Consider the following 144,179-nt stretch of genomic DNA (forward strand, 5'->3'; position numbering starts at 1 on the left):
TATGATGTCTTATGGAGCAGAAGTTTGGGGTCTATCCTCAACCACAGTACTAGAACAAACACAGTCCCAGCATTTGAGATATATTTTAGATGTAGATCTAAGAACATCTGCTGCAGCAGTTAGAGCTAAATTGGGAATTCATATAATTCAGGCATTATCCCAAATTACAGCATATAACTTCCGGCACAATGAAATGGAGACTGATAGACTCCCCAAGTTATGTCTACTAGAGCAAATAAAATCACAATCTCAAATCTCCCTGGATCACCAAACTAACAAATTTTGTAAGAAGCTGTGGCCTTCCTTACTCTTGAGGAACAGGAGAACGGTTTAAAAAAAGGAGCTGCCCAAATAAACATTTCAAATAAACAGTTATTTCAAGTTACAATTGGCAAAACATCTTAGGGAGAGATTTACACAAGTGAGATTCGAACAGCTCAACACAACAGTCAGATATGGGAGATTTCATTCTATACCCTACAATGAACATCTCTGCATTTGAAGGTAGAAGTCCTGGCTCACATCCTCTTTGATTGTTGCGGTGGGTGAGAGACAGGTCTATATACAAAACAAATGATCCATTGGGACCCCCATATCAAAACAACTTACCTTATGTGCTACCAGAATTTGAAAATAACATTTACACAGCACAGTACTTAAGCAAAATGGTTCAGTTGAGATCTGCATATGTGGGACTGATTGGGATAGATTGCAGAGTTGATACTGAAATATAATTTTTTCATTTTTTATCTGTATCTTAAATTATTGTATTCTATTCCAAATTTTATTTTAGACTGTATTTTATTCCAATTTAATTTTGAATTGTATTTTATCCAACTCATTTAAATTGCTTTTATCAAATTTTAGTAATAATTTGTTTCTAGAACTTTGCACTTTGATATGGCCCAAATGCAAGCAAGCAAATAAATAAATAAAAGCAAAACCAGGAGAAACTTTACAATAATATATATTCTAATAAAATTTTTTAAAACTATATAGTTTCTATATATACACACACACATACACACACCATATACATGCACATTTCAATTTCCTGATTTTTCACACAAATGTGAAAGACAGCATTAAAGGGTGCCATCATATGGTAAACTTTAAATCATCTAAATAAAGGACAAAAGTGAATTTCTGGAAAATAAATCTAAAGACAGCTTTCTGAAATACTGTCCTTTACAATAAAGGCTATATGGTCACTGTATCAATATCTACATTCACATATATACCAAAACCCATAGCTAATTTATCTGTCTCAGAGTATTCTTTGAAAAAAAAAACCTTCTGTAATCATGATATGTTACCTTGATGGTAATTCAGTTATCTTTGTGTTTCAAGAAGGCATTGCTAAAGGAAACTGTCAAAAGCAATGTTTAGAAATGCTTAAACTATAAAATTCCAAACTATAAAGTTTGGAGACTGACAGCACAGGGTGTGGAGGATGCATTTTTTTTTGCCTTTGTTATTGAGGAAACAAAATAAGGCAAATCTAAAAACAAAAACTGAATTACTAAAATTTGATAAAAGCAATTTAAAATGAATTGGATGAAATACAGTTGGAAATCAAATTGGAATAAAATACAGTCTAAAATGAAATTGGAATAGAATACGATTTTGTCAGCCACCCCAGAAATATCCTGTTGTCTGGCTACAAAATAGAGACTTTCTTTCCTGCAGCCTGCTACCATTTTATTTCTAGCATCTTTCTGCCGGCTTGGAACTAGACTGGATTTTTCTTCCAATACCAGACTGACATTAGAAAGAACATCAATACATCTTATATATTAATATGTTATTATTAATATAATTAATATATTGATATAGCTAATATAGCATTTGTTTGAATATGCTTTGTTTTAGGATTTTTGCAATGCTAAGAACGTTTTTTTTTTAACCTATTGCAGTTTTCTACAGTGATCCAATTAAAGATGTATTGCAATTTTCCAATGTTTTGCAAAACCAAATCCAGAGGTTAAGAAAAAAAAATCAATGTCTTGCCTAATATTATTTCCATAGGAAATTGGGCAATAAACCAATTCCAATATTGTGAAATATTATGGGATGCACCCTACCCCCCCCTTTTTTTTTCAAAACAAAGCACTGACTAATTGGACATTTCCAGGAAGGAAATATATTCCAATTTGTTTACAACTCAATCAACATAATCAAGGAATAATAAAACTGACCTATTGTAAATTTGCAGACTGTAAAGCCACTTATGGATTACCTTCACAACCAATTGCTAATGATCTCTGAAAGAGATTTAAAAATAGTTATGTGCCATAAAGTGTTCCATTTATAGATTGAATTTCCCCAATCTTTTGCCAGAATTGTAAGACTTTCAAGACTGTCATGGTTTATGTTAGGAATGTGAGTCACCTAACAGCTATTTGGGATGGAAATATATAAACCAGGACAGACATTTTAATACTGTCTCTTTAAGAGCATACTAAAAACTGCAATTGGGTGTGGTTACTCAAATTACCATAAGATGGAGCCAGAAACCTGGGTTGTTTAGTCTCAAGAAGTCTCAGTGAAGTGAGTGAGTCTCTGTTTCCTTCTGTTGGAAAGAGTTGCCATTCCTCCATTTTTCCTACTGACTGCTATTCCTGGATTTGATGTAAGTCTAATACCGAACTGTTTTTTGACACTGGACTTTGCTATTGGATTATCCCTGGACTGAAAACTGACTGACTTACCTGTGAATGACTTTGGACTGCATGTTTTTGAACTTTGCCTAAAACCTTTATTGAAAGTAAAAAACCTACATTTACTGTACAGTGTATCTGTGTGCTGTGTGTGTATTATTCAAACACTTCTCTCACTACGTCTCCCTGTATGTGCTCATTCTCCTAACGGGGAATTACCTCAACAGTTTACATGAAATTATTTTGTTTTAAAGCAGAATAAATATACCCCATTCCAGCCGAAAAAAGTTTCAGTTGATCATATGTAATAACTTGTGAAGATAGGGTAGAATTTGATTTGCAAACAGCTGAAATAGGGTTTCCTGTTCCAGTTCATTTCAGCAGAATCTTCAGAAGAGGACTAAAGTTCTAATTCAGTAAAATCCTCAATTTCCCAATTTGCATATCGAACACTTTTATTCTCACAATTAAAAAAGAGAAATGAAGATGTGAGCAGACAAAAAAAGAGCAAAAATCCCTTCCCACACTTATAAAATACATTTAAAATAGATTTGAAAAAGTAGATGTTAAACTTTTAATATCAGAGATGAACAGACTTGCTCTGAGAATGAGTCAAAATAAGTCAAAATGATAGCTATTATTTGTACTACAAATAGGTTTGATTTGAATGTACTACATATATCCTTTCCCCAATTATATAATGGATACTAGCAATGTCATCTATTATTGCTGCTCATGCTATGGTAGATCATTCCATGTTGATGTCTTTTGTATTCTTCCACCAACCTGTCCACATGAAATGTAATTTAAAGTTTTAGTAATGCAAATGAATTTATGAGCTATACTTATATGGGTAATTCTTGACTTCTAGTGGTTCATTTAGTGACCATTCAAAGTTACAACAGCACTGAAAAAGTGACTTATGACAGTTTTTCATACTTATGAATATTGCAGCATGACCCTATGTTTTCTGTATCTTGTACAGAGGTGGATTCATAAACTGTACAGATGCAGAGAGATAACTCAACAAGATGTCCATAACAAAGAACATTTATTGGTTCATCAGGTATCCTCATAATTCACGTTTGTGACAAAGTTCTTCTTTTATGACCAATCCTTTGCATATCTGCCTTGTAGGTAAAAGATGGTTATCTCCTAACCCATTTCGTAGTGATAGAAAGCAGCTGCCATGAGTTAGAGAATTCAGGCAAAAGTGAGGAAAACTCCCCTCAAGGGTCAAACTAGTGACCAATCAGGATTACAGATGTGGTCATGTGACATGAACTGCATTTCCCAGGATACCTTTAACTACATTTACCATGATGCATTCTCTTAAGGGGACAACTCACAATTCCTAAGTAACTATCCAATTCCCATAGACTGGCTGGGACAGCAGACTATGGTCATGTGATGAAAATTGACAACTGACTAATGTTTATGGTATTGACAATGTCTTGGAGTCATGTGATCATCTTTGCAACCTTCTGACAAGCAAAATCAATGGAAAAAACAGATTCACTTAACAACTGTGTTAACTGCAGTGATTCACTTAACAACTGTGGCAAGAAAGATCATAAAATGAGGCAACACTTGCTTAACAAATGTCTTGCTTAACAACATAAATTTTGAACTCAATTGTGGTCTTAAATCAAGGATTACCTGTGGTTAATAATAATAATAATAATAATAATAATAATACTTTATTTGCAGTCACAGATCAAAACACAAGTACAACAAAAGAAGAACATGGGAAAATTAATCATGAACAGCCTTTGGTCAGTAAAAGCAGAAGTGGGCTGTTGCCAGTTCGCACAATTCAGGCGTACCGGTTGGTAAGATTCTGCGCAGTTTGGCAAACCAGCAAATCCCATCACTGGCTGGCCCCACCAACTTCACCCTACCCCCTATCTCGCCTTGTCTGTCTTGTCCAGTGGCTAGAGTCATGCCCCCGCTCAGCTACTCCTTGGCTCCTTCACTCGTGGCCCAGCTGATCTCCATGTGTCACCTGCTCTGTTCACTATGGCTGCCTGTGAAGGTAAGATGCTCGACCAAAGGGCCGCCTTGGGGTGGCCTTTGCACCAGCAAAAAGCGGCAGCTGCAGGCTTCTCACGCTGAAAAAGAGCAGCGGCTGCAGTCTTTTCAAAAAGAAAAAGACAGCCGGCAGCTGCAGGCCAGTGTCTCAGGGAGGGTTCATGTGCCCAGCTGCACCAACAAAGGCCACAAGTAGCCACCTGCCTTTTCCTGCTGCAAAAACCTTTCTAAAAACCTTGATTGTTTGGCAGCAAGACCCAGCAAGAGATGAGGTGTCGGAGAATCACCGTTGCTGTTGCTGCACAAAAGTAACTCTAAGGCTCCAGTCACTGCCACTTTGGCCTGCCTGCCATGAGTGACGTCAAGTTAGCCATGCCCATTCAGTCACATGACACACACACACCCAGCCATGCTCACCCAGTCTTTAGGACCAACTGGTTGTTAAATTAGTTGGAGCCCACCACTGAGGAAAAGGTTTTAAATAGCAGTGCATCTTACAATGCAGATAGCGCCAGTGATCTCAAGGACATAAAAGATTTACAGAGGGAACTTTCCAGCATTATAAACATTAGATTGCGTTTCAAATTCCAAGAGGTTGGTGGGAGGAGCTGCTGGCTGCTTGTGAAGAGGCAGAGGGTGAGTACAAAGGAGAAAGATAGTGGCCCGTGTGACTAACGGCGCATGAATCATATAACTATAAACCAAAAATACCAATAATACATTTAGGGTTAGTGCGCTGGAGATTGTGATTTTATTTTATTTCAAAATGACTGGCTTAGTTCAGTGTAATACTTGTTTTGCAGCTGTCTTTTGCAGTACTCTTTTCAAATTTGGATATTGTCCTTTTTGTAAAAAACTTACCAGTCTATGTGGACAGATTACTTATCTAGAATATCTATTCCTTGCTCTCCAAGCAGAAATTAGGTGCCCAACCCAGTCATCTATTGAGCTGCCATGCTACCAGCCCCCACTACCACAAAGATCCTACAGGAAAAGGGCAGTATGGACAACCGTGGGATCTGGCAGGGTGAGAGCTGTGGACCATAAGCCCAAAGCTTTTGCTGTGTCCCAGCATAACTGATACAGTGCCCTTGCTGATCTTAATAGGGACATTAATGAGTATGGAACAGTAAATAATAAAGCAAAGCAGACTTTCAGCTGCATTTCCTCTTATCAAAATTATTTAAGGTCACTTCTTTTTAGGAGTATGCTTAAATGTACACCCATTCACCAGTAGATGGCTCCTTCAACTTAAAAACCAGCATTAAGAATCTGCTTTCAAAAATTAAGTTTTTTTCTCATTAATTTAGACAAGTTATCCAATAAACAGTCAGTCATCCAGCCCCTTGGTACCCATTCAAAGTTTTGTCAGTAATATTTATACTTTCAGATTTTCTGTGTTCTATAGCTTTAGGGTATAATTTTCTCTATCCCTCTTTGATCACTTCTTAAAAGTATTCCAAAGAGTCACTTTCATGGATTAATTTTTTTGTGGGAAAATCCTTGATAAAAGTTAAAAAATCACCTCACCCAGTTCCTATCACAGGCTACTCTCATCACTCCAGCACATTCTTAAGTTGCTTCAGCTGCCCCAGCTTCATGGCGGCCATGTTGATTACCTCACCTTCATCTTCAGCAAAGAGGGAAGAAACCCCGTGTCCAGCAGGAGAGCTGCTGCTCTCTACAACCAGCAGAATGCCCCTCCTTGTTTGTCACCCCTACTGCGCTGATCACGCCGTGACATCAACCGAAAGTCCATTATTAACTGTTTTAAGTACCGTGGTGAACTAGATTTTGAGAATGAAGTTTTATTAAGCAGTTACATCTGGGATACCCTTTTATGCCTTTGGTCTTCTTTATGCATCAAAAGACATGATATTCTACTCCAATCAAATGAAGAGAATTGGTGACCGCAAAAAAGAATGCAGTGTGAAAAATCTAGACCCAGGGCTTAAACTACCACTCTTACTATCACTTGTTTGTGTTGTTATGATTTTATAATATTTTGAATATGAGTATCTGAAAGTTAATTTTTTAATTTGTCCAGTAGCAAAAGCAGAGGCTCCGGATCCCTTCCTTAGTGGAATGGATGGAATAGCTTCAATGTACAGTATTGGACCCTTCACCCGTAAGGCACTAGACAAGACACATCAAGCCCATAAAAGACAAGCTGACAAGAAAAAAGGGCAAAACTGAAAGTGTTCCAAGTAGGGAACAGGGTCTTTCTATCGTCAAAGTACTTACCACCCAGAAATCAAAGAAATTGGGGCCCAAGTATGTAGCTCTTTTCCCCATTAGGATTGTAAATCTGGTCACAGTACAGCTAGAGCCGCTCAAAACCCTTAGGCGGGTCCACCCTGTGTTTCATGTTAACTTGTTGAAACCTGAGCATGTATCTCCTCTTCGACCAGGCCAACCCACCCTTCCAATTCCTCTCCTCATCAAAAGCGAACAACACTTTGAGGTCAAAGAGATCCTGGATTCCAGAAAGCAGAGTGGGAAAGTACAGTTACTTGGTGGCTTGGAAACATTTCCCTCCCTCACAGTCTGAATGAATGAATGCTCCGAATGTCAGGGGCCCTAAGCGCCTACAACTGTTTCACACTAAATATCCTGACAAGCCGTAATGTTATTTTGCTCCCATGTATGGTAGATTGATTCTATCCTGTCTATTTTGTCTAATGTTTTTCCTTAGGGATAAAGCCTCTACGGCAGGAATGCCGAATGTCAGCAGGATCTCCAGCCTGGGTGATGCTCGCTTGCTGTCATAGTAATGGCAAGGGGAATGGCATGTCATTGGGGTTTGGGAAGTGTGCGGGTGTGAGGAATACCCATGTGAACTAAAAGGAAGATTTGCTCTCAAGAATTACTGTGCTGCTGAATGTGTTCGGACCAAGGCTTCCGAGACTGTAATTAAGCGCATGCTTAGTTAAAACAACTCTTGTTTATTTCAACGCTGGAAATTTGGTTCATTCCCAGCCCGTAATGAGTCCTAAACAGCCCCTTGAGATAAGCACCCACCTTTCTCTTCTTTGAATTGCTGCCAACAACTAAAGTGCCAAATGAACTACAAAAAAACCAACCAAAGTACAAAGTCCACACAGAGCTTCAAGAATTAATCCAAACAGAATGATTTCCACAAGTCTTCTACAGTGAAACTGTTCAGGAGTGTATTGTGTGAATTGTGTATTGTGTGAATCAGGCTACTCCACTATATATTTATTTCCATTCATTTGTTAAGTACACCTTCACTGAATGCCCGGCTTCCAGGAATTATTTGACTTTGTTACTATTGGTATGGTCCAGTGGTGCATTTCAATTTTTTTTTACCACTGGTTCAGTGGCCTTGGTGGGTGCGCTTTGCAGGCGTGCACAAACTTTGCATGTGTGTGCACGCCAAATGCGCACTTTGCACAGGCACAGAGGTATTTTGACTCACCTCCTGCAATCCGGCACTCTCCCTATTGTTTCAGCAGCTGTCACGCAGCAATCTGCTGTGCCGCGCAGCAATCTGCTGTGCCGCGCAGCAATCTGCTGTGCCGCGCAAAGCAGCTGCACTTCAAAAGCAGGACATAAAGGTTAGTATGGGAGCCTGGGTGGGCAGGTGAGCCCAACAGCACAGCGGCAGAGAGAACCGCTGCTCATCGGCACTACCGCACTCTTCGCTGCTCATCAGCACTACCGCCTCGGCAGAACCAGGGCGAACTGGTAGAATACCACTGCTGGTATGGTCACTTATTTCTCTGTTATGCCAATTGAATGTATTTTTTATTCTGAGGGTATGTGGGTGGCTAATAGATACTTCTGTCCTAGTTCTTTGTTGCAGATATATGTCCTCTGATTCTTTAGCATAGTTGACATTCAGTTTGTCTTATTAAATGTAGCTACAACTTAGGCAGTTTCTCCCATAAATAGTGCTGGTTCTTCTTTCTTGGTGGTTGGTCTGTAGCTGAAGATGATACACAACTATACTCCCATTTGTTAATCTTGAAAAGCTGAGAACACTGTCCTAGCTGAGTTGTCACAGATCCCGAAATAACATCAACAATCTCGCTCCTAATTCATGGAAAATAAAACATGGAAAAATGAGACAAAATGCTTCCATTACCCACCCCAGTTGCCTCCTCTCACTTCTAATTGTGTGCATTTGTGTGGTTGGATGCAAAATCATTTCAGCAGTTCCTATGTGGGAGAGTTGAAAATGAGCCACCTGCAGAGCACACTATCCCCCTCCCCCAGCAATTCTTTTCAAACGCAACGCATCTGAAGCAGAAATAAACCAGTTCAGCTCTCAAACAGAGCCCAAATCATGAAATCAAAGCCCAGGGCTATTTTATCATTGGTTCAAAGTCACACCACTGTATTATTTAGAGCAACATGTTTGTATTGGGTATAGTTAGGTAGGCATGTAAGTACATAGATAAATTGGTACATAAAGAGTTGTTCTTGTTCAATGTACATGATTACTCATAACTCGGAAAGAAGGGTAGCTGCATCTATCCAATCATATCTGAAGTCAAAAGAGTTAAGATGGTGGGCTTTATTATCAAAGTGACCAGTCTAATTTTTCTTACTCTCTGTTCTGCCCCCGTCGGAGTCTGAATCTGCGGGGGAAGATGAGCTGGAACAAGAAAAGCCAGACATGGAGCGGGTGGCTCCGTTGGCCTTGGAGGAAACTGGGGAAGGGCAGAGTCAGTCCAGGCAAGGTTTTTCTGAAGTAGTAAAGGCCCACAGGCAGGGAGGAACAGAGGCAGGAGGAACAGGAGGGACCAAGCTCAGCTGAGGACCTAGGACCACCCCCTGCTGATCCCAGGGCTTGGTGAGCGGAGAGCTGCGATCAGCATAGATGGAGCAGGGTATGTGTAAGGAGAGTGCCCCACCCATCTTCACAAGGCTGGGGGGGGGGCGGTGAGACTTAAGGAGACACTATGGGGAGGGGCATTTGTCAGGAACAAACTCTGAGTTTCTGAAGTGTGTATGCCGATGTTTGAACTGGCCAAGAGTCCTTGCATCCCTCTGGGCATTCTGGACTAATTACCAGGATGTTTTGTTACTTGAACTCCCTGATTTACCTTTGATTTGCCAAATATCTTTGGATTTCTTGCTGAGCAGCCTTGGTGCAGGCAGCGCTGGGCTGGACTAATTGCAGCCAGAAGGTGCTTGAGGTTTGTGTGGGGTTTTGTTAACATTCTGCTCGAGACTTGCCAGAAACGTAGGAGCGCTTGGTTTGGAGCAATAACGGGGGCAGTTTGAACTGCCAGCTGTTTATGTGATTCTTTGTACTGTGCCCTGGGTCATCACACTCTCCCTTCACTGATGTCCTTGTCCCTGATTTTGTGTCTGTAGATGTTCACTCCATTGTTTTCTGTTTTTTTTTATTCCGCTCATTTGGCTGAATATGCATACGGATATGCTATATTACAGGGCTGTCAAACTCATGGCCCGTGGCCTGGATATGTCATGTGCTGGCAACACCCACACCAGGGATGGGGAAGTCATGATACGTCATGTGACGATGCTGTGATGATGCAAGTTTGACCTTCCTGCTGGGTCAGGTCAAATTTTTCAACTTTTAATTTCCAAGCATTGGGGTGCTCAAAAGTTGTGACATGCCTCGGTGATTGTAAAGATATTTTGGTTTCATTAATATCATTCAGATGTGCTTGCTAAATAACTCTATCAATATCATAACTTTTCAAACCAGCAATTCCCCAGTACCATCAAAGACGTACATTATTCTGTGTGCAATGAGCTGGGTTGGAGGTACCTTCATCATCTCACTCCAGAGAAAGGCTCAAAAACAGAAAACCTGCTCAAGTGATTGCAGATAATCTGGTGTATTTCACGAAGAAGAAAGGCATTGACAAAAACTTGAAGGCCATTGGAGGAGAGTCTATAAATGTTAATACTGCCTGTGAAGAGATCAAGCCAAAGCATCCACTCTGCTGGAGCTGATTGGCTGGTCTGAAAGTATACATGAGCCATCTTTGATATGCAAACTGACTACTGTGGAAATAAAGAAGTTCTTTGACGAACCAATGCAAGTACTACAGTGGCCCTGTCATGCTCAGTCAATAGAGAGATATGTGAAACAGGACACAGAGGAGGCAAGCAGGATGTATACACATGAAAAACGTGAGGGTTATATCAGAAGCCAAGAAGCAAGTTGGTGGCTGATGTTGAAGAATGAATCAGAACAAGATTTGACGAAATTCACTTAAACATTTTTGTAATTCAGATAATAGCTCTCTGATGTTAGTTTATGATTGCATGGAATATTTTTTTGCTTAGCTAGATAAAATTTGTGCAGAAAAAACTTTAATTTTCATAGCACAAGGTGTAATTTTGAGAAGATAAAGTTAACAGTATTTGTGGGGTATTTGATTAGACGTGGATTTACCATACTAAGCTAAATGTTGTGCAATTGCAAAAATAATCGTAGATTTGAATTTGGTGTAAAAACAAATATATATTTAGAATCCCCTGTCTGAAAAAAATTGCAAAAATTAATTTTCACCCCATTAAATGACATGCCCTAATTCTGTATTACAAAACTAATAGAGAAAGCAAGTAGTATAATAACATACAGCAGTATAATTTACAGCAGATCTCTGAAAATATAGCAACAATTAGTTTTAAAGGTATGGACCCAAGCCCGAATCTGTCCATCACTTCCATGTATCTGATTTCAGTACATATTAAATTTTGCTCAAATTTTCTGAATAATGAAAGTAGGGAAAATGTTACCAAACTGCATTTTATAATAAAAGACGAACCCTTTCAAATAATGTTCAACAGTAGGATAAAGAATATCACTATGGCGCTGTGCCTAAAGTTTATGCATTATTGACATGGTCAGAATTTTCTAGCCAAGAAATACTAAAATCCTTTTAGTAGGCTGCTCATAACATATTGACCCTTTCTATACTACCATTTTCCTAAGGTTATTTTTGTCTTCTTGTTCCAGTGTGGTTCCCAAGTATTTATTGTCCAAGTATCATTGTGTTATTTTGGATACTAATCAATTTCAATTGACTTGCTTAGAGTTATCTGTTTTTTATTCCAATATAGCTCCTGGAACATGAGACATTTTTCTCATGTGACATGAGAAAAATATTATTGGGAAAAGATATGGGAGGGATGGAAAGAATTAAAAGCTTTGGTGAACTTACATTTGCAGAAAGTCTGATAGAAAATTCTGAAATAAAAACTCAATTACCTATCAGGCCAAATAATGTAATATAAATGCACTTGGAGATTTTATGCAGAGTAATAGCATTATGTGGTACTCAAAACCAAACATCTTGTTTCAGCAAGACCTGTTTGTTTCTAGAAATAAGGGAAGGCTTGGTTGAGCCTTGCTGGATGATGTAATGAAAGGGCTTTGGCAATTCCTATAGCTCGACCTGGAGAACTTTGTTATGTAAAATAGGCTGATCTAGGCCTTAATGGCCCACCCATTAATAAAGGTGGGAGTAAACTTCTGAGGTGAGTTTCTACTTCTCTTTTTAGGGGAAATATTCTGCCTTTTTAATATATCCTAAAATATTTTATTTTCCTAGGAGAGGGGTGGGGTTTAACTTCCAACAACCCCCCCCTTTTGCCAAAATATGTGGGTGGAACATGTGTTATTGGCAAAACACTAAAAATTGATCAGTTCAGGGAGACTTAATGGGTGCTGTTAATTTTTCTGGTGCAAAGAGGGAGGCAGAAAAGAATTCCTTCAGTGGCTCCCAAAAGCTTTCAACCATGAAGGTCTAGTAGCCTCAGAAAAGTTCTGGAATTTTTTTTTTACAGTATCCAATTTTTTATGCCAATTAATTTTCAGATGTTTGATGTACTTTTTGTGAGCTTACAGTCAGGTTGTAAGCACAAACCCCTACATTCTTCACAGCCATGGTTTGCCTTTAAATTACAGGCGGCCCATTTCCAAGGGGTGGTTACTAAACCTGCCCAGCTCTTGGCTTCCAGGGTTTGTGAGGCCAAATTGAGGTTAGCCAGTGTGCGATCCAAGCTATTTAGTATTTTTAAAATTACACACAATGAGCCCTGGGACACCTACTCATGAGACCACCTCGTGCAATATATCCTGCTGTACTAGGCGGCATCATTTGTGAGTCAGAGTCTGGGCTCGTGTTTTGGAGATCTCTTTTCTGCTATCTCTTCAAGTGAGGGAATTGCCTGAGGGGAATGCCCCCTCCCCCATGGGATTAACGGGGAGATATGACTGGGCCTTGGTGCCACAGAGCAGCAAAACACACACACACACACACACACAAAGGGAAGCTAACAGCAGCTTTAGAAGTAGGTGAAGGGGATAACCTCTGTCTAATTCTGAATGGTGTCTCTGTGTGTGTGTGTGCTTGTGTATGCACCTACTTTTACAATACAAACATGCTGGACAATTTTCCCTGCCACCAGGCAGAAGTCCAAGGTGTTCAGAATTTGCTGGGACAGTCACTCTCAAATACAATCCTTATATGATTATACATTAGACTGATACAAGAAAGCAAACATTACAATGAATTTCCACCCTCCCCCCATAATCTTTCTATCTTCTGGGGATTGAAAAGAGTCTTGTAGTCTTGTACTGGTCCATCTAAGGGTCCTTTCCTTCATGTCTCTGGGTGGCATAGACTTGGGTGGTCAGTCAGGCTTGGGAAGTTCTGCTCCGTTCTGGTTGCTGTGATAACTTTCAGGACTGGAGGACTGGACCCAAGCCCAATTCCTTGGCTCCAATGAATTTGATGTCTCCTCTGGGGGCAGCCTCTGTTTCCACATGTTGCAGGGCTGAAAGACATAAGAACAAGGCCCCCTCCCCACTTTGCTGGTAATTCTATCAGGAAAGGCATTGTAAAGGGATTAGAGATCGGTGGGGTAGATAGCTTGCAGGCAGGGTTTGAGGAAAACAACAACAACACAACAGTTAAACTAAGCAGTGAATATGTAGTCCTATTTTTTTCTTCTTCCATGTTAGGTAACAGAAATAAGAAGTTACTGGCAATTTTATTACATTATCTAAAAGAAGCGTTGCAAGAAACCTGACCCCGTTAACATAAGGGAATATAGATACATTTAAACAGCAATCTATTTCTCAATATTTGGGTGACGTGGATGCTCAGTTATTCGTACTATGTTTCTCCAACAATACCGCCTCCACCAATAGGAAGGCCCAGCATGATTTCTAGGCATGAGGTGAAACTAAGCCCCACCCCCAAAATTTAGGCCTATTTAACCCATGCGTTTCCCCATTTCTCACATCGTTTGTTAAAACTACACGAGGTGAAGAGAAATGGGGGGGAGGGGAATTTGCCTTTAGGAGCACCTTGCAGGTAGCCTAGGCTAGAATACCCCAATCTGCTACTGATAGAACATCAGCCGATAGAAGCTCCCCGAAGGCAGGTTCACCAGCCACTTCTATCAGCTGGTAGAAGTGGCCTCAGGGCGAACGCCCACACACACTCCCCTCGCCACGAAGCCGTTCCTATCGGACGATGAAAGCTCCTCAAAGGCAGAGTCACCAGCTATTTGTATTGGCCAATGGAAGCTCCCCAAAGGCAAAGTCACCAGCCGCTTCTATCAGCCGATAGAAGCTCCCCGAAGGCAGGTTCACCAGCCACTTCTATCAGCTGTTAGAAGCGGCCTCAGGGCGAGCGCCCACGCGCATTCCCCTCACCACGAAGCCGTTTCTATAGGCCGATGGAAGCTCCCCAAAGGCAGAGTCACCAGCTGCTTCTATCGGCCGGTAGAAGTGGCTTTGTGGCGAGGGGAGTGCGTGGAGCGCTCGCCCTGAGGCCACTTTTACCGGCCAATAGAAGCAGCTGGTGACTCTGCCTTTGGGGAGTTTCCATTGGCCGATAGAAATGGCTTCATGGCGAGGGGAGTGCAGGTGGGGTGCTCCTGTCACGAGCACTCTGCGGGCAGCAACACCTCACCCTGAAGCGGCTGGTGACTCTGCCTTTGGGGAGCTTCCATCGGCCGATAGAAATGGCTTCATGGCGAGGGGAGTGCAGGTGGGGTGCTCCTGTCACGAGCACTCCGCGGGCAGCAACACCTCACCCTGAAGCGGCTGGTGACTCTGCCTTTTGGGAGCTTCCATCGGCCAATAGAAACAGCTTCACGCTGAGGGGAGCATGTGTGGGCACTTGCCATGAGGGTGCTTCTCCTGGCAGACAGATTTCCTCCCCCCACACCCCCACCTAGAGCGCCCCATGCGCACTCACCTCTCCATGATGCTGCTTCTACCCGCCGAAAGAAGTGGCTGGTGACTCTGCCTTCGGGGAGCTTCCATCGGCCGATAGAAGCAGCCTTGTGGAGAGGTGAGGGCACATGGGGCGCTCTAGGTTGGGGTGCATGTGGGGGAGGAAATTAACTCACCCTCGAAAAGATGTCCTAGCCGTTTTTTCGGGGCTCAAAAAAAAAAAAAAGACCCGGCCTTATTTTATGAGAAACACAGCAGTAATGAGCTTTTCCAGACTTACCATGTAATTAAGTTATTCAAAGCTTTCTTACATGTTTTGAGTTTTTTTCAGTGCCATTGCCCAGTGTGCAACTATATACCATAGCTATTTAAAAAGCTACGCTAAAACTTATGCGGAATGGAGGAATCTAGTGGGAAAAAGTGAAATCTTTGCTATTGCAAACTTCAGGCTGATTGTTGCTCAAAACAAAGTAGACAAATATTTATCATCACTGTGCTGTTCAGCCAGTTATAGTTAATGGGAATTGGCATAGTTAGTTAGAAAATGAGAGCTGTCCCCTTAAGGGAATGCATCATGGTAAATATAGTTAAGGTATCCTGGGAAAAGTAGTCCTTGTCATGTGGCCACATCTGTAATCCTGATTGGTCACTGAATTGACCCTTGGTTGGTTCGGAGAGGTTTCTTCTCTCTTGCCTCTCTTGCCTGAATCCCCACGCTAGCATCTCTATTCCTGCTTCTACGATATGGGATGAAAGGGATAAGAGATAACCATCTTTTTACCCAGAAAGACAGATATGCAAAGAATTGGACATTGAGAAGAATCTCATCGTAACTGTGTGTTATCTTGAGGATGCCTGATGAACCAATAAAAAGACTCTGTATGGATGCTTTGTGGAGTTATCTATCTGCCTTTATACATTCAGTCAGCAATTATAGAGGACAGAATAATCACCTTGTCTCTAATAAATAATATTGCTTTTTGAGAAATTCCTATCTCTTTGACCCTGTCCATACACCTGCCTGATTGTTCTTCCTCCTCCTTGCCATCAACATTTTTTTTTCTGCTCCATATGCTGTAACAGATGATGTTTTAAACCTGGCACTTCTATCTGTGATTTTTTTTTGAAGACATTTGCTGTCTATTTTTTCTAGCGAATATGATCCTTTAGAAGGTAGAATAATATTACCTTCATCACATTCCTCGTTATCCTTGGCCTTCCTATATTGGTCAAGCTCATTCTCTATACCAACAGATTTACTGTGTGTCCTTTTTCAATTCCAAACACTTCCACTCAACCCACCCACTCCAACTTCTGTCTCAGCTTTCAGGCATCTCTCCTTGGTGATAACCAAACAAATCAAGTCAACATTTTAACTGTGATTAATTTATGTGGAATACAAATTTGCTTGTTCCTGAGATAAAGCATGCTTAATGCTCTTACATCAGAAATGGGTAACAAAAGTTATGCAAATATATGGTTCTTGTATTCACTATCATATGGCCATGTTTTATTTATGAGCACTTAGTGTCAGTTCTCTGGGGGTTATGATCAGGGTGGGATTCAAATTTCTTAACAACTGGTTCTGTGGGTGTGGCCTAATTTGTGGGTGTGGCTTGGTGGTCATGTGACTGGGTGGTCATGGCTTGTATGTAAATATTATAAATATTTATGTAAGTATTGTTTTTTTATATATATATATACAGAATGAGCAACTTTTACCCCAAAACAGGCAAAGCAGGCAGGCAGATTGAGTTGCTCACAGAATCACAGATTCACTTATCTGCAATTGGCTACCTGAGTCTGCACTGAAAAGCTTCAGTCCTAAGGAAGGTTCGGCTCTGCTTTTAGATTAGCTAGAAAGCAAGAAATCCAAGGATTTCCTGCTTTCTAGGTAATCTAAACTCCCGGCAGAGCAGAACAGCTGATGGTCAGGGGGGGAAAAAAAGGAAAAATAGCAACTTACCAAACCAGGCAAGTTGGATGGCTCGCATGCCAGGTAAAGAGTGAATGGGCGGAGCCAGCCAATGGAGCCATTTGCCGGTTCTCTGAACTATGGACAATCATAACATGTGTGTGCAGCGTTGGCAAGAAATTATCAGCTGTGCCGCTGATGTGTGTTTGAAAATCCTCGTTTCCTACTTTTTCAACCTCAGCTGTGCCGCGCAAAGCAGCGGAGGAGGGAAAAGCAGGGAATAAAGGACAGCCTAAAGCCCAGGCAGGCAGGTGGGCCTGGTTCAGTGTCAGTTGCTCTTCGCAGCTACAGATTCTATAAAACCGGGCCGAACTGGGAGTATTCCACCCCTGGTTATATGTTATGGAGAAAGTTATTACTTTTGAAAGGAAGAGATAAAGAGTATATTCACCCTGTGGAATCACATGGGTGGTTTTATCAGAGAAGAGGTAATAACAGCAGGGGCCAAGAAATTTCAATATTTTGTTTTCTTCCTTCCTCCCAATGTTTTTTTTTTCCTGAGCTTATAGGCCAGTGGTGGCTAAACCTTTTGGACTCCTGTGCCCAAAATTGTGTGCATAGCATGCCAGCACCCAGAATGCAATGTGCACCCCCCCCATGCCCCTGTGTATGCACACGTGCACACACACACCCTGACCGGCACTGCACCTCACAGCTGATTTTTAGGCTGGTTCATCCATTCTGGTATTACAGGAAGCGATGAAATGGGCCTATCATTCAGCCTGAAAAGCCTCTGGGAGGCCAAAAAAGGCTTCAAACCAACTGGAAAAAAAAAATCAGCTCTGAGGCGCGCGCACATGTGCAGGTGAGGTAAATTTGCCCTAGGTTCGCCATCATGGTTATTAGGCTGTTTCAAATATGGGCATTCTGGGCATTAAGCATGAGTTACGAATGCCCATTGGTATTCTGCCACATTCTCTAACTTTACAACATGCTGTGTAGGGCTTGGTATCCAGTGAGAAGGTGAAGAAACTCCCTACGTCACAAGAGAAGCAAGGGCGGAGAATGAGGTGGCAGCGGGCTGAAGGAGTCTCTCTCTCTCTGCCTGAACATGGTTCTGACCAAGTGAAATGTTAAAAGAAGCCCAAAGCCTCTAGTCCTCTTCAGGTCCAGGGGTTTTCTAAGTCTTTCTCAGACGCCGGGTCCTGCTGGAGAGGCGGCCTAAGAGAAGAAGCGTTCCAGCAGCCCCTTTTTCCTCACAGCCGGCCATTCCTCTGCAAACTTCTGGAGCACGTTTTCAACGGAGGGGGGGGGGCGGGGAGGGGGCCTCCGGGCACCGTCCAGCACTGCAGCAAACCTGTTCGGGTTTCAAGCGGGGAAGCTGCCTTAGGAGGCCGAAAGGCAAAAGCCCACCAGCCGCCGCCGCCCCCGCATCCAGCGTGGGTTGCAGGTGAAGCGGCGGCGGTTGCTGCTAATCCCGGGCCTCTTAACAGAAAGAGAGCGGGGAGGAGGAGGAGGAGGAGGAAGAACGGCGGGCGACACCACCACCACCCCCGCCCGGCTCCCCTTCCCTATCCAACCGCTCTTCCCGGAGAAGAAGCCGCGCGCGGCTCGTCTCAAACCGAAACCGCCGCCGCGCTTTTTAGGGGGCAACGCAGGCTGGGATCTTATCGGAGACAACAGCCACGCAAGGGCGATGGGGGTAGGGTGGGGGGGGCAGTGCTAAGCCGCCGGCCTTATTCGCACAGCCCAGGAAATGCAGGCGGTGGGGTGGGGGAGAAGACCCGGAGAACGAAGATCTCTCTCCCCCCGCCTCACACGCACATAAACACACGTGCAAACGCGCGCGCGCCAAGCAGCGGCGGGCAGCAAGCCTCGCAAGCCCACGGATGGGTGTCGGGCGGAAGGGAGAGCGTCGTCGGGATCCTCCGCGCTAGGACCCAGCGAAACAAAGGCGGCGCCTCCGGGTCGCCCCGGTTTTTTTATTTATTTATTTTGCCCTGCGGAGCTCCGACTGCAGCAGCAGCAGCAGCAGCGCCATCGCCGGGGCGGCAAGCAGGCACCAAGCGGCGGGCGGGTCTCTCTCTCTCTCTCTCTTTTTTCCCCGCTTCCCCCTCCTTCTCTTCTGCGGTTTCCTGGAACCGCAGACCGGGAGAACGGAGCGCGTGCCTACCCACCCGAGGGCGCTTGCCTGCCCGTCCTCGGCTCGCTGGAGTGCGCCTAATGCCGGCGCCCCTCCTCCTCCTCCTCCTCCTCTTCTCTCCCGCCCCGCAAGACTAAGCCCCTCACGCGGACGGACGGCTGCTGCTGCCGCCGCGGCTTGCCTGCGCCTGCCTACCTCACGCTCGGGTTTCCCCCTCCTCTTCCCGCGCGCGGCCGGGGCTTTTCGTAGGATTGCTGTGCTGTGCGGGGCGGCTCGGTGCCGGTGCTGCAGTCGTCTTGCCGCCGCCGCCGCCGCCCCCCCTCCGCCTCCAATCTCTCTCTCTCTCTCCCGGCAAACCTCCCAAGTTTCCCCGTTCTCGAGCTTCCTTTTCTCTCCCGGCAAGATTTCTTCAGCCTCACCAAGTCCTCCTCCTCCTCTTCCTCATTGCCATCACCGCCACCACCATCATCCTCTCCACTCACCCCCCCGCCTTCTTTTGGAAGCTCCTTTGAGCGCCTCCGGGTACTCCCAAGGTAGGCTCCTCACCCCCCGCCCCCCAACCCGTTCCCCTCTTGTCTCCACCCATGGAAAAAACTCCAGAGTGAGTGGCTTTGTGTGTTGGATCTGCGCAAAAACGCGGGTGGCGGGGGTGGGAAAGATGCTAGCCGGTCTCGACGTGGACGTGTTTGTGCAAAAAAAGAGGATTCCTTGAACCTTCCCTCACCTCTCGGATAACAGGAGCCTCCTGTTTTGAGTAGATCCTTTTTTTAAAAAAAAAAAAAAGATTATGCAAGTTTGTGCTGCGCTGTGGCTGTGACTGTTGTTATTTATGAAGTGCACATCCCGTCTTCGTGAACGTGACAGGTATTGTCTTCAAACAGCTGTCAAACATGGTTAACATGTGGAAGATATGAACTGCATTGGATTACGGGGATGTCTGTAATACCCCCCCCCCTTCCTCCTCTTCCTTACCACCTCCACTTCCTCCTCTTCTATCTCCCTTATATATTTTGGAAAAATATATAAAACTTAAGAGTTAAATGTATAAATGTATAAATACCAGTGGTGAAGCGCTGAATTCATTTACTGGATAGGGAAAAGTCTGGAATCTTATTATGTTACAGAGAAAGGTGGAGAGAAAACAATATTATTTGCATCTGTGTATGTGTCACTTGTAATTATGCACTGCATGTTGGAGCAAGGCATTATCTCAGTGGAGGATGGCAATATAATAAGTTGCTCACCGGGAGAAAAAGTGCTTCTGAGACCCCAAGATTTAAAGTCCTTCTTGAAGTGATGGTAGTTGAATTGAACTGAAAGCATCAATAAGTAGATATAAGCTAAGTATATCCTGTCCTTTTCAGCCTTTAGGTTTTTGCAAAACAGCTGCTTCCAAGAGGAAGAAAATACCCTACATGATGCAGTGGCTTCTCATTTTCTTGATATGCTTTTCTGCAAGGTGAGAGGAAATTTGGATTTTGTATCAGCAATATCAAGGAATATATTGTTTTCTGGGGGTTGGTTTTTGTAAATGGCATATATACATATATATATACACTACAGAATACAGAAGCCTGATGATGGCAGATGAGATTCTGCCGAAACGTTGCTACAACTTTAAAAGCACAACTACAATGACGTGGGAAAATACCCGAACAAAGCTGAATGCCATACATGTAAGTACCCGCGAAAACTTAAGAAAACATATATATATACACATATATAGACATATACACATACATATATACACATACACACACACACACACGCACACACACATTCCTAACATGAGCTTTCTAATTGAACAAGTCAAGTAAAGGAAGAAGTTATGGGGTGGTAAAATACTAGTAAACTTATAGTAGATCAGTCCTTCTAAATGTCAAATGACATTTGTCATGTTTATCCTAAAATAAAACTAATAAAATTAGTTTAGGAGTTGTTTTTCCGTTTTCTGTATTCTTTTATGTTTTGCAATGATTTTGGGAGTCATTGTGCTATCTCTTCATTATCCCAAGTCTGTCCACACCGAGAATAAGATTTTTCTAAAGTTCAGAAACAAGACAAAATAGGGAAAGTAGTGAGATTATGTATACGGACCAGTATTTTGGTCAAGATAATAGAGTGGACTTGTTTAATCTTGTAAACCTCTAGGTGGAGATAGCATACAATCCCATAATCCCATAAAATATAACAATGATATGAATTACTAATCAACTTTTCTGACTGCTGAATAAACGGCAGTTCTAAAATAACAGAATAATTAGAGTACAACTTAAAGATGTTCATTAAATTGTCACCTGACCTCATTATTCAGTGCATCCAGTTAGTAGTGATTTGTCACTACAGTTTTGCTTGTAGATTCAAATCTAGATTGCACTATCATCCTAGCTAATGTATTTGGATATTTGTTTTCCTCAAATCTTTGAACTTCAAAGTTTATTGTAAAAAATAGATTTGGGGCTAAATAATTGGCTACATATTTTTGTAGCCAGAATGAAGAAGTGCTTTCAATTTTATGCACCTAGCAAAGATACTGCAGTATGAGTTTGGCCATAGAGGGCCTGATCTTTCTATCTTTACTCAAGTGAATAAGTCACATTGCTGTCAAGGAATCAGCATAAATAACAGAAAATGATTCCTGTTTGGCCATTTTTCTGAATTAGACTCAATGATACTCATTACGTTTTGGGTACTAATTTGTCTATGGAAGAGACCTTCATTGGATACTTCCACAAACGTATGTTTTTACACAATATGCATGCATTAACAATACTATTTAGAATACGTTTCAAGTAACCTGTGGCAAATAATTTTAGATGACTGCATAGAGATGGTAAAACAATATTAATGTTATTTTAATGTGATTCTGTTATTTGAAATTTGTATGTTCAGAGGTGCTTTAGCTTTTCAGTAGTAGTCTCAGCCAGGCAACAGATGCATATTGGATTTATTATTGCTTTTAGTAAAAGGAAAGGAGGGAGCTAAGTGATTTATTGTTGTTGTTATTTTATTTTCCATACATCTTTAAAGTCGTTCTGCATATAATGTTTCTTATTTTAGGAAATCAATATATGTCTTTCACTAAAAACTGATCGTTGTTTTCAATTACTTCTTGTTGTTGCTGCAAGAATTTTAATAGCAATAACGCCAATTCTCAGGTTTTTTTAAAAAAAGCTGAGTAGAACTCTTAACATTTGCTTTGTCATCCTGTATGTGCCCATTAATTATAAACATGGAGGACAATTCAACATATGGAATTCATCTATAGCTTGTGAACCATACAGTCCCTGAGTGAATACAGTAAATTTTTAGATGGTCCAACGTAAAAAAAACAAACATAGTCAACATCTTTGTACTGATTGTCCTTGAAGACATTCATTTGTACAGCACCAGTTGGGGAGTTCTGTATAATTCTTGTTTTCATAAATATCAGCATTGTACAATATTTTGGAGTGCTTTATGCATAGCTTTTCTTATGAGGAAAAATGATTCTGTTTCCAGCTCTACAAAGACCAGAAAATCATGTCCACCTCTTCTTTTAGGGGCTGTTACCAGCTACCTATATTTGTGTAATTGATAGCAGTAAAACAGAAGGCAATATCTAGCTAGCTTTGGTACATCTTGAAAAAGCTAAGCAGGGTTGGGCCTAGTTAATACTTGGGTAGTAGACTGTCAGAAACCCTAGGTATATAAGTTAGATTGAATTTTGAACAAATCCCAGAAGGAGGTAATGGCAAGCCAGCTTTGTGCTGTTGCCACGGAAGCTACATGGATGTGCCCATGTAAGTCACAAGAGTCAGCCTTGACTTTGAATAATTGTTACTTTTATTTTACATAAATATTGAAGCTATGCATGCCGGAAATGTTATTTGGAAAAAGGGCTTCAAACCTCACTCGAGCATGGTGGCACTTCTCTGCCATTTACTTTTTTAAATCAGCAAATCTTCTTTAAGGTTTCTTTGCAAGTCCTAAAAAAAATGCAGAAGTTTAAAAAAAAGACGGGCTGCTTTAAGGATAAACATGCTCTGCCAACTCAAGATATGAAGCCGTTCTTTTGAATTGTGTCTGAAACTTAGGCAATTCTAATAAATATATCCCTTTAAACAGATGTAGGCTGCACTTACGTTAACAAACAGTTTGCTGGTTGTGAGCGCGTGCGCACACTAGCTTCGCTCGCACGCGCTGCTTGGGGTTGAAACGCAGCTTCAAACATGCAGGTAATCTACTCAGGCAGCTCTGGTGAGTACAGCAGGAGTGGCGTGGAACTTAGCTGGGTATCATAGGTGAGGAGGGGAAGGAGCCAGAAAGTTAGTTATATATGGAAAGGATAGTGCAGGGGCAGGTGGGCGGGCCCAGCCAGTGATAAATGCTACTGGTTCGCCCGAACCGGTGCAAAAAGGTAGCAGCCCACCACTGCCTTTAAAAGTTGGTTTTGTTCTCAGTGTGTGGATGGTTTGAATGTGATGGGCTATTTCAAGTGAGTTTCTCCAGGATTGCCATGTAATTAACTTTTTAAAAAAGTCTTCTTTTTGCAATCTGTTTTGAAAAAACAGTGCCACCTGCTCAGTGCACATGCAGAGCTTTTAAAGAAGGGTCTGGTTAGCCTCCCTTTTGTTTCAATATATTTTTTTAAAGGAGGGGAAAAGTTTGCTAAGAATGGCAGTGATTCAGGTAATAGCTGTGATTGAGCCTCACTAGAATTATTTATTATTATTTATTTATTACAGCCACCCACTCCAAAAGACTCTGAATGATTTTCACATCAAAACATACAAGTCAAACAATTAAAAACATAACAGCCTATTCTAAACAAGCAACTATTATTAAAATCAATAAAAATACGACACAGATACTACAAGATGACAACATTTAATTGAGAGGACCTGAAGTATGCCCAAATATACCAAGAGGGCAAAAACAATTGGAGATACCCAGTCCAGCAAATAATTAGGCCCTTTGCCTGGTAAGATTTGGTAGGCAGTAATGAACCTTTAACATTGAAAGCCTCACCCCACCTCGACTTAATATAATTTATATTAATATAAATGTTCACATAAATGTTCCGTAGCTACTGTTGCTTAGGCAAACTTGAGCCCAGTGGAATGGAAGCGTGACTAGTTATACTGTCATATTTCATATGCTTGAAATATGCTTAGTTTCATTGGTTCTGGGTTATATACATAGAAAAGAAACCCCTTCCTGGATTATATCCACTTATATAAAGTAAAAATAAAGTCTCCCCGAAGTCATATTTGATTCCTGGTGATCTCATGGACATGCTGTGCAATTTTCTTAACAAAAATGTGGAAATGGTTATCACTGTTTTTCTCCTGGGATTGCGTTTTCAAAATTCTAATCTTGGCTACAAGTTGAAGATTTCCTGGTGGTCTTCCATTCAAGTATTGACCATACCTAATCCACCTTAGCTTTTTTAACATCATGCAAGGTTACTGGTTACAGAGACAGAGTGGAAAAGGATGCATAATTTGAGTATTTAATATTGAGTAGAATTTACTGCAGGAAACAGCAGGAAATCAGAAACAGGAAAGTAACTGCTGTTATATTAGTATTAGATATATATTAAAAGGTGATGTTAAATGAAAGGTCCCATATCTAAAAAGCTATTGATCATTACATATTCAAACCATAATGAATGTACATGGAGCATACTTAGTTTATTTTTTCCTCAATGTCTGTTAGATCAGCACTGGCTGACCCCAATGAAGATGAAGCCAAAAATAACATTACCATCTTCACAAGAATTCTAGACAGACTTCTGGATGGTTATGATAATCGTCTAAGACCTGGACTGGGAGGTAATGAATAATTTGATTCTGAAACAAACAAAAGATCCTGCAATGTTGCTAGAACTCCAGGGTTTAATATTTCTGTTTACTAATGTTCTGCTAGTAGTAAAATTTCATGTAGAAATTTTAAGTTGTGGGTGAAATGCTGAGCATAGGTTTAAGAAAACCTTTCATGTTTAAAATCACTTTTCAGTATTGATGGTATGAAGTTCTTGGATGAATAGTATTTTCTGTTTTATATTTTGGATTAATTTGGAACGTAATACTATATGTGATGCTAGTTAATTTGAGTATATATAAATTGCCCCAAGGGCCTGATGTGGTACTTTAATCCTATCATTTATTTAATTTATTTAATTTATTAGGTTTGTCAATTGCTCACAAGAAAATAGGTATAAGTAAAAACATAGTTATGAATACATGGATACATATAAGAAACATAAAAGAAACAATAGGACAGGGATGGTAGGCATGTTGGTGCGCTTATGCACGCCCCACTACAGACCTCTTAGGAAAGGGGTGAGGTCAATTGTAGAAAGTCTAAGGTTAAAGTTTTGGGGGTTTGGGGAAGAAACCACAGAGTCAGGTAGAATATTCCAGACATTGACCACTCTGTTGCTGAAGTCGTATTTCCTGCAATCAAGTTTGGTGAGGTTTACCTTGAGTTTGTATCTATTGTGTGCTCTTGTATTGTTATGGTTGAAGCTGAAGTATTCATTGACAGGTAGGACATTGCAATGTATGATTTTATATACTATACTTAGATCGGACCGAAGGCGGCGTAGTTCTAGGTTCTCTAGGTCTAGAATTTCAAGTCTGGTGGCATAAGGTATTCTGGAACGAGTAAAGGAATCGAGAACTCTTCTTGTGAAATATTTCTGGACTTTCTCAACTGTGTTAATATCAGATATGTAATGTGGGTTCTAGACTGATGAGCTGTATTCGAGTATTGGTCTAGCAAATGTTTTGTATGCTCCAGTTAGTAGTGTGATATTACCAGAGAAAAAGCTATGTAGGATTAGGTTAACAATGCTTAATGCCTTTTTGTCTATGTAGTTACAGTGGGCTCTAGCACTTAGGTCATTAGAGATGAGTATTCCAAGGTCCTTTACAGAGTTTGGATCATCAACAAGGTCTTGACTAGATTGTATATTGCTTTTTCAACATTGTCTTCTGTAAAATCGATATGTATTAGATCATTGTAGTTGTCTGTGGTTCGACTAGGAAATACTGGGCATGATCCATTACTGTTTACAAATACTGAGCCAAAGAATGTGTTAAAGAGGTTGGCTTTAATGGTGTTGTCATTGCAGTCCTTCCCATTAGGTCTTTTCAGGGGTGGGACGGACCTTGGGTGAGTCTTTTAGTTTGTTGTTTACAAAATTGTAGAAAGTGTGGGTGGAATTGGTGCGTAGAGGGTTTTCCTCTTGTTTAATGTGATAATTGGTGCTTTCAGTCTTTATCTGGTGGCATAAATTTCTGTATCGGCTTTTGAAGTTGGCAACGTGACCAGCTTTGTTTTTCCGCCAAAGTAATCTCTTTTTGGATTGAAGCTTCCTTATTGTTATGGGTAATATGTTTTTTCTGGTTTTTGGAGTTGTTATTGGTACATATTAGTTTGATGACTCTTTTGACTTCAAATAAAAATATGTTGTAATGGTCTTCAACAGTATTGCACCCAGTGAATAGAAATTGCCAATCAAGGATGAGAGATCGTTGTCGATAAGATCATAGTTGCCTTTTTTAAAGTTATAATTGGGGGTCACATCTTTGTGTTGATTTTTGTGTGGATGTTTGTTGAGACAAAAGTCAATCATTGTGGTCACTGTTGGAAAAAGGTTCTTTAATTTGTATTCCGTAAATTGAATTCAAACTATTGCAGAAGATGAGATCGAGGCAGTTGTTAAGTCTAGCATTGTTGGTTAGTAGTTGTTCCAGTCCTAGGTTAGCTACAGCATTGTAGAAGGTTGCATGCATGGGTTCAGTTTTACAGTCGTTTAGCATCCAGTTAATATAAGGTAGATTGAAGTCACCAAGAAAGATAAAAGCGTGTGGGCACGATGTTGCCCATGTTAGTAGTGAATTTAGCTTGTTGGATGTCATAATCAGGAGCTCTGTAATGTAGTAAGAATTGAAATGTGATATTTAAGGACAGTTCACAGACGATGGTCTCAGGAAGAGCAAACTCTTGGATAACTTGGATGTTTTTTAGATGTAAGGACTTTTTATAGAAGATAGCAACACCACCTCCTCTACGGATCCTACGGATATCAGGGAAAGAACTTTGACTATTAAGCAATCATTGAAGTATTGGAAGTATTAATGAAAATTAATAGCTTCTTTGTCTGTATAACTAGTGTTAGAAGCATGATGTAGCACAATTAATATAAATTACTTCTGCTAGAACTATTAAAGAAAGTCAGAATGACTCATGTAGCCTATTTAAATGCCTGTTTTTCATCCAGATCCCAGATCTCTCCTTTTCTGCAGTTGATTTGGGAGTGAACTAAACTTATCTATCTCTGATCTGCCTTTCACTAGGGGAGACTTTTATTGCCAACCTAGGCAGGGAAATTTTCTCTTTATATTGCTACAAAATGTAACAAAGATTTGAAACAGAATTGCACAGCAAGTTGCTGAATACAAGGCTGTGAAATCTGTGAGAAAATCTGTCAAAAAGAAAACAATTCCTGGCACACTGATCAAGAAGCAAAGCTTAGGGATAGAAAATTGGCTCTGTTTCGAACGGACTTTTTCTTCCCTTAGTCTCTTACAGAATCCCTTGAAATTTTTATGGACTTTTAGGATTTTATGAAATACAGTTTGAATATATCCTTATGTAGCCTAAATGGTAAAGAAATATGGTGATTTGATACACGTATACAAGTGGTCCTCAATCTACAACAGTAATTGGGACCAAAATCTCTGTTGCTAAGCAAGGTGGTTGTTAAGTGAGTCAGGCCCATTTTTTTGTCTCAGTTGTTAAATCATTGTAATTATGAAGCAAATTCGGCTTCCTCCAATGACTTTGCTTGTGGAAACTGTCTGGCAAGCTAATAAATGGTGATCATATGGCCCTAGAACCGTGATGGCGAACCTATGGCACACGTGCCACAGGTGGCACGTGGAGCCATTTGCGCCGGCATGCGAGCTGCAGGCAAACTTACCTCACTGCGCATGTGCGTGCCTCAAAGCTGATTTTTGGCTGGTTTGAGGCCTTTTTCGCCCTCCCAAAGGCTCGAGGAAGGCTTCTTCAGGCTTCAGCAAGCTTTGTAGGCCGAAAACTAGCCCTGTTTGGTCACTTCCTGTTTTTCCGGAAATACTTGAAGTGACGAAACGGGGCTAGTTTTCGACCTACAAAGCTTGCTGAAGCCTGAAGAAGCCTTCCTCAAGCCTTTGGGAGGGCGAAAAGGGCCTCAAACCAGCCAAAAATCAGCTTTGAAGTGCAGTGCAGGTAAGGGGGTGGTGGGGGTGGGTGGTTGGGGATTGCGCATGCATGCGTAGGGGGTGCTGGCATGCGAGTGTGAGCGTGCAAGTGCACGCACAATTTTTGGCACAGGAGCCCCAAAAGGTTAGCCACCACTGCCCTAAACCATGCTGGTTGCCAAGCTCTGAAATTTTGATCATGTGACTATAGGGATGGTGCGATGGTCATAAGTGAGAGGACTGGTCATAAGTTATTTTTTTTTCAGAGCTCTTGTAACTATGAACAGTTACTAAATGAATGTTGTAAACCAAGGAAAACCTTTACTCACAGATAAACCTTCTCAGTTGCTGAAATATACAGGCATGATACAGTACTTTTGTCAACGTTCTGACTGACAAACCCAACCAAAGCAAACATGGCCAAGGTGATCCAGTGTCCTAATGCAAAATTAGTTATTAAGTACACCATTTTAGCACAGATGAGGGCAAAACCAGATTTGGCTAATTCCCGCACAAATCCATATAATTAAAGTATAGTTCCCCCCCCCCCCTTAGATTAGGTCATACTGTCCAATTGAGTCTCATTGTATTGTTATGGGAAAAAGTCTTCGATTTGGCAAACACCTGCCAAAGTGTCCTTGATTTTCATGGCTGTCTTCTTGATGTCTGGAGTGTATATTCCATCTCTTCTTTCCCTTCCTATCTGGTTTGTTGACAAGCTGAGAAGCAATAATGGTTGCAGCAGCAAAAACACACTTCAAAACTGGACAACTTTTTTCAAAAACGTAGTTGTCAAATACATCAGAAATAGCAGCAGCAAAAAAGATTTACAGTAAATGAAATATGCAATATATATCTTTAATAGCTAGAACAGAAGAACACTAAAAAGGAAAAATTGCAATCATTTAGTGCTAAAGAGTCAGTAGGTTGGAGAATGTATGTTGTTGCATCAAAATTTTGCATTTGAGTCCTGGAAAAAGTCTAAACATTGACCTTGCTGTTCAGGTAACTGTGTATTGATTTAACAATGAAATAATAGACTGATACATCTCTTGCTCTTTTGATTATTTCTGGCATCACTGTATTAATAAATGATGATTCACAAATCTTTACTATAGTAAAAATAACATGCAAGAATGTCAGGAATTGTGTAGCCAGTGGTGTAGGTAGACTTTTGTTAACAAGTGTTCTTCGACTGGACTAAAGACAGAATATATAGAACCTTCTCTCTTCTTCTGGAGGCCTCCTTGACTAGTAGTTACTGATTTAAACTTTCTGTGTTCTTATCTTCTGTTGTCTCTATTTGTCTTCTGTGGAGTTCCTACACAGAACAGAATAACTCTTTGTTTGAGACGTGGCTATGCCAGCTTTTCCTGATCATATGGGAGATTTGCTGTAAAATTATTACATGAGCGATCATATATTTTTATATAGTTGTTCAATTCTTTGATGGTTATTTTTTGTCACTCATGTAGTGCTTAGATAATTGCTTTTTGCTGAGTTTATAATTTGAAGAATATGCGACCGTGTGGGTGAGAACAGTGCAAGAATTAGCTCCAGTCTGCATTTGGAGGCTCAGCGTTACATATTATAGACAGGGGTATCAAACTCAGTTTCATTAATTGCCGCATCAGGGTTGTGTTTCACCTTGGAGGTCTGAGGCTGGGGGTGGTATGTGGCTGGGGTGGCCATCGTCATGGTGGGCGTTTGACACAGACATTTATTTATATCCTGCATTTATTATTTTTACAAATAACTTAAGGCTGTAAAAACACCATCCTCTAATTTTACTCACAACAACAATCCTGTGAGGTGGGTTGGGCTAAGAGAGAGTAATTGGCCCAAAGTCACCCTATTGGCTTTCATGACTAAGGTGGAACTTGAACTTACACTGTCACTTGTTTTGTAGCCTGGTACCTTCATCGCTAAATTGCAACTGAAAAATCTTCATTGTAACATTTTGAAATACGGTGCTTTCTCATGTCTCCATGTGGTCTCCTTTCCCATTCTTCACCTCCCATCTTTACTGTCTGCTGCAAAGTCTCTGTGGATTTGTGGTACTTCACTACATTCTTCCTGTTCATAGCTAGAAAAAACCGATGATATTCTTTCTACCTATGGATGATTTAGAAGCTGGAGTGAAATCCTGCTATCTCGGGTAAATGGAAACTCAGCAAAGCAGTGCAAATGCATTTCTTTTAAAAAGTAAAGGGGGAAGTAGGGAGCTAAGAACAAAAAGTAACAATTTAAAAAATGTTTTACACAGACCTTGAATCAGTGGTATTGGTATTCTGAAGGCAAGAATTGTACCAACTGTACTGTTTCCACAGTCATTTAACAGATTAATGGAGTTGGAAGGGATCTTGTAGGTCATCTAGTCCAACCCCCCTGCCCAAGTGGGACACCCTACACCAGTGATGGCTAACCACTGTTGTTGCGTGCCGAAAGTGCATGCGTGTCTGCGCGCATGCGTGCCTGCACTCATAATGCAATGCATGCATGACCTCCACGCCCTCTGTGCATGCGTGCATGCCACCGCACCTCTGCACATGCATCTCCTGTGTGCGTCCCGACCCCCGCGCATGCGCATCAGATACTTGACAATCAGCTGGCTGGTGGGAGGTGCGTGGGCATGCACTGTAGACCTGATCTGGGGCGACGGCTTGCGTGCCAGCAGAGATGGCTCTGTGTGCCACTTCTGTTACGCATGCCCTGGGGTTGCCATCATGGCTCTACACCATTTCTGACAAATGGCAGTCCAATCTCTTTTTTTTTTCCCCAAAGTTTTTTAATTTTATTTTACATACATATCAATGTGTGAACAAAATAACACCTGGGTGTTTCCATTTTATATCCAATGACATATTAATAGTCATGTTAACTATTTTTCCTAATCTTATTTTATTCCAACCTTAATACATATCCTTATATTCCATTCAATCACTTATTCATTTATATTATTGTATTGTTCTATGCTAATCCTCATATCACTCAAATATACTTAATATCGCCCTCATTCAAATTTTGGTTTCCATTCTTTTTCTTACATCATCTTATTAAAAAATTATATACCATTATTTTCCCCCTCTCCAATTCCATCCTAATTCTAACTTTCAGTTATGCCATTACAGTTCCCAGGAATATTCCCTTATATATTTTCTTTTTTATTGTAACATTTCATTCATCTGATATATCCTTCCTTTTTACCACAGATAAAACATCATTAATCATATTTAATACTTTGGACAAGTCCTTGTAGCTCTACTAATAATAATCCTATTCATATTAAATCACCACTCTAACAATCAATCAAATTCCATTTCATATATTCCCTTATTCCCACCCACCCCTTATTTCCAGCACTATTCTAACTTTATATCTTTATTATATTGGGGAAAGAAGAAAAGATACAAACAAGTTTAACGAAGATGGAGTTTTTCTTTAACCATTGTCTCTCTCTCTCTCTTTTTGTTCTAAAATACTAAACATATACTTTTTAGCTCACCTCCTATATTCATTCGTCTCTCAAATCTTTATTCCTGTCTGCTTCCACTTTTAAGCCTTTTCCCCTTCTCCACCCTATTTCATTGTCTAATTTTCAAAATATCCTTTTATTTCTCTCTCAGGGGAGTCTTACAATTTTACTGTCATCTTTAACACATTTGATACCTTTAACAAATCTGTATAGCTCTTTTAATAATAATCCTATTCATATTAAATTCCATATTTCCATTATTTAATTAATTGATATTTCAATACATTATTTTTATATTAATCACTACTTTTAGCTGTCATTCAAATTCCATTCCATATATTTCTCCTCTCATTAATTTCAACCTTATCTACAATTTAATTATATCTTTATTATATTAAAAAAGAGAAGAAAAAGGAAAGCGAATTATTTTAAAAAAGAATAAAGTTTTTCTTTAACCATTATCTCTTATTCGTTTTAGCGAATTAAACTTTCTCTTCACAGCTCACCTCTCTCTTGTCCTTGTCTGCCTCCATATCATAACCTGTCGTTTTGAACTTTTCTCCCTTCTCCACCCCGTTCCATTGTCTAGCATTCAAAATGTCTACTCTTGCTTTTCTCTCTCTCACGGGAATCATTTTGCAATTTTATTTTCCCTTTCCATTCCATACTCTTCTTTCAGTTTGTTGCATCCATTTTATTATAATTATTATCTCTTTCTCATCATCATAGTCTATTTGTTGATTTTTTTCCCCTACGTTCTCTTCTGGTCCTCGAATTAATTCCTCTTCTTCTTCTTGTATGTCTCGCACGCTCCTTTCCATCTTTTCCTCTATGCTCTGCATTTTGTTAAGAACTCTGTCCCGGCTATCCTTAATATCCATAAGTATCGACATACGTTCTACCCAGCTCATCCTTTGTTCTTGTTGGTAAGTCATCTTCTTTAGTTTCTTTTAATGTTTTATTTTGTTTTTAAAGTCTGAAAGTCCAATAGTCCAAATACCCAAAGAGAAGTCAAATATTCACGCCAAAAACAGTTCTCACAAGGTTTAAAGTTCTTATATCTTATTTTCAATCCTTTTATCGAAACTTTAAAAGTCACTTCAATGTTGGTTTTACTTCCTGAAAATATCTTGTTCACTGGTGACGCAGTTAAATCCTGCAATTTTAGCCAGTTTCCAGTTTTAAAATATCAATTCAAATTAATAAAGAATCCAATTTTTAAAATATTTGTTTCCAATATTTTAGTATGCTTCCACAAAACAATATTTTTTCTTTTAGAAATTCCAATTTTCTATATTTTTCATATTCCAAAAATTGCCTTTTCTTCTCTTTTTTGCCCTTTCTGTTTTTAAAGCCTTTCTCTTAGTGCGTCAACCGCCGCTTTTAAGAGAGAGATCCTTTTTTCCTGGCAAAAACTTTTTAGGGTAAATTTTAAATAATTCTCACCCAGCTCTGTATATCATCCACTTTCTCCTCTCCTGCACAATTCTTCAGTGTTCATGGCTGTCGTGCTCCATGGTGGCCATTTTGACCAGCTTGTTCTCGCTGTCGTGGGAAAAAGGGAAACGCTCTGGGGTTCCACAGAGAAGTTGCGTTCTCCTCTGGGACCTCACAGAACACCCTCCACAGCATCACCATCCCTTCAAGGCAGTTTTCAGCTCCTTTCTGAGCCCACAAACAACTGAAGACTAGGGCAGGAATAGAGCTCTCCATTGTCAGCCACTGGGTTTGTCGCGATGTCAACCGGCAGTCCGGCAGTCCAATCTCTTCTTGAAAGTCTCAAGTGATGAAGCTCCCACAGCTTCTGAAGGCAAGTTGTTCCATTGGTTGATTGTTCTCACTGTCAGAAAATGTCTCCTTATTTCTAGGTTGAATCTCTCCTTGTTCAGTTTCCATCCATTATTCCTTATCTGGCCTGCAGGTGCTTTAAAAAATAGCTTGACCCCTTCCTCTCTGAGGTAGCCCCTCAAATATTGGAATACTGCTATCATGTCTCCCTTGGTCCTTCTCTTCACTAGACTAGCCAAGCCCAGTTCCTGTAACCTTTCTCCATATGTTTCAGTCTCCAGTCCCCTAATCATCTTGGTTGTTCTTCTCTGCACTTTTTCTAGAGTCTTAACATCTTTTTATAGTGTGGTGACCAAAATTGGGTGCAGTACTCTAGGTGTGGTCTTACTAAGGCTTTATAGAGTTGTATTAGTACCTTTCTTGATCTTGGTTGTATCTCTCTGTTAATGTAATTTAGGATTGCATTGGATTTTTTGGCTGCTGCTGCATACCGCTGGCTCATATTTAGGTGGTTGTCCCCTAAGACTCCCTCTCACAGTTACTGCTATTGAGTCTGGTTTCACCCAGTCCATATGGCAGGCATTCTCTTACCATTTTTTTTGCTTATTTTAGTTTTTATTTCCAGTCTTTTACAGTTACGTTTTTTAAAGGTGAGTCACAACACCCTTCAGAACGAATGAAATTTTAAAAAGAGCATTTTGTTGTGTCCACATGAATGTGCATTGATGCCTTTACCTTTGTATGTATTAATTTAACTTTGTATGTACAAATACAAATCAACACCTATCCAGGAAGACAACTGACAATCACTTTTTAGATGATACTGATTAATGTTGGCAACAAATTTAAATTCTTGCTTGGATAATAATATTTGCAGCAAATAAAGTCTTGTGAATTCCCCGTATTAGTCATCATCTCTGTCTGCTTCCCATCAACCTTCATAGTTTCCTTTTCTTCAAAATTCACTTTTTGTAGCCCCAGCAGCTCTTACAAACTTGCTCCTTACATGTGATTATTTTACATCCTGGTTACAAGATGCTTCTCTGGATTCTTATAACAAAAACAAGGTAATGGTATTTATGCAATTTGAACAGATAGTGTTTTTGGCTGGCAGAGTGCTACAGGAGGTCATGGAGGGCTGTGGGAGGGCACACGCCAGTCCTCTGATATTTCCAGCCGGTCCCACAGGCTGAATTTAAGCACCTCATGGGCCGGATGTGGCCTGAGGGCCTTAAGTTTGACACCTCTGCTTTAGATTGTCCAGCAAGACGTCAGCACGTAGTTCAACTTGAAACACGAAGATTGAATAAGAAATATCAGTGCTTCAGAAAATGAAACAACTAGGAAGTTAAAACAGAAAAAGTATCATGTTCCATTAAATCATGAGCAATTGAATTTGACTTGAAGAAGATTTTTCCTAGATTAAGGTGGAAGCTTCTGTTGGAGTATTCATAATCTTTGAATAAGATTTATCTGATGTTCCCTATTTCTTCTGGTTGATTTTTTTCAATATCCATTCAAATTGTGATCACATAGCCATAGGAATGATGCAATGGCTGCAACTACAAGGACCAGTTATATTTCCCCCTTTAATATTGTTGTAACTTTAAACAAATGCTGAATGAGTTGTTGTAATCCAAGGACTACATGTAACAGTGTCTTGTAAATCTGAATGTATTTCCCCCTCCTACAGTTTATCATGAGTGCGAACAAGGGAGTGGCTTGTCTGAGATGTTTTCTAAGTTATTTTCTTGAGCTGGGCTCAAGCCCTTATCTGACAATAGCCTTGGTAGCGGGTCTTCTTTCTGATCCTCACGGTCATTCCCAGTTCCCAAATCTGAAGAGGTCTAGGACAACTCTCCGTGGCCAGCTCAGACCAACTCTACACAGCCAACTTGCAGAAGGGACAACTCGCTGAGGCCAGCCAGAGGGAGAGTTGGGCATGTGGGCGAATGAGCGGATGGGCAGAGCGCATTGGGACAGAGGTGGCAGTGAGGTGGGGATTTCCCATTTCGCAGAATAACACTTTTGGTAGCTGCAGCAAAATGGTGGTCTGTCATAGTAAAGCCTCCCTAGAGCTGTTAAGCTCTTGGTTTGATACTTTAGATTATTTTTGGCATTTATTTATTAAAATCAGTTATATATTTTCTTGTATGAAATATTTCAGTTTTAGATGTAAACAAATTTCAGAATGGTTCAGGTTTTTAATGCTGCACGTTCAACACATTTAATTTAAAACCTGCATTAAAATTGATTAAGCCCCCAAACTGTACTACGTACTACATAATACATCCTAAATAGACCTTATTCAACTTCCATGACCCCATTTCTTCTGTTTCATTATTCATTCACTTCTCTTCAGAATATTTATTTATATTTATTTAATATGCCACTCATCTCACTATCCAAAATGACTCTTTATATTGGAAAGCTATTCTAACGACCAATAGTTTTTTTCTTCACCTGGAAGAGGGACAGCAGGAATAAGAGCAGGAGTAGCGTAAACGTTGCTTCTTGAAAATAGGGGCATTAAATTATGCTAATGATTCAATCAAAGGGTATTCTGGGATCTTAATCATATTGGCGGGCAATGAGACAACACAGAGATACATATTAATTTACTAAGTTAAAGTAACAGCATTTGTGCACCTCAGTGTATAGTCATGCAGGCTACATGGATGTTTCTTCAGACAATACGGGCTCCCTTGGCTAAGAAAAAAGAGGAGCACCACCGTCTAGAGTTGGACACAAGTGGACAGGGGAAACCTTTACTTTTTACCTTTTACCTTATTACTAAATGTACTTTCAGAAATCTAATGCTGGAGGTTTTGGTGGTTCATTTCTGAAAAAACAGTAATAACCAGTTAGAGAAAGAGGACTACATTTTTCAGATTTAAGGATGTTACGCATTCCTCAGAACCACCAAGAGGATCAAACTATAGACTTTTTATTATTTCAGCAGCTACAGTATAAATAACTTATGCTAGAAAGTACAAGAGCACTTAGATTTAGATATGAGTCAACAACAAAGTGTTTCAGAATCCTCTGTAGCGTCACATAATTAAAATGCTCTTTGCATAGATATGGGGGAAAGCAACTAGACTTCAATGCACAAACCTCAGTGCAAAATCATGTTTGTACGTCATTTTTTAGATTTTAATTTAAGTTTTAAAAAAGCTATTGCTTTGGATCCATTGGACATCTGGGTGGTAGGTTAAGCTCACTGTTAGATGTTCAGATAACAACATTAGGATAAGATTGTTCTCAGAGACTCATATTCTTGATGAAGCCTTTGTTCTTCTGAATCTGTGAGCTGGAAACCAACAGAGGAAAATAGCTATTGCATGTTCTTACAGTTGCAAAAAAGAAAGGCACTATAAGGGTTGAAGTATATGCTGTCTTGCACCAAATATACTTAGCCCAAAGAACCTGACTTTTTAATATATGCAAGCTGTATTTCAGTGTCAAAAGTTGTATGTGGAGAACCAATTTCAGCACATATTTATATGCTTAATTTCCATTATAAATAAAGCACACTGTCAGCTTTGAAATTCAGCTGCTACATTTTTTTTTTGAGAGTTAGAAGAGTTGAAAAGTTCAAGGTTATTCTGTGTGTCGTATTAAGAATTTCCAGTTGCAGTTAATTGGTTCTCGTGATTTATGAAGTGTAGAAGTGGGAGGAGAGAAGGTGAGTTCTGTGTAACGTGCCAAAAAACTTTCACTTGGGAAATTGCTTTTGACATGCTAGATTTGTTCCTGATAAATCAATTGGAGAGATAATCGGAGTGACTGATATCATGGATACTTTCTGGATGCTTGACACACATAACTATTGTTGAATGAATGGATCTAAATTGTAATAGTTTAATTCTACACATAAGATATGTAAGATATGCTTTTCTTTTCTGTGTTTGCGGATATTTTAAGAAAATTTTAACCATTTTTCGTAAAGAACAATACTTGGTGCTTTCTCACAAAACAACCATAGTATTTCTCCTTTCATATACTAAAAAAAATCATCTAAATTTAAAACACTTGTTATCATGGCATTAATATATACTGTATAAAATAAAAATTTTACATTTTTTTCCAACATTATTTTGTTCTGGGCTGAAGTTCTTTCTTGTCCAAGTAAACATAACAAGGGAATGAAAAAAGATTCCAGCCAAATATGATAATAACAAATCATACCTAAATAGGAGTACACAATAGTTACATGTAGTCCTCATTTAGCAACTTGTTTATTAAACAGTGAGTCACTAAATGAAATCACAGCTGTGCTTATTATTTTACTTCAGCTTTCCTTTATTTTGTAGACCTATGAAGGTTGTAAGTTTGAGAATTGGTTATAAAGTTACTTTTTCATCATTGTCTTAATTGTGAATGGACTCTAAATAAGGCAGTTCGTAAACAAGGGCTATCTGTATGCCTCACAAATCTTGGAATGATGTGGTATATTTAAAAACGAATTATTGACCCAAATCAGAGGAGAAATTATTGCATCACCTACGTATTTCTTCATATTCTTCTTTCTTGGGTTTATAATTATGTACACACTTTGCATTAAGAGAAGGATCTTGAATGGTGCAGGGCACACACAGGGCACCCTAAACTAGATCCTGGTTTTAGTCATGTTCTAGTCATTTTCTTTTTGTGTGTATGCCAGTGTTCCCCTGTGCAGAATGCCAAAGTTGTTGCTGTAGCAGACCTATCATTTATCTTTCAAAATGATATTTTCAAAATGATATTTTCTCTCTTCTTAAGGAAGATTATTTTTTCAAACTGATATATCTGTTGAATGACCCTCAATATGTTATAAAGGATTCCAGATCATGAAAATATTCTTTCTCTGTGTAAATAAAAGTGCTAGACAGCTCTGTTCATCTTCAAGAGAACTAAAATCCTGGCTGTAACAAGGAATTAGCTTGCATATTAATAGTGGCTGAGGTGTCCTTTTAAGCTTTATCATCATCTCAATAAAGAAGTCCCTTTTTATTCAGTTTGAAAACTATGGGAATGGCAGAGGAGAAACAAAGATTTGCCTAAAATAATGTATGTACTTTGTATATATATTATACATTATAAGATGTCAATATTCAGCACTTGTACATTTCAAAACCGAGCACTCGGAAGACGAACCCATAGAATGTATCTGATTACAAGTTCCATTCACAAAGAACAGAATAATCCTAACTCCTAGATCTGTTTGCTAATGAATAGTAAGATAGGGCAGGCAAACTCTTCTGTCAGAGCAAAAGAGATCTTAATGGAGGCTATATCTATCTTTCATACAATTCTATAACTACAAATCAACTGTACTGGTATCCTAGTCAGCCTTCAAAATACAATATTTTACAGAGAATTTTTAGAATTAAACAGGACCCTTCTATTCTCTTGAAAGGACATATTGACATGAATCAATCTAATCTTTGCTTTTTGCTTCTGTTCAAGATTGCTATGGTTAGCAATCATTTGTTAGTAATTCATTCTGTAGAAGAATTGTATCCTTTTCTATCTGGTTTCTCACTTCTGCAATTTGCTTCAGAGCTAGGCACATCCTTGGAGACACTTCTCAGGACCATTTTGCTTCATAGATAAGCTGCCTAGGACCACGAACACACAAGGACAAGGGATACTGTGTAAAATAACAAAGCATGGACAAAGAACGCTCCATGGATAAGGGGTGGGAGGGCATGGACAAGGCATTGCTCACATTGAATAATGAACCTTTGTCTCTGTTTGTATAAACTTTGTTTCTATCAGCGTAAAATGTATATAATACTCTGCGCCACTATTGCAGGGTGTGGCTATGCCTTACATGCATTTTGTCTGTATGTTTTGGATATAGCATTCACCCAGACTTTTTGCTTTGGTCAAAGAATAAAAAAGCTGTTATTTTTGCAAGTCTCACTCGAGTCTCACTCTCTTTGGCATCTCAGTGGCTCGGGAAAACTTCTGGGACCTTACACTGCCAAATGTCTATAACAGGGGTGTCTAACTTAAGGCCCATGGGCCAAATTAGGCCCACAGGGAGCTTAAATCTGGCCTGCAGGGCCGGCCTGGAAATATCAAAGGACTGATGTGCACCCTTTCGCAGCCCATTTTTGGCCTGCAGCACTCTGCTGGCTGAAAACGCTATCTGTTCAAATTGCAAAAATACTATTACCTTGATTTTGTTATAAGAATCTGGAGATCCTGCTTTTGGAAATGGCTGAAAAATGCCCCCAAAAATGGCCTTTAAAAGGGGGTGAAAATGGGCCAAAAATCCCCTGGCCAAAAATGGGGTGAAAAACGGGCTGGAAATGGGCTGAAAACAACCCCAAAGCGGACCAAAAATGGCCCGAAAATGGCCAGCAGAGTGCTGCAGGAGGCCATGGAAAGTTAAAATGAGGTGCAGGGGGGGGGGGACTATGCACAGACCCCCTCCCCCACACTCCGTTTTGGCTGCCAGGATGCTGCAGGAGGCATCTGTCCCCACGCCACCCCAGCCAGCCCGCGAGGAGAACTATAATGCTGATCCGGCCTTCAAAGAAATCCAGTTTGACACCCCTGATCTAGAGGAAAAAAATTAACATTCACTGCACACAAGTTATAATGTATCACCAATCTGTGATATTAAAGGACTGTGCAAGAACAGGTTTTATAGATCAAATTTCTACTCTGTCCTCAAAGTCCAGAATTTTGCCTGAACCTGATAAAAGAGATGATCAAAGATGCTTTAGGCATTGAGCCATCCAAGTTAATATGACTTAACCTAGCACTATAATTTTATATGCTACAGTTGCCTGCAGAAAGTTAGACTACCTTAATGAATAGTGGAAAAGGATTGTGCTTACATTACACTAGGTCTCTTGCGTTTCTGTTGAATTGTTTTAGCAAAAATCTTTTGGAGCAAGTGCTATTTGATGCATAGTGATGAAATTATAACAGGTCTCCGTCTAGACTTGTAGACATGACAGTTGGAAGTAGACAGCAAGTATGACACAATATATTTGTATGAAATTATTATGTTTGTGGTTTGACCGTTCCTAGACCTTTTATTTTACAAAATCAGCTTGGGAAAAAAATGCAAGATAAAAATTTGGAAAGAAAATTCGTTATTATACAAGGAAGGAATTATTATACAAGGGAAGAAAGCTTTTTCTGGCAGAAATTGAAAAAGGAAGTAACTAAGGATTTGTGAATGAATAGAAACTGGACTGGACTTATTGGATTTAATGGATTAAAAAAGAAAAAATAAGAGGTATCTGGATTTTTCCTTTTTTTTTTTTTGACTTTTTCATTTTCCTGTGTTTAATTACAAACTTTGAAGAACTTTAAATAATAAGGGACAGTTACAGCAAAGAGAAGAGAGAAAGGTGAAAGAGGAAATAGAAGACAGAGGGAGAAAGAGGACTATATGGGAATAGAAAGATAAAGTATGTGAATAGAAAGGATGGGAATAGAAAGATAAAGATACTGTGTTTATAGTCAGAAAGTGGAACACTGAGAACTTTACTGTTTAAAACGGTATAACTCTTGGAAACTCAAAGAAATAAACTAGATACAAGGAAACAGAAGATTAAACTCCCTTTCTCCTGGACTGCTTTGTTTTTTTTTTCCTTGAAGAACACCTGCAAGTTTGCACTGTGGAAATTATTGTTAGAAAATTAATTGATGGTTGGACCTAACGTGGACTATAATTGGATAATCGAATTTTTATTTTTTTTACTTACATTTTTGTTTTATTTTTTCTCATTGCAGTACTATTATACATTATTTTTCTGGTTAACACTCATATCTCCTTTTTCAATCCTCCTTTTTAAATTTTTTAAATTCTTTCCTATTTTATTTTTTTCTTTTTCTCCTTTTTTGTGATAATGCTTCTTTTTGTGTGTGTGTGTATTTTTGAGTTTACCATAAACACAACTTGGATTAGGGTACAGAAGAACCTGAAGAAAGGAATTTGGGAGAGGCCATAATAACCTCTCTTTGGATTATAATTGTTTTTATTTTTGCCAGATTACTACAAAAAGGATTATAAAGATATAACAATTTAAATATTTTATAACAAAGAAAACAACATCTGTGCCATTTTCTGCTTCCTCCTAAGCTGCTTCCAGCCCTGCAGGACAAAGATCCATGGATTCTATGTTACTACAAGAGAAGGTGGCCTCAATGCAAGCGGAGATCAAAATGATTCTACAAGGTCTCCAAGAACAAATAGGGAGAGTGGAAGAGAAAGTACGAAATGTAGAAGAAAAGATAGAGAATGTCCAACAATTGATGATGAAAAACAAACAATATATGAAAAATATAGCAGAGAGAGCAGATATAACCGAAAGAAAGAGTAGGAGATACGGATTATAGATTGATGTTAGCTGATCAAAATAAGGAGAGAACAATTATCTCATTGGAAATGGACCACACTGACTATTATTTAAGGTTTCAAAATATAGAGGAAGAAAAGGGGAAAAACCTAGCAGAAATAATGGCAGATTTGTTGGCAAAGCATTCGCAGGTGACTAAAGAAAAAGCAATGGCTAATATCGAAGAACTATTTAGAGTCCAGACCAGATATGCATTGAGAAATAAGTTACCAAGAGAGGTACATGTGGGATTCACAAAGAAAGCTATAAGAACAGAAATTTTACAGAAAGCAAGAGATGACCCACTGAAGTATAAAGAGAAAGAAATAACAGTTTTGAAGCAAATTCCAAGAAGAATTCGAGACTTAAGAGAGGGAATACCAATTTGTGACAAAGTGCTTAATTAAAAGAGGGATTAATTTCAGATGGCTGATACCAGAGGGAATAATGGTGACATAGCAGGAACAGAGACATAGTTTAGATTCTATAGAGAAAGTGGAACAATTTTATGACCATTATTTTAGAGAGCAAGAGGGAGAGAGAACAAGGGAAATAGAAGAAATTAGACACCTGGAAGAAGCTGCAGGAGAAGAGGGATGGACGATAAAGAGGAGAGGAAAGAGAAAAAGAAGAAAGAGCGACAAGAGAAATAAAACCAAAGAAAGCAAGAGAGATAAGAACTACAAGAGTAACAAAAAATAATGATGAATTGCAAACAGACATTATTAGTGGCAATATATGAATCAAATGAGGAATCAAGAAGAATTTTATGATAAACTACATAAGAAAATAATGGAATTGGAGTATGAAAGTACATGCATCCTAGGAGACTTTAATGCAATTGAGGACATGGAAATGGACTATAAAACACAAATGATAAACAAACAAACAAATTAAAAACCCCTGAGAAACATTACCAAAACCCGTCAGGATGACGAAAGAGTTAGCAATCCAAGACACATAGTGAGAAATACATCCAAAAAACAACCAATATACATTTTATTCAAACAGACATTTGTCTTGTTCCAGGAATGATATGATGTGGGCATCAACAGATTTAATTTCTAATATAGAAGAAATAAGTATTGAAACATATACCAAGGCAGACCATAATCTGATAAAAGTAACATGGAAGAGACATAAAAAGAGGTCAAGATGGACAATGAAAAATTTAATATTGAAAGAAAAGGAATTTACTAGATATATGGAAAAAGAATTGAAATTCTTTTTTAATGAAAACAGAAGAGAAGAAACCTAATTACAAAATGTATGGGACACAGCAAAGGCTTATATCAGAGGACTAACTATAACATGTGGGAAAGAGAAACAGAAAAAGGAGACAGGCACAAAAGACATTAGAAGACAGATATAAAAAACTGGAAAAAGAACTGCAAAGAAACCCACAAAGAAAGGCCATACAAAATAAGATGAATTTAATAAACCATAAAATGGAACTAGCAGGCAAAGAATAATTAGCACAAAAAATAAAAAGATCCGAACAAAATTTATTTGAAAATGCAAATTCACCAGGAAGATGGTTAGCATATAGACTGAAAAAAAAGAGAAGGAGCAGAAATGGATTTCTCAATTAACAGACAATAAAGGAAACCTTTGCTACAGAAATGAAGACAAAAAAAGAAATAGTTCAAAAATACTATGGGAAATTATATGAACAAGAGCAAGTTGGAGAAGGAAAAATTAAAGAATACCTACAAAAAAGCCGAATTATTTAAAATACCAGAAGAAATTAAGACAATTCTAGAGGAAAGAATTACAATGATGGAATTAACAGAAGCAATAAAAAGACAAAACAATGGGAAAGCACCAGGGCCAGATGGTTTACCTGCAGAACTGTATAAAACCTTGCAGGATTCTCTGAGTAACATAATGCTGGAAGTGTTAAATGATGTACTGATGGAGGCAAAAATACCCAATTCATGGATGGAAGCTTACATCATACCAAAAGAAGATTCTGACCTACAACAGATTAAAAATTATAGACCAATATCATTGCTGAATTTGGATTACAAAATATTTGCTTCAATAAAGGCAGAGAGACTAAAGAGATCTTTAAATCAATTTATACACTCAGACCAAAATGGTTTTTTACCTACGAGAGAAATAAAAGACAATATGAGAACAATCTTGAACACTGGAATGTTTTGAAGCGCATCCAGAAAAACATGGTGTTGATTTTCTTAGATGCACAGAAGGCATTTGACAACGTGAACTGGCAGTTTATGTTGACACAAATGGAAGAAATGGATTTCGGGGAAAGGTTTATTAAAATGATTAAGACAGAGGTCGGAGAGATCCCAAGAGAATATCAACACCTTGCAAGACTGAATGTGACATCCTACCTCCCCACCATGAGACGGACTGTGTCATAGGAATGATTCCTGGGGCAAAACTACCAAAATCCAAAATGCACGCCATGACGCCCCAGGAACTGCAAGAAATGCACAAATATATTGGCCAGAACTTAGCAAGAGGGTTCATTGAGCCAGCCAAACCATGAGTTGCAGTCCCAGTTCTGTTCAAAGAAAAAGATAAAGATGGAACTATGATATTATGCGTGGACTTTAGAGCGATCAATGGACTGTGCGTACACAATATATACCTCCTCCCACTCATGAAGGACACGCTATCCCATCTGGCCAAAGGGAAGGTCTTTACTAAATTAGATCTCAGAGAAGCATACTATAGAGTCCGCATCAGGAAGGGAGATGAATGGAAAACAGCATTCAACTGCTCCCTAGGGAGCTTCCAATTCAAGGTCATGCCTTTTGGACTATAGGGGGGCCCAGCAGTGTTCATGCAGTTAATAAATGAGGTGCTACACAAACATCTTTATAAGGGGGTTCTTGTCTACCTGGGTGACATTCTCATCTACACTGAGACAATGGACGACCACATACCCCTAGTCCGCCAGGTACTAGAAAAAATCTAGCAGCAAACCTGTATGTCAAGCTGTCAAAATGCAAACTTCACTGTGCACAGTTGGACTATTTGGGCTACCGAGCCTCCAATGAGGGCATAGAGATGGACCCAGCCAAAGTACAAGCCATTCTGGGCTGGCAGCTCTCTCGTACCTGCAGACAGCTACAAAGTTTCCTGGGATTCACAAACTTCTACTGACAATTCATTTCCTCCTTTGTGAGGATTGCCAAACCCATGTCAGACCTCCTAAAGACAGGGAGTCCAGGAACGAAACACCGCCCGGGACAATCCCTACAGTGGGACCTAACCTGCCAAAAAGCATTTGAAACGCTGAAAGAACTGTTTGCAAAAGAACCAGTACTGAAGCATCCTGAGCCCTAACAACCCTTTGTCATTCAAGCAGACATTCAAGCAGTGATGTGTCAGTGGGAGCAGTGTTACTCCAAAGAAACAACCAAGGAAGCCTACAGCCCTGCTCCTAAACCTCCCACAAGCTCATGGACACAGAGAGATGATGGGCTGCATGGGAAAAAGAGGCTTTCACAGTGAGATGGGCACTGCAAACCTGGCACCACCTGCTGGAAGGGGGGCAGAGATCATTCACAGTCTGGACCAACCATGAAAACCTGGAAGCCCTTAGAACCCCACGAAAACTATCACCCAAACAAGTCCGATGGGCTCAATACTTCAACTGATCTGACTTCGTGCTAAAACACATCCCCGGGGAAGGAACTTTTTTGGCTGATGCCCTCTCCCACATGCCCTAGTACAAATGCAGAAGGGAGGAAGTCTTAAACGCCATCATCCCCCCTGCCCAAATAGCTACCCAAGTAACCACCAAACGACAGCACCATGATCAGCAAGACCAACCTGCAGACGACCAAACTACGAAACTCAAATCTAAACTGCTAGCAGGCCCCTAGTTCCGATACAATCAACACACCTTGACAAAAAGATAATCTGGCATGGAAGGGGACAAAACTCTATGTCCTGGAATCCCTATGCAGCCTAGTTCTTCAGAGAAGCCACGATGGGTTCTTAAAGACTTTACACTTGGCCAGCTCTGGTGGCCTGGCATAAAGAAAGACATAGACAGTTATATGAAAAGTTGCACCATCTGTGCCATGACGAAAAAACAACCAGGAAAATGCCCCAGACTGCTACAAATGGTAGCGTAGCAAACGAGGCCATGGGAGGAGATTGCAATGGACTTCCTAGTGGAGTTGCCAAAAAGTGGAGGAAGCACGGTGATTTGAATTGTAATAGACTTATTTTCCAAACAGGCACATTTCATACCCTGCAGCAGACTACCCTCAGCCTGCCAGTTAGCCAAGCTGTTCCTGAAGCACATCTACAGACTACATGGTGTACCATGGAGAATTATCTCAGACAGAGGGATCCAATTCACAGCCAAATTTTGGAGGGAGTTCCTGCGGTCTATTGGGTTGTCCCAGGGTCTTAGCTCAGCCTTTCATCCAAGCACCAATGGGGGAGCAGAGAGATTGAATGCCGTGGTAGAGCAGTATCTGAGGTGCTATGTGAATTATCAACAGTCCAATTGGGTGGACCTCCTGCCTTTCAGGATGGCCTGCCAGCAGAAATGTATAAAGCATTACAGGACTCTATAAGTGACATATTATTAGAAGTAGTTAATTAAATTTTGATTAAAGCCAAAATACCTAATTCATGGATGGAAGCTTATATTCTTATACCAAAAGATGATAATGATTTACAATAGATTAAGAACAATAAGACAATATTGTTGTTAAACTCGGATTATAAAATATTTGTGACAGTAATGGCTGAAAGACTAAAGAGATACTTAAATCAATTCATAATCCAGATCAAAATGGATTCCTATCTAAGAGACAAATAAGAGATAACATGAGAACAATTTTAAATACATTGGAATAATAAAAGCACACCCAGAGAAGCAGATGGCATTGATATTTCTAGATGCACAGAAGGCTTTTGACAATGTGAACTGGCAATTTATGCTGACACAATGAAGAAAATGGAATTTGGGGAAAGTTTTATTAATGTGATTAAGATTATAAATATTATAAATAATATGCAAAGATATTGGTTAATGGAGAATTGATGCAAAAACATCTTATTGAGAAAGGAACAAGACAAGGGTGTGCTTTATCACCATTGTTGTTTGAATTAACTTTAGAAGTATTATACAGAACTATTAGGGAAGATAAGGAGAGAAAAGGGATGGAAATAAAAAAGGTGTACAAATTACAGGCATTTGCAGATGATTTAGTTTTCATATTAGAATAACTTCTAGGAACAGGACCTAGGCTGATTAACAGAATAGAGTAATATGGGAAAATGGATGAATTAAAAATAAACAGAGGGAAAACTAAGATATTTGTGAAAAACATGATAAAGAAACAAAAAATATTGACAAAGAGTACAGATATTCAGTTTGTAAAGGAAATTAAATACTTAGGAATACAGTTAACAGCAAGATGTGGAACAATTAAAGAAGATATCTATTATAAACTGAAACAGCAGATAAAGACAGAGTTAGAAAAATGGGGCAATATGCAGTTATCATTAAGAGGAAGAATTGAGGTGATTAAGATGAACATATTGCCCAAACTATTGTATTTGTTCCAAACAATTCCGATAAAGTTAGAAAAAATATTTTGAAGAAATCAGCAAAATGATACTGAAATACAGTATATATGGCAAGGGTTTAACAAGAATTAATGTTAAAATGTTACTGGATGCTAGAATTAGAGGAGGATTTGGATTACCTAATTGGGAAATATATTATCAAGCTACGGCTTTAACATGGATGAAATAATGGATAATGTCGAGGAATAAAAGGTTGGAAGGACATGATTTACAAATGGGTTGGCATGCATTTTTGTGGTACAGGAGAAGTAAAACACATGGGTACTTTCAAAGGCATATGGTCAGAGATGCATTGTTACATGTATGGGAAAAAATGAGGGAACAGCACTACATGAAGATACCAGTCTGGTTATCAACAATGGAAGCACTTGTATATTAAAATGTTTGTAAAATGGGAAGTGTTACTAGGTATAAAGATATTTTAAATAACAGGTAACAGATAGATAACAGATAACAGATAATCAGAGTTGGAAGGGACCTTGTAGGTCATCTAGTCCAACCCCCCGCCCAAGCAGGAGACCCTACACCATTTCTGACAAATGGCAGTCTAATCTTTTCTTGAACATCTCAAGTGATGATGCTCCCACAACTTCCAAGGGCAATTTCTGTTGCATTGGTTGATTGTTCTCACTGTCAGAAAGTTTCTCCTTATTTCTAGGTTGAATCTCTCCTTGCTCAGTTTCCAGCCATTATTCCTTGTCTGGCCTACAGGCGGTTTAGAAAATAGCTTGACCCCTTCCTCCTCTCTGTGGCAGCCCCTCAAATATTGGAAGACCTCTATCATGTCTCCCCTGGTCCTTCTCTTCACAAGACTAGCCAGGCCCAGTTCCTGCAACCGTTCATTGTATGTTTTAGCCTCCAGTCCCCTCATCATCCTGGTTGCTCTTCTCTCTACTTTTTCTAGAGTTTCAACATCTTTTTTGTAATGTGCTCAACAAAATTGGATGCAGTACTCTAGGTGTGGTCTTACTAAGGCTTTATAGAGTGGTATTAGTACTTCCTTTGATCTTGATTGTATCCCTCTGTTAATACAACTTTGGATTGCATTAGCTTTTTTGGCTGCTGCTGCATGAATGAAAGGGTGCATGAATAAAAAGGGTGAGCTCAAAACAAGAATTGAATGAACAAGGATAAATTAGTATTTGTATACGCAAATACAATCAAGGTATGAAAAAGATATTAAAGATGAGGGGATTAACAAAAAGTTGACAGAATTGGGTAACATATTAACAGGAACAGAACATAAGTTGATTAAAAAACTATACTGTTATTTATTAGGTGTTAAGTTGGAGGAGGGACAAGTTAAAGAAACAATGATAGCATGGGCACATTTTTTGGATACGCTATAGACTAGATAAATGTCAGAAACTCTGGGATTGAAATTATAAATTAATTTCGGCAGCATATAAAGAAAATTTGTACAAGGTGTTTTATAGATGGCACTTAGCACCAGCAAAATTAGTGAAAATGTTTAAAGATAAATCAACCAAATGCTGGAAGTGTCATTAAACACAACGAACATACTACCGTATGTGGTGGCCTTGCATAGAAGGTAAAAGATATTGGACAAAAATTCACACGGTTGGCAAAAATGACTAAACAACATATAGATTTGAAACCTGAAATATTTTTATTAGGAATCTTATCTGAAGATTACAGTAAAGAAAAAACATTTAATCATACATGTATTAACAGCAGCTAGAATTGTATTTTCTCAGAATTGGAAAAGTGACAAGATACCGATAGAGGGAAAAGTAATTGAAAAAATATTTGAATGTGTAGAAAGGAATAGATTAACATTGGAAATTAAAGAAAAAGAAGAATCTGAATTATTATATGGTATGGGATTTATTTTACAAAGGATTAGAAAGTAAAATAAAATGGATTAGATGTATATATAAAACAATAAAAGAAGATTGTAAATCAGATATATTGGATATTAGTTATATGAAAATGTGATTATTGTTCTGTTATATTAATAAGGAAAGTATTTATTGTAAACTGTAAGCATGTGAATATGTACCTAATCGATGCACGGTTGAAATGGAATGGATTTATTGTATATAAAAATAAAAATAAAAAGATAAAAAAAGATAAACTAGGACTCCTTTCTACAAATGTTCATGGAGGACCTTGTTAGTTAGTTGCATAAATACGGCAGGGGCTCCTTGTAGTCTGAAAGGGAGTACTGGTAGCACCCTAGTGGGGTGTTAAAAGCAGCCTTCCACTCATCCCCTTTCCTAAGGGTGCCATCTTTCTTTTCACGAAACAACACTGGGGCTGCAATTTTTACTTGGGTGGGTTCGATGAGACCCCCTTTTAGATTTTTGTCAATAAACGCTCTGAGTTCATTTAGTTCTCATGGGGACATGCAGTACATTTTTGGTTTTGGAAGTTTAGCTCCCAGCAGGATCTCAATGGCACAATCCGTGGCGCAATGAGGCAGGAATTCATCAGATGCTTCCTAGTTAAATATTTTGGCCAAATCCTGATATTCTTTGGGGATGCTAGTGAGTTCAGCAGGTTGGCTGGCCATGGCTGTTTCGCTGTTCTCTTTTCCTTTCTTCACCCCCTCTGGGATGTTTGTGAATGTTACATGTTTCTGGAATTGTACAGTTGCTCTCTTCCAGTTTATTTTAAGGTTCCATTTCCATAGCCATGTGAGCCCTTCCATTCCCGGGGCTACAATGAACACGAGAGCCTCGCTATGGTCCCCCAGTTTTATTTGTAATGGTTCTGTGTAAAATTGGCTGCCCACCCCCCAACTATAGTACTAATTGGCAGAAACTGATGGGGTTTTTCATTCTCCTTTTCATTCTCCCAATCTCCCTGCTAGGGTTGGGTTGATTAGGCACTGGGTGCACCCCAAATTTTCTCAGGGTGCTGGAGTTTCTTCCTCTGGGTTTGGAGGGGACTGAAACCCCATGGCTTGTCAGCTTCTCAGTGCAGTTTCTTTTCCTCAGGGGTTGGATTTTCCAGGTTTTCCCCCAATGGGCGATCAGACTTAATGGTGGGGGTCTTTGAATGGCACTCCGCTGCACAGTGCCCCTCCTTCCCACACTTAAAGCGGACAGATGGCCTTGGTGCCATGGCGGTTTGGGGTTTGAAAGGGTCTCACTTCCCCATGGGTGGGGATCTTCTCCAAGCCCAGCCTGTGTGATACTGGTTTCAGGTCATGTTGATCTCTGCTACTATGTACCATTCGTGCAGGGCCCCGTGGGCCAGGCAGACAGTATACAGGTCATCGTTAAGTCCATCTTTGAACCAGCAGTTCCTCAATCATCTCTTTCTGATCAGAAGGGGCTTCCAGTTCCATTTTCCATTTGGGTTTTTGACTGCCGCCGGTGAGGGTTACCCCCTTGGCTCTTCCATCCCATCTCTCCCTTTTTCCTACACCTATAGACCATCCGGGCTTCCTGGAACTTTCGAAGACAGATTTGATGTTTTCGATGGGACATACAGAGCCTGTGTCGCGCTGGGTAGTTATCAAGGTTTCTCCCAGCGCTCGGCTTCCCCTTGCTCGCTGCTATATTCAGACATTGTCACAGGGTGGTGCCCTCAGTAGAGTAAAAGTTTGGAAGAAAAAAAAATCTCTCCAGGTTGACCACTATTGCAGACCCTGCTTTATGTAAGGACCAGCCTCTCCCCTCCTTCAAAATATAAGTATGAACTCTTGAAAACTTTGTATTTTGTTAGGGATACACCCTAGCAGAATCTGCACGGCAAGCAGGCAGGCAGGCAAAATGTGTGAGATAAACGTTTTTTGTAGCTTACACTCAGTAAAAACAGATACACTGTGCTAGTTAAATAGTTTATTCCAGTAAGATTTTTTAGCATAATCAAACAGTCCATATATCATACACTAGTTCAGTCCGTCCGGGGATTATTCAGTTGCAAAGTCCAGTGTCGAAAAAGAGAGGTCAGTAAACTTACAAATATCAGTCCAGTAATATATCTCCTCGCAGTAGAGATATGAAGAAGTCAAACCTCCTTTCTTCCTTCGACGTTCAGCAACTCAGCAGTAGGGAACACGCAGTTAGCAAATCATCAGTCCATCAAACCAGCAATCGTCAGCAATCCAGCAGGTTCTCTTGCTCCCTCTTATGGCGGTTCACAACCGCACCCAAAATTACATGCTTTGCAGTTTAAAGTGACACACACTTAAACTTACTATCATAGTTTATATATATTATTTTACCCAAACTACGTTAGGTAACCTTGTTATTCCTAACATATTTCAAAAGGAATCCTTTTATTAAAGAGGGGTAAAATAGGTCAAAATTCAAAGCAGGGTCTGGGGTCCCTCTGGGCGTGCAACTAAGATAAAGGGAATTAGAACCACTCCCAGCAGTCCAATGTGGATTCCACCAATCCCTAGTGTGAACATTATTATCCCACTGTCTCTGAGAGAGCAGGTAAGGAAAGGTTCCCAGGAGTTACCTTCTGGTGCTGCAATCCGCATGGCCCCTTCTCCCCTTAAATCCCTCGAAGAGGTGAGATTTTTCCACAGGTACCTTTGGCGCCAGGCAAGGGTTATAAATTGTGTAAAAGGTTATACAAAGCCAATGTAAGAAATGGAATATTTAGGATACATGGAGAGGAAAAAAAATTAAATGTATCAAGTCCAACCCCGCCCCCCTTTCCTTCCACCGAAGAATGGCAGATACATGGATCTGACAATTTCAGTATATAAATCAGTAATCTCCCAAGGAGAAAACAGATATTCTCAATTTTTTTTATTTTTTTCTTCCAGATAGTACAACTGAAGTTTTTACAGACATCTATGTGACCAGTTTTGGACCAGTTTCAGATACTGACATGGTGAGTATGGTAACTGAAATAATCTCTGAGATATATATAATGATATGGCTGAACTGAAGTAGAAAGAATGTCTACCTACCAGTGCCAGATTTAGGCATAAACTAAACAAGTTATAGTTTAGGACCTCACTGTCAGGATTCTGGCAGTTGCCCTAATTAATTCATGAGCCTCGAGCCAAAATTCAAAACTTATAATGAATTTATTCCCCTTGGCTAGGTGGGATAGCATGTCCTTCATGAGTGGGAGTGGATATAGATCGATAGCCCTAAAATCCGTACATAATCTCATAGTCCCATCTTTTTTTTTCTTTGAACAGGACTGGGTATGCGACCCATGTCTTGGCTGGCTCGATGAACCCTCTTGCTACGTTTTTGTCTATATATTTGTGCATTTCTTGCATTTCCCGGGGCATCGTGGCATACATGTTGAGTTTTGGTAGTTTTGCCCCGGGAATGATTCTATGACACAGTCTGTCTCCCAATGGAGAGATAGGATGTCACACTCACCCTCGCTGAATACTCCAGTGAGGTCCTGATATTCTCTTGGGATCCGTCTAGCCTCTGGGGTTTTGTCGGAGGTGGCTGCCAGTTCTGGTGAACTCTCTGGGAGGGGTCCCTGTGTGGGCAGTGCTTCTATTTGATGTGAGGAAGAGGTTAGGGTCCCTTTGCTATCAATCTTCAGCCACCCCCCTGCCACCAGATGGTCAGGCTTCACTTGTCTAGCCAAGAAAGTCCCAGTATGACCGCATCTGTCATTTTGGGAGCCACTATGAATCATTTTTTTTCCCAGTGGTCTGCTAGCTCTAATCTCACTGGTTTGGTTAAGTGAGTGTCATAGGCTTCTCTCAATAGGGAGTCATCTACCTGTTTGAACCGGAATAGGTTGATCAGGCACCTAGTGCAGCCTGAATCTATTATGGCTTGGAAAGTCCCCTGAATTCCTGTTTTGGGGGCTGTAAGGTATATTGGGAAGACAAAAGGGGGAACCGATTGACTCACCATTGGGTCATTTTCACCCTCATCCTCGCTGTCATAAGAATCTGGTGACTGGTTGCCATTGTCTGGGGTTCCCCCCCCCCCTTCAGATGGGTGGGGAGAGACTTCTTCAGCCTGAAGGGCCTTCTGGGATGCATTGGTGACACGCCTGGGGCCTCGTTCTAGTCATGCCCTGGGTGGTGGTTTCAGCCTAGGTTTTGAATCTGGGGCTAAACATGCCGCTGCCATGTGCCCTACCCCCAACCCAGCATCGGTAGCATTTAACTGGGCTTCATGAGAGGGTTGATTTTGGGACAGGTTGTGGTGCTGCATTGTCCCATTGGCTGGGTGATCTCTGGTCTGGCTGCCCTTTCTCTTTGGTTCCCAATGGCTTCCTCATGTTGCTAGCGCGTAATGCCCCGTCGACTTTTGTGGCTGCTCGGAACCACTCAGTCATTTCGGGATGTCCCAATCAGCAATTACTTTGCTAATTTGCTTGTCCAGGCTGGTTCTGAAAAAATGAACTAGCATCTGCTCAGGCAAAAGGGGTAACTTCCCACTGATTCTCCTGAATTCACGGATGCGTTCCTTGATGGGCCACCCTCCCTGCTTTAGGTTGCTGAGCTCATCTTCTGCTTCTCCCTCTAGCCCCCCTCTGAAATGGTATTCACCATGGCTCGGGGGGGGGGGGTAGAGGTGTCCATAGTGTTCCAGGTAGATCTCAGCTGAATCAAGGAATAAAGCTAGCTGGTCTGGGTCTCCATCAAAATTTGCCCCTGAACCTGGGCGGTTCATTGGACTCTGCTCCTTCCTCTCCCTGTCACCCTCTGTAAGGCTGCACTTGAGGTGGCTGACCTTCCTCCTCAGCTCTAGTTCGCACAGAAGGAAGGGACTGCCTGCTGCGTGAGAGAGGCACTGGCTGCCACTGTGGGCTCTTTTTCCTTCTGGTATGTGGAGAGGGAGGGCTGGGGTCTTGCCTGCTTCTCCCTACTTCAAAAGGCCCTGTAAAACTTCCCCTCTGTTTTGGGTGGCAAGACAGGCCATCATCTCGAATGGTGGCCTGTTCAGATCCCTCCCTCAGCTGCTCTATGGATCTCCCCAGGGATCCCGTCATGAGCTCTGCCTTGTTTCCAGTCCCACAGCCATTCCACTCTTCCCAGCTCACTCAGGGGCCTTCCCCCGCTTTTGGCCTGGGGATAGGGGAGCTCAACTTCCGAAGCTTTGGGGAATTTTTTTTTTCCACCAATACTCATCTGTTTTTCTTTCATTCACTGGATCAGTTTTCTCCGCTTCAGCTGTAATTATGCTGGCAGCTTCTGTTTGCTTCTGGCTGGAGGCCAAGTCTGTTTCTGCTTGGGTTGCCTGGAGCAAGCTTTCTTCTGATAGTCCTCCCTCTGCCATGGCTGTCTTGAGTTTCTCTCCACACATTCCAGATGTCGGGGAGAGATGGGAGAGGCTGGGGGTGATTAATTATGAGAATCGGCTTGCTGTCAGGATTCCGACAGTTGCCCTAATTAAATCATGAGCCTTGAGCCAAACTTCAAAACCTATAATGAATTTATTAGGAGCAAACACGTCGTCAGGACCTGTTTGAAGCTGATTCTGAGACACGTAATTCACTGTCACCTTCGACCCTGGTTTCCCACCACTCCCTTGGGTGCATCATAATTCATATTTTCCAACAAAACACATCTATAGCCAAGAGTCATCAATCATGTTCTCCAATTAGAGATTTGCACGGTAGAAACTCCGGTCGCCTTGTTACAATCTCTGCAAGTTATGAATGTAATGCACTTTCGATTCCAAACCGCTGTGCTTCTCTTTCAAACTTCTTTACCTCCCTCCCTTTTCTGTTGGCAACTATAAAACGGGCATAGAAATGTTTTATGAGTTGACACAAAATTTCAGATTTGGCGGGGGGCACTTTTTAAATTTTTGTGGGGCTTCTATGTGTACTTTAGTTTTCAAATATTGTATATCAAATTTTGTGTAGTTTTAAAATGGTGGCATACACACATGCATGTACGTATACATTTACATATACATACATACATACACACACACACACACACACACACATATTCCTATAGGTTTTAGAAAATTTCAGATGAATTTCAGCATGTGGACCTGATCCTTGTATTAAATCAAAGAAACCAGGAAAGATAACTGGCCAAAAGGCAAATGTTTGAAAGAAATATCTAAAAGGGTTCTAGAATATCTATCTACCTACCTACCTATCTCCCCATCTAAATCTTTCTAAAACCTATTGTCATGGTTCCGAGTAGTTCTCTCAACCAGTTCAAGACTCTTAAGGCCTTGGCTTCCTCTAAAATCCTGTTTATTGGGTACATTGTATCGGCATTGTCAGAGGTGAAACACTGAATAATTCCCATGTTTTTGGTATAATTAAAGAATAGATGCTGTCTGTCATGTCCACATCAGAGCCTGAATCTGGGGGGGAAGACGAGCTTGAACTGGAGCTGACAGAGAGGAAGGAGGCAGCTTCATTGGCTTTGGATGAAAATGGGGAGGAGCTAATTCAGTCAGGCCAGGGCCTTTTAGGATAAGGATGGCTTGTAGGCAGAGAGGAACAGGGGCAGGATGACCAAGAGAGGCTTAGCAGTAAACAAGAGAGACAGAGCTTAGGGGATGATCAGGGACTGCCGCCTCCTGATCCTTGAGCATGGAGAGTGGAGAGAAGGTGAGAACAGCGCAGACTAACCCAGCTACTTGAGAGAGCACCCCGCGCCTCTTCACAAGGCACAGCTGGGGACTGAGACTTAAGGAGATGCTGTGGGGAGGGGCATTTGTTGGGAACAAATGCTGAATTCATGAAATGTTGAGTGCTGACTTTTGAACTTTCCTAAATTCCTTGCATTATTTCTGGATACTTGCCTTGCTCCTTTGATTCCTGGACTCCTCAACTTGCCCTGCTGGATTTCTTGCTTTGCACCCATTGGGCTGGGCTCTTTGGAGTCAGAGGCTGCTTGAGCTGTGTGTGTGTGTGTGTGTGTGTGTGTGTGAGAGAGAGAGAGAGAGAGAGAGAGAGAGAGAGAGAACTTTGCTCTGGGACTTGCCAGAAACTTGGGAGTATTTGGGAACATTTGGAGCAATAAAGGGGCAGGTTGAACTGCCAGAGGTAACTGTGTTACCTCTGTGCCATGCCCCGGATCATCACACTGTCCACTCCTCTTGTATCACAGGTCATATTAGCCAACCAAGCAGGTGATGAACTTCCAAGCACTCCCTCCTGTCATTGCTAGGGCAAGCTGATTTGGCCTTGGTTCTCAGGAGACTTATCGCTGTTATGTCTGGCACATTGGCGGAAAACTGTGAATACCCAGGACTGGACATGGAAGCAACACAGCTGGAATGAAGATTTAACTCCCCTTTGTTGCTGCAACTTTCCCCCCAAAGTCCCACCATTCACTGCAAGTCCAGTGACTGCAACAAAGCTGCAAACGCACTCCTCCAATAGTTCCTAGCTGCTGTTAGTCCAGAATAGCAACATAGTTCTGAGATCAGCTATAGTTCAGGGAATTTGGTTCCAAGGAGTCCTTGTCACAGGAAGAATTCACTGGGACTGCAGCACAATCTGGGCCAGAACTGGGTCACTGCAGACTTGCACCTAGCCAAGCCAGGCAAGCATTGCAAACAGGGAAATGCAAACAGGGCAAGGCAAGCAAAGTATGCAGATGTCATTAGCAGCGCGTGAGACTGGAAAAAGGCAGCGCTTGTTCCCGACAAGCGCCACCCCAGCAGCGTCTCCTTAAATCTCATTCTCCAGGTGAGCCTTGTAAAAGGGTCGATTAGGGGGAGGTAATTGCTTGTGGCCGGAACTTCATTGCTCCTATGCTTGGCTGGCTGCCCCGTTGTTCCCCTTTGCTTGGTCATCCTGTGCCCTCTCTCTTTCATTGGCATCCCTTCCAAGGCCTGAGGGACCTGGGACCGTTTTGTCTTGTTCCTTCAGTTGTTTCTCCATTGGCCCTAGCTCCGTTTCACTGTCCTCCTCGGACACAAGCTCTGATGAGACCATGACACTAACTTCCTACATTCCATAAGTCCCCCCCCCCGCCCCCATAAGTATGACAACTAAGAAACAAAGCAAGAAAAATACAGCTTCAACTACGGTCATTTTGAGAGTTAACAGCAGTTCCCCTTACACGGAAAAGAGTGTCGGTATGAATATGAATCACAAATAGCCATTAAATCCCTTCTCTTGCTGCTTTGGGTTTTTGAGGGTTCTTATCATGCAGTTTCTTCACTAGCCTGTCTGCTTTCACATTGGTGCTGTTAACCCAGGTGGCCTCTGATAAAGGATATCCTTTTCATTGGATTAAATATTGTAATTTCACCTTATAGAGCCTAGAATCTAGAATCCACTTTACTTCATAATGGGTCTTCCCCTTCCACCACTATGGGCTTTGGTGGCACTGAAGTTATCAGTCTGAATGTAGAAGGGACTATAGCTTTTTGTCAGAGTGTATTCATTAAATGGCAGAGACATGGTTAACAAAGTTAGCAAGTGAGTAAGCATGGCAACAGACCAGCCAATAGGAGCTGACAGCCTGGGCGTGGTTTGGCTCTCTGTGCTTTGCTGAGAATTGAAACTGACTTGCTTGCTTGCTGAAAACTAGAGTTCTACTCTGAGCTGCTGCTGCTTATGTTTTTGCTTATGATATGTTGAAAGAAATTACAAGTGGGATTGTAAACTTTACTCATGTTAATACGTTAATATGTTTATAAAGAAGTCAATGATCCTGCTGAATCAGACTGTGTGTTTTCTGGATTTGAATTTCTGCTGCAAACTCTTAACAGATTATGGGCCCAGAACCAGAACACAGTAAAAGGACCGAATTGTAATTAAGCTGAGAGACTGTCTGTGTTTAAAAGTGAGAAGCAAGACAGAGAGAAAAGATTTGCAGGATGGCTGGAAAAATTAAGGAGAATTATATCATTTGGGCTGCAAAGATGGGATGTTTCCTGAAAGCTAAGGAACTGTGGGATATTGTGGAAAACCCACCCCAAATCCCCTTAACTGCTGCAGATCAGAGGCAATACGATTAAGCAATGGCTTATGCCTTATATCATCTTAAGTTTACAAGATGAACAGTTTATCAATATAGCTGGTTTAAAGACTGCAAAGGACGTCTGGCAGGATTGTACACATGAGTGTGTTAGCATGCAATATCGTGCAATTATCAAGGAAGTTATACAGAGCCAGTTTGCAACTGGGAGAATGTCTTGAGCAGCATCTAGTGAATATGCAAACATTATTTGTGGAGTTAAAACAGTGTGGAATGCAGATTCCTGAATCGAAGAAAGTGCTTTTGGTTTTAAACAGTCTGGATGAATCATGGGATATTGTTTCTGCAGTGTTTGAACGCAGACCAGAGCAGGAACTGCATTTGGAAGCTCTTAAAGCATGTCTGATAGCTGAAGAGCAGAAACACCATTATAGAAAAAGCCATGAAGAGAAATCCCTGAGGAGGGGGCCCAAGGAGCAGAATGGAAAATTCCACAGACTGGCTGCCCCCAGAGAAGAAAAGAGCAGCAAGGAATATCAGACTACAGCCCAGCAACAGAAGAGGTGCTTCATTTGTGGACAAACAACTCATTTAAAGAGTGACTGTTTGCAAAGAAGCAAGTTGCAAGGAAGAAATTATTTGCAAGATAGAAGAAGTAGTTTGCAAGGAAGACAATTAGCTGATGGACAAATTGCTGTTGCAAAAGTCAGCTGTTGCAGGAGAGGTCAATGGCTGGTTTACAGTGGGGCTAGTCAAACAATTGTTAATAATTCTAACTTTTTTTTACAAGATGGATGCAGCTGCTGGAGATGCAGTAGCCTTGGCAAATGGCAAAAAGGCTAAAGCTATTGGATGAGGCAGTGTGCAAATTCCAAATTCCATATGAAATAAGGTTCAATGATGTTTTGTGTGTGCCTGAAATGGAGCATGATTTGCTGAGTGTCTCTAGACAAGCAAGGGTTTAAGACCACATTTGTAAATGGGAAGTATCTCATAAAGCAAAATGGTATAATATGTACAAACGGCATAAAGCAAGATAACCTTTATGTGTCGCAGGAACAAAATATTCATTGTGCACAAACATTTGGCAATCTGGCAAAGCATGATTGATGTGTTCATCTTTTGTACTGTAAGCTTGGCCATGCCAGCTTTAAAGTTGTTCAAAAGATGGAACAGAATGTAGAAGGATTGCATGTAAAGGGATGTAAGGCATATTTGGATTGTGCAGTATGCAGAACATCAAAGTCCAAGACATTCCCAGTATGCAGAAGTAGCACAAGGCAGACAACAAGAGCTCTAGAGCTGGTACATGCAGATTTAGTTGGGCCAATGCAAGCCAGTTTAGGAGGAGCAAAGTATGCACTGGTCGCTGTAGATGACTATAGCAAGTTTCAGTTCTGCTATTTACTAAAGACTAAAATAGAAGTGTTATAGAAATGTAAGCAATGTCTAAACTTTAGGTAAACATAGAAATAAGGTATAAACAACAGGTATATTCAGCTGTAAACTGACAGAGGTTCAGAATTCATGTCAACAAGTTTTCAACATTAATGACATAATGCAGTGCTAGATGGGAGAAAGCCATCTCTGGCACATTTAAGCGTGTTTGGAAGCAATGCATAGGTGCATATTCCAAAAGCAATTAGAAGAAAGGGACAACAAAAGGCTAGAAAACTCAGGTTTATGGGCTATGAGCCAGGTTCAAAGAGCTATCATTTTAGCGATGGGAGCAAGAGAATAGTGATTTCAAGGTCTGCTAGCTTTGCAGAGCAAAATTGGAACAGAATTGATGCAAATTTCTGGAATGAGTCACTTAGTGATGGTGATTCACTTAGCGACAGTAACTCACTTTAGTGATGGTGCCAATGTTCAGGGAGGAGAAACTGAATAAGATGTGAAGCAAGGGAGGGTTGACACACAGGAGCAGCCAATGCCATACAGGTCAGAGCAATGGAACAAGGGGATTCCACCTGACAGGTATTCTGCTAGTGAAAGTGTGTAATGAATGGTATGAGCCAAGGAACTATAAGGAACTGTTGGCATTACCTAAAATTGAATAAGTAAAATGGAAAGAAGCCATGGACAAGGAAATTAAATCCATGGGAAGTGTTCACATCTTATGACTTTGCCACAGGGTAGCAACGCTGTAGGATGCAAGTAGATATACAAAAAGAAAGTACTGCCCAATAATGAGATATAATATAAAACAGTATTAGTGGCAGAAGGGTTTTCACAGATGAAAAATGTGCACTATGATGAGTATTTGCGCCAACTGTAAAGAGTGAAAGCATTAGAGTGGCACTAGCATTGGTCATAAAATTTGGCATTTTGACATAACCGCTGCATTTCTCAATGCAGAATTAAAGGAAAAAAATTACATGGTTCAAGCACCGGGGTATGAAAATAAAAAGCCTAACATGGTGTATAAATTGAACAAGGCTGAAGCAGTCAGCCAGGAATTGGAATATATGTTTAGATAAGGCATTGAAAGGTCTTGGGTTCAGGAGTTGCAAGGCTGGTGGTTGCATATACACTGGAAAGTTAAAAGGTGGGGATTGTCAACTATTAGCATTTGTGGATGATGATTGTTTCATTGAAAAGGATGTATCACAGTAAAGGGGTTCTCAGGTATTTGAAGGGAACTGGGAAAGTGGGTCTTCAAATGCAGGGATCTGAAGAATATTAAAGGTAATTGAATTTATGTCTCTTCCAGTTATGAAGGGAGGAATGTATTCATTAACTGGCAGAGACATGGTTAACAAGTTAGCAAGTGAGTAAGCATGGCAACAGACCAGCCAATAGGAGCTGACAGTCTGGGTGTGGTTTGGCTCTGTGTGCTTTGCTCAGAATTGAAACTGACTTGCTTGCTTGCTGAAAACTAGAGTTCTACTCTGAGCTGCTGCTGCTTATGTTTTTGCTTATGTTATGTTGAAAGAATCTACAAGTGGGATTGTAAACTTTACTCATGTTAGTACGTTAATATGTTTATAAAGAAGTCAATGATCCTGCTGAATCAGACTGTGTGTTTTCTGGATTTGAATTTCTGCTGCAAACTCTTAACACTTTTAGCAGAGGACTGGAACACTCGGTGCACCTTCCCCAAAAGACGGGGAAGTTTTAGTACCATGGTAACTGGATCGATTACCTTTATGATGGGAAACGGCCCCAAGAACTTAGGACCTAGTTTTTTGCAGGGCAGCTTTAAGCCTTAAGTATTTTGTGGAGAGGTAAATCTTCTCTCCCACCTGGAAAGATCTCTGTGGGGCCTGTTTCTTATCAGCTTGCTGTTGCTTTTGCCAGTGCTTACCTTACATTTCCCCACGCATTCTGCAATGAGTCCACCCACTCTATTAGACTAATAGAAGAGGGAGGCTCCTAGAGGTATGCTGGCATGGGGACAAAGTCTAACCTGTTGACCACTTTAAAGGGATTAAGCCCAGTGCTGCTGTGCATTGCATTATTGTTATGCCACTTCAGCAAAAGGCAGTAGTTCTGCCCAATTAATATGCTGTAGTTGGCATAACACCTTAGGTATTGCTTCATCCTGGCATTAGCTCTCTCTGCCACCCCATTGGTACTCAGTTGGAAAGCCCCTGGGAGGACCCAATGGACTTTAAGAACTCTACAGAATCTAGCCGTGAATTGGACCCCCTGACCTGAAATAAGCCTGTGTGGGACCCCGTGCAATCAGTAGATATGCCTCAGCAACAACTTCGGCATTTTGTGGGCAGACGGTAATCCGGGGCAGGCAATGAAATGAGCCTGCTTGGAAAATACTTTGATTACTGTCTAAATCACAGTATTCCCTCCACTTTGTGGTAGCTCAAATATGAAGTCCATTGTGATCTCTTCCCAGGGCCAGGTGGACTCAGCTACTTGCTGCAGCAACCCAGGGGGCTTTTCCAGTCTTTTCTTTCTCGTTGCACAGTTTGCCCAATTTTTTATATAACTCTCAAGTTCTTTTTCATCCCTGGCCACCAGAACTATCTCCTAACCAGGTGCAGGATTTTCAGGAATCCAAAGTGCCCCACCTGCCTGGCATCATGGCTCCTTTATAGGAGCCTTTGTAGGAGGACCTGCGTCCGCAAGCTATTAGGGACATATATTTTTGTCCCCTTCCAAGCCAGGTTGTCCCTAATGATCAAGAGTTGTGGGTGGTCCTTGAGTCAGGCATTGCTTTGCAACTCAGTTTTGAGTTTTCTGGGTCAGTTCCTCCCCTGGTTTGGTCAGTTGTCATGTGGGGGTTTGCCAAGAGCAGCCTGCTTCACACCCAGGCTGCAAACATCTGAAGACCGACCCACAGCTCCCGGTGCTGGTGAGCCCTGTCGTCTCAATGCCCTGCAAGGATGGGAGGAATCGCAAATCATTGAGCCCCTGGTGCTGGCGAGGCCTACCGTCTCACTGCCCTGCAAGGATGGGAGGAATTGCAGATTGCTGAGAGCTTTCCGAGGAATGGAGCTGCTGGCTTGCTGGTTAGTCTCGGGCGTCGGGCTCTCCCCCTTGCCAGCTGGACTCGCGAAGAATTAGCGGACTTGTCGCCTGTCGCTGCCTGTGCCAGCCGGAGCTCCTTGCGCTGTCACCGCCACCGTCACCGCCATCTTGAGGGACTTAACATTATAAAATGACTTTTACCTTCCCTGGATCCATTTCCACTCATTCACTCAATACTTGATAGCCCAGGTAGTCCAGTCAAATCTGGTGGAACTCACATTTGGACAGCTTAGTATTTAGGTTTGCTCCCAGAGGCTTCTTCAGGATTTGGTGCACTAGCTTGACATGCTCCTCCAATGTTTCAGTGAAAATGAGATTGTCATTCACGTAAACTAGGTTTCCCTTATACAAGTGCTCATGCAGCACCTCTCGTTGATCAGCTGCATGAACACTGCTAGGGGCCTCTGTAGTCCAAATGGCATCACTTTGAACTGGAAGCATCCCAGAGGGCAATTAAACGGTGTCTTCCATTTGAGTGGGTACATGTTCTCCATGGATACCCCATTTATCCCCCTAAAGTCTTTGCATAATCTCATTGTCCCATCTTTCTTTTCCTTGAACAGGATTGGGGCCACTACTCAGGATTTAACTGGCTGGATGAAGCCCCCAGCTAGGTTCTTGTTGATGTACTCCCTCAGCTCCTTCATGTTCTTAGGGGTCATGGAGTACATGTTGAACTTGGGTAGTTTTGCTCCTGGAAGGAACACAATTGTGTGGGCCTGTGAGGGGTACCACATCACACTACTCCCTGAACACCTCCACCAGGTTCTGGTATTCTCTGTCAGGTCCTTGTATTCTCTCATCCTGAGCCAGGATCCCCATCGAAAGTGGCTTTCAGGGTTGGGTTTCCATGGGCAGTAAGTAAGGCCCGTATGCCACGGACCATCCAGGCCCCTGCAGCAGACCTTGGTTGGCCTGGTGGTGGCCTGGGACCCCAGGTGCTGTCAGGGACCCCAGACTGCCTGGCTGGGTGGGCATATGTCATGGGGCCTGGCTCTGGGGAACCTCTTCCTCTGCTAGTTACTCCAGTCGACAGTCCTGGTTTCCCTGTCACGGTTCTCAATGATGAACCCCACTCGTGGAAGTTTCTGTGCTCTTTATGGGGCTACATCCAGTTGAAGCTTTGGACTGGCCAGTCAAACCCTGGAAGGTGGCATAGTACTCGGCCTTGGCTCCTGTTGTCTTGCCGACCAGGTGGCTGCTTTGCCTCCCAGGTCCCATGACTGCCAGGTAGAGGCCTCCTGAAAGCTGGCCTCCCTATACCGCTGCTGCAGGATCTCCATAATTTGACTGCCAGGTGAGGTGGAGGAGCTGACCTCATTGTCATCGCCTCTGGTCAACCTTTGTTCCCACCACAGTCAAATTTGCCCCAGGACAACTGGGGTGTGATAGCTGGGACCCAGTCCTGGTGGCCACTAATGAGCTGCACCACCACTGGGACCTTGCTCCCGGGCCTGCTGTCCATGCAGCAGTGATGCAACACGTTCTTTCAGACACACCTCTGGCAGCATTGATTCCCCACCTTGCTTTGGTATGAGGACCACCTCCACCAGCTTTTCCACCGCGCCTACATCAGCTTTGTTTAGACAGACTGGCACACACGGAGCTCTAGCTGCAAAACCACGACATGCAGAGATACAAAATCAGCACTGGGAGCTTCCGCCTCCTCTTCTTCTCCCCAGTGCTGACCTCACCACAAAGTCATCTGTGCGTTCCTTGGGCTGGAACAGCTGTTCATTGCTTGGTACTCCAATTTCTGAGCGGCAGCTTGCCTTGCATCACCACGCCTTCCCCGGCACAGCTGATCATCAGCCTGCCGATCTCTGCATTGCTTCACATCACCACACTTTCCGCTGCACAGCTGATTGTTGTCCTGCTGGTCTCTTCCTCTCTGCCGCTGCTGCAATTAACCCCCATTACCAGTGCATCATTGCTCCCAAGTTTTTGACACCCCCTCCATCATCAGTGCTCCATCCTGCCCTATGATAGCCAAGCCCAGACTTCCAGGTTTGACACTCTAGGGATGGTCTGTGTCCCAGGTAGCTGATCTGATCTAGCCCTTCAGTGTTCTGGGCCCTCAGCTCCCATCCTCTGCGGAGAGGCTTACATGACTCAATCATGTGGGGGAAGGGAGGGTCCTTTTCCCAACCTCAATTTCCTGTTTCCCCCTTCCCACCAAATGCACGGACTGATCAGTCATAAGTTACTGTTTTCAGTTCCATTGTAACTTTGAATGGTTGTTAAACAAGCGGTTATAAGTCAACGACTATATGTAGATAGGGTTGCAACATTTGCAAATGAAACATTGTCCTTGGAGGGGTAAATTTATCACTTCAAGATCTGTAATAAAATGAAAAAACAAAAGGTTCCTCATGAATGTGCATCATCCTCATCCTTGGAAGACAACAATGCAATAATAAGTAAAATATCAGCGCATTGGCACTGTAAGGTTTTTCTTCTACTGCATTTACAGCCAATTCAATTTAGGATAGAATATGAGTCCAAGATACTAAAGCAGCATTTATTTATTTACTTCCAGCTGTAATTATTCTTGTAGGCTGTTTGAGCAAAATTCAATACTGACTCAGTATCAGTATCACCAGATCCAATTACAGTGGCATGGTCTGACAGGCACATCTGAAAACACAGCAGGCAATTTGAGGGCTACCTTTTAAATAATTGGCAGGCTGACATCTTGAAATGGTTGGCATCTCAATTCCACAAGAATAATGTTTCTCTCACGGAAATCACATGCAAACTCAAGTTGGCTCAAATAATTAATTGAGATGCAAATAAATAGAGAAGTGGACAGCAGATGAACAGTTGAATAAGCTGTTCCTGACAAAACGTAGAGTAATAATGTGTCTTAGTGAATAACTTGGAGATAAGATGGGACTAATTTAGCTAATTAATGGTTGGGCTAAAATGAGAGCTTTACTGAGAAATCACGGTACGGAACAAATTGATAGATTGGTCCTATGGGCAAAGTAATTGCTGCCCAAGCTCCATCTCAAAAATCTGTAGACAGTGCAGAAGGAAGCCCTATCACCTAATGAACAAAATATCAGATAAACTCAAGTTTTACTGGGTTTTGAATATGGCTTGATCTTCTGCTTCTCTTTGAGCAGAGTACAATTTGAAGAGTACAGTTTGCAAAGTATGCTCTCAATAGGATGATTGATCTTCATTTGAAAGTTGCCTTTATTCTAACTACAAGTTTTAGTTTTTCCTTTCCAGAATTTATGAAGGTTCTTTTGAGCATCATGTAAAAAAAACCCTACTGCTTCCATAAAAAAAAAAAAAACATTTAAAAACTTACTGTTAGATCCGTGTATCTGCCATTCTTCGATGGAAAAAAAGGGAGGTTTGAATTAATTTAATTCTTTTCCTCTCTATGTATCCTAAATATCCTATTTCTTACATTGTCATTTGTATAACCTTTTGCACGATTTATAACCATTGCCTGGCACTCCAGAATGTCTAGAATGTCACCTCTTGAGGAGATGCGAGGGGAGAAAGGAGCCATGTGGATTGCAGCACTGGAAGATAGCCCTGTGAAACTTTCCTTATCTGCTTTCTCACATCTGCGGGTTGGTGGAATTCACATCGGACTGTTGGGGATAGGGATAGGGTTAGGGTTACGGTCTCTAATTCCTTTTATCCCAGTTGCATGTCTGGAGGGACCTCAGATCCTGCATTGAATTTTGACTTGCTTTTACCTCCCTTCAATAAGACGATTCCTTTTGAAATACAAAGTTTTAAAGAGTCTATACGAGTGGAGAGGCTGTTCCTTACACTTATTTTTTCTCTTTTTCACTTAATCTCCTTCTGAGTTTTCAGGGGTTCTCCCTGTTTCCTCCTTTTCTTGCTTTATTTTAAATTCTGTAATGGCAAGAGGTGAAAGCTAAGGATCGAAGGGGGTCTCTGCCTTCATCTTTTGTTGGCCTCTTGGTTGATTATACTTTCTTGCCTTGGCCTTCTGGCTTCTTGTATGTCCTTAGTAGTTACTGCTGCTAACATCTATTTCCAGAGGAATACCTTTATCTGTCATCCTGCTCCTCAAACCTGTCAAATGAAGCCTCACATCCACATGATCCATTAGCTAATAGTGAAGAAAGAAAGAGAATAACTGAAATGAAATAAATTTCGTAGTGCCATCTCTCTGGCCTTTGGATGCATGTGCCTAGGAAAATTAACTCTACTACTTATCCCAAGATATCATTATAATCAGACTTAAGCAGGAAAAAAGGAAAGGGAAATAATTATTTTAAGTTTAGATAGCCATAGAAACTACAAAAAGAATTACAGGTGTATGAGATAAAATCTCAAATCGTGCCTGAAAGGAATGTCCCATAAAAGATTCTAAAGAAGAGATCAATAGGTGTGATAAATCTGCTCCTCAGAAATTCCAAGACATATTAAACATTAAACAATAAGTGAGTTTGCTGTGTTGGTGAAAATGGAGGTGATATCTAGTTCTTTTCTCAACCAGAATTGGAACTGGCAACTCAGTTGTTAAACAAAACAGCCACTAAGTGAAATCACAACTGTAGTTATACTACTTCAGCTTTCCTTTCCTTTATAGACTTGCAAAGGTTGAACTCATATTTGTCTTGCAACAGCATCCTAGTAATATACAGTAACATACAGAGGTAACTATGGTAGGTAGTGGTAGGTTTTCTGAAAAAGTTAAGTTGGGAGGGATTTTTTTCTCTTCATTCCTTTCTGCATTGGAAAACTGCCTTGAATTGACTTTTTGAAACAGAATTACTTCCAGGGTTTTTGTTCGTGCCCATTACCGCTCATGGCAGGCCATTCGTCTTTGGAAACCAAAACCAAGGTTGCTTCCTTTTCTTCTAGTGAGAAATTTATTTTTAATTGTTGTTTTACTAGCTCATGAAAAAAGAATGTTCCAGGATGTGTTTCTTGAATTTAGCTATATTGAATAATGGGCGCATCATTAACCAAAAGAAGGTAAAGAGCAAGAATAAAGTAGATTGCACTTTTCATTGAGAGTTTTGCAGCGATAATTCAGCGCCAGAAAAATAAACACGGTTGGCTGGTGCTTCATTTAACAACTTTATAAATATAAGTAGATTTTACAAACCAATTGTAGATTTCTCCAGCATGGAGCAAACTCAAACAGAAACATGTTGTAAGTTCAGAACAGAGCTCCAGTCTTCAGCAAGCAAGCAAGTTAGTTTCATCTTCAATAGACAGACTCAGAACTTAACATAGCTGCAGAGTTGCAGAGCTTAATAATAGAGCCACACCTAGGCTACTTTTAGTTTCAGTTTCCAAAACAGTCCTCATTGGCTGATTTAGTTGCTATGCCTATTCATTGGCTGACCTTGTTAACATGCTTTATTCCAGTTCATGAATATACTGACATTTTTGCTGCTTTATGAAATTAGTAAGATTATTCTTGCGAAATGATACCCTAAAGAACCACAGAGGAAGCTCTTCCAGTTGGACTTCCCTGAAGACGGATGCTGACCGTGATATTCCGCGGCTTTGGTTCATGCTTTTTCGTCAGAGAGCCCCAATCGATTAGATTTGGGGCAGAAGCCACCTCGTAGGGGTGGCGGAGGAAGGGGAGACTGCCAGCCGGGTAGAGGGGAGTTGCAAATCCCCTCCCTGGTTTGGCAAACACTCCCTCCTGAAGATGTCTAAAGCGATGGTCTAAAATGGCCACCCTTAAGGGGAAGAGTCAGCTGGAATAAGATTGTGCAGGAGAGAGAAAGAAGCGGACAGCATGAGAAACGGGACAATTGGACGCTATAATTAAATGAAAGGTACTCCAGGATTAATCATTAAGAATTTCTAAGAAAGGATTCAAAGCAGCGAAGAGAAAGGGAAAAAAAGGTGTGAATTGTTTTTGAAGCTGTGGGGCTTTGAACCAAGAAAAGTAGAAGCTGTAAGAAGAAACCATTTAATTAATCTGGATAAATATACTCTAATACTACATAGGCATTAATAAGGATGAATTTGAAATTGTCAAAGGGAAAACTTAAATATTAACTGGATTTGACTTTTTTCTTGGAAGATTATGGTTTAAAAACCCCTGAATAGATGAATTTTAAAAAGGGGGGGAATGAAGATTTGTTATAATAAAGCCATCTAGTGGTTAAAGCTAACTTGTTTTTTTTTAAGACTCTGGTTCTTAAAATCATTAAGGAATATTACAATAAATATTACAATACAATAAAACAAGAACTTCAAAAAATTGAAACATTGAAACAAAGAAAGAAGTATGAAGACTCTGGCCTGGGATTAATTGCTGATTTTGGTATGGACTTGGTATTGGACTATTTGTGAACTAAAAATTTGAGAGGAATAAAACAAAAGTTGACTGTTGGAAACTAACCTCATAAACACTATTTTGATTAAATTATTAGACAGAAATGTGCAAAATGGCGATATCTCTTCTGGACTTAAAAATGGAACTTAGAAACATGAAAGAAACATTACAAGAATGAGGTGAATCGTTGGGTTTTGCTTTAAATTTTTTGGAAAACATGATTGAAGAATATGAACAACAAAGACAAAAGGAGTTGACTACAGAAGAGGACATTTTTAACTATCATCGGAAACAAAGAATTCTGAAAAAGGAAAAGAGTGGGAAATAAAAATATGAGATGTAAGAAGGTAAATAAAAAGGGGAATATCTTTAAAATTAAAAAAGGCAAAAAGAAACAGCAGAAAATTGAAGGGTGGAAGGAAGTTATAAATAGGGAGGGGGATAAAAACTGGAGTGGAAGAACAAAGGGGAAAATGAAAGGAAAATGAAGGGTAAAGAAACAGGATCTGGAAAAAAGAAATATGGGAAGTGTAAAAAAAATGCAAAGAAATTGTCTATTTAGAAGACACAGAGACAATGGCTGATTAATATTTTAAAAGGGGATTCTGCAAGGTGATGGGGGATTAGCGTAAATATACTTAAAGTTATGAATATTGTAGGAAATGGGGATATATAGATTACTGAAGAAAAATAGAACTGATACTCTGGTATTGGAAAGTGCTCTTTCTCATATGTATAGAAATGAATGGAGTAATTAATGGAATATTAAATATAAAATTTATTAAATATACTGAAATAATTGAAATGAAATACGACGAGGGTTGTAATGGAGTTGATACCTTTTAGTTCTAGAATGCAGGCTCCTCTGTTTTAAATAAAGATGAATATAAAGATGAATGGAATAAGTGTATTAAATATATTGAAATAATTGAAATGATATTGGAGAAGGGCTGAAATGGAATTAATATCAGGGTTTAGGATTAAGTGAATAGATGAGTATGTTTTCTTTTCTGAAATTGTAAATAAGGGTTATGAAACCAAGAAGGGAAAAACCATGCAGAATCTGATTTAAAAGTAACCGGAACAATGTGGAACTGAACACACTCAAAACCGTAGAAATGGTGGTAGACTTTAGAAGAAACCCTCCCATACTACCACCTCTTACAATACTAGACCTTCTGTATCAACAGTAGAGACCTTCAAATTTCTAGGTTCTACTATATCACATGACCTAAAATGGACACCTAACATCAAAAACATCATCAAAAAAGCACAATAAAGAATGTTCTTTCTGCACCAACTCAGAAAGCTCAAACTGCCCAAGGAGTTGCTGATACAGTTCTACAGAGGAATGACTGAGTCTGTCATCTGCACCTCTATAACTGTCTGGTTTGGTTCTGCAACCCAACAGGAAAGACACAGATGATTAGAATAATTAGGAGTGCAGAAAAAACAATTTCTACCCACCTGCCTTCAAATGAGGACCTGTATACTGCACAAGTCAAAAAGAGGGCTGTGGAAATATTTACAGACCCTTCAGATCCTGGACATAAACTGTTTCAATTCCTTCACTCAAAACGACGCTATAGAGCCCTGCACACCAGAACAACTAGACACAAGAACAGTTTTTTCCCAAAAGCCATCACTGTGCTAAACAAATAATTTCCTCAACACTGTTCAACTATTTACAAAGTGTACACTACTATTACTTTTAATCTTCTCATCACTCCTTATCACTCATCCCTTCCCACTTGTGATTGTAGGACTGTAACTTTGTTGCTTGTATCCGTACAATTTACATTGACTGTTTCCTAGTATGATTTGATTGTTGATTGTACCCTATGACTATCATTAAGTGTTGTACTCTATGATTCTTGATTCTTAACGAATGTACCTTTTCTTTATGTATACTGAGAGTATTTACACCAAGACAAATTCCTTGTATGTCCAATCACACTTGGCCAATAAAGTGTTCTATTCTATTCTGTTCTATTCTATTCTATTCTATATGCTATGTAGTTTTAAAGGGATTATTAATTTCAATTTTCTAGATAATAAAAGTTATATGTTTAATTTAAAAGGGGAGATAATTAATGAATATGTAAACTTTAGAGGTGGCACATTTAAATTGGTAATTAGGGGAAACTATTTTTTTTAAAAATGATTGTATTAAATTAGAATCTATAAAAGGATGTAATAAGAATATGCGATGAAATATGCAAATGTGACAGTTAAAAGTATTAAAATATAATAATTGTGAAGATATGAGAAATATTGATGATTTAAATAAGAGGTAAGCACTTGGTATAATATAATAAAATAAAAAATGTATAAAAGCATTGTCAAGATAAAAAGTTGAATGTAAAAATTGAATAAGTAATTATGGTCATATTTGTATATAAATGTGGAAACCTGTAATCATGCTGTTCACTAAAAAGAGATGTTTTTAAAATGTAGAAAACTGAAGTAAAACTTGTTTTTTAAAAAAGAACAGAGCACCAGTTATGTAAGATTTATTGTGACACTAGCCTAAGAGGGAAAAACAATTCATTTAAAGACAACAATAATAAAAGACCCCTAAAACAAAAGCAAACAAAACAAATAACTTTAAATGAATAATCATCACAATTGTAGTGATAATATGCAATGTTAAATGTACGTAGATAATTGGAATTATTTCTGATTACTCAGACTTTTTTTCTTAAAATGTGAGCAATGAAAGCAGGATTTAGAAAATATTGACCTTTTTTTAAAATATTGGAGCATTTCCTGTGGAATAATAAATGGGAACTTTAAAAAGGTTGTAACTGGGATATCTATCATTCAATAAACCCTGAGGTTCTTATTCCAATTTATTCCAGTTCTGCCCCAATTAAATACTTTAAGATAGTCAATGATTATTAGCAGTGATAGTACAGTATAGATATATGATTTGTTGAGTCTGAACAAGGATTTTAATTTAGTTTATAATGCAAAGTATATAATGAAATACTTAGGAAAAAAATCAGCACATAAGCAGTTTATAAGCATATACAAAACAGCAGATTAATAATAATAATCAACATCAATCAGAAGCAAACTAAAATAAAATAAAGGAAATTCACTTTTATCCAAGGTGTTGAATATCCAAATGAAGGAGTGAAACCAAGGAACGAAGATTTCACTCAGGTCCGCCATTATGGTGGGAAAAATAGTTTGTCTTGATTGGCTAAGCCATCTGACAGCTCCCTATAAAAGGGTGAGCTGTCAGACAGGCAGTTTCTGGACTGTTGTTTAATAAAGTTGAAGATCAGTGTCTGCCTCTTCATTCAGCCCACAATCTAACAATGGTGACAAAGATGGGATCTGAAGAGAAATCATCAAAAAGAGCTTATTGTGATCCCAGCGGAGCAAAGATGGGCCACCATAGCATTTCACTTTCAGCGACCATAACACAGCCTCCTAATTGCAGATCTGCATTGGTTCTGCCAAGATGACTCCACAGGCCCCACACGCTCCATTCAACCCAGCCTCGGAGAACTGGGAGTCGTCTGGTTTGAATGTTTCTTGGAAGCTAACAACCTCTTCAGACTCTGACAATAGGAAGAGGGTGCTCTTCTTAAGCTACTGCGGCTCAGACATTTTTGAGACCACCAAGGCGCTCCTGGCACCAGCAGCCGTGCAGACAGTGCCCTGGACAATGCTTCAGAGTATACTCAGGACACATGCATGCATGCTATCTAAAATTGTCAGGTGGCATGAATTCAACTGGCAAAATCAGGAAGAGGGTGAGTCGATTAACCAGTACATCGCCACATTAAGAAAAGCCACATTGTATTGTGAATTCAGGGAACTCGATGAAATTCTCCTGGACAGAATCATATGCGGAGTAAGGGATATTAATCTCCAAAGGTGCTTGTTCGCAAAGCCTAACCTTATGCTGCAGACAGCACTAAACGAAGCCTGAGCTGCATTGTGATCCCAGCCAGAGCGAAGAAGATTGACCACCGCAGAATCTCAAAAATCTAGCAGCCAATTTCACGCAGAGCTGTCATCGTGTACCAAGAAAGCACTGAGCATGTTTTAGGGGACCCCTGCAGCTGACTGTAGTCAACAGCACCCTGCCAAGCCCCCTCATCTTAGACTGGTTCGCATCCCTGTGCTTGGGGATGACTGGCATCCACACCGTCCATGATGATAGCACCAAGAAATTGATCAAGAAATTCGCGGACGTTTTCAATAGGAGTTTGAGCAAGTATACAGGGACACCCATCTCCTTCAACCTCAACCCCAAAATCACCCCCATAAGGATGAAGCCACACAAGGTCCCTTTTGCATTGCAGCCCAACATAGACAGTCAGCTAGATAAATTAATTTCCCAGGGGGCTTTGGAGCCGGTAGACCACGTCAAATGGGAGACACCCATAGTAAAGCCAGTCAAATCAGATGGCTCAGTCCACATCTGCACAGACTACAAATGTACAATCAACAAGGCCTTACAGCAGAGCACCTATCCAGTGCTTGTCGTACAGCATTTATTACATTCCCTGGGCAAAGGAAAGACTTCCGTGAAATTAGATTTGGCACAGGCATACTAACAGCTACTGGTGGATGAAGTCATCATGGAAGCACAGACTATTTCAATGATGTCCTGATATCTGTCTCCAACAACAAGGAACTCCTTGGCCAACTAAGAATAGTCCTTAGTAGGTTTCAGAAAGTTGCACTAAAGGTTAAACAGGAGAAGTATCAGATAGTGATGTCCTGGGTCAAGTTTTGGGGTTATTTGAATGATGGCTCAGGAATATATCCCCACTAAAGACAAGGCCATTAAAGAAGCTCCCACCCCCAGAAACTAGACAAATCCAGGCTTTCCTGGGACTGTTAATTTCTATAGAATGTTTTTGTCACAGAAGGTGACAGTGGCCAAATTACCCCACTGACTTTGACCTGGGACCAAAGGGAAGCCACCACATTCGCCACAGTTAAAAAAAAATTATCATCAGAGAGCGTCCTGATGCACTATAATGAGACTATTCCTGTCATCCTAACATGTGATGCCTCCCAGTTTGGTGTCGGGGCTGTCCTCAGCAACCAAATGCCTAACAGGTTTGAGGTCTCAATCACATTCTATTCCAGGACACAATTGGTTACCGAACAGAATGACAGCAAGCTGGACAAGGAGGTGCTGGCTGCAGTGGTGGGGATGAAACTATTTCACAAGTACTTATATGGCCGCAAATTCAAACTGGTAACTGACCGTAAACCACTACTGGGCCTGCTTGCCAGGGACCGCCCAACACCAAACATCACTGTGCATGACACGATGAACAATATTCCTGGTGGCCTACCATTATCAGCTAATTTACTGACCCAGCAAGATCCTGGGCCATGCCGATAACCTCAGCTGATGCCTGCTTCCAGTGATGGTAGAAGACCCCACCCCCATCGCATCTCTATTTCTTATTGAGGAGCTAGCTTCCAGCCCCATCACAGTGGCCAAAATAGTGAGACACTCAGTCAAGGATAAAACCTTGGCCCAAATACTAAGCTGGGTGTGGAGGGGGTGGCCAAAAGGGCCAGTTGGTGTAGACTTACAGCCATTTCACACTCAGCAATGTGAGCTATCTGCCCAAAAGGGTTGTCTGCTGTGGGGGAATTGGGTAATTGTACCCCCCAAATTAAGGAGACAAATATTAGAGATCTTACATGTGAAGCATCCTGGCATCATCAGGATGAAGCCACTGGCCAGAAGTTACATGTGGTGGCCAAAAATGGACAGGGAAATAGCACAGCGGGTTGCCACATGTAAACCATGTCAGGAGTCCAGACCAGCACCCCCCTCTGCCCCAGTGCACGAATGGGAGATACCAAAAGCACCCTGGTTAAGGGTGCAAGTAGATTTTGCTGGGCTGTTTCAGGGCCATACATTTATGGTCATAGCGGATGCATACTCAAAATGGCAGGAAATAATACTTATGTCCTCGACAACAGCTGAGGCAGTCAGGGTATTAAAAAGGCTATTTTCAACACACAGCCTACGAGATGTATTAATCTCAAGCAATGGGCCACAATTCACAGCAACACAAGGAATCCATCATGCCCTGGTTATGCCATCCCAGCCAGCCAGTAATGGTCAGGTGGAAAGAATAGTTTGATCAGCAAAAAAGAAAACATCACGAATGGGCCCAGGGGACTGGTAAACAAAGATTGACAAATTCCTACTAGTCCAGCACGTAACCCCTAGCACCACCACAAACAGAAGCCCATCTGAGCTATTAAGGGGTTCAGGATGGAGCTTTACCAGCTACACCCTAAGTACGCAGCAGAAGTACCCATCAATTCGACCAGTCTCCTCTGGTCATTCAGTGTAGGGGACTTGGTGTATGACCACAACTATGCCAGCGGTGCTCTCTGGGTCCCTGCCAAGGTGGTAACCATTACAGGTCTCCATTCATATAAGGTAAAACTAGAGGATGGTCGACTGTGGAGAAGCCACATTGACCAATTCCAGGGCCAGCTGGGAACTTCAGTTCACCGGCAACCAGAAATAACAAACTAAAAACACCCCTTTAGAAATTGGCAAAAGTCCTGAAATCCCACCATAAGCAGACGAAAACCTGAACAATCAACAAGTGCACATACCTGGAGAACCAGGAATCCAGCAGAGAGCCATCAGAGAACCGGTTCCAAGTGAATCATCCATACCCGAGGGCCAAGTTCCAGGTGATTCAATTGGCTGACTCAGGAGCGGCAGCATACCTGACTGACCAGACCACTGCCGCTGCTCCAACTGAATTATGCAGGTCAGAGTGAGCTCACCGCAGCCCCACCTACCTGCACGACTACGTCAGCTAAGCTTCTCGCTGATTGGTTAGTGTCCTGTCTAAGTGAGGAGGGCTGTTGAATATCCAAATGAAGGAGTGAAGCCAAGGAACAAAAGCTTCACTCAGGTCCGCCATTACGGCAGGAAAAATAGTTTGTCCTGATTGGCTGAGCCATTTGACAGCTCCCTATAAAAGGGGCAACCTATCAGGCAGTTGCTAGGTGGTGGTTGTTTAATAAAGAGCTTGAAGTTCAGCCCATAATCTAACACAGTGCTGCTTGATCAGGATCAGGATACATCCTCTCTATGATCAGTTATCCTGGTTACCTTCTGGGAGGAGATATTGTTATATCTGAAGCAGAACATCTAGATTCTGTAATAGCTTTGTAACGTATAGTATCAACTTTGTTAACACTCACGACTCTTCTGTTATGTATTCAAAATTGACTGGATGGATACCAAATGAGTGTGTGGAGGTGTGTGGGGATGTGTGGGTGTTTTCAGAGCGGGCATAAGAATTTCATTTTTAATGTGTACCACTGTGTACAGTGACCATAAAAGTTATCTTATATTCATAAAGGCATGAAAACGGATCATGCTTAGAGTTCTGCATTTTCTGGGCAATTTCAAAGTTGATGATCCATCATTTAAAGCTCCTACTACTAGTGTTTGCCAGGCTCAACTGATGTTGAGAGGTTGGGGAGAGTAGTAAGACAACCTATATGGATATACAAATGGATCTGTCAAGAATCATAATAATAGGACAGTAGTTGATTATGGCAAGTATCTGCAGTCAGTGCTTATTCCACTTGACAAGCAGCACGTCTTGTGAGAACTACAGAAGAAAAAAACATCACTTGTTTTAGATGGAAGGAAAAATGGAAGGAAAACTTGAATAACTCTAGAAAAAGAGATATCATCCTAATAAACATTGAATAAAAGCAGTAGTGTTGGAGAAACTAACCCATAAGTAATCTAAATTATGATATATAAATACTATTAAGAAAATATATATAATCCCTCTTTGAAAAATAAGTTCATTTGCTTTGGAAATCTCTTGTATAGGATTTTAATTTATAATCCCATTTCTGTGTCTTCTGCTACCAGAGAAAAAAGTATGACCATTTAGTATGAGCAGAAGGAACTGTATAGTAGACAAAATTCTAAGCAGGCAGAGCTCAGCAATAGTGCTGGTAGAAAGGGATGGAAAAAATCCTGACTCCAAGTGAAAGGGGTGGAAGGAATCTGGGTTGTAAGAGTCATACTATGACCCTGGAAATCTATCTCAAATAGCATATTATACCACCTGCAGGTTATTTACCAAAGACATAATAAAACACTATTATGATAGTTTCTACTCTGATAGGATGCTTTCCAGTGCAGGCTCATTAGGATATGGAGCAGAATCTTTTCAAAGGACTGTAAATTCAGTCCCCATATAAATTTCAGGTACGGTCAAGAAACCCCTGAATTATTTATTTATTGGTGGATTTTATTTTTTTAAAAGAATCGCTTATCAAGGATTTCCTGTTGTTTTTAGTTGCCTGTCATGTTGAAACATTTTTCTCGCTACAGGAGTACACAATAGATGTTTTCTTCCGCCAAAAATGGAAAGATGAGAGACTAAAATTCAAGGGTCCCATGAACATTCTCCGACTGAATAATTTAATGGCCAGCAAAATCTGGACTCCAGATACGTTCTTTCATAACGGAAAGAAGTCAGTAGCTCATAATATGACTATGCCAAACAAGCTACTACGAATCCAGGATGATGGTACTCTTTTATATACTATGAGGTACGTGCTCCTCTTTTCATTTCCTTTTCTGTTTGTATTTCCTATACAGGTAATCCCCGGATTACCAGCATTCCCTTAGCGAACGTTCAAGTCCTGAAATTATGAATATTGCAGCGCCATGGCAGTTGTTCGCCCTTATAATTACTGCAGAGGCTCTCCAACATTTGCTCCGCCTATTCCCTCTCCAGCCAGGTTTTCACAGGCACTATGCCTATGGAGACTGACTTACTTGTGAAGATCTCCTCTCTGCAGTAGTTCAAAGATTGGGTTATATTTGAGTGGGGTAGCCTAACGCTTTAAACTGTATTAAATGCTTCAAATAACAACTTAAAAATGAGGCAGCTATCCTGAGCTAATTACGGTGTATGTCATGATCCTGTGGTACATTTATCTCCACTTTTATCATGTAATTATTTGCTTGATTTGGTTGAAATGTCAGAAATTAAATGACCCATTAGTTTCCTCTCACTATGAAATATTTGCTTGGACTGTGAATTTTGTATCCATGTGACCTAGACTTCTAATAGTTATCAGACAAGCTATGATTTTATAATTTATATGTTAATTCAGTTAGTCTTTCTTAATAATTGTGAATAAAATATGTCTAATGTTTTGACATCATAAAAGTGTTCATTGAAGGAATCTATAATATAAACCAGAAAATTGCAGTAAATTGATATTTAGTTTGATATAAGTGAACTTTGTGTTGATTCAATTAATTTTTGACAAATTGATTTTCATGATCTCAGCAGAAGATGAGCATAAATTGGCATTTTCCCTTCTAGGCTTACAGTCCAGGCTGAGTGTCCAATGCACTTAGAAGATTTTCCTATGGATGCTCATTCGTGCCCATTGAAATTTGGCAGCTGTAAGTAAGATTACTAAAAATTCAGTCCCTATATGATAAATACATTACATTTATTCACACAGATTTGCCAATAATAAAAGTGTGATAGATTCTGAATGAGATCCTATTAAGATCAGGAGTGGTTCTTGGGAAATAATGAACATGAAAGAAAAAGAAATAAATAAAGATACAAAATGAAAATAGAGCAATTGCAAGAAAGGAAAGAAAAAATCCTATTTGAAAAAGTAATCTAATTTTGTAATACAGTGAATGTAAAGTTTAATTTTAATGCTTCTAACAGCATAGTGAAAATAATTTTGTTATAGTGGCACAAATGTATGTGATATTTCCTAATGAAAATGCTTGAGGGAATGATGACATGAAGGAGGATGAGGAAAATGCTGCAAAAAGTGGATGAGATGAAAGTATCGTACAATGTATGACCTGTGAAGATAATTCATTAATGTGGTCTTTATCTTGGGCCAGTGGCATTGTGATCTGGATAAAGAGCATCTTATTTGATCAGTCTTCTCCAGATGATGGACCCAACTGAGTTTCAGAAGGAATTTTTGTTTTCAGAAACTCTAAATCATACTTTGACTCAGACTTGGTCTCAGCTTTGGAATGGGCATGTGACAGGGTCTTTGGATCAGATTGCATCTATGTGCGCTCTCTCTCTCGCGCGCGCTCTCTCTCTCTCTCTGCAATACCAATGGCTGCAGTGCAGGGGTGGAATACGAAAGGGTTAACTACCAGTTCAGGATTTATGAGCTTCCCTGCCCACTGTGAGCCACCTGCCTGTAAATCGTCATAAATCGACATTAGCGCGTCATTAGCACTCTGCCTGCCGAGAAGCAGCCCTCTTTTCTTGTTTTTTTAACCGCAGCTGTGCCTCCTTCGGCAGCTGAAGTTGAAAAATCAGGAAATAAAGATCAGGTAAGAGCCCAGGTGGGCAGGTAGACAAAAACATCAGCAGACATAGAAGCGGAGAGAGGTGACAGAACCAGTAGAAACCCACCCCTGCTGCAGTGGTGAAAAATTAGAACAAGGAAATGAATTCATATATTTTGATAAACTGTTTCCAAAAACAAATGGCACTATATAAAAGCAAACTTCTGAAAGTATAAAATGTGGTAAGACCACAACTGGATAAGCTTAAAAGCTGAATGTAGTGGGAATCAGATCAGGGGTGAGGTCAGATCAGATTATTCAAAATTTTAAACAACCGGTTCTGTGGGTGTGGCTGGGTGGGTGTGGCCATGTGACTGGGTGGGCGTGGCTTTTTTTGCAGGCCCCCTTTTTTTTGCCTCCTGGGACTCGGGAGCCTCCTGGGGGGCATTTTTGCTCCCAGAAGACTTTCCTGGGTGCGATGACCCGGGGCGTGGCACAAAAGCAACACAGTCAGATAAGCAATAAGAGTCTCTTTATTATTTCCAACTTTGCCCCCAATGTCCAGGTTACCTTCGGGCTGGAGAAAAACTCTCCCAGGAACAGCCTTTCACTATAGAAATTTCAGTCCAAAACAAGGTACACACAAACTGTTACTTAAAATCCAAACAAACCAAACTGAAGTAATTAGTTTGGCAGGGCAGGGCAGGGCAGGGCAGGGCAGGAGCAGGAATTTCAGACTGGAAAGCACGGCAAAACACACACAGTTGGGAAAATGCCAGGAACAGAGACACGACGATGCAAAGTAAAGTCACATTTGCTCCCAACAGCCTGCTGTGCACACAGCTTGCCATTGTGTTCCCAACTGCAGCTAATGAAGGGAATCAGGGCCTCTTCCTCCCCTGTAAGCCATGCAACCCATGTTGCTCTCCTCTCCATTCCTCCCTGCGTGCCCTAGGAAGAAGAGGGGATGGGCCTATGTCTTCCTCTGAATCCCCTCCCCCTTGCTCTACCTCTCCCCTGCTCTGCCCAGCCAGACTTTTCCCTTCCCCAGTTTCTTCCACAGCCAACGGAGCTACACTCCCACTCCCTGTCAGCTGTTCGGCTTCCTCCTCTGAGACAGATTCCGACAGGGGCATGACACTGGGGCTCAGGAAGGCAAAAAATGGAGCCTGGAGGAGGCGTTTTTGCTCCCAGGAAGCTTCCCTGGGGCTCAGGAAGGTAAAGAACAGAGGGGGGCAGCTCCCCCCTGCACTCCGTTTTTGAGCCTCCTGGGCCTCAGGGGAGCCTGCGGGGTGGCATTTTTGCTCCCAGAAGGCTTCTCTGAGACTCAGGAAGGCAAAGAACGGAGCGGGGGGCCTCAGCTTCCCCAGTCACCCCCCACAAGCACCCCTTTGCCTCCTGGGCCTCAGGGAAGCCTCCTGGGCGAAGCAGTAAGACAGCAAGGGGGCTCCTGGCACAGCTGATCATCGGAACTAGCTGATTGTCGGGAGGGGGCAAAAAAGAATTACCTTAAGGAGTGACTGGGTGGGGAGAACGCGGTCAGCGATGTCAGGCATGCGCACGATGTTGCGTATCCATGATAAGGACCGACTGGGAGGGGAAGGGCGGGCAGAGAGGGGCAGGACCAGCCAGGGGCACCATTTGCCGGTTCTCCGAACTGCGCAGAATCATAACAACCGGTTCTATAGAACCAGTCCAAACTGGTAGAATCCCACCCCTGAATCAGATATTTAAATGTGTATGATGAAACAAGAAAAAAATAGATGTGACAATGAATAGGTGCAAATTGAAAGTAGATTCTATATCAAAGTGAGTAACTAATACAAAAAAACCAAATATGGACAAAATGAGATGATTAAACTACAAATAACGGCAAAAATCATATCTGGAGATGAAAGGGAAGGCCAAGAAACACATGGATGGATCAGAAAGAGTGATGAGAATTGTGAACAGCAAAAGACAGTGCATGAATTGATTTATGGATCTGGTAGAAACAAAGATGATTTGCAAAGATAGAAAGACATGGAAAAATATAATGAACAGTATTGATGTATAAACCTCATTTAGTCACAGGTTTCAGCAGTACAAATAGTCCTCAAGTCACAATGCTAAATGGGACTGGAATTTCTGTCATTAAGCAATGCGGTCATTAGCTGAAATATCACATGACTTGATCATTTCTTGATGGTAATCCCAGGATTCCCCATTCCTGCCATTAACTGAATTCTACCAGGTGGGCCTAGTCACATCCAAGCCTCTCTGAGATGTCACCAGAAGACTCGGGAAGAAGGCCTGGCATGGCCAGCTACAAAGGGCTGGGTTGACATGTCTCATGAGTGGGAGGAAAACAACTACGATCGGCTGGGGACAGCAGGGACTGCAAAGTGCAGGGTAATGGGGGCTCTGCATAGTAGTGCCAGAGTGGCTGGCTATAATGTGGAGTTTGAGAAATCACTCAGCAGCAATAATGGTGCTGGGGCTGAAGTTGGTACCGGGGTGAAATGAGGTTGCTAAAGACCCCAGACTTCTGCCTAGTGTCACTGCCTAGGATTACAAGGCTGTGCAGGGCAGCCAAAAGGGCAGAGACGTGGAACAGATATGTGGGGGGGAGGGGAGTGAGTGAGATGAAGTACCCCTAGAGATGCACAGTATGTGCACGCAGACTGCCAAGTGCCTGAATTTTGATCATGTAAATGTGAGGACATTACTACAGCCATAACTTCAGGGACTGGGCATCATTACTATTCATTCAATGCTGCTGTAATTTTGAACAGGCACTGAACAAACGGTTCAGAACTACTTTTATTCTATTCAAAGTGTTAATGTTTGAGCATATTAGGGTCTTGTATAGCAGAACAAATTACGGTCATCACAAACGTTCTAGCAAGTTTCTTTCCTTCAAGCACGGTATTTAATTGATAGCTTTAAATTGTTATTGATATTTAACAGAGTTGCTTACCACTGTTAAAATAAGTATAACTATCTACTTGTTGTAGCATGGAACAGAATGTTCTAAGATACTGGAGAATATACACTGCTCAAAAAAATAAAGGGAACACTTACACAACACAGTGTAACTCCAAGTCAATCACACTTCTGTGAAATCAAACTGTCCACTTAGGTAGCAACACTGATTGACAATCAATTTCACATGCTGTTGTGCAAATGGAATAGACAAGAGGTGGAAAGCATAGGCAGTTAGCAAGACATCCCCAATAAAGGAGTGGTTCTGCAGGTGGTGACCACAGACCATTTCTCAGTTCCTATGCTTTCTGGCTGATGGTTTGGTCACTTTTGAATGCTGGCGGTGCTTTCACTCTTGCGGTAGCATGATACGGAGTCTACAACCCACACAAGTAGCTCAGATAGTACAGCTCATGCAGGATGGCACATCGATGCGAGCTGTGGCAGGGTTTGCTGTGTCTGTCAGCGTAGTGTCCAGAGCATGGCGGCGCTACCAGGAGACAGGCCAGTACATCAGGAGACGTGGAGGAGGCCATAGGAGGGCAACAACCCAGCATCAGGACCATTGCCTCCGCCTTTGTGCAAGGAGGGACAGGAGGAGCACTGCCAGAGCCCTGCAAAATGACCTCCAGAAGGCCACAAATGTGCATGTGGCTGCTCAAACGGTCAGAAACAGACTCTATGAGGGTGGTATGAGGGCCCGACGTCCACAGGTGGGGGTTGTGCTTACAGCCCAACTCTGCAGGACGTTTGGCATTTGCTAAGAACACCAAGATTGGCAAATTTGCCACTGGCACCCTGTGCTCTTCACAGATGAAAGCAGGTTCACACTGAGCACATGTGACAGACATGACAGGGTCTGGAGACGCTGTGGAGAATGTTTTGCTGCCTGCAACATCCTCCAGCATGACCGGTTTGGTAGTGTGTCAGTAATGGTGTGGGGTGGCATTTCTTTAGGGGGCCGCACAGCCCTCCATGTGCTCACTAGAGATAGCCTGACTGCCACTAGGTATCAAGATGAGATCCTCAGAACCCTTGTGAGACCATATGCTGGTGTGGTTGGCCCTGGGTTCCTCCTAATGCAAGACAATGCTAGACCTCATGTGGCTGGAGTGTGTCAGCAGTTCATGCAAGATGAAGGCATTGTTGCTATAGATTGACCCACCCATTCCCCAGTCCTGAATCCAATTGAGCACATCTGGGACATCATGTCTCGCTCCATCCACCAACGCCACATTGTACCACAGACTGTCCAGGAGTTGGGGGATGCTTTAGTCCAGGTGTGGGAGGAGATCCCTCAGGAGACCATCCACCACCTCATCAGGAGCATCCCCAGGTGTTGTAGGGAGGTCATAGAGGCACGTGGAGGCCACACACACTACTGAGCCTCATTTTGACTAGTTTTAAGGACATTACATCAAAGTTGGATCAGCCTGTAGTGTTTTTTTCCACTTTAATTTTGAGTGTAACTCCAAATCCAGACCTCCCTGGGTTGCTAAATTTGATTTCCATTGATAATTTTTGTGTGATTTTGTTGTCAGCACATTCAACTATGTAATGAACAAAGTATTTAATAAGAATATTTCATTCATTCAGATCTAGGATGTCTTATTTTTGTGTTCCCTTTATTTTTTTGAGCAGTGTATGTATATAAAATTATATTCAACTGAAGAAACTCAAGTTTCTTTTCACTTTAAAATTAATTTTCTTAATTGGTATAATCAGTGAATAGAGTTGCAAATAAAAATCTGTATAAAATAATTGTACAGTTGTACATAATTATAAAATAATTAAGTACAACTGTAAGGGTACATCAAATCTGAGGCGTAGAAGTTCCAATTCCTGGGAACATGGCTAACTGAACACACACCTGGGGAGAGATCTCTGAATGATTTTTTTCTTGGGGTGTAGCTCTTCTGCCTTCTAACTGAAGGGACTGGCATCTCAATAGTTTTTATGACCCACCCAATCAGGGTGTGTCGAAGAACTTTCCCTCAGAACCCTTCAATACAGCTGTAAGCCAGCAAACGGCTTCTGGAGTTGAACTCCGAAGCTATCGGCATGCTGGGAGGAGAGAGGCTGCTATCTGTTCAGGGTTGAAGAAGCCGCTATTTTGAAATTCACTTTCAAACGGACAATAAGTTATGCCTTTCTCTTCTTAATCACCTTCAACGACTATTATGTCAGGGTTCCAAATGATAGATCCATAGTAGGCAAAACAAAGCAGGTTGATTCCTCAAAGAATAGCTTTATTGGATATGTCATGTTGGCACAAATATGCTGAAAACCGACTCTGAAGGTTCCCGCAGTTTTCACCTGATTAAAAGTGAAAGTTTTTCCCTTTTGCCAAATTATCAATCACATGGTCCAATCAAGGCTCCTTCCAGTTGTATGACTCCTCCTCTCTCTGATCAGGTCTGAGAATGTCCTTGGTTCCCAAGAGGAAGTGTTTTGTTTTGGCTACAAAACCCCAGCTATTCCTATTCCCCCCTCCCTAGCCCTCAGCTCCAGTGTGGCAACACTGAAGTGGCAAAATGGCTTCAGTCAGGTCAGCTTCAGGGTTGACACATTAACCTTTTTAAGTCAACTTAAAAAGAGTCTTCGAGCTACAGCTTGCTATACCTTTTTGAAGACTCACACCATTTTAGGGATCTCTTTTTGTTTCAAAGAACAAGGAAGAAGGTTGTTAAGGCAAGGCAAATAAGGGAAGTGTGGTGAGAAAAAAAATCGATGGAGAAAGATAAAGATTGAAAGCTGTGGTTTTAGTTTACTATTGTAGTAACTGGTAGCTTGATCTTCCTAGCTGTGGGTGGCTAAAATGTTCTGATTCTGATTAAAAGAGGAAACCAAGATGGTGGAGCAAAGTATTAGAGATATATTTGAAAGGTCTCTAAATAAAATACGCCAATTTGTTGACCAGCTCTTCTCCGATGATAAAAAAAAAATCCTCTCAAATTACTTCTGAGATGCAAACAGAGGTGGAGAAGGTTACCAAATTGTTGAGGCAACTTCACAAGTAACTGAAAATAGTTCAAATGTAAACCTCTGAACACAACTGAAAGAAGAGCGTCGAGAAAAAAGTCAAAACGGGGTCTTTTTCTTTAAAGACCTTAATAAGGTTGAGGATCTTGTGATAAAAAGAATGTCTTTGACAAAACTTCCAGAGAAGAAAAAGATTTTACCCCATGATGGAGTGACTTGAATTTAATGAGTTAACTGGAATTAGGATGCATTTTTCTATGCTTGATAGGTGCAGCTAAAAGAAAGATTTACCGTATTTTTCGGACTGTAAGATGCACCGGACCATAAGACGCACCTAGGTTTAAAAAAGGAAAACAAGAAAAAAAAATAGTTTTTTTGCCTCCGTGCATCCCATTTTCGCCCTCCCCAGTGTCTAGAAGCATTCTGCAGGCCACAAACGCGCTCATTTTTGAGCGTGTGTCCCATTTTCGGTCTCCCTGATGACAGGGAGGGCAAAAATGGGACCGCTGGAGGCCAAAACCGGGCCCATTTTGGGCTTGCGGAGTGCTTCGGCACGCCGGAGAGGGCAAAAACTGAACCCCACAGAGTGTTTGACCATATGTTGTCCGTTTGACAGGAATGCTTCTATCCAGTAGTGCAGGTGTCCAGAGATACCGTAAGATTTTAGTTTTAGGAGTAGTTTGTCGTGTACCACTGAATCAAAGGCTTTACAGAAGTCTATGTAGATGGGTGTCCGTGCTTGGAATTGTCCGAAGGATCCAGAAATTTGTCTTAAAGATCTTAAAAATTGGCCACCCCTTATTTTTAGTTTAAAGACCTGCTGATGAGGAAGATCACATAGATTCCTACAGGGACGTTGTCATTCTGGTGGGAGGGAGGAGGCTTGGGATTTCTGTATGAGGCTTCCGTTTCTATTCCTTGCTTCGTTTTAACTTTCAGGACCTTGGGAGGGGGAAAAAGGAACGTGCATTGGGCCAGCCGCCTTATCTTTCCTCTGGAGAAGAGCAGTAGCTTTGCCTTGAAGACGAGTGTTTATCACCTTCTTGGCCTGAGTTTCCCGTAACATCTTTACACACCACGATTGGCTCAATGATGAATTATTGGGAGGGGCTCTGTCTGCAATGGTTTATCTAATATTTTGAGTGGGAAAAGTTACTTCCTGCCTAGATCACTCGCTATCACAATCTTCCAATAAAAGTTTCCTTTTAATATGGCTTTTTTCCCCCAAAAGTTCTGCTTTCTTGAGAAGACTGGTGAGGCAGGACCTTACAGAGCCAGTCATTTTCTGAATACATTCTTCCTGGTTCTTAAGAGGTGCAGCCCTTCTCTTGCCAAAAGCTCTTCATGTACATAATACAGACCATGGTCTAAGAATCTAAAGTGCTCTTTTTGGCATCAACTCTTAAGACAGGGTTCAACTCTAAAACCCTTTTGGGATGTTGATCTTTTATTGGAAATGCAGATAAATAGACCACTTGTACTCCTTGCTTCTTAATTTTCTTGCCTAATTGCTTGTAATCCCTTAATATTGTTTTTCAGGTTCATTGACATGTCATTTGTCCCTATTTGAAGGAGGAGAAAGGGATTGTAATCTGTGGGCTTGATTATTTTAGTAAGGTTCTCAGTTACATTTTTTTATTTTGGTCAACATACTTCCCTAGATGTCCAAACTGCAAATGGATGGTTCTGTTTCCCTGAGAATTTAATTTCCTATCACTAACACGTGCCTTTTTCCTCCTAGAAAAACTCTGGCCTTCTTCCAAATACTGTTCTAAGTCTGAGCTACTTCCAATCGCTGGATTACAATCACTGTTCTTTGTCATTTGCATCGCCATCGAATTGGTTCTGATGTCTTAGGGCAATTTCCAATCCATCAGTTTTGTCACAAGTTCTTTAAAAAAAAATTAGGTTCCCTGGTAGTGAGTATGACACATTTCCTAAGTGCTAACATTTACTTTTATTAGAAGTAGAAAATGATTTATAAACTTTCTAAAATCAACATGATGCAGCAGCTGGAGAAATACCCAAAGGCTAGTAGTAATATCAATCTGTAGCTTATTCTTCCCTTAGAAAAATGTCAACATTTGTAAATATCAGAGTTGGCATAAATGTAGCTGACAGAACTAGTCATCTTCGAATCACAGAAATTGTACCCTCTAATGAAGTCAAAGTAATGTACATTGCAAAGGGTGATGAATGCCCTGGATAAGAGAGGCAGGCAGTTCAACTTAACCTACTGTTCAAACATCTGTTTGCCAAAGGAGAAATTGTGTCTGGTGGAACTTTTTTTTTCTCAATATTTTTTTTATTTTTTTCTTATTTCAACAAACGTATCGTCTGAACAATGTGGCACCGGAGTGTCTTACATTTTAAAACAACTGTGAAATATTCTTCATATTTAATACAATTTACAATCTTTTAAAATTTGATATTAATACACATATTTTATTAAATTGTCATTCTTGATTGTTTGGTATTTGAGTATGTTGTTTCTGTGTCAATCTCTGTATTCTTAATATCATTCCTTTTACTACAAATAATACATTAATAATCATATTTGCAGTGTTTAACAGACATATATAATTCTAATAACAATTCACAAATTTATATTGCATTGTAATCTTCCATTATTTATCCCCTTTTTAATTTTTAATTATGCCATTGTTATATTTAAAAAATATCCCCTTTCTAATCACATTTTAATACAAATAAAATAGTATTCCTAATATTTACATTTAACAAGTTATATAATTTGAATAATACTACAGTTATTTTTATGTCAATCTAATTCCACATATTCCTTTTCCTACAATAAGATGTTAGTATTCATATTACATTTAACAATTATATGTCTTAACTAATAATACATATATTTATGTTAGATTATAATCTTCAATTGTTTCTAACTTCCAGCTCTATTGTAACTTATCTCACTATTGTTTTTCGGAAGTGTTCCTTTTTTTTTTTAACCATCCTCTCTCACTTTTATTAAAGCTTTAATTATTTGTTTCTTAGCTTGTCTCTCTTGAATCTTTGACTCTATCTGGTTCCACTTCTTAGCCAATCCTCTTAAACATTTCTCTCTTCTCTACTGTGTTCCATTGTCTCATTTTCAAGTTATCTATTCTTACCCCTATCTTTCTCCCAAAAAATATCCCTGCAATTCCAAATCCTATTTAACTTCACTTAAAGTACTCTCCCCTTGGTTTATTTCATCAAATATTTTCATTTTTCTTTTTATTTCCTTTTTATCATTTCTTCTTGTTTGTTGTTTTGTCTGTTCTATTTTTCCAGCTTCTGGTACTCTTTCAGTTGACTCCTCTACTTTCTGGGCTTCCTGTTTTCTTTTTTTGTCATTTGTGTCTCAATTTCCAGCTCTGTATTTACTATGCTCTGTATTTTACTCAAGATCTCCTCACATCTTGTCAAGTTGTCTTTTATATCCTGAATTTCCAAAGCAATTTCTTTCCAGATTCCACTCATCTTTGTTTTTGTTTATTTTATTTCTTTTTGTCCAATAGTCCAAAAATCGTTTATTCAAACCAAAGCCACTTTTCAAACAAGAAATTCAATGTCCAATGTCCAGGAGTCGTTATATCCCCAAAATTAATCAATCTATTATTTTAAGTAATCCAAGAGTGCAGCCTTCATAAATCCCTCTACCGGTTGAGTCTTGTATTGAAACTTTCAGGAATCTTTTGGTAATAAAGTTTCTCTTATTTTTAATTCTCCATAAGCTGGGCCTTTCCAGGACACTGGGAATATGTTATGTCTTCCTTTGACAGCAGGTGGCACTCTTAAATCAGTTTTCACTTTGTCTTGTCTTTCTTATTAGACTTTACTGATATATTCCAAAAGTAAAAATTAGTTTTTTGTAAAGATGGTTTCAGCATTTTAAAATACCTATACAAAGCCAATCTCTATTCAATTTGAAAATCCAATTTTCTGTATTTTTAACAAATTTTCTATTTTTTCCTTTAATCCCTTTCCTTTCCGTTTTTAGAATTTTAAGATTTTACTCGAAGTGTTAGGTCACCACCACTTTAAGGATAGTTATGAATCTCTCTTCTTCTGAATATTCTCTTTGGGGGTTACACTTTAGATAAAAAGGATTCTTCTCAGCCAGTTCCAGACACTATTCACCAAAGCTATAGCCTCAGAAGACACAGGCTGTTACACAGCTTTTTTTTTTTTCAGGGCATAAAAGGCAAAGGTTGAACTGGGAGTTGGTTCAAAATATGTGATTGTCTCCGGAATTTAATTAGCTGAGATGGTGGCGCCCAACTAGGAAGGTGAGGCTCTCACTCCTGGAGTACTATCTCCCTATAAAGCCACCACCTGCACCTGAAATCACTTTTAAAGCTGCTGCCTGCACCAGTAACCATGAGTAAACCAGAGCCCAAAAAACAAGCCCCAAAATGCTAGATTCTGAAGCCGTGGAGCCCTAATAATGCTGGCGGAGCTCCTGCTAACTGATCCGGAGCCCTCCTCTCCTTCCCCAGAGAAGTTAAGCTGTTTTGATCGAACCCTATTAACCACACTGGTGGAGCTCTTGAACTGAATCACTTGGAGCCTGCGGAGTGCAAACAACGTACCTTCATTTAAATCCCTCACACAGCTGATAGAAGTATCTTCCACGCCAGACAACGTGTTTCCATTAATATCCCCCACAAAGTTTCCCCGGAGTCACATCGGACAGCTGGCAGGGAGAAACAAGGAGGGGGGAGAAAGCCCTGAGGCTCTTAGGAGACAAAAGTCACCCTAGACGGCAGAGGAATGCTTCGGTGGTCGCGAGGAGAGGAGAGTCTCCATCCAAACTAAAAAGAGAACTGCCAGCATGGCTAAATTGAAACCAGGAAGGCAGCTGAGACAGAAATGAAAAAGAAAGGAAAGATCTTGTAACAGTGTTCTTAGTCTTGGTAAGAATCACTCCAATTTCTGCAGTGGAATTTTCCTTGGAAAGTGGGACTCAAAGGAGGAAAATAGCTGCAATTAATGATCTGGAGTGACTGTCAGATTTAGTTAAAAAAAAAAGATATTGCAACTAGAAGTAACTTTAAAAGTAAATGACAGATTGGATTGGTTAACCCAAATTTCTGGACTGTATTTTTACTACTACTCAACTTGAAGAACTTTAGGAAACTATTGGAAAACAATCTTATTCAGAGACATATTGATTGTAGTGAAGTGTTTTAATTCAGCGAGTTTTGCTCTCTTTCAAAAGTCCAGCATGCTTTGAACATCTTGTTACAGCCTATTGTTTACAGAGTAATAGCAGCAGCAATCAGAGCAATAAATTCCTCTCACCCAGTAAATCACAGCTGCTAGTAAAACAATTAACCCTTTCCTTGCAGACTCTCAACACTACCTCATTACTTTAATCAAACACTCATTAATTCGTTACCTCAAAACTTACAACTTTTCTACCTCATCACCTATATCAATGATTAGATAATAAATTTCTATAAAATAGTTTATTAATGGTTTAATTGATTTATTAAATAATCAATTTCTGTAAAATATTTTATTAATGCTTTAATTGATTTATTGTTTTAATTGATTAGTGTGATTAGAGTGCAAATAGTGTGATTACTGATTAGTTTAAAAGATCAAGATTCATGTAATTTAATTGATTAGTAAAATCAGTGATTTAGTGAATTTAATTGAACAGTGTGATTAATGATTAGTGTAATTAATTGTTTAGTGATTAGTGTAATTAATTGATTAGGCTGATTGTTGCTTAGGAAAATTATTTGACTAGAGAGATTACTGCAATTGATTGATTCGTGTGATATTGGCTATATTGATTACCCAAAATTATTCCATTAATTAATTTAATCAACGTATCATCTTAACAAACCTACCATGCCAGGAAAAAAATCCAATGCCAAACCTCAACCTAAAGAGAAAGTAATCCCCACCAACGAACCACAAGACTCTTGCACATGCCTTAAATGCTACAAAACTCTAAAGGATAATGAAAACTCCATCAAATGTTCTCTGTGTAACAAATACGCTCATCATGACTGCTTGGGATTACCTGAGCAAATGATTCAATACCTAGAATCATCCAATGAGTTTCCATATCTCTGCAAATCATGCAGACCCAAACTGGATCTGTTGGAAAGAGTTGATACCATTGAAACACGATTAACATCCCTTGACACCATAGTAGCATTCCTGGACGCCTTAAAAGAAAGATTATCCAACCTCGAAAAAAAAGACACAATGCAAAAACCTGAACATCCAATAGCTACAAACCACATCTCTACCCAACAACCACAACCCAATCCACAACCCAATCCACAAAAAAACATAACCCAGACAAATATTGATATCCCAATCCTCATCAGAGAAGCTGTTGAGCGTGAACGGAAACGTCCAAATGCCATCTTATTTGGTCTAGAGGACATCAATGATAATGATGACATCACAACTGTCCGAAACTTCATCAGTGATTATCAAGCATCAAGCATCTCCCTTGATGAAATACTTGACATTTCCTGCATTGGCCGAGAGCTCAAAAACAGAGACGGCTCTGTGGCCCCACGCTTCTGCAGGGTCATTTGCAAAAATGAATCAAGCAAACGTAAATTCATTTACACTATAAATTCACTCACCCAAACCAACACCAACCATAAGAACCTCCGTTGTCGCCCTGACCTAACCATACAGCAACGTGCCCGCTCCCGTGTACTCCGCACTGAACTCAAAAAACGTCTAGACAATGGAGAGAAGGACCTGTACATTGACTACCATGCTGACTGTATCAAAAGTAAGTCACACAACCCGCAACTCAGCTTTAACCTTCAACCACAACCCTACCTCAACCAATCCACCATCACCCAAGACTAGGCACGCACGCCCCTAACTACCTCAATTCCAACTACTGCTGGCCTTAAATGCAAGCTACTCAATGCAAGAAGCCTCGCGAATAAAATACCTGAATTTTTCCTCTTACTAAATATGGCTAAATTTGACATTATATTTGTCTGTGAAACATGGCTCAACGCATCTCTCCCTGACTCCATACCACAGTAAGAGACTATCATGTTTACCTATCAGATCGTGAAATTCATAGAGGAGGTGGTGTTGCTATCTTCTATAAAAAGTCCTTACATCTAAAAAATATCCAAGTTACCCAGGAGCTTGCTCTTCCTGAGACCATCATCTGTGAACTATCCTTAAATATCACATTTCAATTCTTACTATGTTACAGAGCACCTGATTATGACATCAAACATGTAAACAAGCTAAATACACTACTAACATGGGCAGCATCCTGCCCATACCCTTTTATCTTTCTTGGTGATTTCAATCTACCTCATATTGACTGGTCCCTAAATGAATGTACAACTGAAACCATACACGCAACCTTCTACAATTCTGTTACAAATCTGGGACTGGAACAACTAGTAACCAACAACACTAGACTAAACAACTGCGTTGATCTCATCTTCTGCAATAGTTTGAATTTAATTTACGGAATACAAGCTAAAGAACCCTTTTCCAGCAGTGACCACAATATGATTGACTTTTGTCTCAACATATGCCCACACAAAAATCACCACAATGATGTAATCCCCAATTATAACTTCAAAAAAGGCGACTATGATCTTATAGACAACGATCTCTCATCCCTTGATTGGCAGTCTCTATTCACTGGATGAAATACTGTTGAAGACCATTACAACATATTTTTTCTTGAAGTCAAAAGAGGCATCAAACTATATGTACCAACAACAACTCCCCAAACAAACAAACAAAACAGATTACCCATAACAATAAGGAAACTTCAATCCAAAAAGAGATCACTCTGACCGAAAAACAAATCTGGTCACGTTGCCAATTTCAAAAGCCGATACAAAAATTTATGCCACCAGATAAAGACTGAATGCACCAATTATCACATTAAACAAGAGGAAAACCTTCTATGCACCAATTCCGCTTTTTACAATTTTGTAAACAATAAACTAAAAGACTCAAGGTCCATCCCACCCCTGATAGGACCTTATGTTAAAGACTGCAACGACGACACCATTAAAGCCAACCTCTTTAACACATTCTTCGGCTCAGTATTTGTAAACAGCAATGGATCGTGCCCAGTATTTCCTAGCCGAACCACAGATAAGTACAATGATCTAATACATATCGATTTTACAGAAGACAATGTTGAAAAAGCACTACGCACTCTAAAACCATCTCTATCTATTGGACCGGATGGAATATGTGCCTACTTCTTAAAAAGGCTATCCACTGCCATAGCCAAACCTCTAAGCATAATCTTTGAAAAATCTTTCAGGACCAGCTCCTTGCCTAACCTATGGTCACAAGCCATGGTCATCCCCATCTTCAAAAAGGGAGACCCCAGCCTAGTTGAAAATTACAGACCAATCTCTTTATGCTGTGTCACCTGTAAAGTCATGGAATCAATTATTAACCAATCCATTATCCTCCACTTAGAGACAAACAACCTACTCTCCAATAAACAATTTGGTTTCAGAAAAAAACTATCCTGTAATCTGCAACTCTTTCACTGCAAAAGCATATGGACGACACAACTCGATCAGAGCAAAGCAATAGACTACATAGACTTCTGTAAAGCCTTTGATTCAGTGGTACACGACAAACTACTCCTAAAAATAAAATCCTATGGTATCTCTGGACAATTGCATAACTGGATAGAAGCATTCCTGTCAAACAGACAGCAAATGGTCAAAATTGGGAGTGTCCTATCAAATTCTGTACCTGTCAATAGTGGTGTCCCCTAAGGCAGTGTTCTAGGACCAACTCTTTTCATACTCTACATAAATGTCCTCTGTAATCATATTAAGAGCAACTGCATTCTTTTCGCTGATGATGTAAAGCTGTTCAATACCACAGACAATACTGCTACCCTTCAAAAAGATCTTGACTGTGTATCAGAATGGTCAAACAAATGGCAACTTCAAATGGCAACTTTTTATATTTGTAATTTTTGTTTATCAGAGAGTTCTTTTATGCAATCATGTTGATTTCATCTAAAGTCTCTCGATTTTCTTTCTCAGTGGTATTATGCTATATTAAGCTTTTATAATCTCATATTTCAGAGTTTGCCAAGCTCTTGAGTTCTTTTCCACTTTAGGATTTCTATATATTCTAAGACAGTAGTTTGCCTTTCTTGATTATTTGTGCCTGCATTATGTTGAATTCTGGAATGGCATGCTCACCCTCCCCCAAAGTTCCTACAATTTCAATCCCTTCTATCATTTCCTTCCTATTAGTAAAAACTAGGTTCAGTATAGATGACTGTCTACTTCCCTCCTCTTATCTTTTGGATAACAATATTCTCAGTTAGTTTTGTCAGGAATCTGTTACATCTCCCACATGGTTAGAGTTTGTCTCCCAATTAGTATCAGGATAGTTAAAGTCCCTATTTCAACTGTGGTATGTAGCTAACCTATTAGCAAAAGATCTTTTATTTCCTCTGTGTGGTTTCTTCTACCTTTTATATTAACCCAAATTTATTCAGGAAGGCTTCCAACCTCGGTTTTATGTGTTTCTCTAATGAGGTAGTTATTTTTTTATGTATAATGCAACTCCAACTCCACCTTTGTTAGGAATGATTCTGTTTTAAGAAACAATTTAAATCCTTTGAGCAATATGTTCCAGTTAACAGTTTCATCCAGGGGTGGGATTCAGCCGGTTTGAACAAACCGGATGTTAATTTTAGTTCCTTTTTTTCCCCATTTTTTTTAATCTGCATATGCACAATATATTAATAGTGTGCCATCAATATATCATACATTTTAGTTATAGGCAAAACGAATAATATCAATCGTATCTCTCAATGCATATATTTCACATTAATTCATAATCCTTCAGTGCTTATTTTCAACCTTTCAAAACTCTCTCCAAATGCCTACCACCATATCAGTTAAACATACCTAGTAATTCCATTATTCAATTTTCTCCCTGCTTTTATTTTATTTTTTAAAATAAAAAATTCTCATTTCTGATGCGAGAGGGACTTCAGTGGTGGCATTCGACCGGTTCTGGAGAGCCGGTAGCGGCAATGAGCAGCAGAGACGGAACCGGTTCTCTCCACTTGCCCACCTGGCCTCCCATACTCACTTTTATGGCCAGAATTCGAAGAGCAGCTGCTTTGCGCAGCGCTGAACAGCGCCGCATGGCAGCTGCTGCAGCAACCAGCATCGTGCAGGCTGGAAGGAGGAGAGTTAGAAGCCTCTGCGCCTGCGCAAATTGCATGTTTGGTATGCTCATGCACGCAAAGTATGCACGTGTACACAGTGCGCCCACAAAGCCATACCCACCGAACTGGTACCAGCTTTATTTGAATACCCACTGGGGGACTTGCAAGCTTTTTGTTCTGCCAGGAGAGAGGCTCTCCCACTCTCCCATCAAGAGCAGGTGAGAGAAGCAGCCCGGAACTGAGACGAGTCTCTCCACTGTTCCTTCCAGCGGGGAGAGTGAGAGAGCCTCTCTCCTGGCAGAGCGAAAAGCTTGCAAGTCCCTCTCCCTTCGGGAAACAACTCCTGGGCAACTGAGAGAAACTATTCAGGTGACCCTGAGGACACAGTGGCCTCAACAACTCGCTACAAGGATGCAAATGACTAGCTGTCTGCAAGGAATATAAATCCTTCCATTCCCACTATCCTGTCAGAGCTGAAGAAGCTTCTTGGATGAGAAGCAAAACGTCTTCAAAGAAAAAAAACAAGAAAATCCAGTTGCCTCCTGAAAAAAGAAACTTTGGGACCACCATGATCTGGATGACTAAGAATCTCTATAGACTTTCAACGTATATAAACGATAAATAACAAGGAAAAAAATCAAGGAAACAGTCAGTCCACTAAAGAAAGAAGATGGCAAGGTAGTAACAGGCAGTAGAGAGGAAGCAGGGTTGCTTAATTCATTCTTTGCATCAGTCTTCACACAAAAAGAAACTATAACCTAACCTACCAAAATCATAACTGTAAAAAAGACTAGAAATAAAAATTAAAATAAGTAAGAAAATGGTAAGTGAATAACTGCTTGATGAATATAAATCACCAGGACCTGATGGATTACATCCCAGAGTTATGAAGGAACTGCCAGATGTTACCTCAGAACCATGGGAGGATTGGAAAAGGGTTAATGTGGTTCGCATTTTTTAAAAAGGGCAAAAAAACCAGATCCAGGAAATTACAGACAAATCAGCCTACCATCAATACTTGGGAAGATCCTGGAAAAGATAACAAATAACAGATCTGTGAACATCTAGAAATAAATAGTTATAATTAATAGCCAGCATGGGTTTGTTAAAAACAGATCGTGCCAAACCAATCTCACAGTTCTTTGACAAAGTGACTAAATTAGTAGAGCAGTGAAATGCCTTGGATATAGTATACTTAGACTTCAGCAAGGCATTTGCCAAATAAAACCACAACCTACTTCTTGGTAAGCTAGAAAAATGAGGGATAGACAGCATCACCATCAGATGGATTTGGAACTGGCTGACAAACCGTACTCAATAGTAGTCCTTAATGGTACTGATCTAATGGAGGGAAGTAAGCAATGGGGTACCACAAGATTCCTCCTCAGGCCCAGTACTTTCAATATCTTCATAAATGACTTAGATGAGAGAATAGAAGAGGAACTCATCAAATTTGCAGATGACATTAACCTGGCAGGAATAGCCAACACCCCAAAAGACAACCTCAGGATCCAAAAAGATCTTGACAGACTTGAACAATGGGCCCTATCCAACAAAATGAACTTTAATGTGGAGAAAAGCAGGATTTTATACCTGGACAAGGAAAAATCAAAAATATAAGTACAGATTAGGTGAAACCTGGCTCAAACACAGTAATTGTGAGAGGGCCCTTGGAGTCCTAGTGGATGATCACTTAAACATGAATCAGCATCATGCAACGGCAACCAAAATGGCTAATAAAATCCTTGGTTGTATAAACAGAGGCATAGAATCAAAATCATGTGAAGCATTAGTACCGCTTTACTAGCAGATTGAGGCCTGGGATAATAGATAGTTTACATGAAGGACATCTGGGTATTGCCAGAATGAAGGCACTGGCAAGGAATTATGTCTGGTGGCCAGGCATAGACGCAGACATAACTACTAAGGTCAGGACATGCCAGGCATGTCAACTATTGAGGCCTGTCCCACCAGCTGCCAATCCAGGGGAATGGGAATCGGCTAAGTCCCCATGGTCATGAGTCCACATAGATTTGGCGGGCCCTTTCCATGGCCACATATTCTTAATTGTAGTGGACTCTTATTCCAAATGGGTTGAGTTGTCCCTCATGCATTTTACTACTTCGACAGCTGTCATAAAAGTGTTAGACTGTTTGTTTGCAACTCATGGTTTTCCAGATGTTCTTGTTTCGGACAATGGTCCACAATTTGCATCAGCATTTGTTTCTAGCTAAGAAGCGGGTCCGGCACGCTCTGGCAGCCCCTTATCACCCAGCAGTGAATGGGCAAGCTGAAAGGGCCGTAAGGGAAGCCAAAGAGGTTTTAGGCAGACTCAAGGGAGAAGATTGGCACTCAAAATTAGCCACTTATTTACTATCACAACATATCACCCCTAGCTCAGTGACAAATCGTTCTCCAGCAGAGATCCTGATGGGAAGGAAGCTTAGGAATAATTTAGATAGGCTCCATCCAAGCTACTCTCCTTCAATTCCATTGATTTTTTTAGACAGGTGAGGTCATTCCAGGTAAATGGACCCGGTGTATGCTAGGAATTTTTGAGGTAATCCCCTCTGGTTGCCCAGCCAAGTGGTAGCTGTCACAGGCCCCAGGTCTTACCTGCACTTACCTGCATCCAAAACAGGTTTCATTGGAGACTCTGGGGAGGGGTGGGATGGGCCAGTCAGTCTGTTCAACTACCGGTTTGGCGAACCAGGTGTAAATTTAACATCCAGTTCACTTGAACCAGTGCGAACTGGCTGAATCCCACCCCTGATTTTAGTGGACCAAAGCTATAAATTGATTAATATGGAATAATTATTAGCTACATATGGATATTTGAATATGCATGACATTAATTCTATATATCAAATCAAAATTGGTTTGAAGCATTCAATTAAGATAATAAACCATCTGCATTTTTATATTCATAGTTTTGATGACTTGCTGAAAAATTAAGCTAATAACATCAATGTTAAATTCTGGTTATATTTGGTATGGTAGAGGTATGCTTTTTCATTCAAATGGTTTGATAAAATTTCAGAGATGAAACAACGAATTAACAGAATTTTTTAAAGAGAAGACATAAGTGGTTAGCGTCTGAAAACAGGAAAGTGTCATTAAAAGAAAGAAATTAGTCAGACATACAAGAAATGAAATGAATTAATTATTAATTAATAATTGATTTTGGTTGTGCATCTTTTTAATGTTTAGTTACATTGTGAAATACCCTTGGCTTAAATGTCCCTATCATTATTTAGCAATTTAAATATTTAATATTTCAAATTCATATTTGAAATTGTTTAATAATCTCAAATATTCTGAATGACTCTTCTTTTTGTCCTTGCTAGATGCATATACAATAGCAGAAGTAACCTACAAGTGGACGTTCAATGCATCAAAGTCAGTAGAAGTAGCTCCAGATGGTTCAAGGTTGAATCAGTATGATCTCTTAGGCCAAACAATTGGACAGGAAATTGCCAAATCCAGTACAGGTTAGTAGAAATAATGTACAGCGTTGATGAAGAATCCACTTTAATACTTGTACTTCTTTGTATTAACAATCAAAATACAATTTATTTCTTTTCCCTTTTTCTTAAAAAGTATGCAATACACTGTCAGCTTGCCAGTTTAACTTAGAATATAGAACTTGATAAATAATAACATTGGAGAGGACTTTAGAAATGTTATACAGGTAGTCCTCAATGAATGACCATAATTGAGCCCAATATTTCTGTTGCAGTGAGATGTTTGTTAAGCAAATTTTGCCCCATTTAATGACCTTTCTCTTTACAGTTGTTAAGTGAATTACTGCTGTTTTTAAGTCAGTGTCAGGCTTGTTCCAGTTTAGGCATTTAGGAAAGAAAGATCCTCGACTCCATGGTTGAAGTGAAAGGCTTACTTTTGCTAAGTTCAAATGGTTATAGCATAAGCAAAGCTGGATCTGAATTGTCCCACGCAAAGCCTGTGCTTTTCCCATCTCCCTGGCTCTCCCCCCATGGCCAGTCCATCAGTGTCCAATAGTATTCAATTTTGGTGTTTGGAGAATGGCTTTGAGGTTTGGCACCTCTTGTGGTTGAGTTTGACATTTTGTTCCTGTTCTGGTCTGCTGGCAGCCTGCGTAGACGGCAACAGATTCGGACAGTGGGGAGGAACACTGGCCAGTCCGGGAATCTGGGGAGGACTCGGACGAGGGTCCTGCGTCCAATGCAGAGATGGGACCAGTGCCATCTGGGAGTTATGTGCTGACTCCAGAGCCTCCAGAATCTGACAGCAGCGAGGCAGAGGAACAAGGGGAGCCTGTTCCCAGTGCATGCGTGCACAGAGCTGCCCGAAGGCAAGAACGTTAAGACAAAAGGGGTGACTCGGGAGTAAGGCTTGGAGGTGATTGGCCTTCCCATAAGATATAAAGGAGGAGCAAAGGGACAGGAACCTTTTTGGGAAACAACTTTGTTCGCTCTGTTCGGATTAAACCTTGAAGCTCTGTGTGGACTTTGTATTCCATTTGGCTTTTTACAGTTAATTTGGCACTTTAGTTGTTGGCAGCAACTCAAAGGAGATAAAGGAGGGTGCTTATCTTGAGAGACTGGGACTCATTATGGGCTGGGAATGAACATAATTCCCAGCCATTGAAATAAAAAGAGGGCTGTTTGAATTAAGCGTGTGATTAATTATGGTCTCAGGAAGCCTGGGTCAGAACAGTTCCCACGATTCTGTCCTTGATTGGCTGGTTCATTCTGGATTGACACCTCTGGTTCTTGTCAACCTGTCATTCCTTTCCTTCCTCTCTCTGCCCGTTCCCTACTTCCCCATCTTCCTCTTCCCTCCCCTGAATTTTATGGCAGGATGCCAGTGAAGCAAGCTGTCAGGGTTCCAATTAATAAATCCATTGCATTGACGACTCCACGGCCATTGAATTCCCCAAAGGTTACTTTTATTGGAAATATCATATTGACACATACCTGGTGAAAACCGACTCTGAAAACTCCCATGATTTTCACCTTATTAAAAGTAAAAGATTTCCTACTTTCTCAAAATAATCAGCCACATGGTCTAATCACCAGGCAGTCCGACAACCAGGTGTGAGAATGTCTTGGTTCTCAAGAAAAAGTATTTTGTTTTGGCTACAAAATCTCAAATCCTCCCTCCCTGACTCTCAGCTCCAGTGTGGCAACACGGAAGCAGATAAAATGGCTTCAGTCAGAACAGCTTCAGGGTTGTCACAAGGTATGCTGAAGACAGCAGGTCTGGCATTCTTCCCCCCTTAGAAAAGACATCAGTCCTGTGGGAGAAGGAGACAAAAAGAGATACAAACAGAGAGTTATTATTCAATGGAGTTTGCCTGTGTACTTGCAGATAATTTTTGAGGCTCAGAGATGTCGAGCCACTCTGTCTCCCAGGGAGGAAAATCTTTCCATTCTATGTAGTACTTTCTCTCTATGCTTGCCAGGGTCTAAGATTTGTTTAATTGCAAAATGTGGTTCCCCTTCAATTAGAATGGGGTTTGAAGATGGCTTCATTGTTGGGCATATTGTTGGGCATAAAGGAGAAGTGGTTGCTGCTTTTAACATGCTGCGGTGGAACACTGGACGAATGTAGTTGAGAGATTTGGACAGATCTTATTGCGCTGTTAACCGGGTTGATGACTTCATTAAATGAACTTAGGGCCTAATTTTTTAGATGGTTATCTAGACTGGAGGTATTTGGTAGACAGGTAAACATTGTTGTCTGTTAAAGGCTTTTGATTTGGAGTGCTTTTTAGCTGCTTGTTTTTTATAAGTCTCTGGTGCTTCCTCGAGCATTTTGCAGACTACCAGCCAGGTCCTTTGAAGTTCTATAATCCATTCCGCTAATGAGGTGGTTTGTGATTTGGCTTGGGGAAGTTGCCCATTGCAACTATGAAAGTTGTAAAACTAGTACTGATAATGTATAGCATTATTGTAGGTTACCCCTGTGAAAATAAGAAGGTTGGCCCAATTGTTTTGCTGGGAGTTAACGTAGCATCTCAGGTATTATTCTAAGACCCCATTCATGCGTTCACACAAACCATCCATCTGAGGTAATAGGAGGAGCTAAGCCCTTGAGCGGTGCCAAGCAATTTTAAGAACTCCTGCCAAAATTGTGAAGTGAATTGAATCTCATGATCCAAAATGATTTGTTCTGGGGATCCATGGAGTCTATAGACACGTTGTACGAAAAGCTTGATAAGGTATGTGCTGAGGGGATTTTGGAGTGAAGGATGAAGTATACTTGTTTGGAGAAAAGGTCAGCTTTGTTCAAATTATGGTGTACCCTTAGCTTTCTGGAAGTTCCACTATATGGAAAATTCTTTCCAAGGTGCTTAAGGTTTTGCTACTGGCTGAAGGAGACTGGGGATTTTTCCTAGATGCCTTTTGGCTGATGAGCAGATATGGCAGGTAGCCACATAGGCTTCAATGTCCTATGGTCACCAGAACTGGCATTTCACTAGGTTTAGGGTTTTCACAGCCAAAATGTCCCACCGTTTTAGAACCATGGCTTCTCTGGAGGATTGTGATGCACTGATGTATATCTCTGGGATATGCAACTTGGCACCCACTCAGGCTAAGTGATCTCATGTGGTACCCTCAGCTTTGTGGGTTTTAAACCATTAGCCTTTCTACAGCATCCCTATTAATATTATTAATAACTCATCTGGCACCTTCAGGTTAGCTTTTGCCAGCACTTTGGTGATTGCGCGGGATGCTGGCTGCTGGGAAGAGATGACTGGGTGAACAATTTAAACTTTGAAGTATTGTATTGGGGTAGATATTAAATTTCATCCCCAGGGCAGGGAGTCTGTGCTTTCTCCTCCACAGAGGGGTGGCCCAGGCCAGTGGTGGTGGCTGGGCTGGTACCAGTGGTGACATTTGCTGCGGTGCTGGTGCCGGTGAAGGCTAGGTGGAGAATACTGCAGCTGCTTGGGTCAGGGGCAGTGCCGGGCAATCTTGAGCCCCCCGGGCCCAAAATTATTGAAAGCGTCCCTCAAGAACTCGATCAAGGAGGACATTGGGGCGGGTGGTGTTTCCAGTTCATTTCTTGCCACTCCACACTCCTCTGACCCCCAGCAACCATTGGGGATTCGGTTGGTCATTGGAGGCCTCCACTTCTTCCAGCTCAGGGCAATCTCCATCACTTCAGGTCTGGAAGCAGCTTTTTTTCCAAGCTTTCATCTCCTCCTATTCATGTTTGTGAGCGGACATTTTATGCACGGTCCCCATGGTGTAGCGGTGTCTCTCCAGGTAGACTGCTGCTGCAGATCCAGCTTAATGTCAGGCTTGTCCCAGCTTAGTCACTAAAGAAAGAAAGCCTCTCGACTCCACGATGAAATTGAAAGATTCACTTCAAGCAGTTACAGTGTAAACAAAGCTGGATCTGAATATTCCCACATAAAGCCTAAGGATTTCCCATCTTCCTGGCCGCTCCCCTTTGATCAGTGTCCAAGAGTATTTATTTACCTTTGGTGTTTTGGGAACGGTATTTTGAAGTTTGGCACCTCTTTGGTTCAGCTTCGCCTTCCATTCTCACGATTCTGTCCTTAACTGGCCGGTTCATTCTGGATTAACTACACTGGTTCCAGTCGCCCTGCCATTCCCTCCCTCCCTCTCCCCGTTCCCTACCTTCCCATCTTCCTCCGTCCTCCCCTGCGTTTTATGGCAAGATACCAGCAAAAATGAGCAATGCTAAAGATGGCAGACCTGACAGTTAAGTGAATCTGGCTTCCCCGTTGACTTTGCTTGTCAAAAGGTTGCGAAATATGATCATATAAACCCCAAGAGACTACAACTGTCATAAATACATGACAGTTGCCAAGTGTGAAAAGAAGGACTGGGGGAGACATGATAGGAATGTCCCAATATTTGAGGGATGGCCACAAAGAAGAGGAAGTCAACCTAATTCTTCAAAGCACCTGAAGGCAAAGCAAGAAGCAATGGCTGGAAACTAATCAAGGAGAAAAACAACTGGGAACTAAGGAAAAACGTTCTGACAGTTAAAACAATTCACCACTGGAATGACTTGCCTGCAGGCTAGATGTTTTTAAGAAGAGGCTGGACAACCATTTGTCTGAAATGATATAGGGTTTCCTGCCTGAGCAGCGGGGTTGGACTAGAAGACCTCCAAGGTCCCTTCCAATTCTGTTATTCTGTTCTGTTAGAGATACATTTAACTGGTTCTGTTAATATGTAATTTTTTCAAAGTGGCTTATTCTGAGGAAGAATGGATAATTATTCTTTTGTTATTAATCTGGTCTCTTTTTTTTTCAGGTGAATACACAGTGATGACAGCTCATTTTCATTTGAAGAGGAAAATTGGTTATTTTGTGATTCAGACCTATCTTCCTTGCATCATGACAGTCATTCTGTCTCAGGTGTCATTCTGGTTGAACAGAGAATCTGTTCCTGCAAGGACGGTTTTTGGTATGTAGTCAGTAATAATTTATTATTTCATATGCTAACATAGAATGATGTATTATCCTTTTCCACCGTTTTTCTTTTAATAATCTTTTGTATACGATTGAAATTCATGAATGTATACATGTCTATCCGATGCTGTTTTAGGTTCAGTCTACTCTACAATTTTCCCGGAAGTTGGAATGAGAATTAAAATATGAAAGGGGTCATATTTAAACCCTTTTTTTTTTTTTTTGCCAAGATGGGAGGAATGTAGGTATTAGTATAGTTGCCCCTCTCAAATCAGCAAACATTCATGAACAATTAAAACCATTAAAAACAGTACAAAAATAAATTAAATACAGATAAGGTCTTTATGTCTGGTTGTTTTGACATGCAATGCTGTATAGCAGCATCTTGAGGGTAGAAGATGAAACATTTTATGTCCAGGATGTGAGGGATGTATAGATACTTTCTCAGCCCTCTTTCTGACCCATGCAGTATACAGAGTGTCAATGAAAGGCAGTCTGGTTAGGGGTTTGTTTGGTTTTGTTGGTAGTTCTAACTATTTGTTGAAGTCTATTTCCTGTTTGGTTATACCAAACCAGACAGTTATAGAAGTACAAGTGACAGACTCAATAATTTCTCTGTAGAACTGTATCAACAGTACCTGGGGCAGTCTGAACTTTCTGAGTTGACGCTGAAAGAACATTCTTTGTTGTGCCTTTTTGATGATTATTCTAATGTTAGGTGTCCATTTCAAATCCTGGGAGATAGTAGAACCCAGAAACCTGAAGGTCTCTACTGTTGATACCGTGTTGCCTAATATTGTAAGAGGTGGTAGAATAGGAGGGCTCCTCCTAAAATCCACTTTCAACTCTACAGATTTAAGTATGTTCAGCTCCAGATTGTTTCAGCTGCACTACAGGGCCGGTTGTTCAATCTCCCTTCTGTATATAGGCTCATCCCTGCCTTGAATGAGACCAAAGACCATTGTATCCTCGATAAACCTTTCCACTGATTAATTGTTCTCGCTGTCAGGAAATTTCTCCTTAATTCTGCATCGTATCTCTCTTTGATTATCTTTCAGCAATTATTTCTTGTCCTGTCCTCAAGTTCTTTGGAGACTAGGTTGACTTCTCTGTGAACGCCCTCAAGCATGGAAGATTGCTATCGTTCACCTCTACTCCTTCTTTTTGTTAGACTAGGCATACCCAGTTTCTGCAACCGTTCATTGCCCAGTTTAGCCTCCAGACCCTGTATCATCTTTGTTGCTCTTCTTTGCACTCTTTCTAGAGTCTCAACATCTTTTCTGTATCATGATGATCAGACGTGAGCATGCAGTTTTCCAAGCATGGTGTCATCAGTGCAGCATGAAGCATTATTATCACTTTATGTGATCGTGAAACTATCCCTTTGTTCATGCATCTTAGAACTGCATTAGCAACACACTGGTGGTTCATGCTTCAGTGGTGATGTCAGATCGTTAGAGTGATGCTATCATTCAACTGGGGGAAAGGGTGAACCTCGAATGTAATTCTTTTTATACCTCTGACAACTGCTATTTTATAACCTTTATCCTGGCACCTAAGCACCCTGAGATTTTCTCACCTTTTGGGGAATGTACAAGGGGGGAGGGCTATGTGGGTTGTTTTACTCTGAAAGCCAAAGGAAGATGACCCGGGAATGCTTGCTTATCTGGTTTTCAGGATGGCCATTACAATAACATCTCCACACATGTGGATTGGCTGAATCCACATTGGACTGGAGGGAGGGGTTTTTAGTGTCTTATTTCTAACTGTATTGCTGAGAGGATTTAGAGTCTTCTTTGCCTTTGTTCTGCTATCACTTCTCCTCAATAAAAGATTCCTTTTGAAATACCAAGAGGTTTTATTTTCTTGAGTGAGAAGGAGAGGCAGGACCTTATAAGTGGTCTATTAGGACACATATATTACCTTTCTCAGTCACTACTGTTGGGTCATTTTAGCTTCTCAAAAGGCACTGCCTGGCACTGCCCGCCTGGCACTCCACGGACCATTCTAACGGTCGACTGGGCTTTGGGTTCGATTCTCCTTTAGTCTTTAGGAGGTTTGTAATAAGTAACGCAATATTTGCAAAACACTGGCATAAATTGGCGGTAAAAATTAGCAAATCATAGAAAACTCTGCAATTGTTTTCTGGTGCGAGGGAGAGCCCAATCCAAAATGGCCCGGACTTGTTCCGGATCCACCTCTATGCCTTCATGCAATATGCAGTAACCCAAATAGTCAAATTTCTCTTGGTGAAATTCACACTTGGATAATTTTGCGTGTAGTTCAGCTGCTTGAAGTTTTTTCAGAACTGACCGCACCACTTTCACATGCTCCTCCAAAGCCTCTGCATAGATAAGGATATCGTCAAGGTAAGCCAACACCCTCTTGTATAAATGTTCATGCAACACCTCATTTATCAGCTAGATGAATAGACACAGGGGCCCCTTGCGGGCCAAATGGGAGAATGTTGAATTGGAAACACCCCAAAGGGCAACTGAATGCAGTTTTCCATTCATTTCCCTCCTTAATTCAACTCAGTAGTACGTTTCTTTCAAATCAAGTTTAGTGAAAAATTTTCCTTTGGCAAGGTGAGCCACCATGTCCTTCATAAAGGGCAACGGGTACATGTTTTCTACACAAATTATGTTAAGGTTATGGTAGTCAACACATAAGCGAAGAGACCCATCTTTCTTTTCTCGGAACAACACTGGGGTCGCCACTTGAGGCCTAGCTGGTTGGATGAAACCTCACTCAAGGTTCATATTGACCCATTTGGCCACAATGGTAGCATTTGATGACTCCATTAGGCTGAGCTGGAGTTGGCTTAGGAGGCTTTGTCAGGCATCGTCTGGCCAGAGTTCTCCTTGCCAGCTTCTCTGATGAGGGCTTGCAGTTTGGGTGAATTTCCCTATCCAAAGCTATAGACATGGTATACCAGTCATGTAAGCGCTCTGGTAACTCTCGGATGCCACAGGCTTTTCTAACCTTCTGGTCAATAGCTTTCTTAAAATAGTGGAGGAGGATTCTGTCAGGCCAATGTCCAAGGTTTCTAGCAACTCTCCTAAAGTCCCACACAAAGTCCTTTATGGTACATTGAATCCTCTTTATCTCTTAGTTTCAAAGTCAGCCTGTCCATCTCTGCACAGTCTTTTTTTTTTTAACAACACCCTCCGATGGTACATTTTCCTGCTTCCAAAATTGTGTGTACGAGATCCTAGCAGCTGTTAAAATATGTAACATAATATATCTCTCTTTTTTGTTATATTTCTCTGTTGTTATTTTAGTTGGGGTTCGATTTTCTGTTTTATTATTTCTTCTAACCACAATGGAATTATATTATATTATGAATGGCCTGGCTGGAGGTACAACTGATCAGCTGGTGGAATCACCAAAGCAGCTGATGGTTCGGCAGGGACCTGTTGCTGCGCTGCGGCTGGCTGTGGGACAGGGGTCTGCTGGCTGCGCTTGCTGTTGAATTACAGCAGTGGGGAAGCTGGAGCTGGCTGTGGAAATGGACCCCAATGTTGCGCCAGGATGGGTGGGGCAATTTGGCCCTATTGCTGCGCTGGGACAGGTGGGACAAATGGTGACAGTGTCCACTGGTATTGTACCCACCCTTGTCCGGGTGGAAGCCCCAGCCAAGAGGGAGGCATTCGGCAGGAGGCAGCATAAAGGTGGGTTGGCGAGTTGCGGCAATTGGAGGCTACAGCATCCCAAGCACAGGCAGCATCTGCGGTCTCCCTCCTGCAGCTTGGGCTGGGTTGCCAAGCCAATCCCTGTGTCATCTCTGGCTGAGTAAAAGGATGCCAATGCAGTGCTGGCTCCACTAACAGGTCCTGGATCAGGAAAGGTGAACGTAGGTTGTGTTAGGCTCTGTCTCAGTTGAGCTGGTTGGGTCCGCAGGACATCACTCCCCCCTTCTTTCCAGAAACGTGGCTGTCTGGTCTTTTGTTAAAAGACTCCAGTGATGGAGCACCCACAATTTTTTGAAGACAAGCCATTCTACTGGCTAATTGTCTTCACTTTTATGAAATTTCTCCCAACTCTGGGTAACTTCTCTAGTTTCCATCAATTGTTTCCTGTCTTGTCATCTTCTGGTGCTTTGGAAAATAGGCTGACTCCCTCTTCTTTGTGGCAGCCCCTCAAATATTAGAACACTGCTATAATTGTCACCCGCAGTCCTTTTCTCTAGAGTAGACTAGACATACCCAATTCCTTCAACATTCAAGGTCCCTTCCAATTCTATTATTCTGTAAAACTGGAGACAGTATTCTTAGTCTTACTAAAGCTTTATAAAGTGGTATTAATGTTATACATGCTCTTGATTCTACGCCTCTGTTCATGCAAACTAGGATTGCATTGGCTTTTTGGCTCTTATCTTGAGACCATCTTCTGGGGATGATGACTATTCCAGCCAGCTTGGTGTCATCTGCAAATTGGATGAGTTCCCTTCTATTCACTCATCTAAATCTGTTGTAGCTTGCCAGGGTTGGCAGCAGTCTCAGAACAGTGATGAGGTTCGGGAGGAACTTGGGCTAGTCCTGGAGTCTGGGGAAGGCTCTGGTGCGGACCGTCCGAGTCAGAGATACGGGGAAGAAGAACAGCTGGAGCCTGTTCCAGATGCGTGTCAGGAGAAGGGAACAACTAAGGAACAGGGGTTGACTCAGAGGAAAAGACACAAGTAGACACTGAATAGCCCCTCCGATAGGGAATAAGTAGGCGCAAAAGGGGAGAGGTATTTGCAGAAGGCAATTAGTTGGCTTACTATTGTGAAGATTTGCTTATCTGTGTTCGTGCCTCAGAGACTCCGTGCCAAGTATTTCCTTTTACAGCATTGCAACTGGAAGCTCTAGGCCTGGCAACTATCCAAGGACTGATAAGGTCTGTTTGTGCAATTAAACCTTTGCCGGAACTTTTCTGGGTGTGAATGTCAGGAATTCACATTAACCAAATAAAAAAGGGGTTTTTTTCGGAACAAGGAGTCTGTTGCATGATTCTGTTCAGCCTGGGTCAGAATAAAATCATTTATGAAGATATTAAAGAGTACTACGCCTAAAACAAAACCATGCAATACCCTACTGCTTACTTTCATCCATGTAGATGTAATTCCATTAACGGCTCCATGTTGAGTGTGGTTTGTCAGCCAGTTGCCAATCCATCTGTTCTATTGCTTGTTTATCTTTTCAAAGATCTTCCTGATTCAATGGTTCTGAGATCATATCTGCCATTTCCTTCAGAACTCTGGGATGTAATCTGTCAGGTTAATGGATTTGAACTCATGTAGAGTGGACAGGTGTTCAATTTGGATATAATCTTCTTACTTAGATGGCAGTCTCTCATTTTGTAGGTTGAGTCTCAGGATGGCTAGAGTTGCCTCGAGACCGGTGGTGTCAAACTCGATTTCATTGAGGGCTGCATCGGGGTTTCATTTAACCTCAGAGGGCTGGAGTGGGTGTCCCCAGGATGGGTGTGGCCAGCTCAACGTCACTCACGTCGGGGGCGCCTGTGGTTGGCCTGAGTGCTCAGCCAGAGAAAGCAAACTTCAGAGCTCCATTTTTGGCTGCGACAGCCTCCTGCAATCCTCTGCCAGTGGAAACGGAGCTCAAGAGAGCTGTGTGCACCTCTGTTTTTGCTGGCAGAAGCACCATGGGCCAGTCCTTTGCTGTTTCCAGGGTGGCCCTGTGGGCCAGATCGAAGCACCCTGCACGCCGGATCTGGCTCCCAAGCCTTGAGTTTGACACCCCTGCTCTCGACCCTTTGCTTTGTATTCAAGTAATTCATTTTCTTTACATTTAATATATGTGTAACTTGGGTTTTCTATGGGCATAAGCTCATACATGGAATGTATTTTACGAATCAGAACAGCGTCATTCTCTTTTTCCATAGCTATGTTTCTTTTTGCTTGTTCATGTAATGATTAAAATTTTAAAAGTTTATAAATGTTTGAAATATAAAAGGTTTAACCACAGAATTAGAAAACAAATCTAATTTAAAATTCTAAAAATGCATTTAAAAATGTAAAAGTATGCATTTTAACATGCATTTGTTTTTGCAGGAACGCTGGCTGCTTTCTAGGAGGTGCTTTGCTCTTAGCCTTCTACTCCCTGACTTGAAAATTTATCCCTTTCCCTTGTGTCTGGAAGTGTTTTGTCCTTTACCCCTTTTCTCCCTGCCTTCTTGTCCTTTGGTTGCCTGCCACTAACAGGAACAACGTGCTGCTCTGGGCACTCCGTTGCCACTTTGTTCTGCACCATAACTGCTCCGTTGGTCCTCTGCACCGCTATCAGCCACTGGCCTGCTGCCACCAGCTCCATTTTACCACTGCTCAGCTGGCCTCCAGCTGTCTCAGTGCCTATTCTGGAATCTCTGGGGCCCTGGGCTGGACTGCAGGGCCACCAGGCTGCCTCTCCTTCTCCTAACTGGGCTGCCTCTCAGCAGTGCCCTTGGTCCGTTACTCAGTGATGCCCCTGGCCACCCCTCAGCTGGGACGTCCTTATACTATATAAGGCACTTCTTTAGCAACATGCAGAATAGGCTGCCTTGGGATTTGTTCTTGGATTCCATAATGGTGAGAATCTTTTAGCTAAGGAAAAAGCAAGGATATAAATAAATTGCTGAAAACTCACCTGATTGTAGCTTTCCCGTGTCAAGATACTCATGTGAATTGAATTTGAGACTTTTCCAGATCTGCAAACCAAAACTTTTTTGAAATCTGCAGATTTCTTAATTTACGGCAGCATCCTAATAATTGTCAGTGATCCTCTTTTCTTTGAGGTACATTATTGATCCTGCTCCTCTTCCATCTTCTCGTTTTCTAGCCGCCTCTCTGCAATTTTAATCTAGAGCTGAATATACGTTAGGAGGACATATCATACTGAGTTAGCCTCCAGATTCCTTAAACAAACCCTGATAATTTTTCTCTGCAAGATTTTTGGTTTACAAGGAAATGACATTTAAAAATTAATATATAATTTGGGGGGGGAATAACTCACAGATATTTCAGCTAGATTTTAAGCTTCAGTGAGAAGGATTGGCAGATAAAAAGGTGATATATCCAGAAGATATTCTTGGATTCCTGTCATATGGTTATTCTACCATAATAAAGCTGTACTGTTCCATTACCACGCCATCCTGTTCTGATACATTTATAGATAGTCTCCAAATATTTTAACAAATATTAATTTAAACACCAGATATAAGTGAAGGGCTTCTTTTATTTCAAAAAATAAGATATTTTTTTTCACTTCATAGTTACTTTGGAACAGAACCTGTCAATGTTTTGTTCTCAACAAAAACATTTCAAATTAAAAGTAGAACTCACAAATTTCCTTCCATCCAATGAACTAATAACATGCATCCAATAATTCACATGTTATTAGTTCACATGTTATGCAGTATACCAGGCAAATGTCTTGAGTTTTGTACTCTTCAATCAGTTCTATAACATTAGCAACTCAAGAGTCTACAATACATCTTAGAGAAAATACCTGTAAAAATGTGGTCTCAAACAAATGCATTAAGCCCATCTGCAGTGGGAGGTGAAAGATGTCCAGGATGGCAGCCATGTGATTTAAAGTCACTCTTTTTTAATCCATGTCACAGTGCCTATAAAAAGAGTTGAGGCTTTGATTGCAGAGTTGCAGCTGTCATGTTGACTTTTGGGGGTACAAGATCGTTAAAATAATAAATCACAAACATTATGTAATTTCATAGATATCACTGAACTCATTTGTAATTTCTGCACTTTGGTTTTCTTCAGTTTAATTTTCTATCTTGCCTCTTAATTGTCTTTAGTTCCGTGCATTTTGCATCACCTTGACCAGGTTCATTCTTCTTTTTCTACCCTACAGGAGTAACAACAGTGCTAACAATGACAACGCTAAGCATCAGTGCTCGTAATTCCCTGCCTAAAGTAGCTTATGCCACAGCTATGGATTGGTTTATTGCTGTTTGTTATGCATTTGTGTTCTCTGCCTTGATAGAATTTGCCACTGTAAATTATTTTACAAAAAGAGGATGGGCGTGGGATGGAAAAAGCATAGTCAATGATAAGGTGAGTGATCAAAAATATGTATAAGGTTTCTTCCAATTTGAAAAAAAAATAAATTTAACGCCATCTCTGTTGATAGTTTTCCATTACTGAAAAATAATTAAAGTCTTAAACCAATATAAAGATAGGATATGTTAAACAATAATGATTATGAAAAGAAGTAGAGAATTGGGTTTGCATTTCAGCAGAAATTAAACAGCTCATGTGGAACCTTTCTCTCTACCTGTTTCATTTTAAAGAAACAAATATTATCCCAAGGCTGTCCATGAATTAAATCATAGGCAATTTATGTTTGTTTAATTTCCTTCAAACCTTGAACTGCATTTCATTATCTTCACCAATTTTTACACAGAAATTAGTGGAACCAATGATACTTTGCTAAAAGAATTTTAACTATATTCTGCAAAAGAAATGAATAGCTGTCATAGATCTTTTTTATGTAATTGTACAGATTCTCATTTGACTAAAGCAAATGGTTTATTTTAAAAATGGCTTCCATTTTCAGAGATGTTTGATATTAGTAGAGGAATTTTGTGTTTAAGATATATAAATATAATCCCTAAAAGGCATTGAATAGCAATAATGATAATAAATCTAGGTTTAATAAATAAAACCTTTTTATTTATCAATAAGAGTTTTTTAATCAAACAAAAAAATAGAACAGCTGGTTCTATTGATCCATCTGAACCAAAACATGTTTTTCAGTTGGAAGTAGAATGAAAAAGGCCTATTTTGTTCAGGGATATGAACCAAAACGTTGTTGCTCTGGGAGAAGAGGTCCTAGTGATGGATATGAATGGGAAAAAACCAGGGATAAGGACTGTGACCTGTTATCCTAGAGTGAAGAAGTCAGTGACAAAGGAAGTGTTGATACACAGATTGTATAGAGGAGAAAATAAGAGTGATGTGATGTCCACCAGCCGTGCCCTGCTCACCCAGTAAAATATCTCTGGAAACCCACTTGCTTTAACCAAAACCTTGAACGAACCAAACCTTCTGGGTTTTGTTTCTTCAGATCTATGGCAGACTCAAAATAAAGTAAAAACAAACTAGACTTCTAAGATCCCCAAAAGGGCATTTTCAATTCTTTATTTTTTTAAAACAATTCTTCTTAAAAAAAAAATCTTATTTTAAAATAAAAATTATTTTTAGTGCTAAAATGGTTATGCTGTTTTGAAAAAAATGATTTTTGCTTCTACAAATTCTATTGTCTGCACGAGGAACTTGAAAAAATGAAAAAAAAGCTATTTATCAATTTCATAGCAATAAGAAGACAGAAGCATTCTTAACATGCTAGTAAAACCAAAGTTGAGATGGAGTTCAAGTGAATATACTTTAAACTGCAATTCAAGTAAAAGTATGGAATAATTGTGAGGGAAAGCATGAAAGAGAAGTGTCAACATTCCAAATAATGCACCCATTGAAAGCAGAATTCTGAGACAGGTATGTTCCTCAAAGAACAATTCACTGGATACATCGTATTGGCGCAATTTATGAAAACCGACTCTGAAGGTTCCCACGGTTTTCAGCTAATTAAAAGTTCCCCCTTTCCCCCCAAGTCACCAGTCACATTGTCCAATAGCAATGCTGACAGGTTGTCTGGTTACTTCACTCCTCCACTTCTCAACCACCTGTTGGAATGGCTTTGGTTTCCACAGGAAAGTATTTGACAGCCAAGCCGAGCTATCTAAAATCCCCCCCGCCCCTTCTCCCCTTTGCTTTGTGGCAACCATGAAGCCTCAAAGATGGCCTCAGCCAGGCCTGCTTCAGGGTTGACAAGAAGAGGAAAACTGAACCTCTAAGTTTGGAATTTTTTGTCATTTACCTGCTAATTTATAGATATCAGAGCACTGGTTCCCTTTTCTGGGGAGGGAAATTCCATGTCACTAACCTGTGGCTTCTAAACTACACAGTCAAACATAGAAGGGAAAAAGAAGTACCCTAATTCTGACTTTTCATGAATCTGTGACATTAATTGTCACATGCCTGTTTTTGAATTATTCAGATAGCTCAATTCCAGTTTAGTTGATGGTCTGTCCATTCTTCCTCACAACCCATTTGTTTCAAGGGCTTTTAGTAGAAAGGCTCCAGAAAGTAATAAGCAAAAAAGAACAGATGATATTTATTCTGCGCTTCCTCCAAAAGAGCTTTGATCAGCCTTGGAAAACTATACTATCAGGAAATAGTGGGACTATCAGGAAATTCTAGAGCTGAGAAATTGAAAAAAACATCCCGGAACAAAGCAATTCCAACTACTTCCATATTCTGCTGTTCTTAATAGTGAAGAACACAGTATAAGAAAGAACTGTATTTCTCATCACTGCAGTTGCTGGTTACCTTGACCATAATATGCATTACAGATCTTCTAACTTACTTCTTTTCTTGATGTATGGCACAAATAATGCAGATTGCATAATAATAACAGTTTATGATACTTTCTACATCTCTAGATACTGCAGAATAATTCATTTTATAAAATAATAAATAAAAATATTCTGCCCACTTGCATGTGTTGGTTTACCCTGAAGCATAGACACAGAAGCTTCCAGTTTATAGCATGAACACAGCACTGCTCCACCCCAGTGAAGAAAAGAATCACGTCACCACTGAAGATTCACACATAGGATACAGACATGGCTTAGCCAAAAGTCAGAGAAGCTTTCTACAACGGCAGTATCACAGTCAGTGAAGTCAATCTGAGGCACAATATTGGGAATTGAAGGAAGGGGATAGTATTACGTCTGTTGGTGCAGAAAAGTTTGAATATATTTAATAATATCTTATTATCCTCTTATTATATTTCAACAGAAAAAGGAAAAGGCCTCAGTCATTAAGAAAAACAATGCCTATGCAGTGGCCGTTGCCAACTATGGACCAAACATCACAAAGGATTCTGTCCTCCCCACCATCTCCAAGAGTGCTACCACTACTTCAGAACCCCACAAAGCCAAACCAGAAACCAAACCACAAGAAGCAAAGAAAACCTTTAACAGCGTTAGCAAAATTGATAGAATGTCCAGGATAGTATTTCCAGTTTTATTTGGCACATTCAACTTGGTGTATTGGGCCACGTATCTAAACAGGGAACCTGTCTTGCATGGGTTTGCACCCTCACACTAAAACCTTAACTTTATGCTGAGGGCATGTAACATCATTATGGTCAAGTTGTTTTCCTATGTACAGTATGACTAATAACTGCTAATCAGTGAACTAATATGTACAGGATATATATAAGTGTCATATTTGTTTATCTCCAAAGGAGGTGCACAGAGTTTAGTCATGGGATCTCTAAGCAGATGGCACCCATGGCAAATACATTCTGCTCTCCTATCTATGTGAGCTCTCCTAAATTTGGATTTAACTCTGCTGAATTATATCCATACAAACCATCTATGATCCTATGTAACTATTTAGTAACGCTATTTTTTTAATTTAAAGTTTAAGATATTTTTCTATGAGACAACTGATTCTACTTTAATGCAAAGAAGCTATCATTTAAAAAGAGAAGGATTTTTTTTAAAAAAAGAGTAATCTTAATAATTTCTTATGGTATCAGTGCCCATGTAAATATTATAGATATGTGGTGAGCATAAGTACTCTCTTGTTAGCAATCATTAAGAATGCAAGTTATGCATAAAAGATTCAGAATGGCAGGGATAATAATTTCTTTTAATCGAGTTTTGAAGTTGCTAATTATCGGCTTATCCTATGGTGTGATCAGTCTGTTGATAAAAGAAAAGTGTTACACTTGGAGATTCCTTCCAACAATACAAGGAAATAATTGAATCCATACCCATTGCAGAAGATGTTAACAACATGCAGAAACACAATGAGACACAAAACTAAACAACTAAGCATGTGTTGTTGGTTCCTGGTTAGTTATATTAATTCAGTAATTTGTTTTAGTTATTTCCCTTCTGTCTCCAGTGCGTTCTGGATCAAGTGACTTCTACTGAATCATGATTTAAAAGCTGAAATAGGCAAATTGTGCAGAATTCAAAGAGAAACAATATTGATTAATAAGACAACCTCCCTCCATTCAAATCACTGTTTTTGTAGATTGCTTCATGTCAAATCTTCTTGTGGCCGTTTTGTTTCTAAGATATGTAGTTTATTACAGACAATAAATATTTTTATACCAACTGGGACATTGAAGTTGGAAGCCTATGTTTTAAGTCTGCAAGTCCCAGTTGAGGCTGACAGAATTTAACCCAACAGGAAGACTCATTTCTTCCCAGAGAGATAACTTGCTGTTAGAAATAGAAAAAGCTATTGAAAAATAGAACAGCAATATATGCCGATAGCTTCAGGCATCACTGCTGAAATTCATGGATATTTTTGAACATTAACATGAAGATTTACTGTGGCTTGGAAAGAGGTTCCTTGCCTGATGAATTTAACTATTTAACTTCCAAACAAAACTTATCTCTTCCTGTCCTGTAGAGTTACTTTTTCTCACCATTCATCCAATTTTTTCTGTTCCCTTCATTCTGTTTTCTATGCCTTTTCATTTTTTGTCTTACTGCTTCATGAAGGAGAGAGATAGGAATATGGGTATGTGTGTGTGTGTGTGTGTGTACTTGCATATTTCTCTTTATAACAAAGATTAGAGTTTGAACATGGTTAATATGTACTGGTTCGTATCAATAATTTGGGTCCTGCTTGCTACCCCATTAACTTTCATTGTAGAAAGCTGGCCAGGATAAATGATATGGCTGGCCATAGTACCAAATTTCTATCTTACAGGGATCCTGCATTTTGGATGCCTTAAGTTAGCTCAGTACATCGATTAAAAATTGTACATCGATTAAAAATTGTTAGTACATTGATAGTACATTGATTAAAAATTGTTGCCCTATGATGCATATTGAAGGTTACAAATAATCAGACACAAGCGGTTTAACAGTTTAACAATTCACACGAAGAGGAGAAACTGGCATTGTATGGTATACTGTATTTTTCTAACTACCCTACGTTTGGGGGAGGATCTTCTTAAATTCATATTTCAGGTAAATATGATCCTTCAAATAAGCCATTCAGTATTAAGGATACAGTAGTAGTAGTAAGGTAAGGTCAGTTTTCATTTTATTATTTGAAATAACTAGAAAAATATTTGTTTTCAGTTGTTATATTTCTGAATTTTTGAAATGAGCAGCCTTAGAAATCATTTGCATTGATTGCTGTGCATATGGCAATTTGCCACTAATAGTATTAAGTGACTTAACTAATAAGCCTAAAACTGGATTCAAAGGTTGGTGCCAAAGGATGGATAAAAACATTCATTTCCGTATGATGAAGTTACCTTTTGCTCATGGAAAAGCTATTTTCAGTCTCTAGGGTATTGCATGAGAAATGTGCAATTCAATCCAAAGAAGTTCTTCCATTTATGCAACTTCCTTCTGCATGATCTTGCTCAAACAGAAGCATAAAAACAGAAGCATAAAATCACATTAGTAAGTGCTTGAACAAGCAGTTTGTAGATCAGCCTAAAAATCATTTTCTTTCTGTGTACTTGTTCCTTGGAGTCTGTTCAAGACTATGTTTTGTAACCATGGTTTGATATCTGTAATATTAACCCATTCAACTATTCAATAATGGAAAAACCTCTGACACTTTTTTAAGATTCCTATAAGAAGTTCTAGAAACTAGATAGAAAAAGAAACTTGATCAGTCAATAGGTTTGATCATGGATAATTTGCTTATTAATGCCATGAGAAGCAACATTTTACATTTTTACATATGGGTATATGACTTTACCTAGAAGTAAACTACATATAGTAGACAGTCACAAGACAACTTTGAGTATAAAATCCATCTTGTGAATTTCCATTTTTATAACTTTCAAAAGAAATGCTAAGTACCTAAAATATACAGTACCTTTGGATACTATTCAGGGAATTAAATACATTGGTAACATAAGATTTTTGTGCATTTTTTTCCAAAGTAAAGTTTCCATTAATTCTGTTCTAAAAGACTTCCTTCATATTATTTGTTTTTCACTATAAAGGTAGGAAACAATGCACTTCAATGTTGGTTCCAAAATGGTAGTTTCATTAATTCATTTATCATTAATTATTATTGCTGCTTTTGTAAAGTACAATTTATCTTTTCCTGGCATAAATGTAAAACAACTTTAAAAAAAATAGTTTTTTCTCTGAAGTGGATTATTTTTTGTTTTGTTTTTAAAGAAAAAAATCTTTAATACTTCATAAATGCTTAAATACTTATGAAAACAAAACTGAAGCCTGTATTTACCATTTTTGTATTATATTTAATATTATCCATTAATTTCATTCTGAAACTTGTCCCCAAAGCCCTTATAAACAATATCATCACTGATAATTATTTATATTTTAAATTTTTCAATAGATTTGGTCAATTAAAAGTATTTGATTCGCATACACATATTAGCAGTTATTAGTTGATTTTTTAAGAAGAAAAAAATACACCAGAAGAATGGTGTCTTTATAATAGAACTGTGTACTTGTCTAGTGTTATTTATTGCAAGTTTTGTACAGTACTTGAACATAATGCATAAACTAGATATTGCAAAGTTTAACAACACTGTATATTTCTAAACCAAATTTAAAATTAATGTATGGAAACTCATATGTATATGTGTGTTTGTGTGTATGCGGTTAGAATGCAGTGTTGTAGGCTGATTCTGCCCACTGCCAGGAACTCGATCCTGACCAGCTCATGGTTAACTCAGCTTTCCATCCTTCCAAGATTGGTTAAAATGTGGACCCAGATTGTTGGGCGCAATATGCTGACTGTAAACTGCTTAGAGCAGGGGTATTTCATGGAGGGCCATATCAGGATTGTGGTTGACTTCAGTGGGTGTGGCTGGGGTGGGCGTGGCCAGCTCCCACTGCTGCTGTGCTCGCTCTCCTTGGCCAGGTTGCTCATGGTGCGTGCAGGAGGGCAAAGTGTGTGAGTCAGAGGGAGGCCCACTCCATCTCCTTACGAGGAGACCCGGCTTTCTAACCAAAGGATGATAGAAATGATGATTGCATAACTATGGCCGGCCAGGCTGGCCATGGTAAATCATAACATTACCAAACTTCTGTTTACAGGGATCCTGCACTTTGGATGCATTATTTAAGTTAGCTCATTTAAGGTGCATTGAGGGGACAAGGGGAAGGCAAAAGGCAGCAGGGCTGCTGGAGGCCAAGTGTTAAGGCAGGATTTACCTCAGGTCCTCTCTCTCATAATACTCTCCTTCCTTTTTCCTTCTCTCTTCGTTCTCCTTTCTCCTTCCTTCCCCTCTTTCCTTCTTTTTCTTGGTCTTTCCTGTTCCTTCTTCGATGCTCAAATGCAAAAAGGGAAACATTCCTCACCTTGTGATCAAATGCCACTTTTGCTGGTAATTTGTGGACGCTTATAAGACTGAGAACAAACCAGACTCAGTTTATCCCATGCTCCCATTTCGTGGGGGCATCCGCAGACAAAAACTGTACAGCAAAAACTGTCAAATTGATAACTCTGATAGTTGATCAGAGCTCCTCTGTTTTTTATGTGCAACAGCTTTAGCATTTAAGAACAGAGGTAAGTTAGTTGCTTTTCTATTAATATATAATCCTTAAAAGAGCTCTCCTGTAGGGACCCCGCCATGGTCTAATATAGCAAAGGAAAATATTTTCCCCCACTTGTTCGGCCTGTTTTATTGAGAGTTTTGCAGCGATAACTCAGCGCCAGAAAAATAAACATAGATGGCTGGTGCTTCATTTAACATCTTTATATAAACCTAAGTAGATTTTACAAACCAGTTGTAGATTTCTCTGACATGGAGCAAACTCAAACAGAACCATGTTGCACGTTCAGAGCAGAGCTCCAGTCTTCAGCAAGCAAGTTAGTTTCATCCTCAATAGATCAGCAGGCGAGCAAGAGGAGAGAACCAGTTTCATCTCAATAGACAGACCCAGAGCTCAACATAGCTGCAGAGTTGCAGAGCTTAACATACCACCATGCCTAGGCTACTTTTAGTTTCAGTTTCCAGCCTAGGCTAATTCTAGTTTCAGTTTCCAAAACAGTCGACTTAGTTGCTGTGCCTATTCATTGGCTGACCTTGTTAGCGAGCTCTATTCCAGTTCATGAATATACTCTGACATGTTTTCCCCACCGGAAATAGCTGCTTGCAATGCCCAAGGTGGGGGGAATTTCCTAAGAGCTCACAATTCAAGAACATCAATGTGCACCTGAGGTATCTCAGGACGGGGAAGGCCAAGGGGTGCCTAGTGGTAGAACAGGCCCTCAAGGCCTCCCTGACCCACGAAGATGCCTCCTGTTTTTTCCCCTCCCTTCCTGCCACAAGGACTCACCTTGCAAACATCTGTCTCTTCTCTTTGTTTCTTTGTTTCTTTGCCTCTGAAAAAGGGAGAGGAGATTTGGCTTGGAAATACTTTTTATGCCGAGAGTAAAAAGTGGACGTTCCCAAGTGCTATAATATTACACACAGATTCAGGAGCCCATTCTTTTTTTGCAGAGTCGGGGACCAAGAAACATTCATTCTCAGCGCGAAAAGTGTTTGCTGGTCTCCTGCTCCTCCCCACCCTGCAAATGGGGAGGGGGGAGAGCAATCCAGTGCAACCTCTGTCTGTCTGTCTGTCTGTCTCTCTCTGTGTGTTGGGGGGGTGGAAGAGCGGAGTACAAAGTGGTGGAGTACAAAGCAAGGCAGGGGGCGTGCAGAGCTCAGTTGGAGGCTTCGTGCGGCGCTTCAGTGCCTGGCTGGTGGGGCGCTCAGGTAAGCCGGCAGCTCCGCGCAAATACCCAGCCTCCCTTCATACTCTACCCCCTACACCCTACGCTTTGTGGCCGTAGCACCAGTGCATTGCTCAGCCTCCTGCTAGATTACAGTGGTGAGCAAGGAGAAGAAGTGGCAAAGAACAAAGTGAGGCAGAGGGAGGGGTGAAGGACGAAGCAAGGCAGGAGGTGCAGAGCTGCCCCACCCACCCCACCCTGTCTTACCTGAGAGCCCTTCAGCCAGGCCAAACCATCACACACACCCCTCCACCCCCGCCACTTAGGGCAACCTCTTCTCTAACCTTTCCAGCTCCTTTTGCTGCCGCCACGTGCAGGGCAACTAAAGTAGTCTGAGGGACTACAATAAAAAAAAAATAGTTCAGATCTTTCAACTTCTCACGAAAAAAAAAAGATCTCATCAGGTCTGTTTACCCTAGTCCCACAGACTACTTTAGTTGCTCTGCATGTGGCGATGGGAGAACTGGGCACGCTGGGATGGTGGGGGCCAGGCTGAAGTGATGTGGGCTGGACTCTTACAGTTTCCAGGATGCCCACGTGGGCCGGATTTGGCCTCTACATGGGCTGGACCTGGCCTGTGGCTTTGAGTTTGACATCCCTGGCTTAGAGAGTGCCATATATCAATAGCTTGTTGCTATTGCTATGTGTGTATGTATGTGTATATGTAGATAGATAGACAGACAGACAGACATAGTCACAGACATACATATGTATCTTCTAGTACCAGATCTTCTAGTATTTACATTGCAATCTTGTACATTTCTACTAGAAGTAAGTTTGATTGAACTCAATAGGATTGAGCCATGTATGAGCCACGGTGGCCCAGTGGTTAGAGTGTAGTACTGCAGGCTACTTTTGCTGACTGCCAGCTGACTGGAATTTGGCAGTTCACACATCTCACCAAGCTCAAGGTTGACTCAGCCTTCCATCCTTCCGAGGTGGGTAAAATGAGGACCCAGTTTGTTGGGGCCAATATGTTGACTATTTAAACCATTTAGAGAGGGCTGTAAAGTACTGTAAAGCGGTATATAAGTCTAAGTGCTAATGCTGTTGCTATGTTCCTAGAAAAAGAAACATCACATTACCCTAAACTATTACATTTCATGTAATAGGAAAAAGTATAAAGGATGGAATCATATTGGCCCATGATGTATTTATTCACTCTAATAAATTGTCCTTTCTTAATTAACATAGCGGTTTATTTCAAACATTATTATAAAAAATCCTTATTTTTATATCTGTTCATATATAATGTAGATCTATATTACTTAGAAATGAGTGCAACAGTGTGATGATATTGTGAAGGTGAGCAATAAAAAGTTCTTCATTGTAGAGTTATACATATTTTAAAATGTTTTATTTGTAAATTAGCAATTGGCTCTCCAATGCTACGCTGTCGAGGTACAAATACATGTATAAGTGTGTATATATGTAAATCAAATGTAAATACCACAATGTAGAAAACAATTAATTTTATTGTTTTTGGACAAAGGGCTGCAACAACATAATTCTAAGGCAAAGCCCAAGTCATTGATCTGACTTCTCTTCAAATGTTACATCTGGGGTTAATTCTCAATCTGCGTTCTTGGAAATCTACAAACGAATTGCTAGTAGTCGGAAAAGTAAAATAACCACCCTTTATTATCAGTGACATCCTTTTTTATGGTGCTCCAGCGTTAATACTTTCGATGTATTCTGAGTGGGATGAAATGTGAACCAACAATGTTTTCAAATTCATCTGATGCTTTGTCCTCACTGTCACTGGTACATGAAATCCAGTAATGAATCACAGGTCATAAGATCTTCCGAGTATATAATATTTGAGCATTCATAACCACTCAAGGCTCTTCTGTTGCAAACTGCTCTGTTTCTTTAATCTCTCGTTAATTTCCATAGGAGATGACAGTTCATAGCACTGCAAAAGATTTGGCCTTTAAAGAAGGAAAATGTGTTTTATAACCTAGATATTTTCTTAAAATTTGAAGTGATACCAGAGACTTTTTTCCTTCCAACTATAGCAGATCACGTTTGCTTCTCAGAAATTAGGAAAGAGGGGATTTTAAATACAATTGATTATGCAGAAGATTTTCTTTGTGCTGTTTAGATTGATAAATCAGGGCTGGAATTTCTAATTTTTCAGACAGCAGGTAGGATAGAACAATATTTGTCTAGATAAAATTTTTTTTAAACTTTGTGGTATCAAATAATCACGCATACTGTTATTACAATTCCATGCAACAATAATGTAGTGGTTCTTTGCTTTTAACAAAACCATACTTGAATGAACTGTCTTGAATTGTATAATAATATCCTGATTCTAAAAATAAGGACACTTACACTCATGCTATTATCAACCAACAGCCCTGTCTTGCACCAAACAAGTTATGTAGGTCAATCTGATTGTATTGCTTATGAACTAGGGTTGCGTTCTAGTGGATGTCACTAACAGATCTAGAAAATTGCACTGAAATGGTTAGCCCTGGTGCCTATATTTAAAATATAGGTAGTTGTTAACTTGAACATATGATGATACATAGCTTATTTGTAGTTTTCAGTTAGTTCAGTTCAGTTAGTTCAGTTGTAGCTTCTCTAGTTTTCAGTTATATTCATTCATGTTACTAACATTGAAGTCAGCCAATAATACATGTGTTTGTAAAATTCAAGGATATAACGTTTATCTTTCCTCTGTTTGCTATTCTAATTCTTGTTGGCTCTAAGGTGGATACAATGCTCTACTTTCTCCTTTAATTTTTCATATTAAGTTTAAGAAATTTCTACCCATATTTGCAATATTGTGATTTTTTGTTTTTGTTTTAAGGGAATAATTAAAAACAATTTTGAGCAACTTCTGTATACAGGGCATGAGAAATATATTTCAATAATTATACTACTAAAAGACAATGGTGCATTTGATCTGCTTTGGTGATAAACTTTACCAAAAGTTCTTTTGGAAATGCACACATATGCTCAAATAGCATAGACAAGATTCCTGAAATGGTCACATTAATCTTTCAGGAGGACCTGATGGCTTTAAAAATTTAGCAGCAAATTGGTACACCAGACAAATGAAATATCTCCAAATGCTTTGTGTAGCCCTACAAGACACATAGTCAATTTTGTTTTAAATAAAATGTATTAATTTTCTAATAATGACATAGTGCTTAATAAACTATCAGACATATGGTCAATTTTGTTTACTAGATCTTTTCCTATATTAGGTCCAGAATTTCAAGCCTGTATCAAAAAGAAAAAATATAAATCCATTTTGTCCAAACCTGCATCAAAAAGAAATATCTAGGCTACTACTTTTTTTTCCAAAAAGTTTTTAATTTTTACACATCTCTTTGCGTGGGCAACGTGGTTCTAGATTATAACACTTGTACATAATCATGCTTTCATTTCCACCAATCTTATATGATGTCATTTGATATCATTATCCATTTCACTCATCTTTAAATACATTTCCATTTCATATTTCAATTCATTAATGCAAAATCAATATCATTTAATCCAAATATAGATTCCCAATTCTTATGATTAATTATTTCCATTTTCAGCTTACCACCTATTTTATTTAACATTACACATCATTATTATCCTTAATTTTCCCTAAGCCAATTATATAATAAACAATCTAAAAAAATAAAAATAACAACCAATATATTTAGCATCCACGTGGTATATCCCCTCAATCTATCTAATTTAATAATTCATTCCAACTTTAAACATATTCACATTAAATAATCAACTGTATATTTTCAAACATATATATTTTAAGGTATCCCCCCTGAAATCGCTAAAATTTATCCAAAATGTATCTATATGTTTTAATACATTTCCATTCCCCTGTTTTAATCCTCCAATGCAAGGGTTCATAACAGCATATGGTATTCAGTTTTGTTCGGGTATTTTCCCACGTCATTGTAGTTGTGCTTTTAAAGTTGTAGCAACGTTTCAGCAGAATCTCATCTGCCATCGTCAGGCTTCTGTATTGTGTAGGAATTTGAGGTCACATAGTATGCCTGTTCTTTTAACTTCTAGCTTCTCATAGGTTTTGGTCTGGCTGTTTATTTCCTCCCTGTAGAGGTCTTAAGTTTTCGCGGGTTCTTACATGTATGGTATTCAGCTTTGTTTGGGTATTTCCCCATGTTATTGTAGTTGTTCTTTTACAATACAGAAGCCTGATGATGGCAGATGAGATTCTGCTGAAACGTTGCTACAACTTTAAAAGCACAACTACAATGACGTGGGAAAATACCCGAACAAAGCTGAATATCATACATATAAGTACCCGCGAAAACTTAAGAAAACATGTATGTATGTATGTATGTTCCTAAAATAATTTCCAACAAGTTTTAAACTGAATGCCAATATACATTCCCATGTGGTATTCCCCTTATACAATCCCTAACCCTTATCTCTAAATCTCAAAACTTTATCATTCCTTTTAATTTGGGCTAGGTTTCCCTTTTCTAAATTTCCCCAGTTTTTCTTCTTTTTTCCTTCTAGTTTTATTTTTATTTCCCTCTGCCTGTCGGACATGTTTCCCCTCCACCTTTTCAGTTCTCTTTTCGGGGGTTTCTTCTTATATATTCTCTTCTTCTTAGTCTTGAGTGTCTTATCTCTTTTATTTATTGTCTCTAATGTCGATGTCTCTGTTTTAAGTCCTTTCATGCCCTTTGACAATGGTCCTTGTTCTTCATGCTCGTCAAGGCTGTTATTTTCCTCTTTTAATTCATCCTCTCTGGGCTTCCTTTGTTCTTCCGCAAGCTGTGACACTATTACTTTACTCAGCATTAACTCCACCAATCTCATTCTTTCTTTAAACATCTCTCTCTCACATTTTGGCGCTCCAACTTAAATTCTTTGCTTATTTCTTTCATTTCTTTGATCTATTAAGTTATTCTTTATGTTATTAAAAGTCAAATTTTGTATCTCAACCTTGGCAACTTTTAAGATGCTGACTTAGAATTTCTGGGGATTGAAGTCCACATATCATAAACTTGCCAAAGTGTCTTCCAATTCTGTCATTCTGTTATATAGGGCATATAACAGAATGACTGAGTTGGGAGAGGCTTTGGAGATCTAATCCAACCCCTTCTAGAGCAGTTCTAAGAGACCCTATAACATTTCAAACAAATGGCTGTCCAATCTCTTAAAAATCTCCAGTGATGGAGGCAAGCGTCCAGCTGATGAATTAGTCTAACTCAGGAAATTTCTAGATCTAGGTTGGATCTCTTTTTGCTGATCTTCCGCCTGCCACTTCTTTTCCTGCCTTCAGGTGGTTTGGAGAATACGTTAACCCTCTCTTCTCTATGGCAGCCCCTCAAATACTGAAATACTGCTGGTCACGCTTTTCATTAGATTGGACATACCCAGTTCCTGCAACCATTCTTCATATGTTTCAGCCTCCAGTTCCCTAATTACCTTGGTTCCTCTTTGTACTCTTGAGTCTCAACATCTTTTTACATTTATATCATGAAACCAAAACTGGATGCAATATTCCAAGTATGGTCTTACCAAGGTATTATAAAGTGGTATTCACATGTTCTTGATTCTATACGTCTGTTCATGAAGCCTAGGATTGTGTTAGTGTTTTGGGCAGCTGCAGCACACTGCTGGCTCAGTCCACTAGGACTCTTAGATCCCTCTCACAGTTACTACTATTAAGTCAGATACCACTTATTCTATATCTGTGCATTTGGTTTTTCTTGCCTAAGTGAAACACCTTACTTTTTTTAACTTATATACACAACCTTCTGGTACCCCACTGCTTACTTCCCTCCATGTAGATGTAGAACCATGAAGGACTACTTGTTGAGTATGGTTTGTCAGCCAGCTACAAATCCATCTAATGGTGATGCTATCTATCCTACCTTTTTCTCGCTTCCCAAGAAGTAGGCTGTGGTCCACTTTGTCGAATGCCTTCCTGAAGTCTAAGTATATTATGTCCACAGTATTTTGCTGGTCTACTAATTTAGTCACTATGTTGAAAAATGAAATAAGATTGGTTTGGCATGATCTGTTTTTAACAAACCCATGCAGATTGCTAGTTATTACTTTACTCATTTCTAGATGCTGGCAGATCTGTTTTTTTTATTTTATTTTCCAGTATCTTCCCAGGTATTGATATTAAGCTGATTGTTCTGTAGTTTCCTGGGCCTGTTTTTCCCTTTTTTTGAAGATGGGAACCACATCAGCTCTTTTCCAGTCTTCTGGTAGTTCCCACCAATGCTCAAGGATTTTTGGAAGATGTGATAGAGTGGTTCTGAGATGACATCTGCCAGCTCCTTTAAGAACTCTGAGATGTAATACATCAAGTCCTGGTGATTGATTGATTGATTGATTGATTGATTTTATTTTATTTGTCAATCGCTTTCAAGATACAAGTATAAGAATAAACATAGTTTTGAATACATGAGGTGGATACTTATAAGAAAAATAAAAAGAAACAATAGGACTGGGACGGTAGGCACGATTGGTGCGCTTATATTTTTATATAATAGTTATATAAATTTATATTATATAAATATATAATATTTATATTGTATTCCTCAAGATCAGTTTTTGCTTATTTTAACTTTTATTCCAGTCTGTCTTTTACAGTTGTGTTTTTGGTAGGTTGGGCTATAGCTTCTTTTTTCATGAAGACCAATGCAAGGAATGAGTTAAACAGCTCTGCTTCCTCTCTGCTGCCTGTTACTTCTTTGCTGTCTTCTCTCTTTAGTGGACCAACTGTTTTCTTGATTTTTTTTCTTGTTATTTATATCTTGGAAGAAACTTTTTTTTAATTATCTTTGACTTTTGCAAGTCTTTGCTCATTCTGAGCCTTTGCTTTCTTATTCCGTCTTTGCAGATTCTGGCTATTTGCTGATAGTTATGTGTCCTTTTTTTCCATTTTTTGTACTTGTCCTTTTTGTCTTTCAATTTGTCAGAAAGATCTTTGTGCACCCATGTTGGTTTCATCTTGGATTTCTTGTTTTTCTTTCTCAGTGGCATTGTACTTGTCTGGAATCTATGATCATACTTTTCAGAGTTTCCCAAGATTCTTGAAGTGTTTTCCCCTTAAGGGATTTTCATCCAAGGAATCTTTTCCAAGTTCTCTCCAAGCTTTTTAAAATCAGCTCTTTTAAAGTCTGGTATCCTTGTGTTCTATTGCTTTTGTTTGCTTTATGTTGAATTCTTGTCACTCTCACCCAAGGTTCCTGCAGTTTCAATTTCCTCTATCACTTTTTCTCTGTTTGTAAGAATTAAGTCCAGTATGACTGTCCCTCTAGTTTCCTCCTCTACTTTTTGGACAACAAAGTTGTCAGCTAGGTTGGTTAGGATTCTATTTTATTTCTCACTTGGTGCAGAATTAGGCTTCCAATTGATGTCAGGGCAATTGAAGTCCCCCATTACTATTGTAGTGTGTTTCCTACATGTATTTGTTAGTTGGTTAGTAAAACGACATCTATTTTTTTCTGTTTGATTGGGTGGTCCTTTACATACAATGCATTATTTCCTCCTCTTTTATGGGTTCTGGTTTTTTTTAACAGTTTCTGGTTTCATCCCGTGGTGGGATTCATTTTTTATTGCCGGTTCTGTGGGTGTGGCTCGGTGGGCATGTCAGAGGAAGGATACTGTAAAATCTCCAGTCAGAAGTGGTATTTGCTGATTCTTCATACTACTCAAAATTTCCACTATTGGTTCTCCAGAACTGGTCAGAACCTGCTGAATACCACCTCTGGTTTCATCCCACCAAGTTTCTGTTATTCCAACAACATCATATCTACCTTCATGTATTCATAGTTCAAGTTCACCCTGTTTGTTCATTGCTTTGCCCTATGTCGGCTTGCCTCTTCCCCACAGATGATTGTCCTCCCTGCTTCACAGCTGTCCCCACTCACTCACTGGCTTGCCTGTACTGGTTTGTTTTGCCTCTCCACTCACCTCAGTTCAATCGGCCTCTGGGCTCTTGGGTCCAGCTCGGTTTCTCTCAGCAGGCCAAGTTCCCTACAGGCAACTGGCCTTGGTGGCGTTTTCCTCCTGTTTCTTCAATCTTTTGTCTTTCTTTCTTTCTTTCTTTCTTTCTTTCTTTCTTTCTTTCTTTCTTTCTTTCTTTCTTTTTCTTTCTTTCTTTCTTTCTTTCTTTCTTCTTTCTTTCTTTCTTTCTTTCTATGATTTATCATTTGCTCTCCTCCACCTGTCCTCCTATTGTTTATCTTAGTTTAATATATTAGTTGGGAATTTCACAAGGCTCCATTTATCATTCTTTTGCTTTAATTCATGGAAGTGATTCAGGAAGGATCCCCGTAAAACTAAAACGAAAGGGAGGAAGGAAGGAAGGAAGGAAGATCTACTAAGCATATACCTTATTTTCAGTTAAGATTGTTCCCTATATATACCAATTCTTACAGTATATTGTGGGACCAACACCTTGTCTGATATTGTTTAATAAAAAGCTCAGTGATTTTCTGATGTTTCTCTACATAGAGAAAATAATACTAATTACAATAACAAAGTAGTTTTTACAGTTTTGAAAAACTTTGAATTTAGCACCATGGGGTGATAAATTTGGGTAATGGCATTTCATTCAGTAGGAATCAGTAGGAAAATTTAGTACAAATTTTACCAGGCCAAAAATTAATTATCTTTATGCCCTCCAGAAATATGTCCAATTTCTAGGATTTATGGCACTTTATGGCACTTCAGAATTACCGGCAGTTATGGTTGCATAACTATTTCAATATCTCTGCAACAAGGATAAAATTCTATGTTAGCTTCTTGTGACAACTGCAGGAACTACTATTACCAATCTTTTTACCTTTTGGGTAAAACTTCACCAAACCCTGTCTTAAACAAATTGCATTTAGCCATTGCACTTGTACTATGAGGTAGTAAGGTTTTTTTTCCACTTAACACCCGACCATTTTTTCTGGGTGATTTTTTGATATGTCTTCTAGTATAAAAACAAGTATTTAGAATAAATGTGGATGCTAGGATTGATTACATAGTTTCAGAGATTTTATGGGTATCAATTTCTTCCTGCCCATTTATAATCAAAATGTAATTTAGTGTAAGACATTTAAGTTTTATTCTGTAATACTTAACAGTTTAATTCTTCAAAGCCATTATGAACAGATGGCTTGCTGATATGATTTGATAAGGAAAAAAATTAATAGGAATGGCTTTAATAAAATAATAACGCAGGGACACTAAATCTCCATTTCATTTTATATCAAGTGAAATAATAAATTGTTGGAAGCTTATTTGTAAAATAAATGCATGCACTTCAAAGAAATATGTGTTAATTGAAATTCTAGAACGAGATAATTTACTTTTTGAAACTTACACGGAATTTTCTCTCAGAAGCCTTAGAACAGCTACAAACCAGACCTCCTTCACAGAAATACTAAGATAAATGGGATTTCAACCTGGCAGTTGGTTGCAGATCTGATCAACAGGTCTTCCAGTGATACAGTATTTATAATTAATAATACTTTAGTTTCTATAAGCACTGTAGTTCATTTATCTTTTCCCTTACATGTGTCTGCATATTAATTATGAAACCACCTATCCTATCTGAAACCAGAAAATTATTTTATAATGGAATTTGGGAATATGTATATAATCTGTTTTCTAGAAAGCAAATCTAACTGGATTAGTGGAATATGAATAATTATGTATAGACTTAGTGTAGAAGTGACAGATTAGAGAGTCATATGACTGGTCAACAAACATAGACTTGGTCACTTTATACTTAAAAACTGGATAAATGTGTGAATCATATTTATTTATTTATTTTTTAATGCTACTCATTCAGTCTGGGTGGCTTACAATATGAAAGAATCATGACTTATCTAGTTGCATTTTAAAAAGGATGGAGCTTTTTTGAATTTGTCTATTTGTAACATTTCAATGTCTTCAGTATTGTAATCATAAGACCAAGTAGATGAATCATTCTTTGGAATCAATGTATAGCCAGAAAATTTCCCATGCTGCACACCTGAAAAGCACCATGTTTGACAAAAATACAAAGGTGATATTAACCTTCTGCTTCTATATTGAAGTGGCTCATTCACATCTGAACAATCACACAATATTGAAATAATCAAGTGACAAGCATATATTGGTGAAGTAGCACAGATATATGGTTTCATATTTAGTTTGGTTTAGTTAATGCTAAATTTTAAACAAAAACTGTGCTTTTCCCCTGGTATTAAATGTTCCAGGCCTTGCTTCTACAACAAGAATACAACAGCCTGATAAATTTCTTTGTAAAATTAAGGCTTTCATTTTAAGTCTTCTCAGTTCTTTGCATGATAAAAATAATCATACATAATCTGTGGAAGCAACTATGTACCCATGGTTTCAAGATGAGTATAAGGATGCCTTTTCAATTTCTTATCATTTCAATTTAAATAGAAGTAATTATTCTCTTGAGTAGTTTGGATTCTAGTGGTTAAACTAAAAGAAACTACTTTGAAAAAAGCTGTTTTTCTTGAGTTTATTTTAACTCAATTTGTATTGTAAACCAAAAACACCAAGAGAATGTTGTGCATCTTTGCTTAATATATTATTTCTGAAAAGTATTACAAATGTGTTTTTAAAGTATGCAAATTGTTTAATACCACAAAAATAATATCATTTATGTAGACATTTAGCTGTAGCTAGTTTTGATCATTCCTTAATTGCTTTGTTGCTGTTAAAAGTGTTTAGTTGGCCTGGAGCTCATGTGATTTCTGTTCAAGGTGCTCAGAATTGCACTAAATTAAATGTTAATGTTAAAAATATGAGCTTCCACAAACTATGTGGCCAAGACATTTGTTATGCTAAGCCATTGCTGTTGAAATGATCATGACAAATGAAAGAAGGAATCCTGTTTTTGGCATTGCTATTTAAGATGATCATGTTAATTGCATCTAAGACTCAACTTGTTTATAGTATTTACCTTTTAGCACAGAATGCAACAAAGTATATTTGTTTATGTACAGAAAAAAGCTAAAGAAAATATAGTTAAATATAATGAACATAGAACTATATAAGAAAATAGAATTCCTTTATGAGACAAAATAATTTGATGACACATCTGCACTAAACAATGCATTCACTTGCATTGTTAAAAAATAAGATGCTATTTTATGGAGAAAAATGAGGGCTTCTCTAAAGAAAACCAATGATCTCTAAAATGTTTACCACAGGCTTGTGCAATGTGTCTCACTAAGTCAAATATAACCTCACCAGCCATGCTTGTGGTAGATGAGGCTGCTTGACAGTTCCACCATTTGTTCAGGTCTGCACCAGCAGCAAAAGTTTGTAGAGAGGTCCTCATGTGGTTAACCATATCTGGCAGGTGGACTATATCTGCCTTAATTGATGGCCAATTACGCAAGCCTGTTTTATAGCCGATATATTTTTGCATATTATGTGACTAAAGAAACACGAGGACCCAAGCTGTCATAGGATCAAAACTAGCACTTTGAATTTGGCTTGCAAATAAATGGAAGGAAAACAAAGATGATGCAATAACTAAGCACATTTGAAAAAATAAACTGATGTCACCTTTTCAGGAAATGCTAGAGCTGGCAACCAGTTAAGTTGTGCAATTGCACTTGTAGTTGTAGAGTTCAGAAACAGTGGGAGAATTAAAAGCCTTCCCCAGTTTTTTTATTATAGTTTTCATTTGGTTGAATAACAAGAAATAAAATGAGGAGGCCTGTTTGTTTTTTTAAATAGCGAAACTTACTCTTATTCTTACAGACACCACTTAAAGATTTGCACACAAAAAAATTCTGCATGATAAATGTATCTGTGTAAAACCATCAGTGTAATTAACACAAATCTCTGGATGGCAGTTCATTTCTTAATATCTAATTAAGAACACAAAAATGAAGGGGTAACAATATTCTGTAATTTGTGACCTTGTTTAGCTTGGGAAAAAGTTATTGCTTTCATGAAAATGTAAAAGAAATAACTGGACCAATGTTTGAATGTGTCACTTTGCTTGCTAAAGAATATTTATCAACCCCCATGCAAAATAAAGCTTATCTTTTTGGTACTTATTAAAAATTAATTTAAATATATTTTGTTTTGGCTGTAATGTTGTACCTTCTCTTCATCTTTCTGGATCTTACAAAATGGAGGAAAAAAACCTACCATGATGAAGGCTGTACACATAAAACCTAAGGGAAACATGCTCTGCTACTTCCCATTTATTTATTATTTATCTTTAGGCATTTTTAATCCCACTTTTATTTAAATAATAAAATGAAAAGTGACACATAATGCTCCTTCTTCCTACCATTTTCTACACAACAATCAACACATATCAAGCACAGGAAATAGGAGTCCAGGCAGTTCAAATGAATATAGGTTTATTGTATGCTAATACTCTCTTTAAGAATCTGAACTACCATCAAAGTAGATAAGAGTCAATGGAATTCAAAGGTTGAAATTAGTAATCTTGTGGGCATGAGGTGATTCAAGATGACACACTTAATCCCTCCCTCGGGCTCTACCTGGTCATCTCCTACAATACTTGGGCTTATTTTCAGGGAGGTCTTATTTTTTGAGGTGCCAGGGGTGGGGAGCGTGATCACTTCGTGGCTGCTGGGTCCCTTAACCGCAGCCTCCAGCTTGGTGCCTGTTCAGGGTGGTGCCCTGAGGCCCAACCTCTGAATGGGCAACCTCCCCCCCACCCAGCCAATGTAAGAAATGGGCTCCCTCATAGTGCCTTGTCTCCTGCGTGAAGCCAGCTGGGCTCAACACCTGAGCATTGGGCAAGATTGGATCAAGCAGTTGCTACCCAATATCAGTGAGACTCATTGAGCTGGACTTGCCATGGATGCACTGCCGCCACCCGGGAGGAGAAGAGCACACCAGAACCCAAATGCTGGGCTCGCTGGAATTGTAGCCAGGGATCCTGCAGGCATCATGTAAAGGGCACCCAAATCCCCGGGCTGTTCACAACTTGAGCGAGCCACATGCAGAAGCAGTGGCATTGCCTTGAGATTTGTCATGCCGGCGCAGTCTCTTGGAGCAGGCTTCTTTCGACTTCCTGTTCAATTTTAGGTAATGCCAATAGTTCTTTATAGTTCCTTTAATAGCAGAATACCTGTCAATTGGAATCCCTTTGTTCCATCACTCTGATCTGCACGGCATTGACTGTTCCTATGTTTCATCCTTCTCTTGTGTGGTATCTTGTTCAGCTTCTCCTCCCTGAATGCTGACACCATCACTAAGTGAGTTACTGTCACCAAGTGGATCACTGTCATTAAGTGAATCATTTTTTTAGACGTAGAGACTTTTTATAGAAGATAGCAATGCCTTCTCTACAGATTTCACGATCTGATTGGTAAACATGATAGTCTCTTACTGTGGTAATGGAGTCAGGGAGAGATGCGTTGAGTGATGTTTCACAGACAAATGATGTCGAATTTAGCCATATTTAGTAAGAGGAGAAATTCAGGTATTTTATTCACAAGGCTTCTTGCATTGAATAGCTTGCATTTAAGGCCAGTTATAGTTGGAATTGAGGTAGTTAGGGGCGTGGGTGCCTAGTTTTGGGTGATGCTGGATTGGATGAAGTAGGGTTGGATGCAGAGGTGTGGGTTGTGTGACTTACTTTTGATACAATGAGCACAGTAGTCAATGTATAGATCCTTCTCTCCATTGTCTGGATGTTTTTTGAGTTCTGTGCAGAGTTCACAGGAGCGGATTCTTTGCAGTATGGATAAGTCTGGTTGTGAGCGAAGTTTGTTTTGGATGGGATTGGTTTTAGCAATGGTGTTTATTGTATGAATGAATATCTGTTTGCTAGACTCATTTTTGCGGACAACTCTACAAAATCTTGGGGCTGCCAAGGCATCATTGTACAGGTATTTGAACTCAGGCTATTTCTATCTCTGGTTATTTCAATGATATCTTCAGGAGAAATGCTTGTTGTATTGGAATTGCTTATGGACTTTGGTGATATCATCAGATTCTTTGGTGGCTTCAAGACCAAATAAGATGGCAATTGGACATTTCTGATGAAGTTCCATGATGTCTCTGATCAGTAAGGGGATATCGTTTGTGGTATTATTTGATGGGATAGTGGTTTGGTGGTTATTTTTGGTTGTAGTTGTGATTGTAGTTGCGGTAGTAGTTGTGGTAGTGGTTGTTGAGTTGGGATTTGATTTTGAGCTGTTAAGTATTCGCTTATCTGTGCTGTATTTTTTTTTTCAATAGAGATTAGGCTTGCTTGTATAGTTGTTTCAAAACGTGTTACTAAGCGTTCTGTTGAGTGAATGATTCTATGCTTTCAACTCTTGTCAGACAGGGTACTTAGTTTGTTTAGCTTAGATAAACTTGATGGACATAGACAAGGGAATATATCTGATGTGTTTAGCAGATCATCTAAGCTTTTGGTTAAGTTTAAGCAGGTGAGGTGAGGTAGGCTTGATTGTTACATAGGTGGCATTTAATGTTATTTTCACTTTCATTGATGGTTTCAAGACATTTGAAGCATGTGCTGGAAGGTCTTTGGTAGAGATATTATTCTTTTGTTGGTTTTTGGTAGTGGAGGGTTTGGAGTTTTGGGCTGGCATGGTCAATGACAATGGTACACTAAACAATTACAATAGCTAATTAATGTGATAGGTAGTTACTTAATGAATGTTGGTAATTAATAAATGTTAATTGATAAGTTAGAGAACAAATAAAAAGTAAGGTTACTTATTACTAAAAATCAAACAACTAGATAATCAATGATACAGTATTAAATCACTATCAATAAATCAGCAAATTAGTGGTCATTTATTATTATACTATTAAATGATAAATCAATTATTTTAGACAAAGGATTATCTATCAATAATTGGTCTTGAGGTAATGAAATAGTGAAGATAGTGAAGTATTGGAGGTTGGTAGTGAAAGGTTCCTTTGTTTTTTCTTAAAGCCACATTGTTTTGGACTTCCAGTTTGCAGGGCTTCGGCGGCAGGCAGGAATCCGCGATCGTGCATGGTTTCTGCCTGAGCTCGCCGCTGGAGCGCCCCGAGCCAGCTGGCTTCAGGGCTAAGCCACCCCGTAGAGGTGGTGAAGATGGGGGAGTGCCAGCAGGGTTGAGGGGAACCGCATCTCTCCTCAGCTGGCCAAATTCCCTTTCCCGAAGGCGGTAAGAGAAATGGCCACCTCAAAGAAGCACTCGACCGGAAAAGAAAGTGCAGGAGGAAGTTAAGAAGTGAAAGTTTTGGCTGACCGGGATAAGAAGCAGCAACTAAGGTATCCTGGAATTTAAATTTTATAAAAGATACATCGCTCCCAAAGACGACTCGGAAGCAGTGAATGAAAGTGAAAAGGGGAAGTTGTTGGTTTTTTTCACTCTCCTTCCTTATGTTGACAGTGAAGAGAGCTGAATGAGAAATCGGAAAAATCCGCTCTCAGGCCACTTCTCTCCCCACACCAGCCCTCTGAATACCACCCCTGACTGGCCTCTCAGGGAAGCTTCCTGGGCAAAGGCAAAGCAGTACAACAGCAATTTAGATTAGCTAGAAAGCAAGAAATCTAATAATTTCCTGCTTTCTAGCTAATCTAAATCACCCAGTACAGCTGATAGTCGGAACAGCTGAATCAGCGGGGGAAAGGAAAAATAGCAATTTACCAAAAATTAGGCGAAGGCACAACACAGGCAAGTTGGATGGTGCACGTGCCAGGTAAGGAGTGAGTAGGAGGGGAGGAGCCAACCAGTGGTGAAATTTGTCAGTTCTCCAAATTGTGCAGAATTGTTACTAGCGGTTCTATAGAACTAGTCCGACCAGGTAGAATCCCACCCCTGCTTCCAGCTCTATTCTATTCTATTCTATTCTATTCTATTCTATTCTATTCTATTCTATAGATCAGAGTAAAATGGAGGGCAAATTTTTCAACACACTTGAAATAAATTATTGGCCAAACTTCAGTTACTGGGCCTATATAGTGTAAGGATGAAATGTGAAATTATAGCATTGGGTACAAAGTGGTGTTCATCCTTAGAAACTAATGTTCAGGATAATAATTCAGATGATACTACTCCCAAGCTTTAATACAGAGCATTTTTTTTAAAAAGGTAGAACTTGTTAAAGATGGATCCAACCTAAAAGTAAGGCGAAATTTTCTGACAGTGAGAACAAACAGTGGAATTGCTTTCCTTCTATGGTTGTGGGTTCTCCATTGCTGGGGCTTAAGAATAGACTGGACTTCTATTTGACTGGGATGGTATAAGGTCTCCTGCTTTGAACAGGAAGTTGGGCTAGATGACCTCTGAGATTCCTTCCAAGCCTATAATTCTATCTACGTTCTGCAATTTATATAGCCACCGATCTCACAGACAAGCAACTCTGGTCAGCCTAGAACAGAACTAGTTAATAGACAAGTTAATAGATATGTTAAAAAAATCCAAGAACCACACTAAAAGAATAATAGATGAAGGGATGTTAAAAATAGAGCTGGCTCACTAGTTCATCAGGCTTGTTGACATAACTAGGTTTTAAAGGACTTCCGCAGTACCAGGCCAACCTCACCTCATGGGGGAGAAGATTCCACATTGTGGGCACCCCAGCGACCTCCTATGGCTACCAAATGCAGTTCCCTAGGTGACAGAACGATTAACGCCCTGTCTCCTGGGTAACCTGGCTCTATGCCACGAAGGACAACACCAGCACCTTCACCTTGAACTGGATCCAGAAAAAGGCTGGTAACCAATGCAGCTTGTGATGTGCGTTCAGTCCTTCAAGATTGCCCAGTAAACTTGGCGGTTTTACTGTCTCCACATTGCTTCCTGGAGTCAGTTCAAAACGACCTCATTTCAACTCTGCTAATTAGGGCATGGTTTATTTGAAAGCTAAATCGGTTCCTTTTAAACTCAGGCCATTCCCAATTTTAGAGATTTCTACTGTCTAATGTTATCAACTTCAGAAAGAAGCTTCTCCAGTCTATGGAACATAATAAATCCTGAAAGCCTCCAGATGGTGCAGTTTGCTAAAGCGTGCTTACATATACATGGGCATACATTGGGCATCTCAAAACTAATCTGCAAAGAGCTATGTAGCATTAGATGGCAGGAAAGAAATAACAGAGCACTGATGTTCAGCTCCCAGAATTTCTCAAATAACAGGGTCCTTACTGAGAATTCTGGGAGTTGAACTTAATTGATGCGTCTGGAAATTGTCATTGACTGGGAAACACAACATGAAACACAACAGACTTTCATACACTTCTGCATACAAGATTCTGTTAACATCACTTTATCCTGTTACTATGGGTAATTTCCTTGATCTACTGGGTAATTTTCCAATAACCACCATTCTCTCACTTATCTCATTTCCAGAAAACTACCTCCTTATGGTGTATATTTTATTTATTTATTTAATTTATATTGCTGCCTATTCACCCAAGGCAACTCAAGGCAGCTTACACAATAACGAATCTTGAGTACTGCACTACTTACTTCCCTCCATGAAGATGTAATTCCATTAAGTATTACACATTGAGTGCAGTTTGTCAGCCAGTTACAAATCCATCTAGTGGTGATGCAGTTTATCTCACATTTTTCTAACTTACCAAGAAATAGGTTATGATCAACTTTGTCAAATGCCTTATTGAAGTCCACATATACTGTATCTGCTGTATTTCGCTGATCCATTAATTAAGTCACTATCGAACAAAGAAATAAGATATATTTGATCTGTTTTTGACAAATCCGTGTTGGCTATTGGCTATAATTTTGCTTGCTTGTAATTGTTTGCAGGTCTGTTGCTTGATAATCTTTTCTGGGATCTCCCCAGGTATCTGTCAGCCTTCAAGATCTTTTCTACTGTTTTGCATCTTTCGGCTGCCAAGCTGAATGGGTTAATGAGAAGGATGTTAGAGCCCCTAAGCTGATGAGAGACTTTCACACAAAGTATCCTGATAAACCCTAGAAATGTATATGATTGTTAACTAATGTCTTTTATGTTGTTCTCTCTTACAGGACTAACGTCTTTTTTCTAGGAGGGCCGAATGTCAGCCTTCAAGATCTTTTCTACTGCTTTGCATCTTTCGGCTGCCATAAGTAACAGGGGGAGGGGTTGTATCTGGGAAGAGAGTTGGAGGTGTTATATTCTTGTGTTGTATAAATGAGTAGTGGGGGGGGGGAGTATAAATTCCTGCTCTTAAGTTTCTATTCCTTGCTTAGCCTTTCTTTTCTCTGCGCAACTGCAAATCTTTATCAAAATATGTCAAGGTGATGGGAGATTTTAATGGAATTGTAGACAATAAATTGGACTATACATTACAGAAAACAATAAAGCAAAACAGAAAGACTCTCCCTAAATCTCTTTTTAAAATGGTAGATGAAATAAACTTAAAAGATACATGGAGAGAAAGAAATGTTAAAACAATACACCTTCTATTCAAATAGACACTTATCATGGTCCAGAATAGATATGATATGGATGTCAACAGAATTAATAGCTAATATTCAAGAAATAAATATTGAAACAAGTACTTGGGCAGATCACAATCCAATGACAATTAAATTGTCCAAAAAAAATGTACAAAAAAGAAGATCTAGATGGACGTTAAATAATACTATTTTAAAGGAAAAAGACTTCACATAGTGGATGGAGAAAGAATTGGCTTTTTTCTTTAGAGAAAACGAAAAAGAAGATACATCAGTTCAGAATGTATGGGATACAATGAAGGCATATGTTAGAGGCTTGATAATAGACTTTACAAGGAAAAAGAATACTATGAAAAGGCTAGCCTCTAAGGCCTTAGAGGATGAGCATAAAGACTTGAAAAAAAGCTACAGAAAATGCCACAGAAAAAGGACATCAAGCTAAGAATTGATATAGTTAAACATAAAATGGGTCAAATAGAAAAAGAAGAACTAGCACAGAAAATTAGAGGTGCTAAACAGAGCTACTTTGAAGACACAAACAGACCAGGTAGATGGTTAGCATACAAACTGAGAAAGGAGAAAGAATCAAGGAAAATACTGCAGTTAATAGATGACCAAGGCCAAGTTTGCTATGGTAGTAAAGAGAAGAAGGAAATCATTCGAGACTTATATGTCCAAGATTACTCTCATATTATCTTTGATTTGTCTCTTTAGCATAAATCCATTTTGATCAGGATGAATAAAATTATTTAGATATTTTTTAAGTCTTTCTGCCAATATCGAAGTAAAGATTTTATAATCTGCATTTAGTAGAGAAATAGGTCTATAGTTCTTAATTTGTAATGGATCGGCCTCCTCTTTTGGAATAAGTGTAATATAGGCTTCTGACCATGATTTAGGTATCTTCTTCTTTAACATAACTTCATTCATAACTTCTAGCAATGGAAGATTCAACGATTCTTGTAATGTTTTGTAAAATTCTGCCGGAAGTCCATCTGGGCCTGGTGCCTTTCCATTATTTTGCTTCTTGAGTGCTTCAGTTAACTCCGTCATCGTTATATTGCTTTCTAACATTGTTTCAATCTCTTTAGGTATCTGAGGTAAATTAGCATTCTGTAAGTACTGCTTAACTCTTTCCTCATCAATGCATATATAATTCATTGATGTTATTTCCATAATCCCATATCAAATCATCAAAGCCCAGATCAACTTGGACATCCAGTTGCACTTCCTTTGCGGTTGGAGGGGAGTCCACAATTGTCCGCTCCAAGCTCTCCTTGTTGGAGGGTTCCAATTGGGACCAGAACCACCCTGTAGGGGTGCTGAAGAAAGGGGAACTGCCTGTCAGGTCAAGGGGAGCTGCATCTCCCCTCCCTGGTAAGGAAAACCCCCTTCGAAGACGAGGTGCATTAGTGGCCTAAAATGGCCACCATCAAGAAGGGAGGCAGTCTGGAAAAATAAGACTGTACTGGAGCGGAGAAGCAGTGAATGGTGTGTGGAGTGGGTGATAATACTTCGAACTTTAAGATAACCCCGATTAAACAAACAGAAATGATTTCTCATAAAGAATTGTGCTAGTTGCAATTGAAAATTGAGAGAAAAACTGGGAAAGATAAGGAATATCAAATGGCTAGTGTGATCTGCTGTCCGCTGGGTGGGGTGGGGTGGCAGTTGGGGAGTGATTATTTTATTTTTTTCTATATTTTGTTCTATTGTACTTTATTAATTTATTTGATTCTTTTCGTTAGTTTTTATTGTTTTGTTTTTTTGCTTTAAATATGGTTTTACATTGTGTAAGCTGCCGAGTGATCATGGGTGAATAGGCGGCAATATAAATTAAATAAATAAACAAACAAGCTTATTTCTTGGGGGGGAAATTTAAACAGAAAGTAAATAACTCAGTTTTTTTTTTTTTTTTTACAAAAAAAGAACATAAAATTGGAACTGATGATTGGACAGAATTTGGCATGAAAAGGGCATTATTAAAATGGTGAAATTGATTGTTTTAAAAAGAAAATAATAGTTAATTTTTGAAAAATTGGCAAAGTTAATAAAAACACTAAGAAATGTGGGGGGGGGAAGGGTGGAAAGTGAAAACTGGACTAAGAGCACCACCTGGTGATAAAAAAAAAATCCTGCAGATCCCTTCAAACTAACAATTTAATTAAAGTGTGAATTTAAAAGGAATAAAAGTAACCGTATCTTAATAAGACCCCAGAAAGCTACAACTAAACAGCGAAGAAATATATAAAGATATCCCTGGAACTATTGGTTTCTTCTTGGAACTCTTTGAAAAGGAATAGACTGATTAAAATTGGGAAATAAAGACTTGAGGACATTGACTTTAAAAGACTTCAAAAATTAAAGAAAGATGCAGGTTTTAATAAAAACCACAGGATAAGCAGGTAATTGGATACAACAAGCAAAATAAAGATGAGTGAAATATATAAAGAAATAAGGTTTGCTGGCTGTAGAATTCTGGGAGTTGAAGTCCACAAGTCTTAAAGTTGCCAAGTTTGGGGGCCTCTCAACTAGATTATCAAGGAAGAGAAAATAACGTGGAGCAGATGCCTAGCAAAATTTAGCAATACTGCAGATTGGCTGTTTAGATTGATATCAGGTGCAAGACAGTGATGGTAGGTAAATTATTGGGCAGTTGAGTCTGGTATTTATTTCAGAAGGCTGATTTTAGAAAGCTAAACAGGATCAGACCTGGTAAGTACTTGGCTGGGAAGCCAACACAAAATAGGGTGTGGGGAGGAATGGAGTTGGGAAGGAAAGAAGGAAGGAAGGAAGATAAAAATGATTTTTATTGTCATTTTTTAAGTACACTGGCACACATTAAAAGTGAAATATATATCCATATACATACACAACACTCATATACACATGCTACACACACACACACACACACAAAATCATTGCCCATTTTGAATACATAGTGGAGAGGAAGGAAGGGTATTGGATATATAGACAAATGTGTGTGAAAAAAACTGGAAAGAAATAGGATTATAAACAACAGCTTCCAATCTTAGCAGTTATAGATGTGAGAAACAGAGAGAACGAGAAAGAGAAAGAGAGATGAGAAAGAGGGAGAAAGAAAGAAACAGAGTTTAAAAGAAATTAGAAAAACGGCTCTTTGAGTGTTTATGGTTGCAGACCCCTGGGTTAGTCAAACACCATGGTCGTTAAGTGAACCTTGCGGTCATTAAGCAAACACTGGTTGTTAAATAACAAGTCCATTTTCCCCAATGGGCATTTTTAACCGGAAACCAAAAGGAATTGTTGGAAAATGGCAAAACACATAGAAAACTTACTAGCCATTAAGCGAGGACCACTTATATTTGATTTGCCAGTCACACGGCCACTTAGCTACACCCACCCTAGTCACATGGCCACCTAGCTATGCCCACCCGTCACATGATCACTTAGCCATGCCCAGTTTTGTCTTCTATTTAAGACAGCATTTAAAAAGCATTGCCATGTGTGGATTAGTCTGATATCTGTTGCCATGGAAGCTGGATGGGTAATGGAAGAAGATAAGATGAGTCAACTCTACTAATGCTGCTGGGTATTTTTCCAATGGTTCTCATTTCTGTTTCCATGGAAACTGAAGTTGGATCAGTAAAAAAGGCAAGGCATTTGGAAAAAAAAAACCAAGACTGCAACCATGACAGTATTTTACCAAAGCTAATTTTGTTTTCCTCTCCTCACAGCATAATCTCTCACCCTGAAATCCACTCTCCAAGAAAGAAAGATGCCCCAAAACTGCTAATAATTATATTTTTATAGGCAGTAGCAACTGCTAGAGGAAAAGAATAGGCTTTCAGATTTTCAAATGTAATTCCTTTCATAATACCTGTAGCATTTCAAGACTTACGGGAAGGAAAGAAAGGCATATATTAAAACAAGCTTTTAAAAGTTTCTAGAAGATTTACAAATGCAATATTTTTTATTGATTGATTATGTTTATAACCTGTGGCTGTTGTTTGTTGTTGCTTTTGCAGACATGGAAAGTCAGACCCAATTGTTATTAAATGATTTTTCAGATATGAGCTTTTCTTGGGAGAAAAATAAAACAAAAACTACAATTTTAAGGTATTAGATGTATCAAGAATGGTTTTCATTAAAATATTTTAATCAAGTTGCAAAAGTGACTGTCTAAACCTAAAGTATTCAGCTGATGAGAAATTTGCAAGTAAAGACTTTTTTGACTTCCTGGCCGTTGGGTGGAATGCGCCATGGGAAGCATATTAACTTAATTGGATTTATGTCTCTTCCAGCCAGGAAGGGAGGAGTATTCATAAACTGGCAGAGACGAAGTTACTATTAACCTCACCCCTTTCCTAAGAGGTCTTGTCTCCAACGTGCCTACCGTCCCTGTCCTATTGTTTCTTTTTATTTTGCTTATATGTACCCATTTCCTGTATTCATAACTATGTATATACTTATACCTATTATCTTGCAAGCGATTGACACATCAAAATAAATAAATAAAAATAGAGACAACGTTAACAAGGTCAGCCAATGAGAGCTGAATTGGGGACGGAAACTTAAAAGAGTCTGGGGGTGGTTTGGCTTAGCTCTGCGCTCTCAGCTCTAAAGTGAAATAGAAACTAATCTCTGCTCAAAGCTGCTGCTTGTGTTTTTGCTGGTAAAGTCACTCTCTATCTTCTTTTTCTTCTAAACAGCCTGTAGTCAAAACAATCTAACTTTGATCTCTGTTAAAAGTTCCAATTTTTTTAAAAAAAGTATATGCAACCTTTAGATGGCAGTATTGCTTAACTTTCTCCTTTAGTTATACTGTATCCAATAGGTTCTGACCAAGTAATCCTTTTAAAAAGTAAAAGTAGAAAGAGAAAAAAAAAGTCCAGATTTTAAATTTTAAGTTTAGCAACAAAAATTAAAGGTAATCTTCTATTAAATATTGTTTGAAAATCCAGTCTAATAAAAAAAAAATTCTTTAAAAAATAAGGAAAAAATAAAATAGTACCCATAAAGTTTGACAGCTAGCCTTATGTTCTATTTTGCCGCTGTTCTCCACTTTTCTATCTTCTTTCTTCTAAACACTCTTTCCC

General features: G+C 39.8%; 1 protein-coding gene across 1 annotated transcript; it reads left to right on the top strand.

The window, feature by feature from the left end:
* Window positions 1-20,320: 20,320 nt before the first annotated feature.
* Window positions 20,321-116,735, top strand: GABRA2 (gamma-aminobutyric acid type A receptor subunit alpha2). Its single transcript, XM_026700073.2, has 9 exons — window positions 20,321-20,409; window positions 24,651-24,766; window positions 52,137-52,204; window positions 77,378-77,598; window positions 78,384-78,466; window positions 98,822-98,965; window positions 103,754-103,906; window positions 111,762-111,964; window positions 114,770-116,735. Exons 1-9 carry the CDS (start codon window positions 20,366-20,368, stop codon window positions 115,079-115,081), a joined length of 1,344 nt encoding a protein of 447 aa, XP_026555858.2. The 5' UTR covers window positions 20,321-20,365; the 3' UTR covers window positions 115,082-116,735.
* Window positions 116,736-144,179: the final 27,444 nt, after the last annotated feature.

The sequence above is a fragment of the Pseudonaja textilis genome, chromosome 6 (assembly GCF_049901715.1).
Source record: "Pseudonaja textilis isolate UNSWEBS1 chromosome 6, rPseTex1.2, whole genome shotgun sequence".
Taxonomy (NCBI): Eukaryota; Metazoa; Chordata; class Lepidosauria; order Squamata; family Elapidae; genus Pseudonaja; species Pseudonaja textilis.

Excerpts from the sequence above, each read along its gene's own strand:
- GABRA2 (XM_026700073.2), top strand. The coding sequence starts at position 20,366 with ATGATGCAGTGGCTTCTCATTTTCTTGATATGCTTTTCTGCAAG. Across the intron at positions 20,410-24,650 it reads TTGATATGCTTTTCTGCAAG|ATCAGCACTGGCTGACCCCA; the intron begins GTGAGAGGAAAT and ends AATGTCTGTTAG. Across the intron at positions 52,205-77,377 it reads CAGTTTCAGATACTGACATG|GAGTACACAATAGATGTTTT; the intron begins GTGAGTATGGTA and ends TTCTCGCTACAG.